The sequence below is a fragment of the Somniosus microcephalus genome, chromosome 12, assembly GCF_052327205.1.
Source record: "Somniosus microcephalus isolate GS21.2 chromosome 12, FLI_Smic_1.0, whole genome shotgun sequence".
Classification (NCBI taxonomy): domain Eukaryota; kingdom Metazoa; phylum Chordata; class Chondrichthyes; order Squaliformes; family Somniosidae; genus Somniosus; species Somniosus microcephalus.
Genome location: NC_140998.1, coordinates 45,074,814 through 45,218,992, shown reverse-complemented (window position 1 = coordinate 45,218,992; position 144,179 = coordinate 45,074,814). Strand labels below are relative to the sequence as shown.

The 144,179-nt window shown below is 44.4% G+C and overlaps 1 protein-coding gene across 6 annotated transcripts; it reads right to left on the bottom strand.

Annotated features, from left to right (window-relative positions):
• Window positions 1-39,748: 39,748 nt before the first annotated feature.
• Window positions 39,749-109,687, bottom strand: LOC147109133 (galactocerebrosidase-like). 6 transcript variants are annotated; one of them, XM_086002754.1, is made up of 18 exons: window positions 109,232-109,683; window positions 106,824-106,892; window positions 100,047-100,110; window positions 98,593-98,706; window positions 90,607-90,746; window positions 85,567-85,605; window positions 80,372-80,499; window positions 68,566-68,721; window positions 67,758-67,882; window positions 61,478-61,605; window positions 57,575-57,664; window positions 56,417-56,506; window positions 53,928-54,072; window positions 51,479-51,659; window positions 49,864-50,021; window positions 47,594-47,752; window positions 44,200-44,276; window positions 39,749-40,528 (listed from the first exon to the last, which is right to left on the bottom strand). In XM_086002754.1, the coding sequence occupies exons 1-18, from the start codon at window positions 109,430-109,432 to the stop codon at window positions 40,385-40,387; spliced, it is 2,208 nt and encodes a 735-aa protein (XP_085858880.1). In that variant the 5' UTR covers window positions 109,433-109,683; the 3' UTR covers window positions 39,749-40,384. The 6 variants fall into 6 exon arrangements, with proteins under 6 accessions (XP_085858880.1, XP_085858878.1, XP_085858884.1 ...); XM_086002752.1 differs by lacking the exon at window positions 80,372-80,499 and adding an exon at window positions 69,101-69,231; XM_086002758.1 differs by lacking the exon at window positions 49,864-50,021 and having other exon boundaries at window positions 47,594-47,757; window positions 109,232-109,679.
• Between the last annotated feature and the right edge of the window lie 34,492 nt (window positions 109,688-144,179).

Sequence of the window (144,179 nt, the reverse complement as noted above, 5' to 3'; positions counted from 1 at the left end):
TTTGAAATCACAAGCTTTCGGAGCGCTGCTCCTTCGTCAGGTGAAGTGGAGAAATGCATAAAGACACAGCTTATATAGTCAGAGAATAATGTCAGATGTTTACAGGTAATCTTTCCAACTGCCATTTATCACACCTCGGCAGAGAGATAATCACAGCAATCAAAGGTGTGAATGGTGTCCAAACAGGTCAGTCAGGAAAACATTACATCAAAGAACAATGAGGTGGGGTCACAAGGGGTCAAATGTTGCAGATGCTGGGGTCTGTATGAAAAACAAAAAAAGACAAAAAACATTTTTTTTGCTGGAAATCACAGCAGGTCCGGCTGCATCTGTGTAGAGAGAACAAGCCAACGACGACTCGCAAAGATGTGCGGGTTAGGTTGATTGGGCATGATAAAAATTGACCCTTAGTGTTAGGGGGGATTAAATACGTGGGGTTAAGGGGATAGGGCTTGGGTGGGATGGCTGTCGGTGTAGGGACCGGGTGCTACGGTTTGGATGATCAGCCATGGTCTCGTTGAATTGCAGAGCAGGCTCGAAGGGCCGAATGGCCTACTCCTGCTCCTAGTTTCTATGTTTCTATGACTCGAGTCTGGAAGACTAACACGGGACACAACCAACAGAGTACCCTTCGTCGTCCAGTACTTCCCGGAGCGGAGAAACTACACCATGTTCTTCGCAGCCTTCAACATGTCATCGATGACGATGAACACCTCGCTAAGGCCATCCCCACACCTCCACTACTCGCCTTCAAACAGCCGCCTAACCTCAAACAGACCATCGTTCGCAGCAAATTACCCAGCTTTCAGTAAACAGCGACCACAACACCACACAACCCTGCCACAGCAACCTCTGCAAGACATGCCAGATCATCAACACAGATACCATCATCACACGTTAGAACACCACCCACCAGGTACATGGTACATACTCATGCGACTCGGCCAACGTTGTCTACCTCATACGTTGCAGGAAAGGATGCCCCGGAGCATGGTACATCGGCGAGACCATGCAGACACTGCGACAACGGATGAATGGACACCGTGCAACAATCACCAGGCAGGAGTGTTCCCTCCCAGTCGGGGAACACTTCAGCAGTCAAGGACATTCAGCCTCCGATCTTCGGGTAAGCATTCTCCAAGGCGGCCTTCGAGACACACGACAACGCAAAATCGTCGAGCAGAAACTGATAGACAAGTTCCGCACCCATGAGGACGGCCTCAACCAGGATCTTAGGTTCATGTCACACTACATGTAACCCCACCTGACGTAGGGTCATCCAGACTCGAGTCGTCGTTGGCTTGTTCTCTCTACACAGATGCGGCCTGACCTGCTGTGATTTCCAGCAAAAAAATGTTTTTTGTCTGTTTTTTTGTTTTTCATACAGACCCCAGCATCTGCAACATTTGACCCCTTGTGACCCCACCTCATTGTTCTTTGATGTAATGTTTTCCTGACTGACCTGTTTGGACACCATTCACACCTTTGATTGCTGTGATTATCTCTCTGCCGAGGTGTGATAAATGGCAGTTGGAAAGATTACCTGTAAACATCTGACATTATTCTCTGATTATATAAGCTGTGTCTTTATGCATTTCTCCACTTCACCTGATGAAGGAGCAGCGCTCTGAAAGCTTGTGATTTCAAATAAAGCTGTTGGACTATAACCTGGTGTTGTGTGACTTCTTACATTTGTCCACCCCAGTCCAACACCGGCATCTCCACACCATAAAACAACATTGTGTGCAAATTATGTATATGAACAGCCACCCCCGGATAATTGAATAATGTGTAACCTTTAAATTGATTGGATCTCCGAGGAGGTGTGGCAGCTAAAGGGTGTGTATAAACATGTGATCTCTGCGGTCCCGCAGATGATTGAATTATGTGGAAGTGGTGACATGTGACGTCTGCGGCCCCGCAGATGATTGAATTATGTGGAAGTGGTGACATGTGACCTCTGTGGTCGGAAGGAATAAATACTGAACGTTGGAAGCATTCGGGTGAGACAACCAGGCACGAGCGGCCGGAGCTCTAAGTTGTCTCCCTGATCAGCCCAATTTGTTTGTAACTGTTGGTCAATCAAAACTGTTCATTGTTGTGTAGGAAACCGTTGGAATCTTAATAAACTGTTTGACTCTTTACCCTTGACAGGCTAGTGTGTGAAATTTATTGAAGTAATATTTTTCGCCACAACATTTTAAACAAACACTTTGTAAACAGGCACATGAAAGGGCATAATGGTATAATGTTAAGGTGTCATGAAACAACACTTCGGGAAACAGAAACTCAGAACATTAAAGACCCATATGCCTTCATAAATATCACATCAAATGAAACAAGGAGACATGACATTTATAATATAACCATTGAGGTAGCTAGGGGGACAATGGTGCATCCGGTTGAAGTGTTTTCAATTTACATGTTGTAAAATATATAAACAGAAGACTTTGTAGATATATCATATCAATAGATGCACCAAGCAATTACATTGTGTTTGTATTGAACTTGGAACACATAGGAGACGCAAAGTCTGCTTCCAACCAGCTAAGGTGATTTAAGAATTGAACCGAAGGCCTTCGTAAGAATGGCATCAAATAAATACATCTGTTATAACCATTTTTTATAAGCTTTGAACACCTAGCTTGCAGAATTATGTCTGCTATGTAACAGCTGAATTGACAGTAAGAATAGAAAAAAGTCAACAGAAATATGACTAGAGATAATTAGCTTACTGTTGTATCCGTGTGTTAATGGAGACACGGAATGCAGGAGTTGGTTTAACAGGTGTTTACTGAACAAAGTCTGGAGGTGAACTAAAAGATACAATACAGGCTTATATACCCGAGTGGTCACTACCGGTATTACAGTACACAGGGGCTATTAAAAAGGTACATACACTACAATTCCTCCCCTTTTAGATAATTAGTACATAACATTTTAAGTAATCATTAATTAACATGTTTACAAGAACAATAATCTACACATTTGCTGCAGTTAATCAATTATAAGTCAGTCTCTCTGGAGGCTTCCTGACTCGGTCCGGATAACGCCTCGGTGGTGTAGTAGTTTTCAGTGCTGTAGTAGGTTCTTTTGGCAAGGTCGATTCGGCTTGAATGCCAGTGTCGGGTTCATCTGGTTCCAGTATCACCGGATCAGAGGTAGGTACTATGGGTATCTCTGCTTCATCATTAGGCGTATAGAGTTGTGGTGTAGGTTGTCCCTTTTCGGATGACTCTATGATCTGGTCAGCATGGCGCCTTATTATGCTTTCACCAATGTCCACGGTATACATCAGCGGTCCTAGTCGTGTGCAAATAGTTCCAGGCTGCCATTTCTCGGTACGGTAGTCCCGGGCCAAAACTTGTTGACCTATCTGGAAGGTTCTAGTTGGCCTTTCATTCATGCCTTGAAATTGCCGGTTCTCTACGTCCCTTCTGATGTTTGGCTTGATCAAATCCAGCCGGCATCTTAGTCTTCTATTGAAAAACATCATGGCGAGAGTTTGGTTTGTAACCACATGTGTTGCATTCCTGTATGCAAACAAGAAGTTATCTACCTTATGTCATAGATTTATGTCTTCATTACCCATGGCCTTTATGGCCTTCTTGAAGGTCTGGACAAACCTTTCAGCCAATCCATTGGTGGCGGGATGGTATGGGGCGGACGTGTAGTGCTTAAAACCATTGTTTTTTTAAGAACTTCCTGAATTCTTCGGACACAAATTGCGGTCCATTATCAGAACAGATCTGTTCAGGCAGCCCATTCCTGGCAAATATGGTCCTTAATACTGTGATGGTTTTTTCCGTGGTGGTGGAGGACATCTTTATTACCTCCGGCCACTTGAAGTGTGCATCAACCGCAATTAAGAACATTGAGTCCATAAATGGACCAGCAAAGTCGATATGTACCCTTTGCCATGGAGATGAGGGCCACTCCCATGGATGTAGAGGGGCTTGTGGTGGGGCGTTTTGGACCTTCTGGCATCCTAGACAGCTCTTGGTCATTTCTTCGATGTCTCCATCGATACCTGGTCACCACACAAACGCTCTGGCTAGGTTCTTCATTTTCACTCCACCCAGATGCCCCTCGTGAAGCTCCTTTAGCACTTTATCCTGGAGTTTGGGTGGATTCACCACTCTGGATCCACACATCAAGGTTCCTCGGCACACTGACAGCTGTTCTCTTCTTTGCGAGAATGCTGGCAACAGTGGTTCGCCATGTGCTGGCCATCCCTTCACCGTTAAATCGTAGACTCGTGAGAGAGTCGGGTCATTTCTCGTTTCCTTTTCAATGGTAGAATTTGTTACTGGTAGACATTCTACTATGGTTGAGTGGAACATCTCCACTGGGTCCACTGTAGGTGCCTCTTCTACCGTTGCCAACAGTAGGTGCGATAAACCGTCAGCATTCCCATGCTGTTTTGATCCTTTGTATTCTATGTCATATTGGTGTGCCCCGAGGAAAAGGGACCACCTCTGTAGCCTTTGCACTGTCATAATGGGAACGCCCTTTTTAGGGTTGAATATGGAGACGAGGGGTTGATGGTCAGTCAACAAGGTAAATTTTTGTCCGTGTAGGTAATGGTTGAATTTCTTCACTCCCCACACCAGGCTGAGTGCTTCCCTGTCGATCTGGGCATAGTTACGCTCAGCTGAGTTCAATGAGCGTGACGCAAAAGCTATCGGCCGCTCCAAGCCATCAGGGAATCTATGCGATAATACCGCTCCTACGCCGTAAAGGGATGCATCGCACGCCAGTCTGATTGGCAGTGATGGGTTGTAATGAGCCAAAACTTCCTTGGACGTGATCAAGCCTTTGCATTTATGGAAGGCACGTTTACAGTCTTCCCTCCATTTCCAAATTACTCCCGTTTGTAGCAGTGCGTTAAGAGGGTGCAGAACAGTTGACAAGTTCGGTAAAAATTTATGATAGTAATTTATCAATCCCAGGAACAACCTTAATTGTGAGACATTTTCAGGTGCTGGGGCTTTTATGACTGCTTCAATTTTTTCAGGTGACTTATGCAACCCTTCTTCGTTAATTATATGGCCACAATATGATATTTGTTTCTGGAAAAATTCACACTTGGGGCGATTTGCTCGTAGGCCCCGTTCTCTCAGCCTAGTGAGCACCTGCTCCAAATTGGCAAGGTGTTCATTGTCATTTTCTCCTGTTACAAGGATGTCATCTAGGTAGCATTGAGTCTCCGGAATCCCTTGCAGGACTTGCTCCATAGATCTTTGCCAGATAGCTGGAGCTGATGCTACTCCAAAAACCAGTCGATTGTACTGGTACAGGCCTTTGTGTGTGTTTATCGTGAGATACTTTTTAGAGGCCTCCTCAACCTCCATCTGTAGATATGCCTGTGCCAAATCAATTTTGGTGAAACGTTCCCCTCCGGATAGTGAGGTGAAAATATCTTCTATCCTTGGAAGTGGATACTGTATCGTGTGAAGGACCGGGTTTACAGTCACCTTGAAGTCCCCACAGATGCAAATTTTTCTCTGTTCTTCAGATTTATCATTATTCAACGTTTTCTTCATGACTGGGACGATGGGTGTTGCCCACTCGCTCCAATCTACCTTGGATAACATGCCTGCTTTTTCCAAATTTTCCAGCTCTGCCTCGACTGCTGGACGAATTGCATATGGCACCGGCCTTGCCTTAAAAAACTTGGGAATTGCCGCATCTTCCACTTTTATTGAGACGGTGACGCCTTTCAAGGTTCCTAGTTCCTGTTGAAACACTTCTTTGGCGTTAGCCAAGATGTCTTTTAATCGTTCAGGTATGACATCATCATCATTTTTTTTTCTTACTGGTCACCGTCAGTGCCTGAATGGAGTGCCAGTCTAAACGTATCTTCCTGATCCATTCACGTCCCAACAACGGTGGACCGCCATCTTGCAGAACGTATAAATACAACTTCTGTATTTCCTTGCCGTTGTATACAACAGGCACCTTTATTTTCCCTCTGGGGTATACTTTCTGCCCCGTATATGTCTTCAAGATAATGGATGTGTCTTTCAAAGGTATATGCGGAAATAGCCGCTCGTAATCCCGTCGACTTATGACGGTCAGAGCTGATCCTGTATCTAGCTCCATTTTAACTGGGGACCCCGCTATCGTGAGGGTAACCCAAATGGTCTGGTAATCTTCTTTGGCAATTACATTATGTAATTTGAGACAGCTTAGTCTCTTGTTTCCGGAGTCGCTATCGCACTTCTGGTCTTCGGAGCTACTGTCCGTCATCATTTGTACCTTTCTGTACTTTTCCTTATTGATTTTTTTTCTGTCAGTGGATTTTTTGTTTCCAGATCGGCATACACGTGCAATGTGTCCCATCTTTCCGCATTGCCTGCATGCTTTGTCCTTGAACCAGCAGTCCCTCTGGTCATGGGTGGATCTGCCGCAGCGATATCTCTCGAAACCCTGTGTCATTTCATGGGTGCCGAAGTCCTGTGGCTTTTGCTGTATCTCTGCAGCTCCTCTTGCTGCTGCTTTGTATGATACAGCCACACTGAAAGCCTTGTCCAGTGTGAAATCTTTCTCAGAAAGTAGCCTTTTCTGTGTTCCTTCACTTAGGAGACCGCAGACGAATTTGTCTCGTAGAGAATCTGCCAGTCCTGCCCCGAATTGGCAGTGCTTTGACAGCTTTCTTAATTCGGTGAGGTAATCAGCGTTACTTTCATTCTTGTGCTGATTCCTCCCGAAGAATTTGAATCGTTCCGCTATCAGCAGCGGTGTTGGGTTTAAGTGCTCCTGTAGGGTATCAACAATCTCCTTAAAATTCTTGTCCATCAGTTTGGCTGGAGTGATTAAGTTTTGTAACAGCACGTATGTCCTTGCGCCCATCAGATTTAGAAGTACCAATGCCTTATCATCCTCTACTTCATTCGCTGTGCAATATACCTCCACTCTTTCCACATATGTGGTCCAATCCTCTATATCACTATCGAAAGCAGTAATATTGCCAGTCTTAGGCATCCTGAAAATCAAAAATGGCACCTCCCGCGCTTTCCTTTCTTCCCTGCCGAGAAAAAATGGCACCTCCCGCGCTTTCCCGCTGCTGACAACGCTGTTCTCCGCGGTTTTTATTTACACAGATATTTTTAATAGTTGGAGACTCGTTCCCGCCGGACTCTCTGGGACTTTTCCTTCCCCCGCTTGGTCCGAATGCCAACCTGCTTTGCAGCGCCGGCCGTCTCCCGAGTGCTCCACCCTCCGTCTCTGTTTGCCTCCGCCTTCCGACTCGCTGCTTGGCCCCGCTGCAGAGCCACCGATCGAGCCCCAGCCCGCCGCTCAGGAAGGATTAGTGCAGTACCTGCCACCAGCCCGGCTAGCTGGTGAAACCACATTTTTTTCTTCTTTTTTTTTCTTCGACCTTCGTCTGAGGAATCGATCTTCTTGAGGTGCTGCCGAATTGCAGGTAAGTCCGTTTCCAATTCGTCGCCACTGTTGTATCCGTGTGTTAATGGAGACACGGAATGCAGGAGTTGGTTTAACAGGTGTTTACTGAACAAAGTCTGGAGGTGAACTAAAAGATACAAGACGCTATACAGGCTTATATACCCGAGTGGTCACTACCGGTATTACAGTACACAGAGGCTCTTAAAGGTACATACACTACACTTACATCAGCAGAAAACTTCAAAGGATATACCACTGCAAAAAGGGTATAAAAAATAGAACTTTCAAATAGAAAGTCAGAAGTCGCTGAAAGGGGCAAAGCGATTCTCTCACTCTTCAGAGGCAGGCTCTAAGTTTTTAACTGAGTCTCGGGGATCAAAAGGGTACTTTTATTTGATTTTGGTGGATATCCTGGATTAGAAATAAGAAGAAATGTAAAAATATGACCAAGTTAAGATTTGAGAATAAGGATCTCTGAAAATAAGAATTGCAAGCTATTTGTTTTTAGAACTGTTAATGTTGTGACTGAAATCACCAGCTGTTAAATACATGTCGGTTCTTTAATAAATCTATATATTTTTTAGAATTGTCTCACAAAGTACTTCTGTATCAAACTCGCGAACTCAATCTCTGTACACTCTTTGGTGAGAAGTTACAGAATTCTGGGTGAGTATTCCGGACCCTCATGCTATCCGGAAGATTACAGTTTAGTTAAACTTATTGGGCCAGAAATTCGGTGTTGGAGGCTGCCCACGGGCCCAAGCCCCCGAACTACACTTACATAGCGCGCCTGCCGTTGTGCTGTGGGCCAACGTGGAATTCCGATCCTAGGCCTGCTCCAGCTGCTGGTATGCAGTGCTTGCGTATCCCAGTGGTGAAGTTAGTTTGTAGTGTCCCCTGGGATCACGTGGGTCATGGGGAGCCAATCAGAGCAGGGAATCTCCATTCATAGATTTGACAGGAAGACCTGTTAAATCTATGAATAGAGATCGGCCCCAAAACCTAAGTAAAACTTCAAATACATTTTTTTTAAATCACATTTTTAAAATAACTATAAATTACATAAATTAACTATTTTAAACAAAAATTTAAATTTTTGAAAAAATTAATTAAAGTTTTTAACAGGGCTAAAAATAAACTTACCTTTCTTTAAAGTACTTTAAAATGTTAAAGCTGTGGAATAAATGTTTTAATTTTACTTAATTAACTTCTTACCTTGTAGCAGGCCTTGCGCCTGCTTTTTTCACGCGCAGCTGCTAGGGACTTACCCGCACGGAGAAACCTGTAAAAAAACGGAAGTTCCAGGTCTATGCGCTGCCTCTCCGGCGCACGCGTTTGACCTGTGAATCCCTTCCTTCAAGGGAACGGAAGTTCTGGTTTCCAGCGCCTGCACAGTGCATGCACAAAACCGACACTTTCGTTGGCCCTACATGTGAGTACACAGCGCGTACTCACCCGTGGGGACCCGAATTTCTGCCCATTAAAAGTGCTATCTGGAGGACGGTAACATCTTCAAGTTGTTCCTTTCCTTTAGGGAGAGATAGTCTGGATCTTTTGACCCAATTAAGCGTCTTATAGGATTCGGCTATCTCTAACTTTAGTTGAAGGTGAACGTTTGGGGAATATGCCTGATCCGGGGTAGCCCAAAAAGGGCTAGGACTAGTAATTATCCCTTCATAGAGGCTTATAATAATCTTTTGGTGATCTACTTTGTTTATAAAACCCTAATAGAAAATCTCTATTTAAAGTGAAGATAGCTTCATTTCCCTGGAAGATACTAATTTACTTGTGTATGTTAAAATAGAAAGATATTTTAATTGCCAGCAGACAGTATTTTGTTTGAGCATACCAGTTTAATTTGTTCACCAGTTTCAATACCAAACAAAATGCTTACTGCACAAACTATGACAAAGTCCACGAATAAAATCAAATATTAACTAAAAACAATCACTGGAATGTGTATGTGATCTCTATTTGTTAGAAAACACAGTACAACACAAAAATATTTAGCAAATGGCATACACAGATAGTAAATTTTTCACGTTATGATACCTTGCAAAAGGAGTCTGTTGTGATGCGAACATACGAATTAGGAGCAGGAGTAGGCCACTCCGCCCCTTGAGCCTGCTCCGCCATTCAATAAGATCATGGCTGATCGGATTACTCCACATTCCCGCCTACCCCCAATTAAAATTAATGGCCCGTATTTTCCGACCTCCACGGGTGGGTACGAGCCGTATACACACCCGTTGGGGCCTCGCAGGTGCCGGTTTCAGGCATGCGAAGCACATGCACTGAAAACCGGCACTTCCGATCTGTCAAGAATCCTCTTGACGGATTCTCTGCCTGCCCTGGAGAAAGGCCTCTGCAGGGGAGAGTTCCGCTTTCTGCACAACCTCCACCCGCCGAAAACCTTTAAAAATCTTACGCCTGCGTAAGGCCTGCTTTTATCAGCATAAGAGTTTAAAAAAGTAAAAAAATATTTTTTTTCCACTCATTTATAATTTTTAAATATTTTAAAAGCTAAGTTTATTTTTAGCCCCGTAAAAAACTTCGATAATTTTTTTCAAAAAATTTAATTTTTGTTTAAAATATTTAATGTAATTTTAAATACGTGATTTAATTTTTAAAAAATGTTTTAGTGTGTTTGTTGAGTGATCCCCATTCATACTTTTGACAGGTCTATGCGGAGAGACGTGTCAAAAGTGAAGGGAGATTCCCTTCTTTGATTGGTTCCCCATGGCCCACATGATCCCAGGGATGCTTGCGAACTGCCTGCGCCCCTGGGATACCTGGGCCTCTGCGCGCACAGACCATGAGAGGCCCAGGAGCGGAAGTGTCGAGACCTACGGAGCCAGCAGGTAAGTTCGTAGATTTTTTCCAGATTGGAGGCATCCGCATGCAGGAAGCCTCCAATCGGAAAATTCGGGCCAATAACTTTTAGATATCTATGCTGTTGTGGACACGTGAAGGCAAATAAGATTGCGGTACTGCATTGGGTGTATCAGCCCAGATTTTATGCTCAAGTCCCCAGTGTGGGACTTTGAACCCACAACCTTCTGACTCAGAAACAAGAGTGCTACCAACTGAACCACGGCTGATACGAGAGTTGCCAGAATCTTTGTGGAAAAAGGCTTAGCACTGCACAGTTCAGCATAACAGAAAAACAGCAAGGGTTAATAAATGAAAGCCAGCACGGATTTGTTAAAGGCAAATCGTGTTAGACTAACTTGATTGAGTTCCTCAATGAAGTAACGAAGCGGGTTGATGCGTGCAGTGCGGTTGATGCTGTGTATATGAACTTTCAAAAGGCGTTTCATAAAGTACTACATATTGGACTGGTTAGCAAAATCAAATCCCATGGGATTAAAGGGACAGTTGGCAGTGTGGAAATGAAATTGGCTAAGGGACAGAAAGCAAAGAATAGTGATGGTGAATGGTTGTTTTTCAGACGAGAGGGAAGTATACAGTGGTGTTCCCCAGGGGTTGGTATTAGGACCACTCCTCTTTTTGATATATATTAATGACCTGGGCTTGGATATACGAGGCATAATTTCAAAGTTTACAGATGACACAAAACTCAGAAATGTAATAATCAGTGAGGAAGATAGTATGAGACTTCAGGACATGAACAGATTGGTGAAATGGGCAAACACGTGGTAGATGAAATTTAATGTAGAGAAGTGCAAAGTGATACATTTTGGTCAGAAGAATGAGGAGAGGCAAAATATGCTAAATGGTACAATTTTAAAGGAGGTACAGGAACAAAGAGACCCAGGGGTCTATCAACACAAATCTTTGAAGGTGGTAGGATAAGTTGAGAAGGCTGTTTACAAAAGCATACAGGATTCTTGGCTTTATAAATAGAGTACAAAAGCAAGGAAGTTATGCTAAAGCTTTAATTACAGCGTGACAAGTGTATACAAGAAGTTTCCATTATAACTGTGGACATTGGAACTTGTAATGGTCAACAGGAAGTGTGTGCAGACAGGATTTTTTATATATTATTAGTCGATTACCATGGCATTGCACATTGTAAACCTGAGAATATGATTTCTAACTCATCTTTTCTGTCTTCATGTTTACTGTTTCTCTCCATCTCTTTTCTACTTCTCTCCCCTCAGTTCTTCTTGCTTCTCTCTCTCTTTTTCTTTTGAGTGGAGGTGGCGGGTGGCAAGAAAAAGAGCCAAAGACTGCAGGCTGACCTTTTAGTGGGGACTGTGGAAACAATGTGGGCTTCAACGTCTCCTTTCCCACCTCCTCCTCTAAACACTTGTACTTTCCTTGTCCACAACTCCTTTTCAATATTCATTCCTCTTCTTACCATCTCTTCAGTCCCATCACTACCTCTTACTCTTTCCCTCTGAAATACTCGCTCCATCCTTTTATCCTCCCCTCCGCCTCGCCACTCATCTCACCCTTAATCGTCCATCCACTCCCCTCAAAGGGCATGTTTCAAGAGGACAGAGGCCTCTTAATCCTCATACAGTTTGGCTGCACCCTTCTTTCCTATCTGCTTCCTTCAAAGTGTCTGTTTTCTTCAAAGGGGCAGTCTTGACAAAAGGTTTGACCCGAAACGTTGACTCTATTTTCTCTCCACGGATGTTGCCTGGCCTGCTGAGTTTTTCCAGCATTTTCTGTTGTTATTTCGGATTTCCAGCATCTGCAGTATTTTGCTATCGTGGCTGTTTTCTTTGTTTGGGGCCCTGATACACCAGTGTAAGTACCACAAAGTGAAACCCCGACCTGCCTTTGTCCAAGTTGAGAGATGCTGTCCCAAATCATGGAGCTGGCTTGTTTGCATAGGTGGGGCAGACTGTTGACAACTGCAAGGGCACATCAATGGTGTCTATCCTGGCCCAATTAGCCTTCTAAGGCAGGACAGTGTCTCCTGAAGATCCAAAAGTGCCAAAGAAAAAAAGATTTAAAAAAATATATTTTTTGGCTCCCATTGGCACCACTCTGACCAGAACAGGTCATTAACCCCCTCAATGATTGATTACCTTATTCTATTCCTTCAGATGCTGCAAAAGGGACACACAGCGAAGTTCTGCCGAGGCCTTTTAAGGGTGTAAAGGAGGAATATCCGAGGGAAGCCCAGGGACTCCCCCTGAAAGGTCCACTTGATGTTCAAGGGCAGGTGAAAGAACTGTCCACAGCACTTCACCCAATGTCTTGTCTAAACGGGGTGGAATTTTTTCCCCAGCAGAAACAACTAGAAGCGAGAGAAAAATAACTCTTGGTATAGCTGACAGAATGGTACTGATATTGTCCTGGGAAATTAGGTACAATGCACATGCCCAGACTGCACAATCTAAATTTAGTTCACAACATCACAGCTCTGGGCAAAAATATCAACTCAAATCTCAGGCTTTCGGGAGAAACTGAGGCCTCAAATAAAAACTGTAATGAAGGCATTAGAAGGCACAAATGACAATTCAATTGATAAATGTAATCCTGTTATTGTGAAATATGTAACTTTTTTATTTTGGTGTAACCTTTACTTTGGACATTAGAAATTTCAGTTTCTGAAGAAAAAGTGGCAAAAAGAAATTTCAAAGCATTTTGAAAATTGATAAATCCCAGCATGTGCAATCTAGCCATTGGGTTGCACAGTGACATGTTTGCATAGTTGTTTTCCATTACAAGTGAGAAATAGAAATTTATAATGGAAAAAGTTGACAAAAACATGTCAACAGGACGTCATGGCAGATAGAAAGTACATACAAACATACGAATTAGGAGGAGTAGTAGGCCACTTGGCCCCTCGAGCCTGCACCGCCATTCAATAAGATCATGGCTGATCTGATTACTCCACATTACTCTACATAACATAGAAGATAGGAGCAGGAGTAGGCCATTCGGCCCCTCGAGCCTGCTCTGCCATTCAATGCGATCATGGCTGATCATCCAAATTCAGTACCCTGTCCCTGCTTTCTCCCCATAACCCTTGATCCCCTTAGCCTTAAGAAATATATCGAACTCCTTCTTGAAAATATTTAATGAATTGGCCTCAATAAGGATTTAAAATTGATATAGATTCAGAAATATTGTTACTTAGCTGTTAAATATGTTTAAATTTACAAGAATAGGTTAGTCATGTCCTTATGCCATGTTTCACAAACTCCCTTTCCAAGTAAGGAATTTGTGTGGACTAATATATTGCCACGGCTTTTTAATCATCAATCCTGATGTCAGCTAAAAAGAACTCAATTACATTACTGCTTTTTTGTAACTCTTCCTTCTGGTTGCACCGCAAACAGATGATGGAACATTTTGAAATATATTGATTACATGCTAAATAACCTTGATCTTTTAGTTAAACATTGATGTGAAATGATGTCTGTATATCTTCCATTTTGCAACCTGGTTAACCCATATGTAAACAACCATAGATCACGAAGGAAACTAGTCATCTAGGATCACAAAAATAAATATTCCAAAGATCTCAAAAAAGGTAAAATACACAAGATTTACTTTCCCTCCCCCACCCTTCCTCATTCAAGCAACACACCATTCCCTTACCAAGAGAGCAATTAGATGGCCTGTTCCTCGGTTCCTCAATGTCACTCAGTAGGTAGCCATTGCATAATGCAAAGGAGTATATGAATTTGAATCACCAGCCAATTTTCTTCCAGCACAGCTTTTACTCAAATGTCCAAGATGACAAGGATTAGAACCCAGCATGCTGCAAATTATAAGTACCTATCTGTAATAAAATTAATATCCTATAATATCTGCTGAAAATTGGGAACTCTTAGTCTACTCTCTTTTAAAACAAAGGGGAATTTGTAAATATATTTCACGAAGGACATTATCGCTCAGACAGAAATTCTACGGCTGGGATTTTCCTTACCTTGGTGGGTCCGGGGAGGGCGATGTTCGTGGCAGGTCGCGGCCCTGCTGCTGGCTCCATCCCGCTGTCTAAAATGAATTTACATTGATAGGGCTTGTTAAGCCCGACCAGCGCATTTCCTAGGCTAATTAGAGGAAGCGGGTCTGGTGATGTCATTCATGACGCGTCATCAGCCAGTTTCCTTAAAGGGACCATGGCCAACCTTCTTTTGACATTTGTGCTGTCAGTGTTCTACAGCACTGAAGTGCTGCAAACACTGACAATGACTGCACAGGTGCAGGGCTGCACCCAGGTTCTCCCATGACTCCCTCCATATGCTTATGGAGGGAGTCAGAATATGCAGGGAGGTGCTCTTCCCTTCCGATGGGCGGAAAGCACCTCCCCAGGAGACCAAAACAGCCTGGTTGCACATTGTACAGGAGGGCACAAGCAGGGATGTGGTTAGGAGGACCTTGGTGCAGTGGCACAAACCTTTCAATGATCTCAGTAGATCACAAAACATTAGTACAAAGCCACACTCAACCTCGCCCTGCTGTGCCACTCATCACATCCCCATCACTCTGCCTTCCCTACCCTACTCCTGCACATCCTTACTCACACCAACTTACTTTGCACCCCCACCCATCCCTCTATATCTATATTAGCGCATCCCCATCTCACTAGCCACCCCTCATACTCACCCTCATCCTAGTGCAATCATACCAACTAACAACACACAAGAGTAGCCACTTGGGTGTTTTATCCAATGTTTATGTAAAGTTTCTAGTATGCGCTGTCAAACATTGAAAACTTTATTTTCAACACTTTCCGGTCTTGGACAGATTTGTGTGCAACTTTGGAAGTGGCTTAGTGATTATTGAGATTTTTAAAATTCTTTTATGGGATGTGGGCATCGCTGGCAAGGCCAGCATTTATTGCCCATCCCTAATTGCCCTTGTTGGATTGCAAAATTAGGCCTGTGAACCAAAGCCTGAATCCTCTAGTCTTTAAATACATTAACCAAAGCTGTAGGGGGGGCTGTAGTACTAGAAATCATATTTAAAGGATGATTAGCTTCACTTATTAAGAAATATATGTATTAAAAACATACATGTAGTATTTAGGTAGCTGCAAAGCATGATGGGATACTTGACCATCATATTAACCCTTTTTAACTAAGTACTGTAGAAATAGCAGATCACAGCATATTTGCTAGACTTCTGGTCTCCGTCGTTACTGAACCCAAAACATTTCAGAATGTTATCAGTGTTACTGAAGCAGTGTTTAATGCAGCTGGCTTTCTGAGAGATAAGGGAAACTGAACTTCATAGGGAGTCGGCCATTTCTATCTTTGCCTCAAACATCTTATCTTCCTTTGTAATGTCTGCTCGCAACCAAAAGCTGACACTGTTTATTATCTCAAGAATTAAGCAATCTTGCTCACAGAAGCTAGATGTCTAGAAACTAGGTGTTATGCTGTATGTCAAAGAACACTTCAGGGCGGCTCCCGACATTGAGTGACTAATCACCCAACCAATAAGAGAGTAACTGTAGCGATGTTGTCTGTAGGTGTATGCCCACTTTTGTAACCAATGGGCGTTGCTTATTGAAAGGTATATAAAATGCTTGTATGCTGTATTTCCTTAGAGAGTCAGGTGCGAGTCTGAGGAGGCTCCCTCCTCTCCCTTATGCACAAGGCCTTCTGGCCATTTTCTAATAAACTTTAACTTTGTCAGCAGTTCCGTCTCTGTCTGGTTATGCTCCAAAAATTCGAATCTAACAGTTGGTGTCAGAAGTGGGATACTGTGTTGCAGGGTGCAGGTAGGACGTAAATTGCCCGCATTGTGGGAGGGCAACTCGAAGTGGGTATAGGAGTCTCGATAAGAGACTCGGAGGTCCGAGAAGAGAAGGGGGAGTCAGAATTGGTCCTGAGCTCGAAACAGGGGTTGTTATAGGGCCCCTGTATAAGGCCCTCGAAAGCAAGTCGCGCTCGCTATTTTTAAGCACCTGCCGCAGTATTAAAATTATCCACGTAGTTAAATTACTCCTCACGGAGACCACGGAGTGACGGAATTGACTAGACCTGCATGAGTATTTCTAATTTAGAGTATAAGCTGATCTAGAGTATAACGGGATATGTTTGTGCGGATTAAAGTATAAGATTGGAGTAAAGTAAGTTAAAGCATAAGATAGAACATAAGGAAATATACATGAGTGACGAGGGGAAATCCCTTTCACCGGACGTTCCGGCTATGGCCACCAGTGTCACTGTTGTAAAGTGGGTTCAAGAGGCAAATTTGAAATATCAGTGAAATGATTAAGAATGGGTGGAAAGAAACAAGTCCGTTAGTTGATCAAATTGTTAAGGCCATGGAAGCCCAACAAAACAAGACCCCACAACCTACGTCCCCCCCCCCCGAATATAACCATATCTGCCCTTCAGCACCGCCTCAATCTGGGGCCGGGAAATCCATACCCATGGCTCGCCCCCGTCCGGATGAATCCGGGAGTGAATGCCAACAATAGAGAAATAGGTGGTAGGGGCGATGGGCGAGTCCCAGCCTTTCACGTCCCAGGAAAGATCTAGCGTTGTCCTTCTCCAGAGAGGGTTCAAGCACTTTTACAAATGGGGATTGTTCAACTACTGCCGCATATACGTAGCCGGCTTCACTGAATTGGCAAGTCTCTTAAATAACCTCCTAAAGGGAGGGTCCCTGGGAGAGGCAAAACTGGATTGGACACCTGAGGCAGTCGAAGCCTTTGATATGGTCAAAATCACTTTGGCCAGTGCACCTGCCCTGGGTCTCCCAGACCCTGCAAAACCCTTCCACCTGTGGAACTGGGTGGGCAATCGGGCGTATAGTGCGGCGGTTGGACAATTCCGGGATAATGAACCGCACACTAAAACAGTCCATCACTAAGGATATTTCACAGACCGGGAGGGGATGGCACTCCCGCGATTCTTTGGGGCATACGAGCCACGCCAGCTAAAAGCACTGGTTTAACTCCGTCCGAGCTAATGACCGGACGAGCAATGGTATTACCCCAAGACGCACACCCACAAGGTACGGGGGACACCTCTCAATTCCAGGCTACCCTCCTGACATACCTACGTATGCTCAGTGAGACCAATCACTTTCGGGTTCAACACTTACAGGAGACACAGGACGCTAAAAGATTGGAGGGGGTTTGGAAAACACCCCCTTGTGTGGGGCAATGGGTGATGGTTCAGCGACCGGTTCGAGGTATTTTTGAGCCACGGTGGGATGGACCCTTCCAGATCCTCCTTATTACAGGTACCTCAGTTTGCTTGCAGGAAAAATTTGATGCAAGGTGGAGACACTGGAGCCAGACTAAGCCCGTGGTGATGCCCGGGGAAGAAATTTCCCCTAGGGCTGAGGATAAAAAAAACTGCCGGATGTGTTCATTCATCTTCAGTGTACTGTCTCTTTAAAAGCCTGCGCTTCCCTCTTCAAGGTCGCAGGCTGCGCTCTCTCTCTCTCTCTCTCTCTCTCTCTCGAGATTGTGGTTGCGCTTGAAGTTGTGATTGAAGTTGTGTGGAGTGTGTGTGTGTTTGTAAATTAAAGTGTAATGTGCGATGAATTATGAAAACAAAAAAAAATGACCCTTTAGATAAGACTAATGCAATTTAACCTTCTTTTCTTAATCTTAGGTTAGGACCAAGTTTGGAGGATTAAATCGATTCTTCGGGTTGTTATTTACCTCTCTCTTCCTTACAGATTGACCCTTCAACAGCTCAGTTTTTCAATTTGACCAGTGATCCTGCTCACCCTGACTGTTATACGACCCTGACCTATCCCAGGACATACCCCATGACTTTTGAGTTCTGATTATCTCCCTTTTGTGGTTGCTATGGTGAAATCTTCCAAAGCAGTTTGATTTGATCTGTTTAAATGTGGAAAAACTAATTTTTCCCTAGTTATATTCAATGTTTTTACAGTATTGTGGAAAGACATCTGAAGAAAGGACGATAAGGAGTCTGACGTAATTTACTGTTTCTGCAAGAATGTGCTATTTTTGTTTTGTTTTATTTGTTCACAGTTTTACAAAAGATAAGCTTCTGCCTTAAAGTTACAGTTGCCAATGTGCTTGGAAGAAAATTAATTTGAATGTTTACAAGATCTGGATTAAATTGGAGTTATGAGGTTAATTAACCTATTAAAACCAGACTTTCATTGTGGCCACGGTGAAATTCTAGTTGGTGTAAATTTGTGTAGACCGCATTGAATAAGATAACTCCGCTCCGCGAGAACATTCGATAGTTGCAGAGTCCATTACAAAGACTTACTTAGCTTGTGAACTTTGCTCAATCCCGTCTTTCTTCACTGTCCATATTACCTCCGTGTTCGTGTTTAGTTAAAGTGTGAAAACACAACTGTCTTTCGATCGGAAAAGTTTTTTTTTAAATTTACGTGAGTGATGCAATTGCGTGCATTTGATAATGTTTTGCTCCACCTTCTTAAAGCCTGCAGAGGAGTTAACCCTTTCCACTGACAGCTGTTTAAGTTCACCAAGCAACAACTTTAATATGAAGTTTAAAGATATTGGACATTATTAAATTTAAGTTTCTTAATTTTAAGTTAATATTTCCCCACAGTGACAGAGGGAAATTTATGATTTGATAAATTAACCCCTTGGGCTCTTAAGCAGAGTCATAATGGCAAAATCTGTCAGTTCAATAATACTGCTGTTTGGATTTTGGGATAATTTTGTAATAACAAAATGGACTCAAGCACTATATATTGGGTTACTTTTGGGAAAACAAAAGATCCTCTAAAAATAATGATAAATAAAAGGTGTTAATAACTTGGATCAAGTGAGAACGTTTGATCTATGTTTTTAATTTTAAATATTGTATTGGACAGTAAAGTTCCTCCAGGACTCATGAATAAGATATGAATGGTAATTAAGGGTGTGAGATAGAAACTGGAGAATTACACCACCAATTGAGAATTTTTCAAAATTTTCTAGTGAAAGTCAAGAAAGTGTCGTTAAGAATAGTAAAGTGATAGCTTTCTCTTGGAGACATTTGTGTCCCTGCCTTTAATGGACCTTTTAAGAAACCTGAATTTGATAGCCTGGCCACTACCCAAGACATCGGGAACATGCAGAGTAGGATGAGCAAAGATCTCCAGACGACTACAATCTTTCGATAAGATCACTTGAAAGCCCGAGGAAGACTCGTATCGGATGGCACATGTGGTATAATATGGAGATACCGGTATGAGTGTGCAAATGTGATTTGTTACGTATGAGGTAATTACCATCCGGGAACGTATGGTGAGCTTGCACTGAAGAATGGGTCTCAGACATGCTCAGTTACTGGACAACAGCAAGACAGACATGAAATAGTTAATGTGGCTCAGGAGAGTGAGACAACTTTTAAAGCATTGACACATACTCCATTGAGAAACTATCTAATTAATGAAACAATCAGAATAGAGTTAAAGACACTGGTACCTGTTAGAGGTTGAAGAATCTGGATTGGGAGAATTGAGGGCGAAGGAGAAATCATGTTTAGTAAGAATTATCCACAAGATGGATACGAGTAAAAGTGAGATCTGGAGAATCTTTTAAGTCCATGATTTGTTGATTAGATGTTAAACTGTAATGTCGCTTGAAATGATTGTAAGTCTAAATTTAACTGTGACTGTAATAATTGTGTTTTGTAGGTAACAGAGCGCGGGAAAAACCAGTACGAATCCAGTATGAGGTGATCAACCAACACGTTTTTATGTAAGAGCTGCACAATTGTGTGGCACAATTCGCATACTCAGATACAACATTCCCCTGTTGTTTGAGGGTTTCAGTGAGCTCATGATGTGACTGAATTCCCACCGACCCCCCCCCCCCCCCAAAGCATTTTTATATTTTGGGGTAAGACAACTCGAGAATGGCTATTGAAATTGACAGCATAGAGAACAACTCACACTGGTGAGATATTGGGCTTAACACATATCAGCACACCCTTAGGTTTGTATTATTTCACACGCTCTGGTAGTTAGTATACTTTGATACATAAGCCAATTGGGTACTCATGCCCATGACCAACAAATTAATTGAGCACAGCGAAAGAGAAGATCCGAAGCAACATAGAGGAAACCCCAGGCGGGGTAACATCAGGATAGAAGAAACAGAGGATATGCCAGGCGGGGCAGAATTGGAACACTGGAACACCCATGGATCAGACTGATTTCACACATATTAGTCGTGGTGCAGTTAATACTGGTCTTGAGTTTGCTATGTATGGCATGTAAGAAATGTAAACGGGCTAAAGCGAAACACTTTGCAAAACAAGTGGTTAGGACAGTTAGTGCATGCACTGCTCCTCCTACATGTGTTTCGGATGACTTCGGTCGTTTGCTAGAGAGATCAAGCGTATGAAGTATGAGGTGGTAGTATAATGTAGGGTTCTCAAAATTCCCACATTCCCCAAAAGTTATGGATAAAGGGACCCTGTATGGACAAGTTATTAAAAAAAAAGGTACCCAAAATGGCTTCCGAGACCTCGTGACCAAGGCATGCAGGATTTTAAAAGCAAGGCCCTGCAAAAGGCAGGCCCATTCAAATCCTGAAACGAAACCTAACATGCATGGATCTGTGAAAGACTTTGTCCTTTTCTAAAGCCAGACAGCTAGGTAAACACAGAATATGCATTCTTCACCTTGGGACAGATCAAGTCAGGATGGCCCTAATCTTGAGGCCATTAACTTCTCGCATAAATAATCGGAAACAGCTCATAGGTAGCTGCCAAGCCAGGAAAGACGATTAAATTTCATAAATAACAAACAGCCAGGATATCGAAGCCATTAAACAAGGAGACAACCGCCCCAGAAGTCGTTAAAGTAAATGACTGTAATCATTTTAGATGAGCCCGCCAAAAGTTAGACAAAGGACTGACCTGATTTGGCACGCAGATAAGGGGTGAAGAACCGGGTATAATTGTAGGCCCACCGGTAGCTCTCGCTCTCTTGCCCCACTCTCTCTTGCCTCTCACTCTCTTGCTCGCTCCCGACACCGAGGACGCCCATTACAACACCGGGGGCCAAACAGGGAGAAGACCGGAACCGAATTCGAGCGCGCACAGGCCGCAAACGGGCAGACGAGACAAGACGAACGGTAAAACCGATAGGCAGAGAAGGGCAGCAAGAAGAAGCATTGGGGGACAAACGGCCTAGTTATAAGCTGGCGTTTGATGCATGGACAGTAAAGTCAATTCAAGAATAAGCTGGCATTTCAAGCTTGGGTAGTGAAATCAATTTAACGGTAAAAACCGCCAACTGAGCCCCAACCGCAGCAAAACCGTCGTCAACCAAACCGCCACCAGAAGAACAACCATTCCCGCAAGGTGAAGTACCCCACAAAAGACTCTTATCTAACGAAGAAAAGGAGGGGTACTTCACGCAGACAACTCCATCGCCGCACCCTGTGACCACATGACGACGGCAGGCCCAAAAGACAGCAAGAGTGAACCCCAAAACCAACCGGCGTAATCGACAGGTTTCGAATCGTAAAAGAAATCCCATTGTTGAGCATGAATTCCTGGCCCCTCGTAGCTTAATCTAGTTAGGTATTGGGGGTGGGATAAGGATAAGGGGATTTTTAATGTGTTTGTTCCCTCGATGTGCCGTGTGTTCCCCATTCCCAAATAAGTGTAATTTTATATGCCTGTAATTATTTCAGTAATTCTCAGTAAGATTGTGTTTTATTGTGCCTTTAATAAAAATTGCGGTTTTCTTGCACCAAACCACTTGTCTACTCGATTTTCTGTATCGCCGCTTGTACCTAAGTCCGGTGTCTAGTACCCAGGGGTGTGGGAGCGATTCGAACTGCTCAGAGACAGTCAGGGGCAGAGCTGACTGGGCACACGCCACCCCCTACAATAATGAATCAGGAAACACTTTTGTTTAAATTTAAATATTAACCATACTCATCTGATGCATACTTGGTGGCCACCTTGACAGGATTCACACCAGGCCCTATGCAACAAATGGGTGGCCTTCCTGGAATAACCAGAGGTCTAAGGGGGGAGGTGTATAACAAAGTAGGTCCGGTAATCGGAAGAAACCTCAATCATTCACGCTCTTGGTTTCCCAGCATGTTATACCAGCTTCCCATAGGTGTGCACACTTTCCAACCGGCCTCAAGGTTCCCTTTCGGGGGGTTGGAAGGGGGGACTGTTGGATTGCAAAAATAGGCCTGTGAACCAAAGCCTGAATCCTCTAGTCTTTAAATACATTAACCAAAGCTGTAGGGGGGGCTGTAGTGCTAGAAATCATATTTAAAGGATGATTAGCTTCACTTATTAAGAAATATATGCATTAAAAACATACATGTAGTATTTAGGTAGCTGCAAAGCATGATGGGATACTTGACCATCATATTAACCCTTTTTAACTAAGTACTGTAGAAATAGCAGATCACAGCATATTTGCTAGACTTCTGGTCTCCGTCGTTACTGAACCCAAAACATTTCGGAATGTTGTTGTCAGTGTTACTGAAGCAGTGTTTAATGCAGCTGGCTTTCTGAGAGATAAGGGAAACTGAACTTCATAGGGAGTCGGCCATTTCTATCTTTGCCTCAAACATCTTATCTTCCTTTGTAATGTCTGCTCGCAACCAAAAGCTGACACTGTTTATTATCTCAAGAATTAAGCGATCTTGCTCACAGAAGCTAGATGTCTAGAAACTAGGTGTTATGCTGTATGTCAAAGAACACTTCAGGGCGGCTCCCGACATTGAGTGACTAATCACCCAACCAATAAGAAAGTAACTGCAATGATCTGGCCAAAATGGACTGGGATCAGCTACTTGTAGGAAAATCCGCATCGGAGCAATGGGAGGCTTTCAGAAGGGAGATTGAGATCATACAATGGCAACATGTTCCCATAAAGGTCAAGGGTGGTTCCAAAAACCACAGGGAACCTTGGATGTCAGGGGATATACGAGAATGGATTAGAAAAAAAAGGAGGGCTTTTGGCAGATACAAAAGGCTAAAGACGGAGGAAGCCCTAGAGGAGTACAAAAAGTGCAGGGGGATACTTACAAAAGAAATTAGGAGATCAAGGAGGGGCCATGAAATAACACTGGCGAGCAAAATAAAGGAAAATCCTAAGATGTTTTATAAGTATATTAAGGGTAAGAGGATAACTAGGGAAAAAATAGGGCCCATTAGGGACAAAAGTGGCAATCTGTGTGTGGAGCCGGAAGATGTAGGAGGGGTTCTAAATGAATTTTTTGCATCTGTTTTCACTATGGAGAGGGACGATGTAGACATAGAAATAGGGCGGGGGGGACTGTGATATGCTCGAACACATTAACATCGAGAGGGAGGAGGTATTGGCGGTTTTAGCAGGCCTAAAAATGGATAAATCCCCAGGCCCGGACGAAATGTATCCCAGGCTGCTGTGTGAGGCAAAGGAAGAGATTGCGGGGGCTCTAACACACATATTCAGAACCTCTCTGGCCACAGGGGATGTGCCAGAGGACTGGAGAAACATAGAAACATAGAAACATAGAGATAGGAACAGGAGTAGGCCATTCGGCCCTTCGAGCCTGCTCCGCCATTCAATGAGATCATGGCTGATCTTCGTCTGAGATCATAGCTGATCTTACCAGTTCAATACCCCGTCCCCGCCTTTTCTCCGTAACCCTTAATCCCCTTAGCCTTCAGAAATATATCCAATTCTCTCTTGAAAATATTTATTGAATTAGCCTTCACAGCCCTCTGTGGCAGGGAATTCCACAGGCTCACCACTCTTTGAGTGAAGAAATTCTTCCTCATCTCTGTTTTAAATGATTTGCCCGCTATTTTTAGACTGTGGCCCCTGGTTCTGTGCTCCCCGGCCATTGGAAACATTCTCTCTGAATTCAGCCTGTCCAGGCCTGCCATAATTTTATATGTTTCGATGAGATCCCCTCTCAATCTTCTAAACTCCAGTGAGTACAAGCCCAAACTATTTAATCTCTCTTCGTAGGTCATTCCCGCCATTCCAGGTATCAGCCTGGTGAATCGCCGTTGCACTCCCTCCATGGCAAGAACATCCTTCCGCAGATGGGGCGACCAAAACTGTACACAATACTCCAGATGCGGTCTCACCAGCACCTTGTACAGCTGTAGTAAGGTATCCCTATTCCTATACTCGAACCCCCTTGATATGAAGGCCAACATACCATTTGCCTTCTTGATCGCCTGTTGCACCTGCATGCTCTCCTTCAGTGACTGGTGCACAAGAACACCCAGGTCCCTCTGCACTTCCCCATCTCCCAATCTATTGCCATTTAGATAATAATCTACCCTCCTGTTTTTACCCCCAAAGTGGATAACCTCGCATTTATCCACATTATAGTGCAGCTGCCACGTATCTGCCCATTCCCCCAACCTGTCCAAATCGCACTGTAGCCTCCTGACATCCTCATCAGAGCCCACCCCTCCTCCTAGTTTAGTGTCGTCAGCGAATTTGGAAATATTGCATCCAATTCCCTGATCCAGATCATTTATATATATTGTGAACAGCTGGGGTCCCAGGACAGATCCTTGCGGCACCCCGCTGGTCACTGCCTGCCACTCCGAAAACGAGCCGTTTATTCCAACTCTCTGTTTTCTATCCGCCAGCCAGTTCTCTATCCACGTTAATACTTTGCCCCCAATCCCATGAGCCTTAATTTTGCATGATAATCTTTTGTGTGGAACCTTATCGAAGGCTTTCTGGAAGTCAAGGTACACCACATCCACTGGCTCTCCCCCATCTATTTTACCAGTTACTTCCTCAAAAAATTCCAGCAGATTAGTCAAACACGATTTACCCTTTGTAAATCCATGTTGACTCTGTCCGATCCTTTCCCCATTTGTCAAGTGCTCCGCTATTTTATCCTTAATAATGGACTCTAGCATTTTGCCCACAACCGATGTAAGGCTTACTGGTCTATAATTCCCTGCTTTCTCTCTACCCCCCTTTTTAAATATTGGGGTAACATTAGCTACCCTCCAATCCACGGGTACTGTTCCCGAGTCAATGGAGTTCCGGAAGATGATCCTTAGAGCATCTGCTATCTCCAGGGCCACCTCCTTAAGTACCCTAGGATGTAGTTTATCAGGCCCCGGGGATTTGTCGGCCTTCAGTCCCCTCAACTTATCCAACACCATATCCCTAGAGATACTAATTTCTGTCAGCTCCTCCCTCTCATTAGTCCCTATGTTTGCCGATATTCCTGGGAGGTTATTTGTGTCCTCCTTTGTGAATACAGAACCAAAGTATGAGTTTAATTGGTCTGCCATTTCCTTATTCTCCATTATATATTCTCCCGAATCGGACTGCAAGGGACCGACTTGGGATTTTACCAGTCTTTTCCTCCTGATATACCGATAAAAGCTTTTGCAGTCTGTCTTTATGTTTGCTGCAAGTTTACTTTCGTATTCTATTTTCCCCTTCCTGATTAATCCCTTTGTCCTCTTTTGCTGTATCTTGTACTGCCCCCAATCTTCCGGTCTGGTGCTTTTTTTTGCCAGTTGATATGCCCTTTTTTTTGATTTTATGCTGTCCCTAATTTCCCTCATTATCCACGGTTGAGTCACCTTTTTAGGTTTATTTTTATGCCAAACCGGTATAAACATGTTCTGGAATTCTTCCATTCTATCTTTGAATGCTTGCCATTGTCTCTCCACTGTCAATCCCCCCAGAAACACCACCCAATCAATCTTACCCAATTCCCGTCTCATACCCTCGTAATTCCCTTTATTTAAGTTCTGGACCTTAGTCTCCGATTCAATTTCCTCACTCTCCATCTCGACTGAGAGCTCGATCATATTATGATCGCTCTGACCCAAGGGGCCTCGTACAAGAAGATTGCTGATAAGTCCCTTCTCATTGCACAATACCCAGTCTAAAATGGCCTGATCTCGAGTCGGCTCCTCGACATATTGGTCCAGATAACCATCCCGAAAACATTCCAGGAATTCCTCCTCCTCAGAATTTTTACTAATTTGGGTAGTCCAATCAATATGTAAATTAAAGTCACCCATGATGACAGCTGTGCTCTTATCGCACGCTTCTCTAATTTCCCTTTTTATGCCTTCCCTCACCTCCATATTACTATTTGGAGGCCTATATATCACACCCACTAACGTTTTCCTCCCCTTGCTATTTCTCATTTCTACCCATACAGATTCCGTTTCATCCGAGTTAATATCCTTCCTTTCCATTGCATTAATCCCCTCCTTTACCAGCAATGCTACCCCACCTCCCCTACCTTTTTGCCGATCCTTCCTAAATATTGTATATCCCTGGATGTTAAGTTCCCAGCCTTGCCCACCCTGCAGCCACGTTTCTGTAATCCCAATCAAATCATACTTGTTTACCTCTATTTCCACAACTAATTCATCCACCTTGTTCCTAATGCTTCTAGCATTAAGATACAAAGCCTTCAGGCTTGCTTTTTTCACACTCTCATTATGAATTAGTTTGGCCCTTTGTGTTTCTCTCCTTTGCTTATTGCTTCTCACCTTTCTACCATCTATTTCTGACTTCATATGACTTCCCTCTTTTCCACTACCTAGGTTCCCATCCCCCTGCCAAATTAGTTTAAATCCTCCCGAACCGCCCTAGAAAATATTACCCCGAGGACATCGGCTCCCTCACAGTTCAGGTGTAGACCGTCCCCTTGGTACAGGTCACTCCTCCCCAAGAACTGGTTCCAATGCCTCAAGAATTTAAATCCCTCTCCCTTGCACCACTGCTCAAGCCACGTATTTAGCTTATCTATCTTACTCTCTCTAAACTTATTAGCTCGTGGCACTGGTAGCAATCCAGAGATTACTACCTTTGAGGTCCTACTTTTCAATTTAGCTCCTAACTCCCTAAATTCAGCTTGTAGGACCTCCTCCCTCTTTTTACCTACATCGTTGGTACCTACATGTACCACGACAACTGGCTGATCCCCCTCCCCCTTCAGAATGCTCTGCACCCGCTCCGAGACATCCTTGACCCTTGCACCAGGGAGGCAACATACCATCTTGGAGTCTCGGTCTCGGCCACAGAAACTCCTATCTATCCCCCTTACAATTGAATCCCCTATCACTATAGCCCTATCCCTCTTTTTCCCGCCCTTCTGTGCAGCAGAGCCAGTCATGGTGCCCTGAACCTGGCTGCTGGTGCCTTCCCCTGATAAGTCATCTCCCCCAACAGTACCCAAAACGGTAAACCTGTTTTGGAGGGAGATGACCGCAGGTGACTCCTGCACTACCTTCCTGCCTTTACCCTGCCTTTTGGTCACCCATTTACTGTCTGAGCTAGCCTTTACCTGCGGTGTGACCAACTCACTGAATGTGCTATCCACAACATCCTCAGCATCGCGTATGCTCCAGAGTGAGTCCATTCGCAGCTCCAGCGCCGCCATGCGGTCTGCTAGGAGCTGCAGCTGGACACACTTCCTGCACACATAGTTGTCAGGGACAGTGTCCCTGATTTCCCACATGGCACAGGAGGGGCATGACACGGGTCTGAGCTGCCCTTCCATGACTTAACCCTTACAAGACCCTTTTATTTACTACGATTTAGCTTAATTATTGAATTCTACTTAGAATAAGTTTGTGAAAGTACTCACCAACCAGTCACCTACCTGTTTTCTGGTGTTGTATTTTCACTGCCGCCTCCTGTCCTGGAACCTTTTCCACCTAGGTTAGGCTCCTGAAATAAAATAAATTGAACCTACCTTTTCAACTTCCCCTAACCCCTAAAAGGTTAGAGGAGGTGGAAGGGTGGGAGACACTACACTGTAGTGTTTCGGGTTTAGCAACAGCTCCACCTATATAAGAGTTACTGGCCTCCTGCTCTCCCGACTGCACCAGCTGCTCCCTGGTGACGTCACACAATTCACAATTCACAATTCAAATCGCTTTATTGGCATGATAAGTTACATCTTATGTTGCCAAAGCATCAAAATACATTTATGGTTTAGCACATAAACGCAGTTCTATTCATACAGTGTATAAACAGGTATATCCCTGAGTGTATAAATATACATTCGCATTGTTTATATATATTCTTTTCTTAGTTTACTGGTTGTCCCTCTGTTCATGGCAAGCTGTAACATAGTGTGCCGCCAGTGTTATACAGTTTCTCTCCTCTCCCAGTAGGAATGGGAGTTTTTGGTTGTCACTCAGATTTCTGAAATCAGGGCATATTTGTGAGAATTTTTGGTAGAAATTCTCCCTGATGCCCTGATATTTTCCACAAGCTGTGAGGAAGTGCATCTCTGTCTCCACCACTCCCTGACTGCAGTGAGAGCATATCCTGTCCTCTCTTGGCAGCCTGGTCTGCCTGTGTCTGCCTTTTTCGATCGCTAGGCTATGTTCGCTAAGTCTGTACCTTGTCAAGGTTCTTCTCAGTTTGTTATCCTTTACCCTGGTCAGGTAATCAGCTATGTTGTATTGTCTGTTTAGGGCCAAGTAGCAATTGAGTTTGCTTTGGGTTTTTGTTGTTTCTGCCCAATATGTCAGATATTTTTCCTTTTGCTTAGCGACGATTGTGTTGGGTCGAATTCTTTGTGTTACCCTGTCACTGTCCTGGGGCTGGTTATTGTTAGTATTGTTAATAGTTACTTCACTGAGTCCCAGGACTAGTTGACTGAGGGTATTCTTCTTTATGGTCAGCTCTTGGCATTTCAGGGCGTCGTAGTGATAGCATTGGGGATTGCTCATTTGTAGGTGATTCCAAAATTTGGTGGCTCTTTTTTGGATAGTGATTATTAATGGATATTGGCCTAGTTCCGCCCTGCATGCATTGTTTACTGTTTTCCTTTGAGTCCGGAGGATACTTTTACAGAATTCTGCATGTAGGATCTCAATTGGGTGTTTGTCCCATTTTGCAAATTCTTGTTGAGTTAGTGGTCCCCATACTTCACTGCCATAGAGTGCAATTGGTTCAATTACTGATTTGAAAATTTTGAGCCAAATGCTAATTGGGATTTCTATTTGGATTGATTTTTTGATGGCATAGAAAGCCCTTCTTGCTTTCTCTTTCAGTTCATTCACAGCCAGTTTGAAGTTTCCCGTAGAACTGATTTTTAAGCCCAAGTATGTGTAGTTAGTGGTTTGTTCAATTTTGGTTGTTCCTACTGTGAAATTTATTTTGGGTCCCTGATGTTTGGATCTTTGCTGGAACACAAGGACTTTGGTTTTTTGGGGATTTATTGTCAGGGCCCAAGTCTGGCAGTACGACTCCAGCAGGTCCAGGTTTTGCTGTAGCCCCTCTTTAGTAGGTGACAGCAGAACCAGGTCGTCTGCATAGAGGAGGAATTTAACCTTGGATTCATATAGGGTGAGGCCGGGTGCTGTAGATTGTTCAAGTAGTTTTGCCAATCCATTTATGTAAATATTAAAGAGTGTCGGTGAGATTGGCGAGCCCTGCGTCACCCCCCGCCCCTGTGGGAAGTATTTTGTTTGTTTGTCTCCAATTTTAACTGCACATTTGTTGTTTGTATACATTGATTTAATTACATCATATGTTTTCCCTCCTACCCCACTTTCGATAAGTTTCAGGAATAAACCGTCATGCCAGATGGAGTCGAACGCCTTCTGGAAATCTACAAAGCATGCGTAGATTTTGCTTTTGTTATGGTGAACGTGTTTGTCAATTAGGGTCTGTAGGGTGAAGATATGATCGGATGTTCTATAGTTTGGCAGGAATCCAATTTGGCTTTTACTCAAGACATTGTGCTCCTCAAGGAAGTTTATAAGTCTTTTGTTTATGATGCTACAGAATACCTTCCCCAGGTTACTGTTTACACAGATGCCTCGATAGTTGTTTGGGTCAATTTTGTCCCCACTTTTGTATATGGGCGTTATGAGTCCTTTGTTCCAGATATCAGGGAAATAACCGACACTCAGAACCAAGTTGAAGAGTTTTAGGATAGCCAGTTTCATTTTGTTGTCTGTGTGTTTAATCATCTCGTTTAGTATGCCGTCTGTCCCGCAGGCTTTTCCTGGTCGCAGGACCTTGAGTTTTTCAAGAAGTTCTTTTTCTGTTATTATGGCGTCCAGCGGGTTTTGGTTATCTTTTATGGCCATTTCTAGCTTTTCCAGTTTTTTGCATATTTGGTGTTGCTCTGGTCTTAGTGTGTTTTTCTGGTATAATTTTTCAAAGTGGTTTACCCATGTGTCCCCATTTTGAATGGCCAAATCGTCGTGTTGTTTTTTGTGTAGTGTTTTCAAGTTTTCCCAGAAACAATTGGAATCAATGGATTCCTCCATGGAGCTGAGTGTATTCTTAATATATTGCTCTTTTTTGGTTCTGAGTGTGTTTCTGTATTGTGTTAGTGTCTGACAATAAGTAAGGCGTAGTTCCTCGTTTTCTGGATGTCTGTGTTTTTGGTTTGATATTTTTCTAAGTTTTTTCCTCATGTTATGGCAATCTCGGTCAAACCATTTTTCATAGTTTTTTGTTTTGGGTTTGTTCTTGCGAGCTTTCAAGTTTGCATTTGTTGCCAAATTATCAAAAATATTGTTTAGTTTACTAACTGCCCGGTTTACGCCTTCTTTATTGTGAGTGTATATGTTATCCAGAAAGGTGTCTAAGAGAGCTTGAGTTGATGCATTGCTAATTGTTTTCTGGTATTTTTCCGTGTCGTTTTTGGCCCATCTGTACGATTTTTTGGTGTTGTACAGTTTACTGGGTTGTGTTTCTATGTTGTTTGTTTCTGTCTTTTTGAGGAACATAGTAATTTGATTGTGATCTGACAGTGTTGTTTGTGGTTTGACTGTGAATGCTCTGAAAGAGGATGGGTCTAAGTCTGTAATCATATAGTCTACTGCGCTGCAGCCAAGAGGTGAGCAATAGGTCGATCTTCCTAGGAGGTCTCCTATGAACCTACCATTGACAATGTACAGACCCAGGTTTCGACAGAGCTGTAGTAGCTGTTTTCCGTTGGTATTTGACTGCTTGTCGCAGTTATGCCTGTATGGAAGGGAAGGGATGTCAAAGTGGTTATTCCCGAAAACGTAATTGTTTCCCTGATTATTGGTGAAGTCTGGTTCTTCGCCCGTTCTTGAATTGAGGTCCCCACAGATCAACACGTTCCCCTGGGCCTGGTATTGGATAATTTCCCCCTCCATGTTGGAGAAGGTGTCCTCTTTAAAGTACGGGGAATCGATTGGAGGGATATAAAGTGCGCAAATGTAAACATCTTGGGTGTTTGAGATAATCTCCCTCTCAAGTTTGAGCCACATATGGTTTTCGCCCTTTTTTATAAATTTGATGTAATTCTTAAGTTCTGTTTTAAACCAGATCAGTATGCCTCCGGAGTCTCTGCCTTGGGTTACACTTGGTAATTTATTGGAGGGGACCACCAGCTCAGTGTACCCTTGGGGACAGCCAGTGTGTCCTTTTCCTTTATACCAAGTTTCCTGTAAAATGATAATATCTAGGTCTTTAGTTTCATCTATGAACTCTGGGGTCCTACTTTTCACTTCTCGCAGTGAAGAGCGTAGACCTTGGATATTCCAGGTCGAAATATATAAGGATTTCATGTTAAGTTTGATCTTTTACTATGATAGGTTAAAGAGTGGTACGTGTTTGTCGTGTCTAAGTGTGGGAAAAAAAAGATCACATCAGTTGTCTACAAAAGTTAATACAATTTGGTTACAGTTCTTTCTATTAATTAGTCCTTGATCCATAAGGCGGAAGTAGATGCTGCTGCACATCTGCTTATTGTCTCTTAATGGATTGTTTCTGTCTGAGGTATTGCGTACGTCCTGTGCATCTCTCCCTCTGTCTGGCTGGGAGCAGTCCTATTCCCCTGTGGGACAGGAGTGGTGCAGGTCTGATATTGTTGTTTTGCATGGGGATCCTCTCTGGTCTCGGTTGGTGTGTTGGTGGTCCTTGTAGTGTTCCTGATATGTACCCCGCTGATCTCTGGTGGTCGGGGGGGGGTCCTCTTGGAGTCTGGGTATGGACCCTGTTAAAAGCGACGTCCTTCAGGGCTTTAGCAAAGATCGATATTCTTTGCCTTTGGATGTGGACGTGGTCGTAAAGACATTCCTCATCGAGGGTGGGGTGTTGGGCCAGGTGTACGTTGTGGTTTGATTCGCAGTCTCTTGCTATGCTGGCATTTATCTCATGAATTGTGTTGTTGTTGAAGTCTGTTCTCGGCAATATTGTGGAAACAGTGATTCTAGTGTTTGGAAATGTACTGCTTGCTTTCCTAATCATTGCTCTGAGCGATGTTGCTACTTCTTTCTGTTGGGTCTTTAGGTCATTTGTGCCCGTGTGTATTATTATGTGTTGGGGGGAGCCTAATCTGGCTTTGGTCAGCCATCCCATGGCTCTGTTTGTTGTTGGGCACCAGATCTTTTCTACTTTACTTCTAGGGAATAGCTTTTTCTCCCATAGAAATTTCCCATTTGAGTCTATGAGTATTACGACGTCAGCCTTGTTTGTGTTTACTGTCTGGTGGCTTTCGCTTGGACTCATAGTGTGTGTGCTGGGCTGGGGTGTCTGGTGTGTGCGTATCTCACACACTGATTACTATTTACCCCTCTCCTCTGCTGTTGATTTGGTACGCCTCGCAACTGCCGCCGGTTTTTAAGCCGGCCTCCTCCTCGCTGCTCTCTGCTGCTCCGAGTGGTCGGGCCTCGCAACTGCCGCCGGTTTTTAAGCCGGCCTCCTCCTCGCTGCTCTCTGCAGGCCTCGGTGCTCGCGCCGGTTTTTATACCGGGCTCCTCCTCGCCTCACTGCTCCCTGGAACTGGTCGGGCCTCGGTGCTCGCGCCGGTTTTTATACCGGGCTCCTCCTCGCCTCACTGCTCCCTGGAACTGGTCGGGCCTCGGTGCTCGCGCCGGTTTTTATACCGGGCTCCTCCTCGCTAATGTAGTTCCATTATTCAAGAAGGGGAGTAGGGAAAAACCGGGGAACTACAGGCCAGTGAGCCTAACATCAGTGGTGGGAAAATTATTGGAAAAAATTCTGAGGGACAAAATCAGTCTCCACTTGGAGAGGCAAGGATTAATCAGGGGTAGTCAACATGGCTTTGTCAAGGGAAGATCATGTCTGACTAATTTGATTGAATTTTTTGAGGGGGTGACTAGGTGTGTGGATGAGGGCAACGCAGTGGATGTGGTATACATGGATTTCAGTAAGGCCTTCGATAAAGTCCCGCACAGGAGACTGGTCAAGAAGGTAAGAGCCCATGGAATCCAGGGTGCCTTGGCACGTTGGATAAAAAACTGGCTTAGTGGCAGAAGGCAGAGGGTGATGGTCGAAGGTTGTTTTTGTGACTGGAAGCCTGTGGCCAGTGGGGTACCACAGAGATCGGTGCTGGGTCCCTTGCTGTTTGTGGTCTATATTAATGACTTGGATATGAATGTAAAAGGTATGATCAGTAAGTTCGCGGATGATACAAAAATCGGTAGGGTGGTAAATAGCGAGGAGGGTAGTCTCAGTCTGCAGGACGATATCGATGGGTTGGTCAGATGGGCGGAACAGTGGCAAATGGAATTTAACCCGGAAAAGTGCGAGGTGATGCACTTTGGGGGGACTAACAAGGCAAGGGAATACACAATGAATGGTAAGACCCTAGGCAAGACGGAGGGTCAGAGGGATCTGGGTGTGCAAGTACACAGATCCCTGAAGGCGGCGGAACAGGTGGATAAGGTGGTAAAAAAGGCATATGGGATACTTATATTCTATGCCTCGGCTAATGAAGGCAAGAGCAAGGAGGTTGTGATGGAGCTGTATAAAACACTGGTTAGGCCACAGCTGGAATACTGTGTGCAGTTCTGGTCGCCACACTACAGGAAGGATGTGATAGCTTTGGAGAGGGTGCAGAGGAGATTCACCAGGATGCAACCAGGGCTGGAACGCTTCAGCTATGAAGAGAGACTGGGCAGATTGGGTTTGTTTTCCTTGGAGCAGAGGAGGCTGAGGGGGGACATGATTGAGGTGTACAAAATTATGAGGGCCATAGATAGGATGGATACTAAGGAGCTTTTTCCCTTAGTAGAAGGGTCAATAACTAGGGGGCATAGATTCAAGGTAAAGGGCGGGAGGTTTAGAGGGGATTTGAGAAAGAACTTTTTCACCCAGAGGGTGGTTGGAGTCTGGAACTCACTGCCTGAAAGGGTTGTGGAGGCTGGAACCCTCAACATTCAAGAAGCATTTGGATGAGCACTTGAAATGCCATAGCATACAAGGCTACGGACCAAATGCTGGAATATGGGATTAGACAGGGCGTGATGGCCGGCGCGGACACGATGGGCCGAAGGGCCTCTATCCGTGCTGTATAACTCTATGACGTTGTCTGTAAGTGTATACCCACTTTTGTAACCAATGGGCATTGCTTATTGAAAGGTATATAAAATGCTTGTACGCTGTATTTCCTTAGTCAGGTGCGAGTCTGAGGAGGCTCCCTCCTCTCCCTTGTGCACAAAGCCTTCGAATTGGCTGAAGACTGGCTTCTGTGATGGTGGGGACCTCAGGTGTAGGCCAATATGGATCATCCACTCGGCCCTTCTGGCTGAAGATGGTTGCATCCTCTTCAGCCTTGCCTTTTTCACTCACGTGCTGGGCTCCACCATCATTGAGGATGGGGATATTCATGGAGTCGCCTCCTCCTGTTAGTTGTTTAATGGTTCACCACCACTCACAACTGGATATAGCAGGACTGCAGAGCATTGTTCTGATCCGTTGATTGTGGGATCGCTTAGCCCCGTCTATAGCATGCTGCTTCTGCTTTTTAGCATGCATGTAGTCCTGTGTTGCAGCTTCACTAGGTTGGCACCTCATTTTTAGGTACGCCTTGTGTTGCTCCTGGCATGCTCTTCTACACTGCTTATTGAACCAGGTTTGGTCCCCTGGCTTGATGATAATGGTAGAGTGAGGGATATGCCGGGCCAAGAGGTTACAGATTGTGGTGGAAAACAATTCTGCTGCTGATGGCCCACTGCGGCTCATGGATGCCCAGTTTTGAGCTGCTAGATCTGTTCTGAATCTATCCCATTTAGCACGGTGGTAGTGCTACACAACACGATGGAGGGTGTCCTCAGTGTGAAGATGGGACTTCATCTCCACAATAACTGTGCAGTGGTCACTACTACCAATGCTGTCATGGACAGATGCATCTGTGACAGGTAGATTGGTGAGGATGTGGTCAAGTAGGTTTTTCCCTCGTGTTGGTTCTCTCACCACTTGTCGCAGGCCCAGACTGGCAACCATGTCCTTCAGGACTCAACCAGCTTGGTCAGTAGTGGTGCTACCGAGCCACTCTTGGTGTTGGACATTTAAGTCCCCCACCCATAGTACATTCTGTGCCCTTGCTACTCTCAGTGCTTCTTCCAAGTGGTGTTCAACATGGAGGAGAATTGATTCATTACCTACTGCCCTCCCTCAGCTAATCAGCAGGAGGTTTCCTTGCCTATGTGTGACCTGAAGCCATGAGACTTCATGGGGTCTGGAGTCAATGTTGAGGACTCCCAGGGCCATTCCTTCCTGACTGTATACCACTGTGCCGCCACCTCTGGTGAGTCTGTCCTGCCCGTAAGACAGGACATACCCAGGGATGGTGATGGAGGAGTTTGGGACATTGGCTGAAGTTGCAGTGAATGGTGAGGCATAATGATACTCCCCCACAATGATGACGAGTGTGAAAGAAATGGCTTGGTCACTGTAGGGATGCTTTATTGTGTTGGTGTAGGGTGGTGCTAACCTGGCGTATTATGAGGCAGCCAGGGTGTACAGCGTAAAGCTAAGTAAATCTGGCCATGATGAGGCCTTCCCTGGCAGCAATGTGCTTGGGTGCTGATGCCGTGTGGCCTGTGCAGCATCAGGTGATTGCGCAGGTTGATGTTGTTGGCGCTGCTGGTGTTGGGGCTCATCGTGGTCTGATTCTGAGAATCAAGGTGAGACAGTATAAACGGCACCCATGCTGGTGGAATAGATGGCAGGTGAAGTACAGATGACAGAAGCGATCGGTCAATGGTGAGAGAGGTAATGAGGTGAGACTGGATGGAGACTTGTGGAAAGACTTGCAGAATAGTGAATCTGTTGTGGAAATGCAGTGAGGAACAGCTTGTGGCTGAGGAAAGTGATCTCGGTCAGTTGGGAGCATTTACTGTACATTTGAAGCTGTCAAGTAATCAGCTAGAGCAATGGCAACTGAACTCCCGTTGACAGACGTGGTCAGCGAACAGCATGGTTCCCATGACTATGAAGTTAAAGTTACAAAATAAGGTAAAAAGGCCTGTTAAGGGTCTGGTAAGTACATTATAATTAGTTTAATTGGGTCGCCTACCGCTGCCTGCTCAGTGCTGGCAGACCAGACATTGGGAAAGGTGCGTTGCCGACCTGCTGTCAAAATAAACTTTCCCACCCGACCCGCCACCGATCCCACCCACTGATACCCTGGAAAATTCCGGTCTAAGAGTCTGATTTATTCGGCTTACACTTATTAGCATCCTCAGGCTTAGAAGCAGTGGGACGGATGCAGAATTATCTAAAGGATTGTTTAGACCATCTAGGGGGTCTTGAGGGCTGATTTTCAAATAGCAGCACAGAGGCAGCGCATTTAGGGTTTTACATGTGGATATTATGAGATTTTGCGTGGCTTGTTTATTTATATTATATTCTTTTGTTCCAATGTAGGTTGAACCATATGCTGATAACCAGCAGAGGAGTAATTTAAAGTCTGCCACTGCACTTTAAAGGGATAGTGACATCCCCTGAAACCCTTTAATTTCCAGCTTCCACAGAAACATTCCAATGATTATGCTTACTATGAGAGAGCAAAGGCCTAATAATATTGCCACCAAAAACCAACTACATGGTCATGTTTTGGGAGGTTGGGTGACCACGTCCATAGCAATGTCTGGGCTCGTCAAACTTGCAGCACTTTGCCAACCTGTTCATGTTTGCATGAAAAATATGTCCATAACAGAAGGGAGAATCTGAAGCTCTTACACGGAGGAAATTATCCATTGTATTGTTGGCCTGGAATTGGTAGGGGCATTGGAGGGAATCATGCAGAAGAGCATCCCACATCTCTAGGTTAGTATGCATCAATGCTGCTTCTTCCTTCCCCACAGCGTAGAACTGCATATCTTGGTAAGTCACATTTGTTACAAGAGGTGTTGCTGCTATCATTGTAGGGCTTGCTCCTCTTGTATTTCCCTAGGTATCTCAAAGGAACGACAAGTTGCGGGTCTGGACGATGCTAACCCCACAACCTATCAAAACACAGCGCCATTCACTTCACCTGTACTGGATTATTGATGTTGGAGTATCCCAATTTAGACTGTGAGCACCAAGTGAAACACATACTAAGGAGGAACAAATGCAGGTGCCAGCTGAGGAATAGGAAGGAATTGGACAGAAAATAAGCTTCAGGCCACCATCAACTGGTGTTCTCAGCACTGTCAATTAATGGTGTCATTTCACAGTGTGTGAAGCATCCTCCAATGCATTTCAGCTAGTATGGAGGAATCCACTAGACATATCAGTGCAATAGCATTTGACTGCTTCACAGAATTCAGCCCATCCAGGACCATCTGCAGGGGAACCATCCCCCTTTAACAATGGTTCCAAGCTAAGCGGTAGACTCTCTCTCTCTCTCTTTCAAGAATGTACCAACTATTGCTAGGAGACTTTGAGCTTCAATGTCTGAGTCTGCCCTGCCTGGATTCACCATCCTGGGGAAAATCAGCTCGACAGTATCCTGATGCGGGGCTCCAACGACCTCATTGCAACCCTGTGTCTGTTCTCGTGCAGCTGACAGGACATGTTGAGGAAGTGCCCAGCAAGAGAGGTATGGCATAAATAGGCAAGGATGAGGAAGCTGTCTCAGGCAACAATATCCATACCAACCAGCTGCCAGTTTCAAATTGGTCTGTCCTTTTTTGGCTCTGTATGACCCATCAGACACCACAATATCAGGAGCAGCACTAGCAGTTGCAGAGCCATGTAAATGACCCAGCAAAAGGAAATAAAGAGCCACCTCAATTACATCCAGCAACCAGCCAGCTCACTTCTTTCTCCCACTAAGATAGCACTAGAAAGAACACTAGGTTAGCTGGTAGGCTGCCCTCACAAATCATAGGAGAAGCAGCAGAGTACAAAGCACTGACAACACACCAAGAAACAGGGGGGGGGGGGGCAGAAATGGCTAGCGTTTGACTGGTTGGAAAAGGTGTTACCTAGTGGCAAGAATCCAGTTACATTGCAACAGGTAGCAAGTTTACATAACCAAGTCTATATTCTGATTTTCCATTAGAGATGTTCACGTAGCTAGTTTCAATATCAAATGTTAAAAAGCAGGACACAGGAATAAGAGCATGTCAAAAGCAAGATTTTTTTGTTCTTTGTATATGGACAACAGTAGTATATTTATGCTAAATATGCTAGTTGATTTCTGGTGGAGTTGCACACAGAGTTAAGTCCAAGTGTAATCTTCAGGTGAAGTAGGGTTAGAGTGGAGGATAATTGGGCCAGGTGTGCACACGTTATTCAGCCCCCATTCTGTCCATATTTTTATAGATTTCCATTAAAATTCCTATGTCCACATTTAGAATGGAAACTGCCTATGCAAACTTGTCACACTGTAATTACACTCCATCGGTGGTTTAACTATCTCTGGTTGCAGGGGTCCTCCACGTGCCAAATAGAGCGAGTGCTGGGCAAAAGGCTCAGTGTTTACTGTTTAAAAAAACTGACTGGGGGTCCCTTCCCCCAAAGCTTCTGTCAAGTACACCATGGCCCAAACATCTGTAAAAACTCACCTCCAATATTGAGGAATTGCTACTGTTCAAGAGGTCACCTTGTCCTGCTCTCTACTGCATCCGATTCTCTCATCAATTTAGCTGATAATTGGATACACAGTTGGCCTCCTTCTCTTCTGCAGAATGGACACCTGATCCAAAGACTGCCCAGGAAAAACTGGGCTTGAGGTTGCAGGGCTGCCCCTTCAGATTGGAGCCAGCAACTTCTATTTATCTTAGAAAAGCCATTTTCTTTTGGTACAGCAGGATTGCACTGTGGGGGAGGGGGGGGGGTGTGAAGGGGGAAGTTGCTGTTCTGACAGCAGACAGCACATCAAAAAGCTACCTAGAATTTGCATGCTACCAGCTTTAACGCTGATAGTGCAGAGATTCCCTTCCCTAATATGCAACAAGCGCCGGTTCTCAGGCAGTAGTCCTGCCCTGTATGCACCCAGGCAACTTACACGGGTTGAACCCAAAATTACAGCCAGGTTCAGCTGAGGTCAAGTTGTGAAAAGTACACCACCTAACCTAAGCCGGGGCAGGGGTACAAGGGTAGGTAAATCAGAGCCAAATTGTTTGGTAATGACAAGTGCAGTACTCAAAGTTCCCATCTCCCATAAAATGCAGAATTGTTGAGCTATTGGGATACGCTTCAACCACAGGTGATAAAATAAAAAACATGCTCCAGATCTAGAAAGTCAAAACCAACAACTATATAAAAAAAAGCACATTTCAAGAGCTGCATCAAGCTATTTTTATTGGTTGAAGGAAAACCAGTTTTTTTAAAAAGTGATTGGAAGATTTATTTCTTCATTGTGGAGTATCAGTAAGCTATGCTTGCGTTAAAAAAATAAAGTTGGAAATCCACGAAAAGGCCTGATTATAAAACAGAGGATTGAAAAGAAATCACAAAGATTGAGATGTTAATGTGAGAAAGTGAAAAAATGAATTAAGATTTCCACCCTACAAACTGAATTCCTGTAACACTTGGGGGATGGAGTACCATCACTTCATCTTGCTGCATTTCATTCTCAGTATACACTTGAGCAGATAGCTGCACTACATAACTAACCACAAACCTTTGGTTGAAATGTAATGTTATAAGTTGGATTCCATTACGTCACAGCAACATGTGTTTTGCAACACTTGGGGGGTTTGAGAGTAAAGTATTAAAGTTACAATTTTTAAAAGGTGGAGTTCAATGAAATATTTAGGCACCCTGTTCGGTGCAGTAAAGTAACTGCCTCCAATATTTAATTGTACAATAGCAGAGAAACAAACTTGGGTGTCATTTATTTAAGGCACACCAAGATTGCAAATGCAGCAAAGTGTTAAGACATTGTGCAAAATATTTGTAGGAATGAATTTACTTGTAGTTAACTAGCCTGTATGTGAAAATTATCAAACTGAGCCAATTCAAAGGTACGCGTTCCAATAGCCGCCCAGCCATTGCGTGGTTGCAGTACACGAACATCTCTCCATAGCGGGTAGCCATTCAATAGTCCATGTGCTAAATTGCCCTGAGAGAGAATGAAAGTAAAAGGTGAATTACTTCCTTAAAATAGTTTTGTTCACAGTAACTCGATATAGCTGGAGCTACACAATTTCTGGTGCTTTACAAAGTGTATTCCGAATAAATTTTAAATCAAACTTTATTAAAAAGTAAACGGAGAGCAGAATCCCTCAAACATTAAAAACAAAAAGGGGGCAAGCACTTTGGGGGCCTATAGTACACTCTCAAACAGTCAGGGGGAGATAGAGGAACAGATATGTAGGCAAATCTCAGAGAAGTGTAGAAATAATAGGGTAATAATAGTAGGGGATTTCAACTTCCCCAATATTAACTGGGATAGTCAGAGTGTGAAAGGCTTAGAGGGTGCAGAATTCTTAAAGTGCATCCAGGAGAGCTTTTTGAGCCAGCATGTAGAAAGTCCTACAAGAGAGGGGGGCGGTACTAGACCTAATTCTAAGGAATGTAGCCGGGCAAGTGGTAGATGTGTCAGTAGGAGAGCATTTTGGTGACAGTGACCATAATCCAGTGAGATTTAAGGTAGTCATGGAAAAGGACAAAGATGGACCGGAAATAAAGGTTCTAAATTGGGGGAAGGCCAATTTTAATATGATAAGGTAGGATCTGGCCAAAATGGACTGGGATCAGCTACTAGTAGGAAAATCCACATCAGAGCAGTGGGAGTCATTCAGAAAGGAAATGGAAAGAGAGGGTACAACGCCAACATGTTCCCGTAAAGGTCAAGGGTGGCAACAAGTCCAGGGAACCCTGGATGTCAAGGGATATACAAGAATGGATTAGGAAAAAAAGGGAGGCTTTCGGCAGATACAAAGGACTAAAAACAGTGGAAGCCCTAGAGGAGTATAGAAAGTGCAGGGGGGTATTTAAAAAAGAAATTAGAAGAGCGAAGAGAGGGCATGAAAAAACACTGGTGGGCAAATTAAAAGGAAAATCCCATGGTGTTTGATAAGTATATTAAGGGCAAGAGGATAACCAGGGAAAGAGTAGGGCCCATTAGGGACCAAAGTGGCGATCTGTGCGTAGAGCCGGAAGATGCAGGTGAGGTTTTAAATTAATATTTTGCATCTGTGTTCACTATGGAGGACGACGATGTAGGCATAGAAATCAGGCAGGGGGATTGTGATATGCTTGAACAAATTAGCATGGACAGGGAGGAGGTACTAACAGTTTTAGCGGGCTTAAAAGTGGTTAAATCCCCAGGCCCAAATCAGATGTTGTGTGAGGCAAGGGAGGAGATTGCAGGGGCTCTGACACAAATTTTCAGAACCTCTCTGGCCACAGGGGAGGTGCCAGAGGACTGGAGGACAGCTAACATAGTAGCTGTACCATTATTCAAGAAGTGTAGTAGGGATAAACCAGGGAATTACAGGCCAGTGAGCCTAACATCAGTGGTGGGGAAATTATTGGAAAAAATTCTGAGGGACAGAATTAGTCTCCACTTGGAGGGGCAAGGATTAATCAAGGATAGTCAGCATGGCTTTGTCAGGGGGAGATCATGTCTGACCAATTTGATTGAATTTTTCGAGGGGGTGACTAGGCGTGTGGATGAGGGTAGTGCAGTTGATGTAGTCTACATGAACTTCAGGAAGGCTTTTGACAAAGTCCCACATGGGAGACTGGTCAAGAAGGTAAGATCCAGGGCAATTTGGCACATTGGATCCAAAATTGGCTTAGTGGCAGGAGGCAGAGGGTGATGGTCGAAGGTTGTTTTTGTGACTGGAAACCTGTGTCCAGTGGTGTACTGCAGGGATTGGTGTTGGGTCCTTTGCTGTTTGTAGTGTACATTAATGATTTAGATATGAATGTAGGAGGTATGATCAGTAAATTCGCAGATGACACGAAAATTGGTGGAGTGGTAAATAGCGAGGAGGGAAGCCTTGGTACAGGACGATATAGACGGGTTGGTCAGATGGGCAGAACAGTGGCAAATGTAATTTAACCCTGAAAAGTGTGAGGTGATGTATTTTGGGAGGACTAACAAGGCAAGGGAATACACAATGAATGGTAGGACCCTAGGAAGGACAGAGGATCAGAGGGACCTTGGTGTGCATGTACATAGATCCCTGAAGGCAGCAGGACAGGTAGATAAGGTGGTTAAAAAGGCATATGGGATACTTATATTCTATGCCTCAGCTAATGAAGGCAAGAGCAGGGAGGTTATGATGGAGCTGTACAAAATGCTAGTTAGGCCACAGCTGGAATAATGTGTGCAGTTCTGGTTGCCACACTACAGGAGGGATGTGATTGTATTGGAGAGGGTGCAGAGAAGATTCACCAGGATGTTACCTGGGCTGGAGCGCTTCAGCTATGAAGAGACTGGACAGGCTGGGGTTTTCTTTCCTTAGAGTAGAGAAGGCTGAGGGGGGACCTGATTGAGGTGTACAAAATTATGAGGGGCATAGATAGGATAGATAGAAAGGAACTTTTCCCCTTAGAAGAGGGGTCAATAACCAGAGGGCATAGTTTCAAGGTAAGGGGCAGGAGGTTTAGAGGGGATTTGAGGAAAAACTTTTTCACCCAGAGGGTGGTTGGAATCTGGAACTCACTGTCTGAAAGGGTGGTGTAGAGGCAGGAACCCTCACAACATTCAAGAAGCATTTAGATGAGCACTTGAAACGCCATAGCATACAAGGCTACGGACCAAGTGCTGGAAAATGGGATTAGAATAGATAGGGCTTGATGGCCAGCGCAAACACGATGGGCCAAAGGGCCTCTTTCTGTGCAGTACAACTCTGACTCTATTTAAATTTTTATTTAATCTTAAAAAACAATGATTTATTTCCTGTCAGGACAGCTCCAGATTTCTCAACTGTGTGTCCCACTTTTGTTGAAAATATTATGGCAGCATCAGCAAAATGGCTCAGCAACAGTAAAAAAAAACCAAATAGCTACAGAATAAAAGAAAATCTAAAACTGCTGAATCGCTTTGCCCAGAGAGGGGAACAAAGGCAGCAGCGACAACTCCTTTACAGCTGGCTGCTAGGTTTCCATCAGCAATTGCTTAATCCTGAAGAAATGTTTTTGGGATGTGCTACTAAGAGAAAGTAAATCACAAACAAAAACACACTATTCGCTTTGACCCACTCCCCTTCTAGACAATGTGAAAAACACAAAAAAACTACAATAAAATCAACAAACTAAAAAGATATTGTGGTTGATAGCAACCATGGAAACCGAGCTATATCACGGGTGTTTGCAATGCTGGCACTTTGGCCAAACAATTCCCTTAATGATTATTAAACTCGGCTGCTTAGAAATGTTAAAGCCTTAATGTACTACATTGCAAATGTAACTTTTGGTATTAGTTCATAATACTTTCGTTTATAAGCAGAGAAGCGATTATAGTGACATCAGTATTGAGAGAGAGAGAGAAACTAGCATTTTAAGATTGCTTTACAATGGTAAATCACCTCCGCAAAGATCAGAATGCCAAACATGAGAGCCTCAGGTTACTAAGATTCTGCAAATGTTGCAAGACAATTTTTCCTAGTGATTGGAGAACTAAAAAAAATTAATCAGTATTCTGCTAATCAGCTAGCCACCGGAAATTCCCCGTTTCATTTTCCTTTGAACGACAGTTAAGATTTGGGGTTGTGTATATGATGTAAAACTCCATAAAGGGGCAAACTTTTTTTTTTTTATAAACTGTATTACACTTACCTGAATGATGAGAGTGAGGGTATGCCATTTTCCTGCACCTGTGCCCGACTGACCTGAAGCCAACACAACTTCACCAGCTGAAAGATAAAAATCATTCATTAACTACTGCAAGAATGCAGCAATTACCAAATATCAGTCCCAAATCTGTCTCCAGGCAGTTCTGAGATACAAGTTTGTTTTGAAAAAGTTTTGTGTTTACATTTAAAAATAAATAATGCTCACAGAAATGTCTTTCTGTACTTGGGATGAAGATCCTTTGAATGAAAGGGGAAGAATGCCCATTTTTCACTTTAACTAGGCACTTTTTTTTGTTAAAAAGGAAATTCATTGCTTTATTGCCATTACCAGTCAGTAGCACTTAAAATGTAACAGTGGGACAAGGTTGCTCAGTAGATTAGAGATATCCTTCCACCTATGGGGTCAAGGTCTAATCTAACTTGGATTGAGGAGGTAAATGCAAGTAGTCGCAGACATTTTAAGGATTTTAAAATAGATTGTGCAGTCAAACTAGTTCACTTAGTGGGTTGAGTCCGTAGATAAACTAAATTATAGGCCACAATAATGGCTGATGCGGAAAACAGAAACATTTCATTGGTGTAAGTAGAAAGTGTTCCTCGAAGATTGCGTGAAAACACATTGCTTTTATTCTGCTCCCAGCTTGTGCTATACCTGACCTGGGATTGTTTGCCGAGGACAGTAGGTAAAGAAATGTATAGGAAACGTGGGGGAAAAGAAGGAAGAAAGAACAGCTTGATAAATTTATCTTTGTTATTGTGGCGGTACCACGGAGTTAATCTAGCTAATTGTATATAATTCCCTTTAACGATGTTCTAGCACCAGCCTAAACCTGTACTATTGTGTTGGGCATTACTGGGTTTTGTATATAGTGTTTTGCATGTATGGGGCATTGCCCCTTTAAGAGCGCGGGCAAATGCGATGACATCACGTCGCACATCACGTGACCGCCCAAACGCGGGCAAACGCGATGACGTCACGTCGCACATCACGTGACCGCCCCAAGCGCGGGAAAATGCAATGGCGTCACGACGCAATCCACGGGGCTGCCGAGTCAGTCCTCGTGGCATCCCCGTTGGAGAAAGACCTGCTCCATGGCTCTCCTGCGTCGATCTCTGTTGTTTTTGGGAATTCATCTAATCCTACATTAAAGACCTGTTTGATTGTTCTCCTGAGTTGACCTCAGTTGTTTGTTAGGAATACATCAATTCCTACATTATATTCTTTATTCTTTAAATGTAGTTTAACCTCCATATCAATACATTCTCTGGGAGAGCCACAGGATACTCTCCATTTCAGAATATGATCCCTCAAAAGTCATGCACGACGTTTCCCGAGCATGTGATGTCTTGGTTTTATAAAACCTTGGTTTTTTTTGGAAGAAAGCTAGAGGACAGACAGCTCACACAAAGAACAACAACAACTTGTATTTATATAGCGCCTTTAAAGTAGCAAAACATCCCAAGGCATTGCACAGGAGCAATTTTAAACAAAAAATTTGACACCTAGCCACAAAGAGAAATTAGGGCAGGTGGCAGGTTTTAAGGAGCGTATTAAAGGAGGAAAGAGAGGTAACGAGGCAGAGAATTCCAGAGCTTAGGGCCTAGGCAACAGAAGGCACGGCCACCAAAGGTTGAGCGATTATAATCAGGGATGCTCAAGAAGGCAGAATTAGAGGAGTGCAGGTATCTTGGGGGGGGGGGGGGGTGGTGGAGAAACGTTGTGGGGCTGAAGGAGATTAGAGATAGGAAGGGGCGAGGCCATGGAGGGATTTGAAAACAAGGATGAGAATTTTGAAATCGAGGCGCTGCATAACCGGTAGCCAATGTTGGTCAGCGAGTACAGGGGTGATGTGTAAACGGGACTTGGTGCGAGTTAGGACATGTGCAGCTGAGTTTTGGATGACCTCAAGTTTACATAGGGTGGAATGTGGGAGGCCAGCCAGGAGTGCGTTGGAATAGTCAAGTCTAGAGGTAACAAAGGCATGGATGAGGGTTTCAGCAGTGGATGAGGTGAGGCAAGGGCAGAGACTGGTGATGTTATGGGGGTGGAAGTAGGCGGTCTTTGTTATGCTGCGGATATGTGGTCGGAAGCTCATTTGAGGGTCAAATATGAAATGAGAGAAAAAAAAATTGGGGCCGAGACCAAACGCAGATTGGGTGACCACTTTGCGGAACACCTCTTCAGTCCGTAAGGGTGACCCCGAGCTTCCGGTCGCCTGTCACTTTAATTCTCCGCTCCTCTCCCACTCTCACCTCTTCGTCCTCTTACACTTTTCCAATGAAGCTCAACATAAGCTCGAGGAACAGCACCTCATCTATCGATTAAGCACTTTACAGTCTTCTGGACTCAAACATTGAGTTCAACAATTTCAGGCCATAACTTCGGCCCCAATTTTTTTCTCTCACATGGCAGCTGTTGATGATTCTGCCATTGCCATTTACACTTCAGCTAGAGTCATCTTTTGTTTCTTAACTTGTCCCATTACCTTTTGCCTTGCACCATCATCTCTTTTGTCTTTTAAACTCTCCTGCCTTCCATCCCATCACAGACCTTCCCTTTTATTCTTTCCTCCCATCCCCTCTTTCCCTGCCCCTACACTTGCTTAAAAACCTGTTGCATCTCCAACTTTTTCCAGTTCTGACGAAGAGTCATCGACCTGAAATGTTAACTCAGTTTCTCTCTCTACAGATGCTGCCTGACCTGCTGAGTATTTCCAGCATTTTCTGTTCAGTACAGATTATAGATCTGTCGCCAAATAAGATCTAGAGCCCTGAACCCAGCTGCTATCATTAACCAACATCAAATAGACCTTAGGCTTTAGATTAAGGAAGTATGTGAAAAATAAAAATGCACCCTGAAGCCAGGAGACAATGGTGATAGCTGTCTGAAAATACAGCAAGAGGACTGAAAGTAAACAGAACAGGACCATGCAAATATTAATGTACTGAAGAGCCAATTTACATCCAAAACATTAGCATACCATTTTTGCTTCAGAGATACTGCTGGATCCGCTTTGCATTGCTAGCATTTTCAGTTTTTGTTTTTAAATCGTTTTTGGGAGCTGCAACTGATGGGGGAAAAAAGAGGGCCAAGATGCCATTCATAAAAAAGGTCTTAAATGCAATGGTGAACTGGGGGGGCGGGGAGGGGGGAGGGAGGGAATGACATCCTTGCCCATCTACTGCAGGGATCTCTAAAAAGTCAAGTGCTGCTATTCTCACCCTTTTGGATTCCAGCCTATTCATTTATGGGTGGAGGCTGAATGAACAGGGAAGTGATTTTTTTAAATGATACTGTATAATGAATCATCTTTTCTTGAATATAAATAAGCTCAATTATAACAGAAGTATGAAGTTATATTGAAAAAATGTCTTACGGAGGTCATTTGTAACTTTGTACTTCCCGTCTGCAAAAATCCAGTAGTACACGCCTTCAGCGTGTCGAACAACTTCGCCTCCTTTGTTAACCCTTCCAGCAATAAACACACCTCCAGTGTAGTCTGTCTCAATAAGTACGTCACAAGTTATATTCAGGTCTGTCCTAGAAAAACAAGATTATAGTTAGCATGTCAACTAAAATAAACATGGTCAGTGATTGCCACAAAACTGCACTCTGATTTAAAGACATGTATACCTGTATGGTTACATCGAGGGCATAAACTATTATTGTATGCTACAGATTATTTCTCAAGTACATGTTTCAATATTTTTTAAATCATTGATATAACTCTGGCATTACTTAAAAAATGCACAGCTTTATATAGCTACGTGTGCATCTTAGTAAATTCAGCTTTAGTAAATTCAACTTAAATTGTGTCAATACTTTTAACGATAGCAATAACCAGAACTCAATGGCCCTGAATTTGCAGTCGGAGGATCCGCAAATAAAATGCCCGCGTACTTGGTGGTCTGGGAGGTACAGAGATTCGCGGTCCTGGACCTCTCCAGGTACCTGTGGGTAGAGGCCCACGTATCCCAGGGGCACATGTGGTTCACAGGTCTGGGGTCTGTCTGCGGAGAACTGACCAGACACCAAGCGGCGAGGAAGACAATTTATATCATTAAATGGCTTGTTAACAGCCAATTTAATGCTATTTTGAGGCTACCTTCCAATTTTACATGCTCCACCACGGGTTACCCGCTGCTCAGGGAACACGCCAGCTCACCCTGTCGTGAGTCGAGTCTGCTCAGATGTATCTGATAAGCTGACAGCAGCAGAAGTGCTGTAAAAGACTGTTGGTTACTGCATTTGTAAGACATAGAGATTTCTTTAGCTTTCAAGTATTTAGAACCAACTGTCTATCTAGTGCCACATCATTGGAACAACCTCTTTCACCATTGATAGATCGCTTGTGTCATCTCACCTGCAGCTGCCATCTATTGTAGCAATATCGGTGCCCTTAGAAAAAACACACTTTGGTCCTCTGAATCCTTCCAAGATCAGCCCCAACATCACCAAGTACACCAACATCACCAACCTTCTCCGCCATCACCTGATGCTGCACAGGACACAGGACATCAGCCCCTGACAACATGCCCGAGAGGCCAGCGATGGCATCACCACGGCCAGATTTACTTCACTTGACGCTGTAAACCCCAGCTGCCACATGAAGCAGCTGGTTGACACCATCCCACACCAGCACCATAAAGCATCCCTTTAATGTCCATGCCATTCCATTCACACTCATCACTATAGCGGAGGGGGTGGGGAAGTTATGTCTCAACATTCACTGGAACTCAGTAAGACACTTCTCAAGGTGCACACAGATCTGTCCAATAAGATGATGAAGTGTTGAAAATATAGATTTCACTGTATGACAACACATTACCAGAAACTTCACCTGAAAATTGGCTAAACCTCTCAAGTGCCTACCCTTGCGTGTTGTTAGTTGGTATGTTTGCACTAGGATGGGGGCGAGTGTGAGGGGTGGCTAGTGAGATGGGATGGGTGGAGGTGCAAGGTAAGTTGGTGTGAGTAAGAATGTGCAGTAGTAGGGTATGGAAGGCAGAGTGATGGGGATGCGATGAGTGGCACAGCAGGGTGAGTATGCATTTGGCACTGCAGTAGCGTTTCGTGATCTACTGAGATCATTGAAAGGTTGGTGCCACTGCAGCCAGGCACTTCCGACGACATCCCTGCTTGTGTCCTCCTGTGCAATGTTGGTGTCCTGGGGAGGTCTCTTCTGCCCATGGGAATGGAAGAGAACCTCCCTGCGTGCTGTGACTCCCTCCATAAGCATATGGAGGGAGTCATGCGCGAGCCTGGGTGCAGATGTGCACCTTTGCGCAGTGCTCGTAGCACCTCAATGCTGCAGAACACTGACAGCAGAACTGTCAAAATCAATGCGGTCGTGGTCCCTTTAAGGATACCGGCTGAAGAAGAGTCATCGAATGACATCATCAGACCCGTTTCCTGTTAGTTGGCCAGGAACTCCGCAGGGCGGGCTTAACGAGGCCAATCTACAGAAAATCTTTGAGCGCGCAGCTGCAGACGGGAGTGAGACTGGAACCTGCCATCCAGCTCTCCCACCGCCATCCCGCCTTTGCAGGGAAAATCCAGCCCGATGTGACAATTTAGTGCGATTATTTATTGGATTTTTTCTTGCTAATCACAGGGCATGCAGGGTTAAAATTGGTTACTACTCGCCATTTCTGAAGACTGCAGAGAATACATCAACGTGAGCTGAAGACTGCTGCTGTGGACAACAGGATTGTTTAGTATGCCAATGTCTGTTGGGTGCAAAGCCATTAGTGTAATTTTGCCCAGCAGCGTCCCTGATGGAAAGCTGGGCAAATGTTAATTTCCTGCAAGCATAAATTGGTGAGTCATTAAAATAGATCAATGGGTCAATTCAATTACAGCTTTCTGTGGGGCCATTTACAGTACTTATTTGACAGCAGTATGTGTGCACGGAAATGCAGTTTTGAATCCTGCAAGTGGCTGACCACCTAAATGCAGTTATGAGAAATAATTTCATTCGGATATATATTTTGAATGAATTACAGCCAGAAAGCAGTCAGTCTGAGGCCTTTAAGGGCAGAAATCTAATCAGATACATGGTAAACCAGAAGGCAGTAACGAGAGCATGTTAGATCGTTGAGTCTTGCTTTATTTAACTAGATATTGGGCAGCTAAAAGGTCATAAGGGATACGAGGTCTGTTTACAAGAGTGACCAGTGAGACTGAACCCAAGGAAATAGCTAGGGCAAAAATCCAAAAACATAAATGTTCAAATGTTTTAAAATTTTTCCCCTGTATTTAATCCCAGGGTTCAAATATTGCCTCCCATTACAATGGATCACCGCAGTGTGCAAACCCTTGGGGAGGGAAAAAAAGCACCAATGGCATCAACTAGTTGTTCTTCTCTGCCCCATCCAACTCCAAAGTGCTACTTGCTGTGCATGCTGCCCAAATACAACACCATAATACATGTTGTTCTCTCCTGCCCTTCTGTTATAAGAGATATTCAAGGAACTCAAATCTTTTTATCCATCAAGTCTTTGACATTTAATTTACTGACTACATCCAGAGCACTGCAAGTAATAGCACCTAATCATCATCATCTAACACTACTGTAATTCAATCTTACTACTATCACTTAAACAAGGTCCATTTGACAGATGGCATCATCAATCTACATATTCACGATAGGTCATCAGTGGTTATTTTGTAATCCATTGGAAAATGACAGTTGCCATTTACCACAAAAACTGAAAACTGTGCTACAGAAGTAAATCAACTTTAGTGTCAGTAGGAGCGGTTTTATTACTGGAATATAAATTTGAACCTACAAATATTTTAAAATTAAGTTTCATCATTCATGGTTACTCTTTCTTGCTCACCCTTTCTCCGCATTCTTTTTTAACTACTTTTTTCTATCTAATTTATGCTAATCCCTTTTCTCTTAGGCAATCATTTCCTAAACTTTCTCTGCTGCATTTAAAAAAAAATGGTTTATGACCAAAAGCTGGTATTAAGACCATTAAAAAAAAAACAAATTGACTGACAAAACTGTAAAGGTTGATACAGTGGCAGATGGTTGCTAGATGAATAAGTTGACTAGGCCTCAATTGCATCAGGACAAGTCAACTCACCCGAGACATAGTGAGGCTTAAACATTTTGTAGAGCGATTGGACTGCAAAGAAAAGTTCAAATGCCAATGAAATTTTGTGAATTTACCAATCAAAAAGATTATGCATGCAAACGAAGTACTGTTTACATTCATATGTTTGAATATTTGAACTAAAAAAAAAACCTTACCACGTGTAGTCACCAATAACAGTAATTGTTTGGTCAGCATCACTTCCCCAAGTTATAGGTCGCTGTGTTACGACCTGGCGCAGAGTAAACACATGGTCACCAAAGTCTTTGTAGTTTATGAAGTATTCAAACACTCCAGTCTGGTCAGCAAAATTAGATGCTTCACTGAATGGTGGAATCCCTGAATCACAGGCAATTTGAAAAATAAGATTAAGTTTGTTTTTGAAACTCCATCCATATCAACATCCAGCATTCCAAAACCATGCTAACTCCACACCAATGGAAAAAGGATATTATAATTGTTTGAAAGAAGAAAGAAAGCACAAAAACACTGGCCTATGTTCTGCAGCATCTAGTATAAGCTTAGGACTTTGAACTTTTAAATAAATCAGACCACTAGTCACACTTGAACCAATTTTATTAATGTTTCACTATCACCAACTTGGCAACATCAATTTCTGTGGCAAGCCCAACCCCATGGCACAGGAAATTCTGCAGCTCGTACACCTGGGATTTGGGACATTTCAATGTAACATTTTAAAATACAAAACAGTGCCTCTTATTTTAAAAAATGGCCATTTTATACAGTTTAAAAGCAATATACTGAGCTCAGCCTCTAAGTTCTTTATGCTTTTCTCAGTTGGATTGATAAAACCAGGTATGCATTTTAATAAAACTACAGCGAGGTAAACTGGAGGAGGAATAAACGTAATGGGATAAAATTTTGCGACGGTTTCCAGGACCACAGAATTATGAAGCAATGTTACTGACTATTACAGATGCTTAAAAATACCAATAGGGCATCAATTTTCTATTTGTAATATCCATTCAAATAAACTGTCTTAACCAGTTATATATGGGAATCTTAACAGAACTTCTATTTCAGTGACAGTTACAGAAAAAAGTAGTCCAAGATATCACATGTACAACATAATTACAATCAATTATTTGCTGTTGCAAATAAAAGTTTTATCTATTACAACAATTCAGTACTAAAGTTAAAATCTCAATATACATTGTAAGCTGGATACGAACACTTTTGAACATTTAACTCCAATAGAAAGTAAATGTTTGAGTGCTGAATTCTAGAAGGTGATGGAAAAATAAAAGGTTTGACTACCTATTAATCATGAACTGCTTTTTAATAAGACATATGAATCAGGCTACTGGGGCAAGTGTTGTACTAGATTTAGTAGTCTTGCAAAATCCATTCGAAGTTGGTGAACACTTAGGGGGCGATTTTGCTAGCGCTCAGGGGTTGGGTTTGGAGGCGGGATTGCTGGCAGAAACAAAAAGATTGGCAGTGAGTCCCGAACCCGCTTCCAATCAATCTTCCTGGGAGTTGGGTCCCCGATTTGCGCAGGGACCCGACTCCTAGCGGCGGGAAGAGGATTATAGCCACTTAACTGCTTGTTAGCAGGTAGTTAACAGGCAGTTAAGAAACTTTTTCCAATTTTGACACTTCTACTGCGGGCTTCCCGACATCAGGAAACCCTGCCAGGGTAAGTGTGGCGTGCTGTGGGTCTACTGTAATGTTTGAGTATAGGTGACAGCTGCAGAAATGATGTGAAGGATCCAATGGGACACTGGTGAGTTGCAGAGGTAAGAAAATGTTGGGAAAGTCATTTTTAACGTGTTTAGAATTTTCTGTACGTGACGAACTTAAAGTGTTTGTGTAGTCCTGCCTCACTGGGAGAACCTCTCTCACCAGTGACAGATCGCTTCTGTAGCCTCACCTGCCATCTGTTTTAGCCTAAGGAGAGAGTCACTGGAGAGCCTGGGTACAAGGGCTCACCTTTGTACAGTGATTGTCAGTGTTTGCAGCACCTCAATGCTGTCAAACACTGAAAAAAATCATGTAAAAAAGAAATGGCGGTGGCCCCTTTAAGAAAACTGGCAGATGATGCGTCATCAACTGACGTCATCGGACACCGGCTTTCTTTTAATTGGCCGGCAAGCCCACAGGGCGGGCTCAACAAGGCCAACTGACGCAAAATAGCATCTAACGTCGCTGGGGGCGGGACTCGAACCCGAAAGACAGCAGTCCCGCCCCCAACGCATCTCTTCAGGTAAGATCCCGACCTCAGATTCCAGTGAGCACTGAACTGTTCAAAAACTAAAATGAGTACAGCTGGAGACTTTGTTCCAAACTTTGGCAATCGGAGAGAGGTCCAATGTCAGGAACAAAGAACCTTAAGCTGTGGAAAAAACAAGTGCTCACAATTATACAGATCCTGCAGCTTTATGTGAAGTGCATGAAGAATGACATTTTCATGTGTGTGTTTAGTATCAGGTTTCCTTAGAGCCTATCAAACTATGCCTTACTCCTAAAGTGTGTGGAGTAAAAAAATGCTTTAATGCTGTGGTACTTGTATTTATCCTACTATATATAACTTGGACACATACGACAAATTATGGTGGTTTAAAATCTTCTTAAATGCTCACTTACCAACATTAAAATCGTCCATATACTCTTTGGGAAATGACTGAGAGGCAGGTGGCTGTGGAAAGCTGCCTCGATTTCCTGTACTGATGGTGGTTATAGTGTATATTTCATCCTCGTCCAAATGCAGTGAAAATGATCCATTGACTAGCTGTAAAATTACAATAATCAGTTTTAAATCAAGAATTTCCCCAATTTGCAGCAAGTTTTTAAAAAGGATTTGAAGGCTTAACTTCACACATGTCCCCATGTGTGCTCCTCCCAGCTTCTGAAGGTGGACTACTGAATACTCTAGTAAAATGAAACCTAATGTAAACCAGCAAGCTGGTTTTTTTTTTTTTTTTAAAACATATAAATGGAGAATAAGGTTTACAATGAATTTTGATCCATTTCATAATGTTCCTCGTAACAGAATATAATAAAGCATGCCACACTGTCAGTGGGCTAAATTCACTTTACTGATGAGGAAATCTCTGAAATTGCTTGGTGCTAACCTTAAGGAGAGCACTCTCTCACTATTTGTCTTCCAGATCAGATTTCTGTAGACTGAGCCCAATTAGAAATGAAGCTAAAGATTTGACCTCTAATCTTCTCTCAGTTCTCTGGTCCAGGGATTGGCCAGTCAAGCTGCCAATTAAGCCCACCAACACCTTTCAGGTATGGGCTAACAACTGCCCTTCACTGGGCTCAATTAAAAGAAACCATTCCAATATAAATGTGGAAAATTCTATTGGAATGCCTGAATGGAAATTTTCACGCTGATATGGTATGAGTGAAACACCAACTGAACAGACACTTTGACCGGATCTAATTGGCATTCTCACAACCTGTCTATCCTATGGATTTAATCCTTTGCGGGTTCAGGAACGAGGGACTTCATAGAAACATAGAAGATAGGAGCAGGAGCAGGCCATTTGGCCCCTCGAGCCTGCTCCGCCATTCAATGAGATCATGGCTGATCATCCAAATTCAGTACCCTGTCCCTGCCTTCTCCCCATATCCCTTTAGCCTTAAGAAATATATCTAACTCCTTCTTGAATATATTTAATGAATTAGCCTCCACTGCCTTCTGTGGTAGAGAATTCCACAGGTTCACCACTCTCTAGGTGAAGAAATTCCTCCTCATTTCTGTCCTAAATGGCTTACCCCTTATCCTTAGACTGTGACCCCTGGTTCTGGACTCCCCCGCCATCGGGAACAGCCTTCCTGCATCTAGTCTGTCTAGTCCTGTTAGAATTTTATAAGTTTCAATGAGATTATGTCAGTTATGTGGAGAGAGCAGAGAAGCTGGCATTGTTCTCCATAGAGCAGAGAAGGTTAAGCAGAGAATTAATAGAGATGTGCAAAATTATGATGGGTTTTGATAAAAATAAGGAGAATCTGTTTCCACTGGCGGGAGAGTTGGTAACCAAAGGACACATATTTAAACTAATTAGCAAAAGAACCAGAGAGAGATGAGGACAATTTTTTATTTTACGCAGCGAGTTATGATGATCTGGAATGCACTGCCTGAAAGGGTGGTGGAAGCAGATTCAATAGTAACTGTATATATACTTGAAAGCAGCGAATTGCCTGCAGGGCTATGAGGAAAGAGCCGTGAGTGGGACTAATTGGATAGCTCTTTCAAAGAGCCAGCACAGGTATGATGGGCCGAATGGTCTACTTCTGTGCTGCAAGAAAAATTTTAACTTAATAGCACTATCTTAATATAGCTTGCCCAATATTCTTCCTAGGTCAAGTAGTCAAAAATCACAAAAGGTGCCAAGGGCCTTACCCAATCTAAACAACACCCTGCACAAAAAAATGTGTCGAACAAGAGCACATTTGATTAATTTTTGTTATATTTGTTCTTGAGATGTGGGCAACATTAGCAAAGCAGCATTTATCACCCATCCCTAGTTGCCTTGAGGGCATTAGAAACCAACCACGTTGTATAGGACTACAGTCACAAGCAGGCCAGACTGAGTAGGAATGGCAGGTTCCCGTCATGGTCACTTTTTTGGTGCCAGCCCACAAAGCATCATATTTTACTGAATTCAATTTCACAACTTGCCATGGTAAGATTTGATCTCATGGGTTGCTGGTCCAGTATCATAACCACTAGGTTACCACATAGAGGTGACTTGCATTTCAAACAAAAATAGCAGCGAGAAGCCAATTCAAGCTATTCTTTGAACAACTCCAAAAAGGTAGCAAAAATAGTACTGACAAAGACCTGGGAGGTGGTGGTCTAGCCATTAGTCAGCTAATAGGAGGGATAAAGAGAAAAATGGCAACAGTAGTAATTTGATAGCTTGAGTAAGTTCATTCTTGAGAAACACTGACAGATTCAAAAGTGCATAGGGGGCTATAAAGGATGATGAACTGGGTCAAATTCACTGTGTAATTCTTAAGTTGTGCACTCGTAATTTTTCCAGTGTAAAATATCTTATCTTCAAGATCAGAATTCAAAAGTCGACTCTTAACTGTACAAGAATAGCAAACACATGAATTACCTTGATATCAGATAGCTGGGTAAAAAACTTTGATGAATTCTTGAAGAAGTCAAACTTTGAATGCCATACTTTTAAAGTTTTGATTTGTTTCTGAAGAAAGAGTTGCAAACATTGTTTAAATATAAATACAAAGATTAATAACCTCACACAGAAACACCACATAATTAAATCTATAAATATAGACTCTCTCAAAGATGCTACCACGCGTCCAACAAACCTATCTTAAACAGGTGTTCCAAAGCAAGTAGGTATAAGAGGCATACTTTTTCTTGTGATTTAAAAAAAATGCTAGGGACACAACTAATGTAACTTAAATTACTGTATGTCTGGCTTCAGCTAGCAAAATCTTCATTCAGGGGTCAAACTTGCTCTGCGATGCATTAATGTTTAACAACTCAGATCATTCTGCCCTACGTCCAACATCACTGCTACTACCTTTTGCTTTATCTGTGACATGCTAACATTAATGTAGATGGTTTTCCCTCCGGAAAGGAAGCTCAGAAACATCTGTCTAACTTTCCTGAACTAGTGTGCGTGTATAATCAAGGAAATCACATTAAAGATAGTTCAGCCTGGACATAATGTTCCTCTTGATGTACAACTTACGTAGTAAAGAGAAGACAATGTCCCCCCCTTCAATGTCTTTCAAAATGCCTGTCAGTAGTTTGGACATCTTAAAATCGAATAAGCAACATAGGCTTAGGCCACTGATTATACCTTATTCCCCAGTGTACAATCCCAGAAGTTCACTTCCCATTTAAGAGAAGTGGCTCTGCTTTCCCCCAGTTAATCTTGTATCCCAAAATCAGGCCATAATCCTGAATTGAAGTCATCATTAGTGTGAGGGAGGGTCTTAGATTCTATAATAATAATGTTTACACACAGCAATACTTAATATTGAGACACATGAGCAGTGAGGAAGGGGTGTCAATAGACTTTAGGCATGAGTATGTTGACTCAAAGTATTGCACTTTCCTCAAACTCACATTACTGTGTAATTCTCTCACTAATGAAGATTTTCTACATCTCACTTATGAGTATTATTATTACACCGGTAATGACAAAATGTATCTACAAAATAATTTCCTCCTTCCCACCCCCACTACCCACCTCATACACAAAACAAACAACATGCATTGATTAACTGTTGGTACTTACAAATGATCCTTGCAACTTAAAAGTCACATTCTGCCGAACAACATTGAAAGCTGGTAGTGGAGGCCGGATACATATTGAATGATCATGGGTCTAAGTTTAGAAACAGCAGCTTTAAAATGTCGCTCAACATTCAAAATGTACCAATTACATAAATGAGACAATATGCAATGCAATGGCTGAAAAAATTCTAAAACTGTATTGAAATCAAGGGGTCTAAATGCAGATTTTTGAAGTCATCTCTATGACAAAGTAAGTTACTTAAAGGGGGGAATTTTTTGGGGGAGGTCAGCGGGTGCGAGCAGTGGTGGGTTGGGTGGGAATTTTTTTTTTTTTTTTTTCTCAGCGGGCCGTGTCCGTGAGGGCTGAACAGACCCAACATGCAGTGGCGGGGAGGCAATTCTGGTCATTATGACCTTGTTAACAGCCCATTAAAAAGTATTTTGAACTCACCGTACCATTTTACGAGGTCGCGCTCAGGGATCACGTCAGGTAAGGAGGTCGGGAGGTACATCACCATGGGATCATCTCATTACTTGACAGCTGCAAATGTGCTATAAAAGCTCCCATCTCACAGCTGTTCACTTTCTAAGCTCAGAAGCGGTTTGCTTACTGCATTTGGAAGACAGATTGCGCTTTATGCAGGTTGCAAGTGTGTGCAAGTAAACTCTCTATCCAGTGTATCTCATTGGAACAACCTCCCTCACCACTGACAGATCGCTTCTGTCAGCTTCAGTTCACCTGCCATCTGTTACATCAGCATCGGTGCCCTTGAAACTATCTCACCTTGGTCCCCAGATTCCCACCAAGATCAGCCCCAACACCAGCAACCTTCTCCACAATCATCTGATGCGACACAGGACACAGGGCATCAGCACCCAACCACATTGCTGCCCAGGACACCAGAGATGGCCTCACCATGGCCAGATTTACTTCACTTGACGCTGTACACCCTGGCTGCCACATGATGCACAGGTTGGCACCACCCCACACCATAAAGCATCCCTACAATGACCAAGTCATTACTTTCAAACTCATCACCATTACAGGGGGGGGGTACCGTTATGTCTCATCATTCACTGCAACTCACTAAGCCACTTCCAAAGGTGCCCACAAATCTGTCCAAGAGCGCAAAGTGTTGAAAATAAAGCTTTCAATGTTTGGCACCACATTAACAGAAATTTTACATGAAAATTGACTAAAATACCCAAGTTCCGACCCTTGTATGTTTTTAGTTCGTATGATTGGACTAGGATGAGGGTGAGTGAGAGGGGTGGCTACTGAGATGGGGAAGTGATAATGTAGATAGAGAGGGAGGGGTGGAGGAACAAGGTAAGTTGGTGTGAGTAAGGATGTGCAGGAATAGGGTAGGGAAGGCAGAGTGATGGGGATGTGATGAGTGGCGCAGCAGGATGAGGTTGAGTGTGGCTTTGCAGTAACGTTTCGTGATCTACTGAGACCATTGAAAGGTTTGCGCCACTGCAGCCTGGTCCTCCTGACGACATCCCTGCTTGTGTCCTCCTGTACAATGTGCAACCAGGCTGCGTTGGTTTCCTGGGGAGGTCTCTTCCGTCCATGGGAAGGGAAGAGAACCTCCCTGCGTGCTGTGACTCCCTCCATAAGCATATGGAGGGAGTCATGGGAGAGCCTGGGTGCAACCATGCACCTCTGCAGTGCTCGTCAGTGTTTGCAGCACCTCAATGCTGTAGAACACCGACAGCACAACTGTCAAAATTAATTTGCACATGGTCCCTTTAAGGAAACCGGCTGATGACACGTCATCAAATGACATCATCAGACCCGCTTCCTTCAATTAGCCGGCAAATGCGCTGGGTGGACTTAACAAGCCCAATCAATGTAAACTCATTCTACAGAGCGGGCTGGAGCCAGCAGCGAGGTCGAGACCCGCCACAGACGTCGCCCACATCGGACCCGCCGAAGTTGGGGAAATCGCGGCTATAGTATTTACAGCACGGAAACAGGCCATTCGGCCCAACAGGTCCATGCCGGTGTTTCTGCACCACACGAGGCTCCTCCCATCCTTCTTCATGTAACCCAATCAATATATCCTTCTATTCCTTTCTTCATGTGTTTATCTAGCTCCCCTTAAATGCATCTATGCTATTCACCTCAACTACTCCTTGTGGTAGCGAGATCCACATTCTAACCACTCTCTGGGTAAAGAAGTTCCTTCTTAATTTCCTGTTGGATTTATTAGTGACTATCTTATATTTATGGCCCCTAGTTCTGGTTTCGCCTGTTAAGTGGAAACATCTTCTCTACCTCTACCCCATCAAACCCTTTCATAATCTTAAAGAACTATCAGGCCACGCCTCAGTCTTCTCTTTTCTACAGAAAAGAGCCCCAGCCTCTTCAGTCTTTCCTGATACCAGAACTGAGAGGTTATACCTAACATTCTTGTAAATCTTTGTTGCACCTTCTCCAGTGCCTGTATATACTTTTTATAATATGGAGACCAGAACTGTTCACAGTACTCCAAGTGTGGTCTAACTAAGGTTCTATGCAAGTTTAACATAACTTCTCTGCTTTTCAATTCGATCCCTTTAGAAATGAACCCCAAGCTGTGTTTACTTTTTTATGGCCTTATTAATCTGTATCAGTACTTTGTGATTTGTGCATCTGTACCCCTAGATCCCTTTGCTCCTCTACCCCATTTAGACACTTATATTCCAAGGAGTATGTGGCTTCCTTATTCTTCCAAAAGCTCCAAAAGAAAATCAAATCCACTCAATTAGACATCTTAAAATGAGATCAAACTTACTAAATGAAACAGTTAATCAGATTCCAATTAATATCAACCTGAAGAAAATGAAAACTGATTTTAAAGTAGCATCCTGAGAACATTTACAGTTTCTGGTTCTAGGTGCAGGTCCTCTTGTCTGGATACCACCTAAACTTTATAAACAATATTAAACATTCACGTAGATATCTTTATATCTGCAAGTTGTTTCCTGGATACCCCTCAGACATTAACATTGCCAGAGCAAAATACTGCAGATGTTGGAAATCTGAAATAAACACAGAAAATGCTGGAAATACTCAGGTCAGGCAGCATCTGTGGAGAGAGAGAGAAAGAGAGTTAACGTTTCAGGTCGATGGCCCTTCATCAGAACTGCTAGTTCTGACGAAAGGTCATCGACCTGAAGCGTTAACCCTATTTCTCTCTCCACAGATGCTGCCTGACCTGCTGAGTATTTCCAGCATTTTCTGGTTTTATTAACATTGCCAGTACCTGCTAGTGTGTAGAATCAGAAGTGGTACCACCTTTATATTTTAAATTACAAATCTCAGTGGGAAACAAGAGAAAGTGGAAGATGTATTCGTGAAGAGACCCTAGGCAAAAATTACAGCTTATACCTAAATATCCAGTGTTCTGAAGTGATTTTATATCATAAGAGAAAGCATTTAGAGATAAAGTTTACACAAATAATTTACTAAAGGAGTCAACAGTATTTTGATATGTAGTAGACTCACCGCTTAGAAATTCTAAAAGAAAGTTTAAAAATAAACACTGTCCGAGGAGACAATCTTAATATTTGTTCACTCTACTCTTGTAGACCTAGCATATAGGGTTTGTGTCATTGGACAGACACACACGTAGTTAATGAGCAGCTTCATAGAGTCAGCAATTTCTTTACCCCAAATGCAGACCTGCAGCCGTTAGCTGCTACTGAATTTCAAAATGCCTCCGTACATTCAGCAGAATTACTCTATCAATTCTGTGTGCGCAGGGAAGCAACCAGGAATAGAAAAAAAAACATGTGGCATGAAAGGAAGAGTCCGATTGTGATGCCAGAGCAATGACTATTTAAAGATTTATGCAGAAGAATACACAGACTGGAACCAGAAAACAGTACAGTATGCAACATTATGAAAGGTGGATACCATAGTCTCGATGATAATGGTGATGTTTCCCTTCCCATCAGTAAGGGCCACATAACTGCCACCCTTCTGCAAGTGACCAACAGTCTTCAGGTAATGCCATCCTGGCTGAGAGAACTGTGTGGTGTGTGCTGCAAAAGATAAAAATGAATTTAAATAGGACTTTACACACTTAGCAATTTGAACAGTACAGTATTGCCAACTCTCGAGATTCCATTTCGAGAGACGCGATTTCAGAGTGAAATAAAGCTTCACACGCGATCTTGCGATGGAATGCCTAAATCTCGCAATTCAAAAAAAAATACAGTGATTAGCGCATACGCGGAAAATATGCGATTAGTCATTAGGTGGGGAACTGCCTTTTCTTGGCCTGTTAGAAATGGCAGCGGCCTTTAAGTGAGTGAATGACTAGGGGATGGCAGGGGGTCAACTGTTTGCAGCAGCAAAGCTGAGGAGCGAGCGCCATTTTTAAAGAGCGGCCTGGGCCCAAACCGGAGCCTGGGCGCATCGAGCCACTTCCGCGGGGGGGGGAATGGATGTCCCAAAGATCACCCCTTGGCTCCACACCACAATGTGGGAGAGGAGTTTTGGGCTCTGGCATGGGGAGTCTCGGGCAGTTTCATTCTAATGGGGCAGCTCTGCCAGGTCTCCAATAAAACCCAACCACGAGCCACCAAACTAGCCCAGCCCATGCACATTGACCGGGGAAAGCAACGAATTGCCTGCAGCACCACCGCTACTTTATTGAAAAACATGGAGGAGAATCCACCCCGCTGCCGCTCCAAGGCTTAAAGCAGAACGATGTGTTGGAGAGCCAGGCTCAGCTTCCATTTCGCTTCCCTCTCTTGCTCCCTGTCTCCTGGTGTCGGGGTATCCAGGTCTGCCTCTCCCCCAGCCTCTCTTCAGCTCTCACTCTCCGCACGCGGCAGCAGGTTGCGCGGTCCGTGTTGCGGAGGATGTGGAACTCTCAGGCGCTGGGAGCTGGAGCTCGGCTTTAATGCAGTGGACGTGGCATAGCGTACTCCTCCCTCTCTCGCCACTCTCCCCTTGCCCTCTCCATTCTTCGCCACTCTCCCCTTCCTCTCCACTCCCACCTTGCACAATACAGGGATTAGTGGGGGGGAAGATTATGGAGCAGGGGATTGGCCCGCGAAAGTACCTGCATCTGCCACTGCATCCAGGAGCCGTCCGTTGAAGGGCGGTAGGGAATATGGTCAGCGACTGGCGATGAGGGGGGGGGCTGGAAATGTGCCTTCCATCACTGCCTCACACGTAATGAACTTTTATAACTTGTTGAGATGAATGGATTGAGTAACAACGGATTCCAAATAGCGGAACAAATGTTGCAGCTACAATGCGGCAGGAGGGACGGTTGTGACTGAAAAAGAGCAAAGGTCGCGGAATGCACTTCTTGTCTGGGAGCAAAGGTCAGTGAGGGGTCAGGCGGGGGGAAAAAAAGCAACATGATTTCTTACCAAATCTCATGATTTTTAAGAGTTTGTCTCATGATTTGATACGGTGAGGTTGGCATTGCTGACAGCAGAACCTTTCCTTCAAGCTAACCAGGAAACTCAAGCGCCAACATGCTCAATTCTGACAATGCAATGAGTCACTTTTGAAATCCAGTGCTTAATACATTTATACATTAGTTGTTAAAAAAGTTGCTCCTATCCATTTATATAAAAGGCTCTAAGGAATGATGTAATAGATTGAACAGTTAACACAAAATTTATGGAGGTTCACATCAACAATAGAAGAGTAGATGTGACTAGTGGTGTCCCTAAGGGATCGGTACTGAGACTGCAGCTTTTCTCGATTTATAAATGACTTAGATGAAAGAGTACAGAAATCACAACGTGGACAGGTACAAAAAAAATTAGAAAGGCTAATGAAATTTTAGCCCTCATCTCAAGGGGGCTGGAATACAAAGCGGTGGAAGTTATGTTACAGTTATAGACCCCATTTAGAGTGCTGCACTCAGTTCTGGGCACCACACCATAGGAAGGGTATATTGGCCTTGGAGGGGCTGCAGAATCTTCAGAATGATACTGGGGCTAAAAGGGTTAAATTATGAGGACTGGTTGCTTAGACTAGGCTTGTATTCCCTTGAGTATAGAAGATTAAGGGGTGATCTAATTGAGGTGTTTAAGATGATTAAAGGAGCCGATAGGGTAGAGAGAGAGAGAGAAACTATTTCCTCCGGTGGGGGAAGTCCAGAACAAGGGGGCATAACTTTAAAATTAGAGCTGGGCCAGTTAGGCGTGATGTCAGGAAGCACTTCTTTACACAAAGGGTACTGGAAAACTGGAAATCTGGAACCACCCACCCCCCCCCCACCCGAACCAAAAAAAAGCGGTGAAGCTGGTTCAATTGAAAATTTCAAAACTGTGATGATATATTTTTGTTAGGAACGAGTTTTAACAATTACAGAACCACGGTGGATAGGGAGAGTTAAGATGCAGATCAGCCATGATCTAATTGAATGGCAGAACAAGCTCAAGAGGCTGAATGGCCTTCTCCTATTCCTATGTTCCTAGATATTTCTGTCCAATAGATGAATTAAGTATTTTCTTTTCACGGAGCAGTTTTAGGTTAGGTAAAAGCTCCTTCTACTCTAGCCCAGTGCATTCCTTGACCAACCTCAAGACCAATTTATTTCTTACTTTCTCTTTCCCCACCACCAGTGTGACATTTCTGCACCAGGTATTCTTGTGGCCGCTTTAGTCATTTTTTATGCTGTTCTTGGGAATTGAAGAGTCATCAACACAAATTTAGATGAATTGGCCATTTCACATCCCTGCGATGGAGCTTCAGTTGGCTATTCTGCTCTGCATACACTAAGCAATAGTATATAGAATTTCCTTCATCAGGCATCCCGTTCTGTACTGAAGCTGCTTCTGTCCCTCTGTCAAGAGGTCAAGAATTAGGAAAAGGTGTCAATACTTTAAATAATCCTGTTATTCATTTCTCAGAGTGAAGCACTGAGTTGCATCAACTCTTTTTGCAGGCTAGTACCAAAGTTTCAAACCTGTATATATTGCTGCTACATTACTATGTTTGAGAAAGTGCTTTAAAAGCATAATTTTACATTATTACAGGTATGAAAATGAAAACCAAAACTATTAGTGCCAACTCATTTCATATAATGCATCACAATAAAATCTAAATGATCTGTTTTAGCCATCATTCACACCTAATCAAGTACTTTCCTTTAAAATCTCAGTCTAATCACTTTGAAATGAGTTTACTTAAACCAACATGTTGCTCATTTCATACTTAAAGTATTATAATCACCCAGTTTGTTTTGTGGTGATCTGACTAGAGTCTCCACCCGACTATCTTTAACTTTTCTTTTTTCAGATGGTGATGGAGCTGCTCTCTATTTTCAACATTTGTTATTTTGTGAAGTATTTGGTCCCAGACCAGAGATTGTGCATCAGGTACATCATAGGCCAATATTTTCAAACAACGGAAACATTAAAAAAAAAATTCAGGCTTGTTGGCAGCCACAATAGTAGGGTATTTTTTTGTACACAGCCTAGGCTAATTTCTGTCCTAATCGATCATACACCATTTCAGGATTATGCACACAGGCGCAGAGACACATTCACATCATATTGTCATATTAGTTATAGCATAGATACATTGAAGGGGAAGCTTGATAAAACACATGGGGAAGAAAGGAATAGAAGGATATGTTGATGGGGTTAGATGAAGGGTGGGAGGAGGCTTGTGTGGAGCATAAAAACCGGCATCGACCGAATGGCCTGCTTCTGTGCTGTAAATATATGTAATGCTCTGTAGTTGATGACTAGATACAATTAATGCTTGTTGAACGTCAGCTCTCTTGATTGCTGATGCTATTATTTGGAATATTTAGGTCCTATGGCACATGCATAACTGTTACATATTATTGAACCTGTGCGCCACTAGAGGCTCTCTGTGAGCTGTGTAAACATTTGTGTAAGGTCAGTTCTCTTGACCTTCGATGACAGAAGTTGTAACAGTATAATGTCAACAAGGGCAGACGTCGACGATGAAGTCCAACACCGCCTTCAGTGTGCCAGTGCAGCCTTCGGTCGCCTGAGGAAGAGAGTGTTTGAAGATCAGGACCTCAAACCCGGCACTAAGCTCACGGTCTACAGAGCAGCAGTGATACCCGCCCTGCTGTATGCCTCAGAGACATGGACCATGTACAGCAGGCACCTCAAAGCACTGGAGAGGGACCACCAACGCTGCCTCCGCAAGATCCTGCAAATCCATTTGCAGGATAGGCGCACCAACGTCAGTGTTCTCGCTCAGGCCAACATCCCCAGCATTGAAGCTTTGACCACACTTGATCAGCTCCGATGGGCGGGTCACACTGTCCGCATACCCGATACGAGACTCCCAAAACAAGCGCTCTACTCGGAGCTCCGGCACGGCAAGAGAACCCCAGGTGGGCAGAGGAAACGCTTCAAGGACACCCTCAAAGCCTCCTTGAAAAAGTGTAACATCCCCACCGACACCTGGGAATCCCTGGCCCAAGACCACACAAAGTGGAGGAGAAGCATCCGGGAAAGCGCCAAACACCTTGAGTCTCTTCGCCGGGAGCAAGCAGAAGCCAAGCGCAAGTCAACCCAAGCACCCCACCCACCCGCCCCTTCAACCACCGTCTGGCCATCTGTGATAGAGACTGTAGGTCCCGCATTGGACTCATCAGTCACCGGAAAAGTCATTTTTAATGTGGAAGCAAGTCATCCTCGGTTCAGAGGGACTGCCTAAGAAGATAATTTACATAACCAGCTCATATCAGTTAAAATCTGGAGAATTTAGTTTTTAACATCTGCAGGGCAATTTCCCCACACCCAAATGTTTTTCTAGAACAAGTAGCAAATTTTACATGACATAGCATGTTCTACAGGCCAATAGTCACCAATTGATGACTTTAGCCATAAGAACACAAGAACTAGGAGCAGGAGTAGGCCATACAGCCCCTCAAGCCTGCTCCGCCATTCAATAAGAGCATGGCTAATCTTCAGCCTCAACTCCACTTTCCTGCCTGATCCATATATACCTTGATTACCCTAGAGTCCAGAAATCTATCTCAGCCTTGAATATACTCAATGTCTCAGCATCCACAGCCCTTTAGGGTAGAGAAATCCAAAGATTCACAACCCTCTGAGTGAAGAAATTCCTCCTCATCTCAGTCTTAAATGGCCAACTCCTTATCCTGAGACTATGCCCCCTAGTTCTAGACTCTTCAGCCAGGGGAAACAACCTCTCAGCATCTACCCTGTCAATCCCCTTCAGTATCTTATATGTTTCCATGAGATCACCGCTTATTCTTCTAAACTCCGGAGAGTATAGGCCCAATCTACTCAATCTCTCCTCACAGGACAACCATCTCATCCCAGAGATCAATCTAGTGAACCTTTGTTGCACCGCCTCTAAGGCAAGTATGTAATTCTTCAGATAAGGAGACCCAAACTGTGCACAGTACTCCAGATATGGTCTTACCAAGGCCCTGTACAATTGTAGTAAGACTTCCTTACTCTTATACGCCAACCCCCTTGCAATAAAGGCCAACATGCCATTTGCTTTCCTAATTGCTTGCTGTACCTACATGCTAACTTTGTGTTTCCTGTACAAGGATACCTAAATCTGTCAGCATCAACCCAACATCTGATCGTTTCTCACCATTTAAAAAATATTGTTTTTCTATTCTTCTTACCAAATTGAATAACCTCACATTTCCCCACATTATACTCCATCTGCCACCTTATTGCCCACTCACTTAACCTGTCTATATCCCTTTGCAGGCTCTTTGTGTCCTCCTCACAGCTTACTTTCCCACCTAGCTTTGTATCATCAGTAAACTTGGATACATTGCACTCGGTCCCTTCATCTAAGTCATCAATATAGATTGTAAATAGCGGCGGCCCAAGCACTGATCCTTGCGGCACCCACCAGTTACAGCCTGCCAACCGGAAAATGATCCATTTATCCCTATTCTCGGTTTTCTGTCCGTTAACCAATTCTCTATTCATGCCAATATATTACGCCCAACCCCATGAGCAAGTAACGTGAAAACAAATATGTAATCGGCCAATTTCACAAAAGTAGTAAGTCTGATTTCTTTTCAAAAAGGCAATTGAAGACTTAGGAAATATATTTCAACATATGGTGCAGAAAATTTATACATAAATGTACCGAAATATAACAATTCACTTCAATTAGGTGGAATATGCAATATGTATACTTTTTAAACCCTATGAAGTGTGAATCTTGCATTAATATTTACCTGTAATCCAAATAGGTGACTGCACTTCATAATGTCCACTCCATGGTTCATCTGCAGTCAGCAGTCCATCCCGACCAAATGGTAACTCTTTATAGTAACTTGCCACCAAATTCCATGCGATAGTACTAGCAGAGGAAAAGCAATGTCAAAGACTAAATTTACAATAACCAGAGTCAAATTTACCACCACTATAAACACTGAATAAATTTTAACCTCAAGAGGCATGATCATCTCATGTAGTCTGCAATAAGGCAACTTCATAGATGGCACAACAGGTATTAGAGTTGAAAACTATTTGGCTCAGATAACTTAAAATATGGACAAAGCAGTTTGCTTGTTTGGTGTCCCTGCCACTGTATGAAGTATCCACCCCTCCACCACTGGTGCACTCTGGCTGCAGTATATACGATCTACAGGATGCATTGCAGCAACTCATCAAGGTTACTTAACAGCACCTCTCTCCCTTGCAGCCCATGCTACTGATAAGGACAGGAGAAGCAATGTCATCACCACCAAGTCCCTCTTCAAATCACATACCATCCTAATTTGGACATATATTGCCATTCCTTCATTGTCATTGGGTCAAAATCCTGGGATTCCCTAAGTAACAGCATTGTGGGAGCACCATCACAAGAACTGCAATGGTTCAAGGGGGAAGTCCACGACCACCTTCTCAGGGCAACCAAGGATGGGCAATAAATGCAGACTTATCATCATCATCCACATCCCAAGGACAAGATTGTTTTAGAATACTGCACACAGATGGACACCTGGATTTCTGTTAACTATATCCATGTTCAGTACTTACGAAGTCATATTGCCATTGACATAATTCTGGTTAAGTATACGAGCCCAGCACCCTCCTCCAACATTATTGTTAACAGTACTGTAGTCTTCAGATGACCATAGTTTCTTCCCAGTCTTCTTAGCATTACTGTTTGAAAATGTTCCAGGATAATGGGCTCTAAGATATAAAATGGAACATTCACAATAAATCCAGAATGTTTGTATTTCATTTTTTATATATAAAAAGGTTAAACCTTCTACAGTAATTTGATTTTAAGCAGTTGGAAAACACATTCTATTTTAAAAACTAAGGATAATGGTAGTGTGCTATGGAAATCATGCCCAATCACATCAATTGGCAACTTGAGAAAAACAGCTAACTGTTAACAGAGAAACATGAAAACTCTAGTAAAACCTTAAGGACTCAGTCCACAACTTCAGCAAGTCAGTATTCCGCATGGATGTAAATTTTCCTTCTCCCAAAAAAAGCATTGCACGAACATTGTAAACCTAATAATTTTTAATGCCATCTGAGAATGGAGGGCATAAAGGCCTACCCTATAATGTCGACCACATCATATAGCTCAGTCTGATGAAGCACAGACCAAGATATTGGTTCCCAAAGATTATCGCTGGCTATGATTTTCACCTGCTCTAGACCCATTTTGTCCATGGTGTATCTCAGCAGCTTGGCAGAAAAAGACAGAGAAAGTCATAGGAAATGTTAGCATTTTAGATATCCACGTGTATTGTAATTAAAATTAAGAGAGATGAAAACAAGTTTCTAAGACAGAAGCTACAATCAGGAAGGGGTCTATAGATATTGGACCGTCATATATGGCAGCATTCATGTTTCCGAAATGTTTCAAAGATGTGACTGTTAATAAAAAATAAATCTTGCTTGAAAGTGCAATGTTCTTTTTCAATTTCATTACACTCGCTGCTGCATGGCACCCTGCATAGACAACTTGCTTTCACACTTCCAATTTCAATCAAAACTGCTAGCAGGTGCAGAAGTGGGACAGTGAAAACAGCCTGAGGACAGGCATACTTTCATACTACAGCATACAGAACACAGCAGCACGGAGACAACAGATCACTTACAGTAAATTGAAGATGTTTTAAACTTTGTTGACGCTGAATACAGTCCTCAACTGGTTAAGCTGAATTCACTTTTTATAATTCTGTAGACTTTAGCCACACGTCAATAGGAACACGAAAGTGTAGTGTATGTGCCTTTAAGACAGAACTACTTTTATAGCTCCTGTATACTGTAGTACCGGCAGTGACACCTGTATATAAGCTTTGCGCATGCCTCTGTACCCCCAGTCTTGAGACTACCCTCCTCCAGTAAATACCTGTTTATTGTTAAGTTACAGCATCCGTGTGGTTATTCAATAACAGCATACCCTCAGAATCACGGATCTAACAGTGGCGACGAGTGTCGATTCGAATCTACCTGCAACTAAAAAAAAAGTAGAGGCCAGGAACACGGGCGTCGACCACGAGCAACCGCCCAGTCGTCAGGCAGAGAGTGAACATCGCAGGGGAGGCTGTGGAGAGCCGGGCTTGGTTCCCCAGCCACGACGATCAGCAAGGGACGGACGACAGGTCCAGCGCAGACCCTTCCCGGGCAGCGGCGGCTGGAGCCGACCGACAGCGGAAAGCCGAGCAGCGTCGACAGAGTAAGACAGAGGGTGAAGCGCACAGGGCGCAGCCGGGGGTTGAAAACAGAGTGGCGCGAGAAAAAAAAAAACGTAGAGGGTAGAGAAACAGCCGGGTTCAAGACCGAGCGGCGTCGAGAAAAAATAAAATAAAGAGAACGCGCAGAGCACAGCCAGGGCTCACGGGCTGAACAGGTTCCGCGGGGAGAAGAAGGGAGAGCGCGGGAGACGCCATTTTTAGAAGCCGCAGCGGAGAAGAAGGGCAAGCGCGGGAAGGAAGGAAAGCGCGGGAGACGCTTTTTTGTGCCAGCGGAGAAGGAGAAGCGCGGGAGACGCCATTTTTGACAATTAAATCACACCCATGGATGCCGAAGACTGGCAGTATCTCTACGTTCGGCAATGAAGTCGAAGATTGGGCGACATATGTGGAACGTATTGAGGTGTACTGCAGGGCGAATGAAGTGCCAGATGCTAATCAAGCACTGGTTTTGTTAAATTCCATGGGTGCAAAAACTTATGGGTTACTGCGAAATCTAATAACCCCAGAGAAGCCGGTGAACAAGAATTTCGAAAGCATAGTAGAAATCCTACAGGACCACTTAAACCCCACACCGCTGCTGATAGCAGAACGATTTAAGTTCCATAAAAGGAACCAACACAAAGACGAAAGCAATGCAGAGTACCTAACGGAACTGCGCAAGCTATCGAAACACTGCCAGTTTGGAACGGGACTAGCAGATACGTTAAGGGACAAGTTTGTGTGTGGGCTACAAAGTGAAGGAACCCAGAAACGGCTTCTAACAGAAAAGGATCTTACGCTGGACAAGGCTTTCAGTATGGCAGTATCACACGAAGCAGCCGCAAGGGGCGCTGCAGAGATACAACGGAGACCGCAAGAATATGGCACCAATGAAATGTCCTATGGAACAGGGAAGTGCTATCGCTGCGACAGAACAACATATGACCAGAAGGATTGTTGGTTCAAGGACCAAGTGTGCAGACAGTGTGGGAAAGCAGGACACATAGCAAGAGTCTGCAGGTCTGGGAAGAAAACCAACAGTAAGAAATCTCCACAGCAGAAGTACAAAAAGGTACACCAGGTGATGGACAGTGTTTCAGACGAACAGAAAAGTGAGAGACTCCGGAAGCAAGGAGCTGGGTTGTCTGAAACTACATAAGGTAACCGAAATGGAGGATCACCAAACTATCTGGGTTACACTCAAGATAGACGGAGTCCAAGTGAAAATGGAATTGGACACAGGATCAGCCCTAACAGTCATAAACCAAAGGGACTACAAGCGGCTATTTTCACATATACCCTTGAAAGCTACAGAGATTGTCTTGAAGACGTATACGGGGCAAAAAGTTTACCCCAAAGGAAAAATAAGGGTGAAAGTGATATATAAAGGCCAGGAAATACCTAAAATGGATATATATGTATTGCCAGATGGAGGACCACCACTGCTAGGACGTGAATGGATCCGGAAGATACAATTAGATTGGCATTCCATACAGGCACTGAAGGTTGAGGCCAAAAAGGATGACGACATCACACCTGGACGACTGTCAAAAATGCTAACTGACGCAAAAGAAGTGTTCCAGGAGGGACTCGGAACACTAAAAGGCATAACAGCAACGATTAAAATAAAGGAAAATGCAAGCCCAAAGTTTCTTAAGGCCAGACCAGTGCCTTATGCGATCAGACCAGCTGTTGAAGCAGAGCTGGAAGGGTTGGAACGTTCAGGAGTACTGTCCAAAGTGGACTGGAGCGAGTGGGCTACACCCATCGTTCCTGTAATGAAGAGGTCGTTGAGTAATACGCCTGGAGAACCAAAGGTGGTCCGCATCTGTGGGGATTTTAAGGTGACAGTGAACCCAGTCCTTCACATGGTACAATATCCGCTTCCACAAATTGAGGATATTTTCGCCTCGCTATCTGGAGGTAAACGCTTCACCAAAATTGATCTAGCCCAGGCGTACTTGCAAATGGAGGTAGAAGCAGCTTCGAAACAATACCTTACGATTAACACTCAAAGGTCTCTATCAATACAACCGGCTGGTGTTCGGAGTAGCCTCAGCTCCGGCTATCTGGCAAAGGGCAATGGATCAGGTCCTGCAAGGGATTCCAGGGACCCAGTGTTATTTGGACGACATCTTGGTCACGGGCGAAAATGACAGTGATCACATTGCCAACTTGGAGAAGGTGCTCACCAGATTAAAAGGAGTATGGGCTACGAGCTAATCGCCACAAGTGCGAGTTTTTCCAGACACAGATCTCGTATTGTGGCCACGTCATCGATGAAGAGGGGTTACATAAGTCCCCTGAAAAGATTGAGGCAGTAGTCAAGGCTCCAGCACCGGAAAATGTGTCGCAACTGAGGTCGTTCCTCGGGCTGGTGAACTACTACCACAAGTTCTTACCAAATTTGTCCACGGTATTACACCCACTGAACACCCTACTGCAAACAGGGGTACCATGGAAGTGGGATGACAAACGTAGACGAGCTTTCCAGAAGTGTAAAGAATTGATCACATCAAGAGGTGTTGGCCCATTTCAACCCAGCACTACCAATTCATTTGGCATGTGATGCATCACCCTATGGTATTGGAGCGGTGCTGTCGCACAAATTCCCAGATGGGTTGGAGAGGCCAGTAGCCTTTGCGTCTCGATCACTACCCTCAGCCGAGCGCAACTACGTCCAAATTGACAGGGAAGCCCTCAGCCTAGTATGGGGAGTAAAAAAATTCAACCACTATCTGCATGGGCAGAAGTTCACCTTGCTGACTGACCACCAACCACTTGTCTCCATCTTTAATCCTAAGAAGGGCGTTCCAGTGATGACTGCACAACGGTTACAAAGATGGTCCCTGTTCCTAGGGGTGAATCAATATGAAATAGAATATAAAGGCACGAAATAGCATGGGAACGCTGATGGGCTATCGCGCCTGCCACTGCCTACTGTGGAGGAAGCACCAGCAGTGGACCCTATCGAGATATTTTATTTGTCAATAATTGAACAATTGCCAGTAACGAATGCGGATATAGAGAAAGAGACCCGCAATGATCCGACGCTGTCTCGGATATATGATTTGACGGTGAGGGGATGGCCAACACATGGCGACTCACTGCTGCCAGCATTCTCATCCAGAAGAGAACAGCTGTCAGTATGCCAGGGGACAGTGATGTGTGGATCTAGAGTGGTGATTCCACCCAAGTTAAGGAGAGTGCTAAATGAGCTACATGAAGGTCATCCGAGGGGAGTGAAAATGAAAAGCCTTGCTAGGGCTTGTGTGGTGGCCGGGAATCGATCAACAAATCGAAGACCTAACTAAGAGCTGCTTAGGATGCCAGAAGGTCCAAAATGCACCACCACATGCCCCTCTACACCCATGGGAGTGGCCCTCCTCTCCATGGCAACAGGTGCATATTGATTTTGTTGGTCCATTCATGGACCCAATGTTCTTAATAGCAGTGGATGCTCATTCAAAGTGGCCCGAGGTGATAAAAATGTCTTCAACCACTACAGAGAAAACGATTGCAGTCCTACGGACCATATTTGCCTGAAACGGTTTGCCAGAGCAGATTTGCTCTGATAATGGACCACAGTTTGTGTCCGAAGAGTTTCAAAAATTTATGAGAAGGAATGGGGTAAGGCATTACACATCCGCCCCATATCACCCAGCCACAAATGGATTGGCTGAGAGGTTTGTACAAACCTTTAAGGCGGCGATAAAGGCCATGTGCGATGATGAAATTCCACTACAGCATAAGATGGACAATTTCTTATTAGCCTACCGAAACACGACACATGCAGTTACCAACCAGACCCCGGCCATGATGTTCTTTAACCAAAGGTTGAGATCTCGTCTGGACTTGCTCAGACCAAATGTGCGAAGAAATGTTGAGGACAAACAATTCCAGCACATCAATGAGAAGCTGACAAGGAGCTTCAATGTAGGACAACCAGTCTTGGCCCGTGACTATCGAACAGAGAAATGGCAACCCGGAACGATATGCACAAGGTAGGGGCCATTAATGTACACAGTGGATGTCAGGGAGAACATTGTGAGACGCCACGTCAATCAGATCATAGCGTCACAGGAACGCGTCAACCCCATGTCTCGAGTACCTGGGGATGAACCCGACATACCGGTAGCATCTACCTCAGAACCAGTAGCGGTGGAACCCGATGAACTACCTGATGAAAAGGGGTCAGAATCGCCTCTGCACCAAGAACAAGAATCTCAGGAAAGGCGCTATCCCGAAAGGGTCAGGAAGCCGCCCCAAAGACTGAATGTATAAATGGACTATTGTTATTTAATGTACATGTTAAAGTGTTAATTGTTATTTGAATATTATGGGTACTGCTAATCTAAAAAGGGGAGGAATTGTAGTGTATGTGCCTTTAAGACAGAACTACTTTTACAGCTCCTGTATACTGTAGTACCGGCAGTGACCACACCTGTATATAAGCTTTGCGCATGCCTCTGTACCCCCAGTCTGGAGACTACCCTCCTCCAGTAAATACCTGTTTATTGTTAAGTTACAGCATCCGTGTGGTTATTGAAAAAACATCCTACTCTCAGAACCACGGATCTAACAGAAAGGAGCAACTTACTTCTCAAAGTTACTTGCTAGGTCAAAAAATTTCAATTAATTACTGAAGAATAATTCTAAATGTAGTACCCTTAGCAGTCTTTTACTGAAAATTAGCCATATTACTAAAAAATAATGCAGCGGAGAGGTTCGGTAGGACATAACATCTGCTGATCTTGAACTGAACTGAACTGTGAAACTATAGGGTAAATTGCAATGGGGAACCAGGCTTGATGGGAGCATAAGTTAGCGAATCAGTGCTACAGTGTTGTGGTCCTATCGCCAACCCGCTCTCCTTTCAAGTATGGGATTGAAGAATTTACTTTAATATGCATAGGGTAACAGGTCAGAGCTAGAACTGTAAGCCAGCTGAGATTTTCCCTGAATTCTGTGCTAAAGGAGGTTTTAAAGATATTTCCCTGTCACCTTTGGAAAGATACAAGGCAGCTCACAGGCCAAAAGCAAGGGGGGGGGGGGGGGGGGGGGGGGAGATAGGGAGGAATTATTATTATTGGTGATTCTTGGCCTCAGTATTTACCACTCTAATAATAACTGAAATAATTTAGAAGTGAACAGAAAACCTGCAATGCATCTCAACACGCTAAAGAAAGAAAATCGTGTCTTATTCTGAAAAAGTACTACATTTTACTTAAAAAAAAAATACTGCTTTAGCAGAGAAATCTAAAATATTCATAACATAGGCCCAAAAACAACAAAGAAGTTTTCCAGCGTAGGTCACAAAGTTTCAAATATGTAGTTAAATGCAGGGTAAGCAGAAACCACAACTATTACTTAGCCATTTGAGGGCCAAAGTAGCTTAATCTGGAATATATCGAGTTACATGACATATCAAGTAAAACCTGTACAGAGACAACAAAGGCTGCTTGCACCCATATCCATTCATAAAACCTCAAAATTCTTATCCTACATTTTCTGCCAAGGTGATGCATAACTGCAATATATGCTGGCCCCAAAGAAAGCTGCCCACAGAGATCATGTGATCTCTACAGCGAGAAGATTGCCTTTCTCGACTTTCAAGTGATTTCAGCACGGTGTACTGGAAATTCCCTAGTGCGATGCTGCTGTGATGTCAACAAGCTGTCTAAGCAGCAATCACATTGCAAAATTCTCACAGGCAGGGAACCAGGAAATGGCTTTATCCAGACTTTTAAAAAACGTTAGAGCAAATTAAAGATTGGGACTCTCACATGGGGATAAGGTGGAACCTGAAATCTGAAGTATAAAAAAAAGTAAATTTTTTTATCACTCCACAAAATTACAATTCGTTTTTCAGGGCCATAACATTTGTTAACCAGTCATTACGTTGTTAAATTCCCATTTACACCTAATCCAACAAGGCTTAACATTTAATGGGATGTTTAACAGTTTCACTGATTGCCGGCTATGGTATTTTGGGGGGGGGGGGGGTGGCGGTGGACGGTCAACAGTGCAACCAGTGTCGCAGCAGTGAATGACTGACCGCAACTTCAGGAATACCGTTTAGATGCGCATGCCCTACATCCTGAGTACTCCGGCTCCTCCTGGTCCATGAGCAGTGCTGCAAAGGATGGATCCGGCCCTTCACGCCTCTCTTCAGCTGCCAGATTTCCCGAGGCCTGGGAAACCCAGCCAGCAAGTGTTAAAATTAAAAGCTACGTTAAATTGGAGGCACGCAGCCTCCTTAAAATATTTTAGTGACCGATCTGCCTCTTGAGAATGGGATGATTGCTCACCCGCCCCTCCACCCACCTCCGTTAAAACCAGAAATGGATGGTTTGCCCAATTTTTTTAATTTTTAAACCCCTGGGGGAGGAGGTGGTTAAAATTACCCCAATGTGTTCAGAAAAGGAGTAAAGCACTTACATTGTAATGGTCATGTCATTGAAAGAAAGCATGGTATAAAGAAAGGTGTTTTGTCATGCCAAGCCCACTCTTCCCACAACATTGAGTTATCAGATGAAGGAATAGTGCATTAAAGCTGCTACCATTTCTCGCTACCCCTCTCCCCCCAAAAAATATAACTGTTCGGAAAGATTCATTAGGGCTTCGAGGAGCATGCAATCTCAATCATTCAGCAAAGCAACAGCCCTCACCTATCTCTGCCTGCAACTTGCTGAATCAGAGACTTGGCTGAAGCATGGAGATTACAGTTTCAGTAAAACATCCAAACAGTTAAAAGAGATGGTGTGCTATCACCCTACAGAGCCGTCTTGTCAACTGTTTATTCTAGTCAGAGGAAATGACTGAAATAAACTTAAAGGTTGGAGCCCAAATCTGAATAAACAGAATTGGCTTGTTTTAGTAAAATGACTAAATAGAGACATTAGACTAATACATACACTACAAAAAAAAGCTAGTTTTACTAAAGCATCAGTTACCTGATTGTTTTCTATTTCAGTTGTAACAACAGTCTTATTTGCATTAACCAAATAAAAGTTGTTAAATTGGAGCCTCCTAAAAATATTTTAGTGACCGCTCTGCCCAGAGAACGGGTTGGTTGCCCACCCCCCAAGCCGCCTCCTAGTCAACATTGCAAACAACTGATAAGCAGTTTTATCAATGAAAAAGTGACAAATATAAATAAGTGCTTTTAACCGATTACCACTAAAAATCCCAGGGGGGTGGGGGGGGGGGAAAAGCTAAGAGGGTGCTAACGGGGCAACTGGCACCCGGGCATGGCGATGTTTGTGCCGCTCGCAAAATTGACCAGACATTTTGCGGTGGCGCTAAACATTACCACCATGATCTCCTGTGCCCGCAGATCGTGACGTCAATCGAGCGTGCAACGCCCCGGACCGGATATTCAGTCGTGCCCCCCACCTTTCTGCCTGCCGCTAGCAACGGCAGGTAGAGGGGAACGTTTTGCAGTCGGAAAGGGGCTGGGGGAGCGCTATTTAAAAGGCGGCCGCTTCCTGCCTATTTTTGTCGGCGACATTTTTGCACCACGCATTCTGTGAGCGAGAGAGAGCACGAGACACACACACACTTCTGGAGAGATTCAATGCTGCGTGAAGGAGTTTTGGGTACTGAGCAGCACTTTGCAGGTTCATTTTGATTTGACCTTCCTTGCATCGATTTAGAAGAGACTATGGGGGCTGCACTCCAAGCTCTTTCCCTGGGCCTCTCCATTGTTCTTTCCAGCAGAATTGGTCTCTCCAGGCCAAGACTCAAGGCTGCAATGAGCAGGGTAGGGCTGGAGAGCAAGATCGACCCTCCCCTTTAAGAACTGGCCGGCGGCGTCAGTGTGTCTGTGTTCCATTGTTAACTGACATCACATGAGCTTTGTCAGCGCTGAGGTAGCACCTCGCTCTTCAGCGTTAGCGCTTGAGGTGTGTAGCGCCTAATTTAGCACTCAAATCACCTCGAGGGGCGATAGAAGCCAAGTTTGCAGTCGGAGGCGATAATTAGCACCAGGCGCTAAACATTGCGCCCGGCCAATAATTGCGCCCCAAACGGGGCGATACCGAATTTCTCCATCCCAGATTTTTGTTTGGGTACTGAATTAAGTAAAAACTGATTTCCTCCAAAAAGTTGTTTCTCTTAACAAAAATCACATCTGGAGACATGCAGGCATTGCATCGGTCATGTCAGGATGCTTAAAGAGCCTTGAAAATTACTTTAAATGTTATTAACAAAATGGATTCACTACATACAATGATCACAATATATCATTCATAGCACAGACTGCAAAATTAGATTTTAGCACTAATTGCTTAACATTTCAGTCCGACTTTAAAAATATTTGTTTCAGTGGTGGTGATCTGCTACTTTAAACATTAATTTGAGCAGTCAATGTTTTGTAGTACACAGTCCATTGAGAAATACTTTGTTAAAATAGCTCAACACTATTTTGTGATCATAAAAACTTTATACTGGATTACTTATGGAACAGTCAATGAGATCTATAAAAGTGCTTTCTTTGAACTGTAAATAATTGCCAGGTGTCATTTAGCATACTTATTAGCCTTCTGCTTGTTTTCTTGAGGTTTAGTGATGTTCTAGTTAAAAATTATGTTTTAATTATTTTCTCTGTAGTTATCTTTTTTGGGATCTAATTTCCCCCCCTCCCCCCCCAAAGTTTGGATGGTAAAAATAATAATCGGAAAACACCTAAAGAACTCAGGTTTATAAATCAACAAAAAATTGACTTTAAAAAAGGACCGTAGATATAAAGCAGCATCTATCTCAATCTCATCAGTCAAATGTCTTCTTAAGCATAGGTGACAATATGGTACAACACAAGTGTAATTTATTTGTAATTACATATATGATCCAACTATGTCGCATAGCTTCCGATATTCATGCTCATACACGCTGAAAGCTACAGTTCTGTGGGATATTTGATGCTGCAGTGACTGATTAGAAAAGTGTGTTAGGAGAAGTATGCCAAGAGTAGGCAGCTAGATGTGGATGGAGTTTGAAAAGGGAAAGGGGTAGAAAAGAGAAAGAGAGCGAGCAATATAATAATTTTGATACAAGAGCCTGAAGGAGAAATTGATTTTGTGTGACTTTGTCGTCAAGCAAATAATGCAATTCTACTAACAATCTGTAAAGTAAAAATATAATTTCTTGCTACTCTACCAGAATCAGAGTTTTCAAAATAGGCAGATGAAGCTCATCTCTGCAAATTCCAGCCATTTTGTAGTTTGACCCCATTTCACAGGCCTGAATGACAGTTAAAAAAGGCAATAGATTCACATTCATGTCTGAAACTCTAGCTAATCTGGAAGGGAGCTACACTAGGTTAACTATTCATTACAAGTTCTTTCTATATACACCATGGAGCTGGGTGAAAAATATTCCATTTAAAAACTGAAAGCATAAAGCCACTCCTTTAAGATTCAATAGCAAAATACTGCGGATGCTGGAAATCTGAAACAACAACAGAAAATGCTGGAAGCACTCAGCAGGCCAGGCAGCATCCGTGGAGAGAGAAACAGAGAGTTAATGTTTCAGGTCTGGGACCCTTTAAGATTCAATCTGGTTTTCCATTTTTGATCCACTAGTCGGTATTTTTTTTTTTTTTTTAATACCCATCCCTCCCAATTCATCAAAAAAAGTCAAGCAGGAATATTTTTACCACTGCTATAGAACAAAAATCACAAAATGAAAATGAAAACTAAACCAGATTGTATAATATTAAAAATGAAACAAGATATCTGTAACATTTGCATATTGAATTATCATTGGCCCGCAGGCATCTGTAAGGAATACCTATTATATTCACGTGATCACATGCTGAGTTGTCATTGGCCTGCAGGCATCTGTAAGGGGTCCTAACTCCATCTTGTCCACACTGTGCTGTATGTTTGAGATCACAGACCTGATGCTTCATAAAAGAGTTTAAACTGTAATACTCCGTTGTCCTGCAATTTATTATTTTTGTACAAAGTGTGCAAAACAAGACAATATCCCATATGAAGTCAATCCAAAATAGTTTTTCATTAGGATCCTGCACCGGATATGCTTTCCTAATTTATATGGAACTATGTCTGGACCATGGGGGCAAAAAAAGATAAGCAGCAAGAACTGAAGTTTTATTATGCAATTTAGCCCCAAAAACTTACCCTATTATTTCAATTGCACCATTTAGGTATGGATCAACTAACATATCATTTGCGATCCCCCAAGTTCCATCAGTGGCAATAATACCAACATTCTTTAAACCAACTTTATCCAGAGACTGGCGCAGCACCTTTGCAACAGATAAAGACAAAAATCACTGGACTAAATAAGAAAAAAAACAAAAAGCCACCCTAAAATTCTCGGAATATTAGTGTCTGAACTACAAGCATCAGTTCACTGAGAAAAGGATAATCATCACCCCCGCCCCATTGTGTCCCGGTAGTTTGTATTAACAGTCTTTAACATGGAAAATATTTAGATTACAAAAATATATTTGACAGTTTCTATTTTGCTTTAAATAACATTCAATGGGGACAGCTGTAGACAAAAGTCTTGTGTTTAATGAGATGGTATTGAGTGCGAGTTGAATATTTCCTCCTAATTTGATCAAACCAGATAATCTCTCTAGATCTTAGTAAATATATGGGAAAACACCCTCAAGATCAGTTAATGTTGTACTAAATGTGTTTTTTTTTAAACAATTGAGCGTAAAGAGCCAAGGCAGGACACCACAGCGGTTATAGAGTAAAAGAAAACATGGCAAATTAGGGAGTAGCAATTAGGTGACATTTGGGACCCTAAAAGGCTGAAGATTGGAGGAGGAAGGAAAGATGGTAGGGACATAAGGAGTCCTATAATTGGGAGATACTGGGTAAAACAAAAGACTGCAATGAACATTTAATTCAATATAATGAGGATGTAGGGAGAAGACTTCAAAGGAATGGAGGAAAACTTTTGAGGGCAATTGACCACAGTAAAAATTGAGAGAAGGAAAGCTGCAGTGGAGATAGCCTGGAAGCCAGAAACAAGAGCGAGATCACCCATTAGACAAGATTTTTTTCTTGTATCTTGCAGCAGTGGAGGGGAGGTTTTAGAAGAGTCTCCACAGATACAACAGCAGTATACAAGATTGGTACAGTCTTAGTTCTCTATAAAATTTAAGAGTTGTTGAGGAAGAATAAGGGAATGTTTGGCACAGAGCAGCTTTAACAGTGGAAAAAGACGTGGGCTCTCCATTTGAGGTTAGAGTAGATTGCAAGGCCAAGAGAGTTGCTAGATGAAAAATACCTCAAGGTGATAGTTGAGTTACAACAAAGGCCGTGGGCCCAGACAACAACCTGGCTGTAGTGCTGAAGACATGTGCTCCAGAACTAGCCGCACCTCTAGCCAAGCTGTTCCATTACAGCTACAACATTGGCACCTACCCGTCAAAGTGGAAAATTGCCCAGGTATATTCTGGCCACAAAGAACAAATCCATTCCAGTCAATTACTGCCTCATCAGATAACTATCCATCATCAGCAAAGTGATGGAAGGTGTCATTGACAGTACTATCAAGCAGCACTTACTCACCAATAACCTGCTCACTGATGCTCAGTTCGGAGTCCGCCAGGACCACTCGGTTCCAGACCTCATTACAGCCCTGCTCTAAACATGGACAAAAGGCCTGAATTCCAGAGGTGAGGTGACAGTGACTGCCCTTGACATCAAGGCAGCATTTAATTGAGTGCGGCATCAAGGAGCTGATACATTTGAAGTCAATGGGAATCAGGGGCAAAACTCCACTGGCTAGAGTCATTTTTCACACAAGGGAAGATGGTTGAGGTTGTTGGAAGCCAATCATCTCAGCCCCAGGATACTGCTGCAGGAGTTCCTCGGGGCAGTGTCCGATGCACAACCATTTCAGCTGCTTCATCAATGACCTTCCCTCCATCATAAGGTCAGAAGTGGGCATGTTCGCTGATGAATGCACAGTGTTCAGTTCCATTCACAACTCCTCAGATAATGAAGCAGTCCGTGCCCACATGCAGCAAAACCTGGACAACATGCATGCTTGGCTGATAAGTGGCAAGTAACATTCGGGCTACACAAATGTACAGGCAACGACCATCTCCAACAAGAGAGAGTGTCTAAGCACCTCATTCAAAGGCATTATCATCATTGAATGCTCCAACATCAACATCCAGAGGGTCACCATTGATCAAAAATGTAACTAGACCATCCACATAAATATGTAGCTACAAGAGCAGGTCAGAGGCTGGGTGTTCTGTGACGTGTAACTCAGTTCCTGACTCCCCAAAACCTTTTCATCACCTACAAGGCACAAGTCAGGAGTGTGATGGCATACTCTTCACTTGCCTGGATGAGTGCAACTCCAACAACACTCATGAAGCTCGACACTATCCAAGACAAAGCAGTCCAATTGATCAGCACCCCATCCACCACCTTAAACATTCACTCCCTCTATCTCTGGCACAACGTGTCTGCAGTGTGTACTATGTACAAAATGCACTGCAGCAACTCGCCAAGGCTTCTTCAACAGCACCTTCCAAACCTATGACCTCTACCACCTAGAAGGACAAGGGCAGCAGGCGCATGGGAACACCACCACCTCCAAGTCACACACCATCCTGCCTTGGAAATATATTGCCGTTTCTTTATCATCACTGGGTCAAAGTCCTGGAACTCCCTACTTAATAGCACTGTGGGCGTACCTTCACCACACAGACGGCAGCAGTTCAAGAAAGTGGCTCACCACCGCCTTCTCAAAGGCAATTGGGGATGGGCAATAAATGCTAGCCTTTCCAGTGACACCCAAATCCTGCGAATGAATAAACTAAAAAAAAAAATACTGGTGACATGAAGACATGGCCAATGAAGAATTGAAAGATTTTCACTGCCCCAAAGAGCACTGAGGAGATCAAAGTGTAGGGATTCACCCACTGATGATGCACGCAGATTAGGATTATCTCCCAAATCTGGATAGATTTGGATGATGAGCAGAGGTCACCATTGATGTGAAGAAGGAAAAGACTGGGAGAGACCAGACTCTTGCATTAATGAGAAAATATTCAGAGAATAAACCATCATATACAAGGGTTAAGAGGAAATAAAGTAGCGATGAACATAGTTTTGATGGGAAGCTGCATAATGGTAACTTGTTTAAAAGTGTGCTGTGTTAGACTCTGTCAAATGCTTTAAGTGTCCAATGCGATGACAAATGATTTATCAAGTGTTCGAGAGCAGAGTTCCAGAGGGGTTTTATTATGTTAGAGTTTTCATTAAGGCAAAGTAATTGACAGTGGGACTTTCTAGCCAATGCCCTTTGAAAAATCTGGCACTGTAGGAGTCTCTGCACTCCTAACAAAGAATCTATAATTTACTGGAAGTTAACAAACTGAATTTATTGTCTAAGAACTTTACAAAACAAGAAACTACAGGAGAAGCTCAAAACAGGTCTTTTCTCTTTCAATCCACACGAGGACTGGCTGGCCCCACCCTCTACCTCTGACGTCATCACGTTTCCCCACCGAAGGGGACGTCACTTGACCCACGTGATGACGCCATCGCGTCAGATCGCGATGTTGTCGATCTAGCTCTGTTTAACCAGAGCCAACTTGAAAGGTAATAACATTGGTTACAGACAATTAATGCTAGAGGTAATAACATTGGTTACAGACAATTAATGCTAGAGGTAATAACATTGGTTACAGACAATTATGTAAGTCACTGTAAGCGTCTTAGTGGTTTTGCCACAGCACAGTATTATAGCATTATGGAGTCATCAGGTGAATTTAGTTGTTCAGCTTGAACTGAAAACATTTAACAACTCAGCACTAAGAAATGCGAATTATAACAGGTTTCTTAAATACATGCAACATTGTTTAACAGTTGCTTCACTTTACTTCAGCAAAAATCTCAAGTCAACCTCATGTTTAAAATAGGTTGAGTATAGAAGAAAATAGACATTTATAAAAATCTTACTGACCATAAAACTGAGACACAATAACATCTGCACAATGGTTTTGAAACTTACTTATGATATAGATCATCATTTGTATGCATGAAAAAGTTCAAATGATGATGCCAACAAAATTACAAGAATGTAGGACTTTGGTTAATGATTATAGTGTATTGAGGTGTATATTTACAACACAAACATTGGTAGCTGATCCTAAATCAAATTAGGTTTCTTTGGTATGTCACAAAGCCACATCTATGCCAAATAATCATGCATCTGATTCAATCCTAATTCTAAAGCAAGTGCAGAACTACACTGTAGTAAGTCTCTTCCTTATACAAGTAATACCCCATTACTTAAAGCACAGAAATGGTCCAACTTGTTTTGACTTCGTCACTCCTAGTACAGTCAATCAAGAGACAAGATTTAGCTGAAACTTTAGTTATTCTAAAAGCAAAGGGTTAAAACAGATTTTTAAACAAAATTGCCTCGTTCATTCCACTGATCTTCACCGAGTATTTCGTGAATGAAGATTCAACAAGTTATTTACTTAGAACATTCATGCCTTTTCTCTCGAAAATACGAGTGCTCCATTGTAATACTTCACCTAGGATTCCTAGCAAACTATACCAACTTATTATTTTTGGCAAATTAATACATAATCAGACCAAGGAAGGAAAAAACCATGGGCCATCTAGTTTAGTGCAAAGTTGAGAAAGACTCGAGTTAAATTGGTATTCTCATTAAGGCAACATGCACATTTCTCACTGTCTATTCAAACACACAGTTTACCAAAATTAAAATCTTATTAGGTCACAAAAAGCATTCTGTCTTTCGAAACATGAATGGCTACCATATTGAAAATTCCTCGTTATAGGGACAAAGTACTAAATTCAGTGAGACATTTCAACATATTACTTCGAGGTCACAAAATGAGCTTGTGCATTTCCACAATATCCTACAAATAAAAGTCAATGACACATTTTACGGGTGAAAAAGGGGCAAAAGCAGCCAGTGCTCCTTTACTACCCCAAAACAGAAATTGGAGTGAAGCTAGTTCGAGTCACAATTTTATCACACCAGATAATTTTGCACCACACAAATACAAAATCAGTTTTATTAATTTTATATAAGATTAATTATGTATTTTCTTTATTGTTCACTCCGCCCAAAGACTACAGTTTTAATAAATCCTCACCATACAGAATATTCACGTAAAATTTCTAACAAGCAAATCTTACACAGTTGCTCAACATAGAACAGAACCGTTCAAAATGTGCGCTTTGTGAAGTTAATTTTATATTCTACTTTAGGTTTTAAAACCTAATGCATTACATATACAAATGAAGCAGAAGATATATGCAAAAGTTTTCTAACAAAATTATTGTACACGTACCAGGATGTAGTTTGTGTCATATTGTCTCTCATTCCAAATCTAGAACAGAAAAGCAAATAAATCTCATTTTTATCTATGAACATTATGCAGTCAAAATAACAAACTGTTCTTAAAAAAAAAAAAGTGGCACCAAGCCTACTAACAGAATAAACAGCAACAATTTTGCTACCAATTGTTTAGAATTGTAGACAAAACTAAAAGCACCTATGATTATGTACAGGAAACTTTGTGCTATCCGGCACCCACGGGACCAAGCTGCTGCCGTTGCCTCAGAACTGCCGTACTCTCCAGAGTTAATGTTGAGAGATACAGAGATTCTTATCTCCGTATTTGACAACATACACTGTTGCTTAGCAACAGCTTCTAAACACTCGGGTGTGGCCTGCAAGCTCTGCAGCTGAAGCTGTTGCTATAGCTACAGACCTTGCACAGCTTGACTGTTCAAACAAAGCAAAAAAAAAAAAAAAAAAGAATAAAAAACGGCTGCTGATTTTTGCCGGTGGCTCCAGATCGCCGGATAGCTCACCTCCGGATAGCACAAAGTTTCCTGTACAATTGGCCACATCCTGTGAACCAAAATAACAATATTAAATAATTTTCATTCCAGAATTAAAAGGGAGAAACTTTGTTGTATGAGTAGGTTAACAGGAATGTAATGTGAAGCCCAATTACAGGACTCTTCCACAGAGAACGTTTTAAAAAATACATTTTTACAGAGTGCTGTTCATAGCAGGCAGTGGTACTTCCAACATCAAGGGCAGTCTCTAATAGTCACTGGCAGCCATGGGAGAGGAAAGAACAGATAAGATGCCCAAGGCCAATTTATGGACAAAAAAAAAAAAACTGGAAAATTCCTCTCCCCTCTTAGGTGATCAAAACTAGTCCAGGAGACCATACTGACCATGATTTATATTACTTAGCATTCCACCTCCTTTTATATCTCCACTCCAGCCAGGAACTAGTCCAGCTATCTTTTGAAGGTATGCAGCGAATCTGCACTCTCGACGAGCCGGCAACTTGTCTACTATCCTCTGGTAAAAGAACCTTTTGACATCCAACTGAGTTCTGCCCGTGTAGTAACATATACACATGACCCCTGGTCCTCCCTAACCTATATAATTAAAATCTGTCAAAATGAACAGTCTAGACCCTTCATTATTTCAAACACCTCTATCAAATCCCTCTACACATCTCTAAAGTAAATAGACCCAGCTTTTTAAGCCTATCTTGGTAACTAAGGTTTTTAAGATAGATATCATTCTTGTGGCCCTCTCAATCTTTTTCAAAGCCTTTACATCACCCACTATCTAGGGGACCAAAACTGGATACAGTATTCTAAGCGAAGGCTAACCAAGGTCTTATACACAGTCATTTTTCTTTTAAATATTGAATTGTCCTGTTAATGCAGCCTAATACTCTATTTGCTTTGGCTATCGCTTCAGGGCAGTGGTCGTGGACCTAAAGTGAATAGCTCCAGAATACACAGAGAAAAGGCAATAATGTTGCATGGTAAAATGGTCGTTCAGTTTTATTACTGGGCAGGATAGCATTTTGTGATTATAAACTTGATTTGCAATTTCCTTCCTCTATAAATGGGCAAAGCTGTTTTGCAAACCTCAAACTTGAGATGCAGTTAAAGACATACAAAGTGGAAAATACTGGTTGCCTTTGATCTCACTTATAAAGCACATTTATGGGCAAAAGCACTTTGTAGCATTACAAGTCCCAGAATGTAAACATTTCTTCCGCTGGTCCATGCAGTTAAACAAGGAGGTGAGAGAAGTTGAGAGAAAGATACATATATGTTTGTGTCCATGTAATCTGACATTTGCATGCTTTTTTAAAATCCTAAAGTACACATTCATTAAACAAATCGGGTATCAGATTGTGTGTCACAAAACAATGACAGACGATTTAGAGAGATCACTACATAGTAATTATTATCCTTATATATAACCTGATTTCCACAAAATTCTAGGATTATTTTAAAAGTTTGGTAGAACAATAAAAAAAAGGACAATTAGCCCTGATTTTGGAATTGGAAACCCCAAATTTTTCCTGGTCTTCACACTAAAAATCAGGTCCTCAAGATGTGCACACATCACATTAGGGACATCGCACACTTCATGCCATATGTGTATGCAATGAACATGCATCTTGTGACTCGACTTTCAGTATGACTGCTTTCAATGGAGTTGGGTCAGGAGAATTCTTGAAGACTGAAGGTGAGTTCTCTATGTGGGCTTTAAAAGATATACTTTTAATGTTTGTATGGTAATGTAGCCTTCCATTACAGGTTACAGGAGGCAAGTCATATATAGTCTGGATAATTAAAAACTGCTTTCACACGAATAGATTAATTATCTTTGAAGTCTTCCCGGCATTCATTTGTTTTCCCCTTTGTTAGGATAAAATTTGGTTTAAGGGATATAAAGGGGTCCTCAATATTCAACCGGTATAAAACTGTCTGAAAGGTACCATTTAGTCTTGTTAGCTGGAAAACGAGACACAAAGCATCATGGGATACTTGGCTATATTAACCCTTTTAGACTAACATAAATAGAAATTAGCTGACATTCTGAAATGTTGCTTGTAATTACAACCTGGTAACTGTTTAGAAAGAGCCTGTTCTTGGAAGAGATAAGAATACAAAGGCACGATTAAGAAGCAGCAGCAAATAAGGCCTTGAAGTAGCCAGCTGCATAATTCAATGTGGCTTTTGTATCCAGCTAGCCATGTCTCTGCTGGAAAATACTTTCCCATACCGATAACAAAAGTAAGAGCTAGCTCATGAATATGAAGCCTCCGACAGTCGACAAGCTTTTTACTGACGTATTCAGGGGGTACTCGAGTTCGAAGGACAGGCTTAGTAGTTGATTGATTAACCATGTAAACCAATGAAGTATCAATATTTCCATGTATACACCCCATTAGTAATAAGTGGGTGTTGTCTAATAAACTATATAAACTAAGCTGTATTGTCACTTTTCCTCTGAGAACGGTGCCTCCAGCTGGGGTTGGCTGAGGTAGTTCTCCCGTGTGCACTCGTAATAAAACTATTGATCTGGGTAATACCGGAGTCTGTTAGTTCTGTTTTACCATCCAGATTTTCCTCACTTACACCCTTCACTTCCATACAATGCCAATGAACATTATTAGTCGGAAGGATAGATTTCTACATTGTTTTATGCTCCTTTATCTTTCAGTGACACGATAAACAATTTATCCCTTCTTGCTCTATCAAAACCCTTCAGAATTTTGAATACCTCTATTAGGTACCCCTTTAACCTTCCATGCTGAAAGGAGAATAATTCCGGCTTCTCCAATCGCTCCACATAACTGAAGTCACTCATCCCTGGTATCATCCTGGTAAATCGCCTCTGTACCCACTTCGAGGCCTTGACATGCTTCCTAAAGTGTGGTGCCCAGAATTGTACACAATACTCCAGCCGAGGCTTAACCAGTAAGGTTTAGCATGACCTCCTTGATTTTGTATTCAATGTTCCTATTTACAAAGCCAAGTATCCCATATGCTTTCTTAACTGCCGTGTCAACTTGCCCAGCCACCTTCGAGGATTTGTGAATATGCAACCCCAGGTAACTCTGCTCTTGCACCCCCCTCAAAATAGTACCATTTAGATTATACTGCCTCTCCATGTTGCTTCTCCCAACGTGCATCACTTCACACTTAACCGCATTAAATAGCATTTGCCATGTGACTGTCCATTTCACCAGTCCTTCTGAAGTCTGCTACTATCTTGCTCACTATTTACTGTGTTGCCAAATTTTGCATCATCCACAAACTTTGAAATTGTACTCTCTCTACCAATGTCTAGGTCATTTATATATAAACAAGAAAAGCAATGGTCCCAATACCTACACAAAAGCAAAATGCTGTGGATGCTGGAAATCTGAAATAAAAACAGAAAATGCTGGAAATACTCAGCAAGTCAGGCAGCATCTGTGAAGAGAGGAACAGAGTTAACGTTCCAGGTCGATGACCCTTCATCAGAACTGGAAAAAGTTAGAGATATTACAGATTTTTAAGCAAGTGTAGGGGCAGGGAAAGGGAGGAGGGGAGGAAAGAACAAAAGGGAAGGTTTGTGCCTCTCTCCTGCCTTCCATCCTATCACAGACCTTCCCTTTTGTTCTTTCCTCCCCTCTTCCCTTTCCTTGCCCCTACACTTGCTTAAAAATCTGTTACATCTCTAACTTTTTCCAGTTCTGACAAAGGGTCATTGACCTGAAACGCTAACTCTGTTTCTCTCTCTACAGATGCTGCCTGACCTGCTGAGTATTTCCAGCATTTTCTGTTTTCAGTCATACCTACCTACCCCTGGGGGACCCCACTGCATACTTCTCTTCAGTCAGAAAACATCTGTTCACCACTACTTTCTGCCTCCTATCCCTTAGCTAATTATGTACCCAATTTACCACCGACCCTTTAATACCATCTGCTTCTATTTTCCAAATAAGTCTGTTATGTGGTACTTTATCAAATGCCTTTTGAAATTCCACATGTACACATCTACTGTACTACCTTCATCAACCCTCTGTTACTTCATCATTGCCAATAGCTTTTGAATGAAATGTGAAGTCCAAACTCCATTATTTGATAAAGCCTATGAACTGTGTAAATAATTGAGGTCATTAAGATTAATTGTGCCTTTTTATGCCCCTGGCGTTTTTATTGGCTCATCATGAAAACTGATCTTTACTGATTTAAAAAAAAACTTACCCTAGGTTTTTTGGTGTTCAATACCCTCCCCCCACCCCCACTAAATTCTGCAGAACCTGAAAAACACCCCCAAAAAAATAGGTTTTAAAATTGGCAAAAAACTAGGTTTAATGATCCTTAATTGTATCGTGTACCCATTTGTCTGGTTCATATTTTAAAGTAGCTCACTGAAACACTGAATTAGATGTCATTATTCTAACTGCTGTAACATTATCTATAACAAATTAAGATTTCTACAACATTCATTAACACAAGTCAAAAGACATCAGATATGTTTTGTTTTATTAAATATATGTACTAACCCCAACATAATTGATATCAAGATTATGATACAATTTAGCACCATGAATCCACGATGCGACATAATAGGCCGTTATGTCTGGGTAGGTATAAGGCCAGTTCGCTCCATGACCAATCCAACCAGGGAAGGCCCAAGGTAGCCCTAACAAAAAAATAAACAAACACAAACTCACTAAAAATGCGGTTTACAACTAAAGCAATATTAATAGTCATTCAAGTTCATTTTTGTTGCATTTAGGTTTCAGGATTTCTCCTGAATGTGGTGACATGCTGGGATAAATTTCCAGGGGCTCCAGCAGGCGGCTGATACCTCACCCAAAAGACCATCCTTCATGCATGAGCCTATTTGGCAATGGGCTATGCCTTACCCTGTGCTTACCATACATTCCCAATTTTCAGCAAGTATCGCTGAATAGCCATTGGTAATAGAATTCAATTTAATAATTTGCCTCACCACCGCCCCCACGCAGGAGTCCTGAGGCAAATTGTAAAACACCCACTACCATAGTTGAAATTAGCTAACTCATTCTAAAGCAGCAAACCAATGAGCGATTCTTGTTTTTTGTGACACAGTACCTCAGCACTAAGAGAGGTCTGTGTCTGTGTGTGTGCGTGTGCGTGTGCGTGTGCGTGTGCGTGCGAGAGAGAGAGAGAGAGAGAGAAAAGAGTAAAAAGAAAGATTACTTGCCTTTTCCTCTACTCACTAGTAGGCTCTGTAAAAGCAATTACCTAAGTGGCTTTGTGCACAGCATAAGGAACGACAAATGAACTGTAAATAGCTCATTAAAAAATCAATTTATTTTTACATTACCTGAACATTTTTTTTTGGAGGGGTGGAGAAGGGGAAGGTGTACTTTATACTGAAAGTACTCTGGCTATACTTATCTCCTCCTGTGAGTATATTCATAATGTATAAATCTATATATACTACTACATATTTTCTGTGTTGTATGATCACTTGCTATCATCTTTCCTCAGTTCCATGTTCTCAGCTCACTGACCAGTTTCCTATTAACCCTTTGGATACTGAATGCCCTTTACATTTTTGGAAACACTTTCTCATTTCCCTGAAGAGAAGGGAAATGGACACCCCAATACATTTCAAATGCTGATCATAAAGATAATGCATTCAAAATCAATCTTTTTTTGAGAACTTAGCATTTCTACATCCAAAGTGTTAATTTCTTTCTGGAAGACTTTGTTACTAATATAAAGAGAGAAACTGGAACAGTGATATTCTGTAATTTAAGAATCAATTAACTTAGAAACATTCTATAAAAGAAGATTTTCTCTTATTAAATAGCTCCATCTAACTTTCAACTACAGAATTTTCAATATGATGTCAAATAGTCAGTTTGGCTCAAGTGGGTTTCACTCTAATCTTTGGGTCATATGGTTACAGGTTCAAGTCCCATATCTTGTGCACATAATCTAGGCTGTCACTCCAGTACAGTACACATTTTGGGAAGTGGTGCATTGTTTGGAGGTGAAATCCTTCAAAGGAGGTATTAAATCAAGATCCTGTCTGCCTGTTCAGGTGCATGTTAAAAATCCCATGGCACTATTTAAAGAGGAACAAACTGTCCTATGTGACCTAGCCAACATGACTTCTTTAAACTGATTTTTTGATGGTATTGTTTGATCAGCCATTAATCTGACTACAATTCATGGGATGTTGTTGGCACAGAACAGTATACCACTCACTTGACTCAAATGCGTGAAGTGCTTTGAGATATTTTGTTGACATAATAAGGCACTATGAATAAGTACTTTCCCCATTTTTAAGTTGCATCTTTAGACAATTGCTACCTTCATCTGATTGTAGAAGTCTGTTACCTTTGTTACAATTTGCATCTATTAGCTCCATGTAAAGAATATCACATGGATGCAAAACTTTAACTAATTCTTCTAAACAGACAAATGCCATTCAAAGATACTCTATTCAAAATCTTAGCAAACTAGCCACCAAACTGTTATTTACTTTTAAAACTACGTGTACCATGAGATGTCACAGGAAGGGTTAACCAATACCAATCATGTGGTGTATGTAACCTGTTCCACCTTAAGAGAACTACCTTAAGAGATGTACTACTTTCTCTTGGCTGCTGTATACTGTAATACCGGTGGTGACCACACCGGTATATAAGTGTTGTGTAGGGATTTGCTGGGCAGTTCAGCCCTGACCTCCGAATAGTAAAGACCTGTTAAAAGTTATTCTTGTGGTCTGTGTCCAGTGATTTATAATAAGCATAACTGGGACACACAGACTTAACAGTGGCGACGAGTCCGATCTTACCCTGCGGCAGTTTTACATCCAAGGTAGCTTCGTCCTCAGAACGGGCGTTGAGAAGAGGCATCCGCCCTCATCATCCTGCTGAGCACCATCGCACGGGAGGCATCGAGAACCCGGGTTAAAAAGAAAAATTCTGACCACGAAGCCCTCCATCAGCGACAGGCAGTGATCATCCCTTCTACCACGGTGGTGGGTAAGCCGATCAGCGACACGAGCAGAAAGTCGGCCGCGTTGACTGTGGAGTGGGGGAGGGAAAACGGAGGAAAAAGGGCAGAGAACTCGACCACGGCCGGTGAAAAGGGCTGGGCTGCAATCGAGGCCGAGAGGCGCAGCGACTGGGGCAGCTTAAGGCACGAGAGCCGCGGAGAACTCAAACGCAGCCGGTGTAAAGGACGGGGCTGCATGCGGGGCTGAGAGGCGCAACAGCAGGGGAAGCGTGAATGCCCACGGGAACCGCGGGGGAGTAAAAGCAGCGTCGGGGAATTGAGAACCGCTGGGGAGGCGAGAACAGCAGCAGCACGGCAATCGCCATTGCAGCCAGCGGGGGAAGGCGGCAAACGCGGGAATCCGCCATTGTAGTCGGCGGGGGAAGACGACGAGGCGGGAAAGACCGCCAAGCGCGGGAAGCCGCCATTTTAGTAGGCGGGGGAAGACGACAAGCGCGGGAAGCCGCCATTTTGAGAAAAAGAAAAATTTAAAAACTTGCAAGGATGCCTAAACATGGGAACATTAATACCTTTGATAGCGATATCGAAGATTGGACCACGTATGTAGAACGCATGGAAGTTTATTGTAAAGCAAATAAGGTACCAGATGATAAGAAAGCACTAACCTTATTAAGCTCAATGGGTGCGAAGACATACGGGCTATTGAAGCACCTTCTGTCACCAGATAAACCGGCGGATCAGACTTTCGCGAATATTGTTACTGTCCTGAAAAATCATTTAAACCCCACGCCGCTGATGATAGCGGAACGATTTAAATTTTACAGAAGAACGCAGCTGAAAGACGAAAGCAAAGCTGAATTTTTAATTGAACTGCGTAAGCTATCAAAGTACTGTCAGTTTGGAACAGGACTAGCAGATGCGCTGAGAGATAAATTTGTGTGTGGATTGTTAAAAGAAGGAACACAAAAGCGACTGCTTGAGGAGAATGATCTTACGCTTGATAAAGCGGTCACTATTGCAGCATCGCACGAAGCCGCAGCGAGAGGCACTGCGGAAATGCAGCTACGGTCACCGGAACTCAGCACCAATCAAATGGTCTTGGGTACAGTAAAATGTTATCGTTGTGGAAAGACAACGCACGATCAGAACCAGTGCTGGTTCAAAAATCAGGAATGCAGAAAATGTGGCAGGCTTGGTCACATAGCTAAAGTATGCCGGTCAGGAAAGAAGACCAGCAACAAAAAGTCACCGCAGGAAAAGTACAGAAAGGTACACAAGGTGACAGAGAACAGTTCGAACGAACAGAAGTCAAATTCAGACTCCAGCAGTAATGAACTGGGTAGTCTAAGAGTACACAATGTTGGTAATGAAGCAGACCTCCAAACAATCTGGGTCACACTTCAGATAGCAGGAGTCCAAGTGAAGATGGAATTGGACACTGGATCGGCATTGACGGTCATGAATAAGCAAGATTACAAAAGGTTATTCCCACATATTCCCCTACAGGATACGGAGATTGTATTGAAAACATACACGGGGCAAAGAGTATACCCCATCGGGAAGATAGAGGTAAAGGTGGTCCACAAGGGCAAAGAAAGCCGAGGAATGGACTTATATGTGCTACCTGAGGGAGGTCCACCACTACTGGGACGGGAGTGGATTAGGAAAATAAATATGGACTGGCATTCCTTAAAAGCACTAACGGTAGATTCCGGTAAAAAAGATGTCAAACCTAAACGATTGTCCAGAATATTGGACGATGCTAAAGAGGTGTTCCAACAAGGACTGGGAACACAGAGGAATTACGGCAAACATCAAGGTTGAAGAACATGCAAACCCGAAATTTTTCAAAGCCAGACCGGTACCTTATGCGATACGACCTGCTGTGGAAGCGGAGCTGGAAGGGCTAGAACGTTCAGGAGTACTGTCTAAGGTAGACTGGAGTGAGTGGGCCACACCCATTGTCCCCGTCATGAAGCGTTCATCGAGCAACAAGCCGGGGAAACCGGGGAAGGTTCGCATCTGTGGAGATTTCAAGATCACTGTTAATCCGGTGCTTCACACGGTGCAGTATCCGCTTCCGCAGATTGAGGATATCTTCGCTTCGTTGTCTGGCGGGAAACACTTCACCAAGATAGACCTGGCGCAGGCGTACTTACAGATGGAAGTTGAGGAAGAGTCACGCCAGTATCTCACGATCAACACGCATAGAGGCTTGTATCGGTATAATAGACTGGTTTTTGGAGTGGCAGCGGCTCCAGCAATTTGGCAGAGGGCCATGGAGCAGGTATTACAGGGAATTCCAGGCACACAATGTTACCTGGACGATATTCTGATTACAGGAGATGATGACGAGGAACACCTTGCAAATTTGGAACTGGTGCTCGCCAGATTGAAAGAATATGGACTTCAAGTTAATCGCCAGAAATGTGAGTTCTTTCAGAAGCGGATCTCGTACTGTGGTCATGTCATTGACCAGGAGGGGCTTCATAAGTCTCCTGACAAGATCGAAGCTGTTGTGAAGGCTCCCGCTCCGGATAATGTATCCCAGTTGAGGTCGTTCCTAGGGTTGATTAACTATTACCATAAGTTTCTGCCAAATTTATCCACGGTGCTGCACCCGCTGAACGCTCTTTTGCAGAAGGGAGTACCATGGAAGTGGAGCGAGGACTGTGAGAGGGCCTTTCGCAAAAGTAAGGCATTGATCACCTCAGATGAAGTGTTGGCTCACTTCAACCCAACGCTGCCTATTCGTTTGGCTTGTGATGCTTCTCCATATGGTATTGGGGCAGTACTCTCACACAAGTTGCCAAATGGCCTGGAGAGGCCAGTTGCGTTCGCATCCAGATCATTGACCTCCGCTGAGCGCAACTATGCTCAGATAGATAGGGAGGCTCTCAGCCTTGTGTGGGGAGTAAAGAAGTTTAATCATTACCTGCAGGGCCAAAAGTTTACGCTTCTGACAGACCACCAGCTGTTGGTATCCATTTTTAACCCTAAGAAGGGTGTTTCGGTGATGACAGCACAGAGACTCCAGAGATGGTCCTTTTTCCTAGGGGCACATCAATATCAGATAGAATTCAAAGGTACAAAGCAGCATGGTAATGCTGATGGGCTGTCGCGCCTGCCACTACCTACAGAGGAGGAAGCACCGACGGTTGACCCTGTTGAGTTATTTCCCTCGACCATCATCGAATGTTTACCAGTCACCAATGCAAGTATTGAAAGAGAAACCAGGAACGACCCGACACTGTCCAGGGTCTACGAAGTGACAGTGAAGGGATGGCCAGCACATGGTGATCCACTGTTACCGGCATTCTCAGCAAGACGAGAACAGCTGTCCGTCTGTCAAGGAACATTGATGTATGGAACAAGGGTGATTATTCCTCCTAAGAGAGAGAGTTCTAAAGGAACTGCATGAAGGTCATCTGGGGGGAGTCAAGATGAAAAGCCTTGCTAGGGCTTATGTGTGGTGGCCGGGTATCGACCAACAGATAGAGGATCTGACGAAAAGCTGCTCAGGGTGCCAAAAAGTGCAAAATGCACCTCCGATTGCACCGCTGCATCCATGGGAATGGCCTTCAACCCCATGGCAACGTGTACATATTGACTTTGCTGGTCCATTCATGGACTCCATGTTTTTAATTGCAGTGGACGCACATTCTAAATGGCCAGAAGTGATTAAGATGACTACCACTACCTCGGAAAAGATGATCGCGGTGCTAAGAACGATATTTGCAAGAAATGGATTGCCAGAACAAATATGTTCAGACAACGGACCGCAGTTCGTGTCAGAAGAATTCCAGAAATTCATGAAGAAGAATGGGGTGAAACATTATACCTCTGCCCGATATCATCCGGCTACAAACGGGTTGGCCGAGAGATTTGTACAAACGTTCAAAAAAGCAATAAATGCCATGAGCGAAGATCAGATTCCACTACAACACAAGGTGGACAAATTCCTACTGGCATATCGAAACGCCACTCATGCAGTGACAAACCAAAGTCCTGCCATGATGTTCTATAACAGGAGGTTGCGGTCCAGGTTGGACTTGTTAAAACCAAATGTGCAGAGGGAAGTTGAAAACAAACAGTTCCAGCATATAAATAACAAGACCACTCGGAGTTTCGAAATAGGACAACCAGTGTTAGCCCGGGACTATAAAAACGAGAAATGGCAATCTGGAACAATTCGGGCCAGACAAGGACCCCTGATGTACATGGTAGATATTGGTGAAAATGTAATACGGCGTCATGCTGACCAACTGGTAGAATCGAGAACAAGGGTCGAACCCATGGTTACGGCAGAGACAACCGTGGAAGAAGTTAGTGAACCTGAAGCATCTACCTCAGAAGTGAATGTACCTGATGATGATGTCCAATCCATAAGAGACCAACTAGATGAGTCACCCCAGCAACGAGAATCAGAGACCCCTGAAAGGCGTTATCCAACTCGAATCAGGAGGCCTCCTCAGAGACTGAATCTTTGAACTGTTTTGCATGAAGTTGTATATATATATATGTTATTATGTTATGTTAAATGGGGATATAACTGTTAAGCTAAAAAGGGAGGATTGTGGTGTATGTAACCTGTTCCACCTTAAGAGAACTACCTTAAGAGATGTACTACTTTCTCTTGGCTGCTGTATACTGTAATACCGGTGGTGACCACACCGGTATATAAACGTTGTGTAGGGATTTTCTGGGCAGTTCAGCCCTGACCTCCGAATAGTAAAGACCTGTTAAAGTTATTCTTGTGGTCTGTGTCCAGTGATTTATAATAAGCATAACTGGGACACACAGACTTAACAAATCACAGGCCATATAACTTGCACAACCATTCATTACTAATAAGGTCAGTAATAAAAAAGCAAGCTACAATGGGAGTCAACTTTAGATGTTTACTACAACATGTTACAGATACGTAATGTGTACAGAACAGGGCATACTTTGAACTATAGCTTTTGCTCTACATTTATATACTACATGGCTGTCACTGTCATGCATGTGCCAGGCAGCCCCACTTTAGGAACACGGATGTGCAATGTAATCACTAGAAAGAAATCTAGTTTTACCAAAAATTCCAAAGTTTAAAGGCACCACCTGATTTAGCACTAATCCATATAGAGGAGCAGGTTCCAAAATCAATTCCCAGTTATGTTGCGTTTACTGTTCTCAGCCATGAAACAGTTCAGGCTTTACAATTGGCCTTGGTGTTGCTGGGTTGGGAAGGGTGGGGAAACCAAAAAAAACATAGCCATAACTGCTAATTAGTGTCCAACAGACTCGGCATGAAGGCGTATGGCAGTGGACATCAGAAGTACAGCAATGGGCTTAGCCATAATGATTTCCATAATAAATAGTCTAATATTTATTGTCTAGGCTCATTCATGAAGAACTGCCACATGGGCATGGTACTGAAAGTCTGCTGGCCTGCACTACCTACACAGAAAGAGAGAACATTGAATAAGTAAATTTCAGAACAAAAAGGATTGAATAGTTGAGGAGTAGAGCTGTTAAATATATACCTATTAATTTAATATTAGGATTCCTTTTCTTCGCTTCTTTCATCAGCCACCACTCATATCCTCGGAAGTAATTTTCATCATTTTCATAGTGCATGTGTGAAGGCTCTGTCCCATCTGTAAAAGAAGCAAGAAAATACCCCTGGTGAACAATTCTATATGTTTAATTATAAAATCATGCAAATATCTGTTGTACATTAAAATAAATCAGTTGTCTCACGATTCCAAAGGTATTGCACCATAAATGTGGCAGATTGAAAACAACTGGGTGCCACCTAATGTTCTGTGACAGCTCCTAACGCTACCCTGAGTAAGCCTCATGAACTCCTTGCTTTAAACAGATATAAGAGTTGATTGTTTGAGAGAATGAAAGCGAAACAAAGAACGTGAATGAGAGAGTACTAGAGAGCAAGCGAGAGATAGTGGAGAGAAAGATCTTGGCCTCCCAGTTGAATAGAGGAGAAAATATCAATCAACAACTGCACTTCAAATTTTCTTCTATTTAAAAAAAAAACGAAAATGAAATCGTTTCTTTCAAACTAACTTGACGAATTTCTACTGGTAGACACGCACTGGAGTATTTTTATGAAAGCAACAACTGTGAAGAGGGGAAAATAAAGGGACACACAGTGAACCCGATATTAAACCAGAGGTCCTTCGAAACTGCTGCAGCCAAAGAATAGAACATTGCGCAAGAAAATAGTTGCCAGAAGTCTCTAGCTTGAATGCAGGAGAGTAATCGTGGGGAAACCATCATAAAGGAAAATGATTATCAAAGGTATAGCAGTTGCTGAAGCAACCACCAAACCCCATAACCTATAAATTGTCACAACCTACCTCCACGGCCAATAATCTGCAACAGCCCTGTAACTTTCGTTCACATTCATAACCGCCCCTCCAGCCATGTACTGGCCACAAATTTCAACCATCCTCTCTTCTGCCTCCCCATCTCGTTCCTCCTCCCCTGCCCCCCTCTCTCCTCACCACCTGCCCTTCTCTATCTCTCTCTGCCTTTTCCGCACTCTTCCATCTGTCTCCTTCCTCCCTCATCTTTCTACTCCAATTCAATTTCCCACACTCTAACTCCGCTTGACCTGAATTCTGCACATGGCCTTGACTACTAAGTGCAATGTCATGGGAAATTGACTAGCATTGCAAAAATTGGAGATACAACCACCAAAACATGAGATCTACCAAAGAGTTTGCTATTTTTAGTCCTAATGCCTGTATATAAGATTTAAATTCTATGGGGTTGAATGGGGGTTCTCCCCATCGCCAGCCAACTTTGACAGAAGATCTGCGGAAACCTTATAGAAATGGCGTAAATTACATTATTCGGCAGATCTTCCATGTTACAGCAGATAATCGGGAAAACCCCAGCGGAAATTTAACCACTATGATCTTTTAATCAGTGTATTTCAGAGTTAAATCGTTTGACTGAGAGACAAGGTTCCTACCTGTTGTTTGGGCATCACCACCAATCTCCACTTTCAAGATATGCAAGGAGGCACCGAAGTTTGGCTGACAACAGAAAGGAGATTATATTAACAGGTTAATGTGAATAAGTTACAAAATGCCAGAACCGTTGGGCAAGAACAGAAAGAGGACTTTCATTCACTATTCTGTAGTTTCATTAATGAATGAATGAAACTTGCTGCAAAACAACTTGTATTTATATAGTGCCTTTAATATTAAAAAAATGCTTCATAAATGGAAATAGACACCAAGCCATAGTGGGAGAAATTGTGACTGGCAGGTGAGTTTTGAGAAGGCTTTTAAAATGATAAAGTATTGGTGAAGTGATTATGGAGAAAGTTCTAGAATGCAGAGTACAAGAGCACCAGTAACTGCCAAGTTAATTTCTCAGTAGTAAAAAATCATTTGTCGAAAACTAAAATAAGAGTTTCATAGATACTGCACAATTTACATTTAAAACCAGCTTGTAAAAGCGCATACAAGAAATTCCCTATGTGCAGGAGCACAATGCAGTGGAGCAGATGTTGTCCCCTTGCAATCTTCTTGCTGTTAAAACAAACCCATAGGGGCCGATTTTCCCGCAGGTGCGGGGAATTGTCGTGTTCCCCGAATGTTGGGTTCCGACACGAATCCAAGTGGGTCTGCCAGCTGGATGCAATTTTTGCACAATTGGCCAATTAATTTCCAGCGTGTGGGCACCCTTGCGAATTGTCTATTTCCAGTCAGAAAGCCCCACAGTATGATGTCATCATTCGTGGTGCTTTTAAAGTCTCCAGCAAGCTTTTCAACCTCTGCAGGCTTCCCAACGAGCATCCAGTATGGCAGAGGAGCCGGCAGCAGCTGTTGCCAGTGGCAGAGCCCGAGCTGCTGCCAAATTTGACGAAACCTCACTACAGACATTAGTGGATGGGGTTAGGGCCCACAGGGAGGTCCTCTTCCCTAGCTCAGGGAGGAAGAGGCCTCCCAATGAGACCAGGGCTGCTTGGATGGAGGTGGCAGCAGAGGTGAACTCTCGGAGTCACCAGAAGGACCTGGATGCAGTGCAGAAAGCGATTCCATGACCTTCACCGTACAGGAAAAGTATGAAGTTTCCATCACCCTCAATCTGATCCCCATTGCCTTTCCCCAACAGCACTCGGCTTCAGCAGTCTCTTCCTCCACATCCCACTTCAGTCATGTCCATGCACCCTTACCCATTCCCCCTCTCTATGCTCACCTTCACATAACTATTCCACCATGCAGCCCTCACACTGCCTCACTCTGGTGCTTGGAACACAACTGACAACACACAGGGAGGGCCCTTGGTCTTGCAGCCTCACACCATCTTTGTCTCCTTCCAAGTATCTATGCTATGCAATCTCTATACTCACTCCTGCACTCTTCACTCAAACTCCACTTGTCTCCCTCATTGCAGGAAAAGAGAGCTCAACAGGAGAGCGCGAGCCAGGACTGGAGGAGGCCCACCCTCAATCGCCCACCTGACCCCCTGGGAGGAAGGAGTGATGGAGATTGTCGGGGCTGTCGTGGCTGCGGAAGCTGGGGAAGGAGAGACAGGAGCAAGCCCGCAAGTTGGTGACAGAATAGTTTTCCATCTCTCTCATTGACATAGCATGAGTCGCTGTTATGATTCTGAAGCTACATCATTTGGACTTATGAGCATCTGCAAAATCTAATGTACAAGTAGCCTTGGCATCACATCTCTAACTCTTTCCTTTACTCCCCCACAGGACCATCCAGAGCCCCCATCCTCACTGTCAAGGAGGAAGAGGCTGTGCAGCCAGACTCCTCAGAGGAAGCTCCAACCTCTGAGGGCGCAGCGTCAGCAGAAGTAAGCGCACCCAGCACCAGCGTAGACACTCACACCTCGGGGGGGACCTTTGGGACATAGAGTAGTGTTGTCACCTGGTGTTTCACAGCTTACAAGTGAGCATCAGCAGATTGTGGAGACAGGGTCAGCAGTGGAGAGTCCTCGTCGGAGGGCGCAGGCCTCTGCCAGCTCAGCTCAGCTGCATGTCGACCCTATGCCTCTGGGTCCATCCGCAAGAGAGGAGGTGATGGATCTCCATGCACAGATGCAGCAGTCTCTGGCAGGTTTTGTCTCCAGGGTCGCTGCGAGTGTGGAGCGAATGGAGGAGTCCATGGCGAACATGAGCAGAGCCTTATTGGAGTCATTGGCGCATGAAAGCATCACCACGGAAAGGATGGCTACCTCCGTGGTAAGGCTGGCTGCCGAGGAGAGGAGGGCTGCGGCCAAGGAGGAGGGGGGCTATGACCATGGAGGAGCTTAGTCGCCAGGGTATGGGAAACATGGCGAGTGCTCAGAATAGAATGACATCTGAGGAGCGATGGTCATCTATTGAGCACCGAAAGCAGACCTTCATGGAAGTCCTTCTGAGCAGGACTTCCAGTGCAGAGACGGGTCCCCATGGCCCCCCTGATATGCAGCAAGGTGCTCTCCAGCCACTTGCAGGCACTGAGGGGGAGCTGACCCATGAGAGGGAGGTTGGTGGCAGACCTCAAGGAAGTGGGGGCTCCTCGCCACTCACTCACACTTCCATGCCACTTCAGAGCCCTCGGTCAGAGCCCCACCGGAGTCCAAACCCAAGTGAGATAGGCGTCTCAACCCTTGCACAGCCGCAGGAGCAGCAGACTGCTGGCGAGCCCTCACAGGCTCGCCATCCCAAAGGACGCCCACCAAAGGTGTCGAGACAGGAGCAGCAGGAAAGTGAGCAAGGGGCCTCCACATCTGCTGAAACTACAGGGGTACCACTGCGTAGGAGCACGCGTAAGAGAAAAATAAAGCACCACTAATCACAAGGGTAGACACTTGGCATTAAAACTCTATACAAAACTTTTCACCCATCAGTTTCTTGTACATAAAAAAATCTGATGGCAACTGCTGCAGTTGTGGGGTCTGTCATTTGGCGAATGGGGATTTCACATTGAGGCATTATGATTACTTGCAGATGTCAGCAAGCTGGTCAAATAGGTAGAAATGCACAGGGATGGGCCACTGTCCATGGTCAGGTAAGGAGCAGCGAGGCTACAGTGTTTGATGTACCAGGCTAAGCAAATCTGGCCAGGATGAGTGCGTTCCTTGCATTCCTGCCAGCAATGTTCTCGCGAACTGGTGCCGCTGGTTGATGGGCCTCTGCAGGATGCTCGTTTCCGGCCTCCTCCTCCTCCACATCATCTGAGGCGGCTCCGTGAGGAGCCTCTTGGTCCTGCAGAATCTGCAAGCCATGACGCTGTGCCATGTTGTGAAGCACACAGCAAACCACGACGATTTTGGAGACCCTGACTGTTGAGTACTGTCGGGCTCCACCTGATCTATCGAGGCATCTGAAGTGCATCTTCAGCAATCCGATGGTTTGCTCGATAATGCATCTGGTGGAAATGTGGCTGGAGTTGTAGCGCTCCTCAGCTTCGTTGGCTGGTCTCCTCAACGGCGTCATTAGCCAAGACCGCAGGGGATAGCCCTTGTCTCAAGTAGCCATCTCTGAAGTCCATTTGGCAGACTGAATAGTGGAGGCACAGTAGACTGGCGCAGTATGAGGGAGTCATGGCAGCTGCCAGGGTACTTGGCACAAACATACAAAATCTCCTTCTTGTGGTCACACACCAGCTGAACGTTAAGGGAGTGGAAGCCCTTGCGGTTGACAAAAACTCCTGGATTGCGATGGGGTGCCCTAAGGGCCACATGTGTGCAGTCAATGATGCCTTGCACCCTTGGAAAGTCTGCCAGCTGAGCTAATCCAAGCGCTCGCGCCCTCACACTTGCGTGATCCCTGGTGAAATGGATGTGATTGTGCGCGAGGGCAAAGAGGGCATCGGTTACCTGAGCGATGCAAGTGTGTGCGGCCGCCTGGGAGATGCCGCTGATGTCTGCTGCTGATCCCTGGAATGAGCCTGAGGCAAAAAAGTTGAGTGCAGTGGTGACTTTGATGGCCACTGGTAAGGAGTGCTGACCTGGTGCTCTGGGCTCCAGGTCTTGCTGCAGCATTGCGCAGATGTCAGTCACTACCTCTCGCGAAAGTTGGAGCCGCCTTTGGCACTGCTGCTCTATCATGTTGAGGTAGCTCACCCTGTGTCTGTATACTCTGTTTGGGGGGTTATCTCCTGCGCCAACGGCCTTCCATGCGCTAGCCCCTTCTGGCCTGTGCTGCCTCAGGTGGGTGAGCCGCAGCCTGTCGCTCCTGCTGCTGCTGGATCTGCTGCAGCCTCCTCTGCTGTTGGAGATCCTCTAATGCCAAGAAGGGAAGGAACAAAAGGCCTCCCATGCTTCTGGCAGATGCCTCTGTTGAGGAAGCGGAGTTAGGGTGGCAAGAGGGGCTTCCCAGGAGCGCACACTGGAGAAGTGTGTGAGGCTCCAACCTTCCACAGCTGTGCCAAAGCCTTGAACAAGTTGCCCCAAGCTTGAAACAACAAGGTCCTGCAACCTTCAAATGCTGTCTGATTAAATCTCTTCTTTCCTGATTGACCTGCAGCTGAAAGTAAGCAAGCCGACATTGTTCATGCCAGGTTTCATCAGCAGTGTTCCCACCAGGCATGGTTTACGTGGGAAAAGGCTGAAAATTGCAAGGGCCCCTTAAAATGGCATTATAGATGCCAATTATTGCTGATTAGGCTCCAGACGACCAGTCCCGCCTGCTGCGGGCGGGACTGATTCGGGTCGCTTTGTAACGCCGGGGCGAAAGTCGGACGGGGCGGGGAATCGGGCGGGGAGGTGTCGCGACCCCCTATTTCTGCGATTTCCCCCCCCCCCCCAACCACACACACACGCCCGAAACCCTGCCTGACGGCTCCAGGAAAATCGAGGCCATAGATTCCATTTAAAGGGGGTCCTGATCACAGTAAGGCTTAGAAAAGACAGCTACACACTCGACAGTATTATCATGGGAAGAGAGAGACGGCGCCAACATATTGAACAAAGTTGTAAGATATTTGCTTACGTTCATAACCCCCTCTAACATAGTGAGTTCCAATTTCAGCCAAGCCCATGAGGAACTGACGACTGACTGTGACCACCAGTTCCCATTTGTTTTTGTATTAAAATGCTTCTCATTACTCACATACGGTTTTGAAACAGTACTTGAAGCCACTTTCTACAACAATGAGTGCACTTTCTCCAGTCCTAAACTGTTCAACTACAAATTCACAGTTCTGGAGCATTAGTGAGAATCTCAAAAACCTACTCATCATGGAAGGAAATGGCAAATTTGAGAACAGCAACACGAGTTTATTTCTGCCTTTATAAATGTAGTCACCAAAAAGTACTTCTTAAACCTGTATAAAGGATGGGTTAATGGAGAGATTTGGTTGGCCAAAACACATCAATTCCACTCAAACACAGAGTAAGGGAATTAATTTTGTTTCAGTTACTGCAACTTAGAGACAAAGCAAGGCTTGCTGCTGCCTGGAGTTCCTGATAAACTAAAGGGAAGCAAATTCTGTCACCCAAAACAAAGTGGTGTAGGGTCAGAGATAAGCATGTGATATGATGTTCTTAGTGACTGATTCTTTCACACAAGCGTTGTGACCAACTTGCTCCTGCTGTACCCTTGCATACGAGTGGTGTGGGGATAAAAATCGACCATCAGGTATTGATGGGGTATGGGAAAGTCCAGTTTTACTTGTTTTAACCATATCATTGATAAGTTTATTACAAAATTATAAATGTTTACGCCAATGTACAAGGCCACTGGTTTGCTATCTTTACAGAAACTTGAATGGAATCAAGTGACACAATTCCTAAAACACCAACAAAAATCCCAGAATCTCACTTAGCAAAATTGAATTTTACTTATTCACTTACAATAAATCAGTGGCTTGCCAATATACCTTAATGGCTCTGTTCACTTATATGCTCCATTAGTACACATTTCAAACCTTAATGTTGTCTATCCAAAATTGGAAACATTTCAAAAAGATGCAATCTTCTAGGCAAATATCAAAATTAAATTTCATTTTAATTTTTAGATTTCCAGTATGCTGCGGCTACCTTATTTAAATTACTACTTGTCCCCTGTGCAATTAACACAGCAGGCAAAGACAGGTTTGAATGAGAGAAGATGTAAATGTACCAATGCTCAAACACTGATTAAGCAATTTCAGCTAAAGATGGGAAAATTGTCTTTAACACACAATATTACTTACAATGTTCATTTCAGTGACAGGATGCTTTCATCAGTGTGCACCAAAACTCTCCACTTCACATTTTCAATAGAGCAAGTCAGCTGACCTCCTAGGTTACTTTGACTAGTACCATGGGCACTTAAAATGCAGAGCCTCTCTCATTGGGTGTGTGCATACAGGTCTGCTTTTGCAAAAAAAACATGTACAGTATTGATGCATCCACTTATTGTTTACCAGAACCAACTTAGCATGTATTATACTATAGCTAACAGTTGCTACATTATAGTTTACAATCAGGCAGTGCCTTGTTCAATGAATTCACACCTGAAATGTCAACTCCTCTGTTCTCCCAGCCAGGAGAGATGTGTGCACACATGTTAATACACAAGCAGAGCTCCACTATAAATGTACTGAATGCACAGGTGAGACTCTTAACCTCTTCGTTTGACACTACACTATAGTTACACTGTCAAATCAATCCAAAGCAGTATAAATACACCCCTATTGTACTAAAGAGAAAAGTGACCAGTAGCATTACTATCCTTGTTGATTGTCAAATATTGCTGTGCACTCAATGCCAACACTAAAATATATCAATTTATCCATTTGGATACAATTCCTACCTTGAATAAGTAGTCCAAGATCTGGCTGCGATATGGCTCTGGGTAGTTCACAAGAAGTCGGGAAGTTGCCTACAATAAAATAAATTAGTTGTGCAATTCTCGATGATGTATTCAAAACGAAAACCTCTGAAATTTACAGGTCAGATAATTTAATGTCCAGGTTACTGCACTTGGAACACTTTACAGCACATCGTTATTGCTCAACATAATAGTCAAAGTAAACACTATTCAATGTCTCGGGTCATTTGTGTAATAGTATTTAGCTGCTGTTCTGAAAAAGGCTCCACACCCAAAATATAAACTTGTCTGTTCTCTCCACAGTTGCTGATACCTGCTGTAATTTTCTACTTGTGTTTCAGATAGTACTAATATTTAGGTGCCATTAACTCTTAAATGCTGCAGCCAAGTTTAAGCTATCAGGTTCTGGCAGGATAGGTATTGTCAGGATATAGAAGTTACTGCCATTTGTCTTGCTGGGTTTTAATATGTTTTTACTCATATTTATTGCTCATGAGATTGTCACTTTTATGAGGCCCATCAATTGCCTGCAAAATCAGTTATTTTAACCAGTTTTCTGCAATGAAAACCAAACCCCAGCTCCAAAATATGCAATAGAAAAAAGAAAACATTTTGCATCTACAATGCGCTTATCACATAGAAGACGTCATCTTGAAGCACTTTACAGTAAGAGTATGAGAAAGAGGATACTATGGACCCTGAGCATAGGGAAAGGGAAGGTCAGTGCACCTGCTAGGATAAGGAAGCAAAGACACAAAGAGGAGCAGTCGGTAGTGTAACTCAGGTCTACCAGCTGCATGTTGCACTATGCAGATCAGCTCGAGACTGATAACTGCAATACAGTATAATGGCCCGGATTTTGCGGTCAGTGGCGAACGAACGTGCTCACCGTTGATTACGCTTACAAATTCTGTGGGCTTTTACACTGCAATTTGCAGTTATTAAACAGTCAAAGCAGGGTGACACCCCCTGCAAGGGAACTGGGAAATGTGTGAACAGGACAAGCAATAGCATGTCTCTTCAACCAATCAGATTGAAGAATCCTGACAGACACAGTCTAAAATCAGGAAGTGTAAGTTAGTATATCTAATTCAATGCCAAATCAGGTACAGAAAGCAAAATAAAAGAAAGAAAGATGGGATTAAGAGATAAAAGAGACAAAGAAAAAGTTTTTAAAAAATTACTTTTAATAATCTCCAATAATTAAAATCGGAGACTCCACACTTGTAAAAATTAATTTTCAGTGCCAGTGATGTTGTTTGGCAGTAATTAAGACTTACCACACCGTTAAAAATTCATTTAGGCCCGGATTTTGCAGTAGGAATATCAGTGCTCACCATTATTAGGGAGTAAAAACTTTTTCTGCCGTGTTTACTGAGTATCTAGTGGGTAAGTACCGCAACTTCACACCCTTCATGTGTTTGAATGACAAGTGTCTCAGCGAGATATATATAGCTATAGCGAAGCTTGTGGAGGGGGTAGGACAAATCGGACAGCAACTTCCTGATTTCTGTATTTAACTGCGAACGTCCGGACTCCGGAAGTTGCTGTCCAATTCACTCCTTAATAGCGGTGAGCGCCGAGAGCCTCACCGTTATTCTTACTGCAAAATCCGGGCCGATGTTTCAGCATTGCAGTGCATGAGCTAAAAGCTTTTGAAAGAAACAATCTGCCCTGTGCAATTGCTTCTTTAAGGTGATTTTTTTAAAAAATTTCCAACTGTCTTTTGCCAAACACAGCGAGTTGTGGGATGCACTGTTGGAAGCAGATTCAATAGTAACATTCAAAAGAGAATTGGACAAATACTTGAAGGGGAAAAAATAATATTTTTTTGGGGGGGGGGGGGGGGGAAAAGAGAGCAGAGGAGTGGGATTAATTGGATAACTCTACCAAAAAACATTATCTGGTCATTATCACATTGCTGTTTGAGGGAGCTTGCTGTGCGCAGATTGGCTGCCGTGTTTCGTACATTACAACAGTGGCTGCGCTTCAAAAAGTACTTTAGCGGCTGTAAAGCGCTTTGGGACGTCCAGTGGACCTGAAAAGCGCTATATCAATGCAAGTCTTTCTTTACTTTCAAAGGACCCGCACAGGCAAGGGTCTCAGTTTAACTTAACAAAGGGTTTGACCCAAAACGGTGACTCTATTTTCTCTCCACGGATGTTGCCTGGCCTGTTGAGTTTTTCCAGCATTTTCTGTTGTTATCTCGGTTTAACTTGTCATCCGAAAGAGGGCACCTCGGACCGTGCAACACTCCCTCAGCACTGCACTGGAGTGTCAGCCTAGATTGTTGTGCTCCAGTCTCTCTGGGCCAAACGGCCGCCTTTTTGCGCTGCGCCATTCTAGGCGGGGATCCAGGGAACAACCCGAACACAACCCCCGGCACTCACCCCGCCGCCGCTCAGGCCACCGATACCGTCAAACTCCGCGCCCAGGCCGCCGCCTCCTCCTCCTTCATCATCATCCACTAGCACGTAGACAGCGGCCTTCGACAGCGGCAACAGGGCGATGGCGCCGGCAAACGGGAGCAGGAAAAGCCCGAGGCTGTGCAGAGTGTGCAGAGGCCGGCAGCCCCGGGCCGACGCCGCCATGGTTACCGGGCACCACAGCCGCTCAGCTGACCACTGCCGTCACAAGAAGGGGGGGGGGGGGGATCGGTGGCCTGCAGCAGCGGAGGTCAATGCAAAGAGTAGGAAGCCAGCAGTACAATCAGACTCTGAATACACTGGGTGAAGGTGGCAGTGCAATAGTCATGAGTCTGTGTGCAATGATCAGAGTTAAGCAATCAGCTTTGAATGAACACTGTACTTCCGGGTACTGGGTGAAGGTGACAGGGCAACAAGTCCCAGTGCAAAAGCAATGGGCTGGATTTTATCAATGGAGGCGTGTAGGAGGCGGGACTCCCACTTTTGGGGTTGTAGCCCCACCTCCATCGAATTGTGGCCAACCCACTCGATCTTCCGCTGATTGACTTTGTTCCTCTTATTTAAATCTGGAAGTACTTGTTACAACTCATCAATTACATGATAAATCCATTACATTCATTAACCGCAATAAGACAAAGCCTTAAAAAACAGTTTTACAAATGCAGTAATAAATTTTACAGGCAAATCAACAATATTAACAATACTGTTGAATCCGTGAATCTTAAAGTATGGTGTTCTTCAATAACTAGACAGAGGCTGCAGATTAACAATCAACAGGTGTTTACTGAAGGAGGGTAGTCGAAAGACTAACAGTACAGATGCCCGCTCAAGGCTTATATACAGGTGTGGTCACTGCCGGTACTACAGAATACAGGAGCTGTAAAAGTAGTTCTCTCTTAAAGGTACATACACTACAAATACAGGTGTGGCAGAGCCACTAAGGGACTCTGAACAACTGTACATAATTCCCTTTAACAATCTGTTAGCTACAGCCTGAATCTGTATCTTTGTATATACTGTTTGCATGTACAGAGCACGGTCCCTTTAAGAGCGCGGGCAAACGCGATGACGTCATGCCGTTAGTCATCTGATCCCCAACCGCGGGTAAAACATGATGACGTCATGACGCCGTCCTCAGGACCGCCCAGGCAGTCCTCGTGGAGCCTTCGAGCTGTTAAGACCTGTATCCGTAGTTCTCTTGCTTTTGTCTGTTAAATCTCAGTTAGTTTTACATTAAACATCTTTTGATTGATCGCCTGAGTTGACCTCAGTCTCTTGATAGGAATTAGACCATTCCTACATTGGTGACCCCGACTTTTGCGAACAATTTTCGCAGAAGGAACAAAGCATGGAAGCAAACTGTGAGGAATGGAACTTGGTGAACCCAATTGCAGGAAGGCAAACTGAGGCAGAGGTTAGGTTGCAAAAACAAAGATAGACTTTACTAGAAATAAACAAAATAACAACAGCACAGATACAGGCCAGCAAGAGGATCACAAGGCAGTGAAACTCAAGACTGAGCAATGAACATAACCTAAGCACCACTTAAATAGCAGGCATATAACCATGCACAGGTGAGTACAATTAGGAATAAAGAAGGAAACAATTAAGAGTTCATGGTGCCCTCTGGTGGCGAGGTGAGACAGAACCTGGGTCATTCCTGACACAAACTCTGTTGCATTGCAGCTGCCATAGTTCTGGGAGCGACAGGCGACCTCGTGGTTCATCCAAGTCGAAGCCCAGTTCGCGCTGCGGAACATCGTTGCGGATCAGACCCGATACCTATACGTGGTCTCCGCACTCGACAGCTCCACCACCTCGCGGATCGTCAGCCTGCTTGAGAACCCCCCAGACGACCGCAAGTATGAAACACTCAAGGCGTGGTTGCTACAGGCTTTCGGGCTCACGGAGTCGGAGCGCGCCCGCCGACTGCTCGCTATGCCCGGGCTCAGGGACTCCAAGCCTTCTGAGCTGATGAGCCACATGCTCACGCTCCTGGGCTCCGAACCGGAATGTTTCCTCGTTAGGGAGCTATTCCTCAGCCAATTACCGGGGCAAGTACAAGCTGCCCTGGCCAGGTCTGAAGTTACAGACTGCGCAACGCTTGCTGCTGAAGCGGACAAGATCTTCGCGGTTACGCAGCAGTACTGTGCTGCCATGAGGCGCCCATCCCCCACAGACGCTGCCCCAGCTCCTCAACCTGCGGGGCTGTGCTTCTACCACGCCCGGTTTGGCACGAGAGCAAGATGTTGCTGCCCTCCCTGCAGCTTCTCGCCCAAAAAAAGAAAACAGCAACTCTACCAAAAGAAGAACGGGTCTAACGGGTGCCCCGTGCCTGCGATGGCAATCGGAAATTCAGGCAAGCTCCTGTTTATCACCGACTCCCTCTCCGGTCGGCGATTCCTATGCGACACCGGGGCGCAGTGTAGCATTCTACCCGCGTCAGCTCTTGATGTACAGGCTGGGAGGCACGGCCCCTCCCTCGAAGCGGCTAATGGTGGGGCTATTTGGACTTTCGGCAGACGGCGGGTCCAGGTGTGCTTCGGCGGCCCGCAGTTTTACTGGGAATTTATTACGGCCAAGGTCTCTCAAGCCATGCTCGGTGCGGATTTCTTGTGCGCCAACAGCCTCCTGGTCGATGTAAGGAACCAACAGTTAATCAATGCGGCCACGTTTCACTCTATCCCTTGCCACTGCAGTAGCACCATGTCGCGCACCATCTCCTGTGCTTTCCCGACTCCGGATGAGTTCACTCGCCTGCTAGACGATTTCCCAGACCTGACCAGACCCACCTTCTCCTCCACGGCCATGAAACATGGTGTGGAACACCACATCACCACCACTGGCCCCCCGGTCTATGCACGGGCCCGGCGCCTCGAACCTGGCAAGCTAGCGGTCGCGAAGGCGGAGTTCGCTACAATGGAACGCCTGGGGATTATTAGTCGGTCGAATAGTCCCTGGTCTTCGCCTCTCCACATTGTCTCGAAACCTGGCGGCGGATGGCGGCCCTGCGGCGACTATCGGCGACGAAAGGATGCCACCACTCCTGATCGATACCCAATCCCTCATATCCAGGATTTCTCTGCCCATTTGGCAGGAAACACCGTTTTTTCCAAGGTCGACCTTGCCTGCGGCTACCACCAGGTCCCGGTGCACCCGCAAGACGTCCAAAAGACCGCAGTCATCACCCCATTCGGCCTTTTCGAATTCCTGCGGATGCCGTTTGGCCTGAAGAACGCTGCCCAGGCTTTCCAGTGCCTCATGGACTCCGTACTACGGGACCTCAAGTTCATTTTCGTCTACTTGGACGACATTCTCATCGCCAGTCCTACCAAGGAGGAGCACATCTGTCACCTATGCACCCTTTTTCGGCGCCTCAGCCAACACAGCCTGATCATCAACCCGGCCAAGTGTCAGTTCGGCCTGCAGCAAATTGATTTCCTGGGGCATCGCATCACCTCGGAGGGAGCGGTTCCTTTGCAAACGAAGGTGGAGGCAGTAACATCTTTTCCACACCCACAGAATATAAAGGCCCTGCAGGAATTCCTCGGCATGGTAAACTTCTACCACCGTTTCGAGCCTAAGGCAGCACTGCTCATGCAGCCCCTGTACGAGGCCCTCAAAGGCAAGTCTGGCAAGGATCCGGTAAGCTGGACGGTTGACATGGACCGAGCGTTCGCTGACACAAAAGTTGCCTTGGCGAACGCGACCATGTTGGCGCACCCGCTGCCAGGAGCCACCATCGCCCTCACCACCGACGCATCAGACTACGCCATCGGCACCATACAGGAGCAGTGGGTAAACGGAACGTGGCAACCGCTGGCGTTCTTCAGCCGTCGACTGCGGCGGAACGAAAGGGCGTACAGTACTTTCGACCGGGAGTTGCTGGCTCTTTTTCTGGCCATCCGCCATTTCCGGTTCTTGTTGGAAGGATGTCCTTTCACCGCTTTTGTGGACCATAAGCCACTAACCTTCGCCATGGCCAAGACCGCCGAGCCGTGGTCAGCCCGACAACAACGTTAGCTAACGTTTATCTCCGAATTCACTACAGATATTCAGCACGTGGCCGGTAAAGACAACCTGGTGGCAGATTGCCTCTCCCGCGCAACCGTTCATGCGGTCCAGCTCGGCATCGACTATGCCCTCATGGCTGCAGATCAAGCCTCAGATCCAGAAGTGCAGGCTTACTGAGCCAGCGTCTCTAGCCTCCAGTTGGCTGACATCAAATTCCATGCGGCAGGTACCACACTGCTTTGTGACGTCTCCGTATGAGATCCTCGCCCTATTGTGCCGGTCGCCTGGCGCCGCAAACTTTTTGACGCCATACATGGGTTGTCACACCCCGGAATGAAGGCCTCCCAAAGGCTGATATCATCCAAGTTCGTTTGGCGGGGCATGCATAAAGATGTCCGCGACTGGGCCAACACTTGCGTGGTCTGCCAAAAAGCCAAGGTGCAGCGTCACGTCAAGGCTCCATTGGCCACCTTTGCCGTACCGGAGCGACGGTTTGACCACGTGAATGTAGACCTGTTGGAGCCACTTCCACCTTCCCAGGGGTTTACCCACCTCCTAACTATGGTAGACCGCACCACTAGATGGCCAGAGGCAGTTCCCCTGTCATCCACCACTTCAGCAGACGTAGCCAGGGCGTTCATATCCTCTTGGGTCGCCCGTTTCAGTGTACCTGCGGACATCTCTTCAGACCGGGGACCGCAGTTTTCCTCTGAGCTCTGGAATGCAGTGACTCAGGGACTCGGCATCAAGCTACATCGCAACACCGCCTGCCATCCACAGGCGAACGGCGTGTGCGAATGCTTTCACAGGTCGCTGAAAGCAGCACTGAGAGCCAGCCTCCAAGGTGCGGGATGGGCGGACAAGCTACCGTGGGTCATGTTGGGTCTTCGCACGGCACCCAAGGAAGATCTTCGCTCGTCCTCAGCAGAGCTCCTCTATGGTCAGCCGTTGCGAGTACCAGGAGATTTTCTTCCGACGCCAACAGAGCCATGGTCTGCATCCGACCAACTCATCAGCCACCAGGAGGCAGCCCGGTGTTTCGCACCAGTACCAACATCGCATCACGGCTTTCAGACCTCACACGTCCCAGCAGAGCTGAAGGACGCCGAATATGTGTTCATCCGCCACGACGCTCATCGGGATCCACTCAAGGCCCCTTACACTGGTCCTTTCCGCGTGCTAGAGGTAGGAGACTAAAGTTTCTCGGTGGATATCGGGGGTAAACCGGACCACATTTCGGTTGACCATTTGAAACCGGCACACTTGGACCTTGACCGTCCTGTCGAGACCGCACAGCCGCCGAGACGTGGTCGACCGCCCACAGTTGCCGTGCCAGGACAAGCGCAACCACCCGCCAGCCCGCCCGCCGTCCAGCAGCTTCCACTTCAGGAGTACAGAAGTCGCTCTGACAGGCTTGTTAGGCCTCCTCGCCGTTTGACTTTTCCGTTAAAGACAATTCTGGGGGGGCGCATGTGGCAGAGCCACTAAGGGACTCTGAACAACTGTACATAATTCCCTTTAATGATCTGTTAGCTACAGCCTGAATCTGTGTCTTTGCATATACTGTTTGCATGTACAGAGCGCGGACCCTTTAAGAGCGCGGGCAAACGCGATGACGTCATGCCGTTAGTCACCTGATCCCCCAACCATGGGAAAAATGTGATGACGTCATGACGCCGTCCTCGGGACCGCCCAGGCAGTCCTCGTGGAGCCTTCGAGCTGTTAAGACCTGTATCCGTAGTTCTCTTGCTTTTGTCTGTTAAATCTCAGTTAGTTTTACATTAAACATCTTTTGATTGATCGCCTGAGTTGACCTCAGTCTCTTGATAGGAATTAGACCATTCCTACACAGGTACCCATAGTGAAAAACAATTCCACACCAGTCCGACTGGCAATCTAGTAACTCTTCGTTTTTACTTGGTATAACCTGTTGTCCATTTTTTAAAACATTTTAACATTCAAGTACAACAGTACTTATACAACTCATCAATTACATAGTAAATCCATTACATTCATTGACCACAATAAAAAGGATAAAGCCCCCCCAAAAAAACAACTTTATGGTCAACAATATAAATACAACAATAAATTTTACAGGTAAATCAATAATGTTTACAGTACAAACTGCCACTATTTAATAAACCAAGAAAAAGAAAGAACCCGTATACGCCAGTCCTACTGGCATCATTCAGTCATTCAGTCATTCATTCCTCCGTTCGTTCGTTCTGATTGACCTTGTTGAGCCCGCCCAGCGGGCTCACAGGCCAATTAAGGGCCACCCGGCAACAGGTGACGTCACAGATTGACATTTCATCTGTCACGAGCTTTTGAGAGATTGACATCCAAATTCAGTACCCTGTCCCTACTTTCTCCCCATATCCCTTGATCCCCTTAGCCTTAAGAAATATATCTAACTCCTTCTTGAATATATTTAATGAATTGGCCTCAACTGTCTTCTGTGGTAGAGAATTCCACAGGTTCACCACCCTCTGGGTGAAGAAATTCCTCCTCATCTCAGTCCTAAATGGCTTACCCCTTATCCTTAGACTGTGAACCCTGGTTCTGGACTCCCCCGCCATCAGGAACAGCCTTCCTGTATCTAGTCTGTTTAGTCCTGTTAGAATTTTATAAGTTTCAATGAGATCCCACTCATTCTTCTAAACTCTAGCGAATATATGCCTAATCGACCCAATCTCTCCTCATACGTCATTCCTGCCATCCCAGTTATCAGTCTGTGAATCTTCACTGCACTCCCTCCATGGCAAGAACATCCTTCCTCAGATAAGGCGACCAAAACTGTACACAATATTCAAGGTGTGGTCTTACCAAGGCCCTGTACAACTGCAGCAAGACATCCTTGCTCCTGTACTCGAATCCTCTCGCTATGAAGGCCAACATACCATTTGCCTTCTTAACCGCCTGCTGCACCTGCATGCTTACCTTCAGCGACTGGTGCACAAGGACACCCAAGTCTCGTTGCACTTCCCCTTTTCCCAATCTATTGCCGTTCAGATAATAATCTGCCTTCCTGTTTTTGCCACCAAAGTAGATAAGCTCGCATTTATCCACATTATACTGCATCTGCCATGCATCTGCCCAATCGCCCAACCTGACCAAATCGTACTGGAGCTTCTCTGCATCCTCCTCACAGCCCACACGCCCACCCAGCTTTGTGTCATCTGCAAACTTGGAGATATTACATCTAGTTCCCTCGTCTAGATCATTAATATATATTGTGAATAACTGGGGTCCTCGCACCGATCCCTGCGGTACCCCACTAGTCACTGCCTGCCACTCGGAAAAAGACACGTTTATTCCAACTCTTTGCTTCCTGTCTGCCAACCAGTTTTCTATCCAAGTCAGTACCTTACCCCCAATCCCATGTGCTTTAACTTTGCACGCTAGTCTCTTATGCGGGACCTTATCAAAAGCCTTCTGAAAATCCAAATACACCACATCCACTGTGTTGTGTCAGTACCTTTCTACCTAGACACAATTTAGGAATCAGAACTCAGAGATTCAAACATGAAGTGCTTTATTGGAAGGAAAGGAAGTTCTGGAAAGTTCCGAACAAAGAGAGCTAAATTTAACAGAGAACACCCATACCATTTATCTCCTGTGACAGCGCCACCACAGGTGGGAGGTGAACACACAATACATAACATTTCCTCCCCTCTTAAATGGAAGGTCCACATTATTCCTCAACAGGTAAGTTACTTTCAATGCACTCAACTAACCAAGGGTAGAGGTAGACTGCCTCAAACCCTGACTTTACCCTGGGGTTTATTCTGCCCCAGTCTTGTGGGTAAGTCACTAAGCCTACAGATCCAAGCGTCTTGGAGGCCGCTGCTCTCTGACAGGATACTGGCGGTCATCGCTGGCTTCCACAGCAGTAGGCATTGACACAGGCCTGGATGGAGAAGGTGCCTGTGTCAGTCGAAAGTCAGGAGTTTGCACAGGTGGAACAGTCTCTTTGACTTCCTGTGTTGGAGAAGAGCACTGTGGCAAAGGATGCCGGTTTGCGGTATCATCCGGAAGCAGTTCAGGCCAACCAGCCGTTGGAGCCTCTGTGGCTGTCTCTGCTCCTAGCAACAGTTGATCTGTGTGTCTTCTCCAGACGACGTCCTCAGCAGTCTCAACCATGTAAGACACAGGGCCCGTCTGCGCGATCACCGTAGCAGGAACCCATTTCGATCCAGTGTTGTAGTTTCGAGCTAGGACATGCTCTCCAGGGTGAAACCGTCTCTCCTTGGCTCTTTTCTCTCTCTTTTCAACTTGAGCTTGTTGTTGACGATGGACAACCTGTTCTGCCTGTTATGTTAATTAATAAATAGACATTCTTATTATGAACACAGCTAGCTTTTGCTAGACCTTTTATTGAGCACATGTGGACTAGGTACTGTATCTGTGGAGGCTTCCATCTTGACTGCTGCCTTGTGGGTAGCCTAGTGCCTCATGGGTAATGTAGTCTTAATATCATACAGCTGGGTAGTGTAGTCTTATACATACAGCTATATACAGCTCTACGGCTCCACCTAGTGTCCACTATAGAATGACATGTTATTGATCGTTACATCCCCCTTTCTTTGAGGTTTAACAAAATCAATATCAATCAACTTTCAAGAAAACAATAAAGATAATATCAGTAACACTTTTGTTATTGCTCTATAAACATAAACATTTTCAAAACAGTCAACACATTTTCAAAGCTTTACATTGTACTCAAAGATTAAGTCTATCAGGCTCTTTTACTTCACGTGTGGATCTTCTCAACACGGGTAAGTCTGATGTGTCTTCATGAGATTGTTCTGGCGGTGAATGACAAGATGCAGTTGCGGCATTGTCATCAATCTGCTCTTGTATTGATCGAGGTCTCCTTGCGATCTTTGCTTGGAGAGGGTTTCAGTGTTTCCTTCACTCATCATGCCATAACTCTCAATGTAGTCAATGCACTCTCGAAAAACTGCTGGCAGCTAGATCCCATCATACAGCATAGTCCTCTCAGCAGCCTCGGCTAATGGAACACCAAAGATTGGCCTGAGGGAAGAAGGAGTATCCACCGGAACTGCTTCCTGCTCTGGTGCAGGCTTCTTCTTTTTCTTTTTCTCTTTCCACTGCTTAACAACATCTGCTGCGGTTATATCTTTGGACTTTTTCTCCTTGTGTTTTTCCTCTTTGTTCTTTTCTTCCTTTGGCTTCTCTTTGACCTTGAAGTCTTTTTCTTTCTCCTTGGAGAAACGAGGCTTTTTGAAGACATGGATACCCTTTGGCCTTTTCATCCTTGATGGGCTCTCTGCTTCATCACCTGAGTCATCTGGTCTGCTTATGGCACAGTTTATACGGTAGACTCTCTTGACCAGTTCTATGTCTTCACAAGCTTTGTCACCTAGTATCGAATCAAGTCTTTCAGCCACAACAGAAAACATGAGATGATGCACTTTGTCTTTGACTGTCACTTTAAGTCTGCATGCACCTAAGCTACCTATTTTCTGTCCATTATAGTCCTTCAGTAGTACTGACTTTTTCTGTATTTTGGGCTTTTCTTTCATATTGTTAATGTCACTCAAACTGATTAAGTTTGCTTTTGCCCCAGTGTCCAGTTTCAATGTAACTAATGCTCCATTTATCTGCAGTGGGATCATCCATTTGTCCTCTTTTACTGCGTTAACTTTATGTTCAGCATTGTCTATTTCTGAGGGCTGCACATTTTCTTTATCTTTTTTGATATCGTCACATGACACCATTCCTACAAAAAATGTCTCACTTAAATCAGTGTCCTCAATCACATTAACTCGTTGCCCTTTCGTCGTTTTTACTTTTGAAAAGCATTGTTTAGCAAAGTGATTCTTTCCATTACACTTTGTGCACATTTTTCCAAACGCTGGGCATTGTCTTAACTGGTGTTTGTAACCACAGTGTTTACAATTAAAAATGTCATCCTCCGATTGCTTTTCATTTCTGTTCTGCCCACGTTTCTTCCCCTTGTAGGACACAGCACCGACAGCAGCATTATCACTCATTACAATCGCATCATTATTGATTTCACTGAAAGTCTTCGCGTGCTTTCGAGCTAGCTCGCTGGCTTGGCATATTTTCACCGCATTTTCCAAATTTAGTTCGGTTTCTCTCAACAGACGTTCCCTGACTTTTTTATCATGAATACCAAACACAATCTGGTCATGAATCATGGATGCTTTGAGCTCAGAGAAATTACATGTCTGTGCTTTCAGTTTCAGATCAGTTATAAAGCTATCAAAAGTCTCATTTTGCTGCTGTGTCCGAGAACAGAAGATGTATCTTTCATAGGTCTCATTCTTTTTGGGAGAGCAATGTGCATCAAATTTTTTTAGCACATCTTCTAATTTTTCTCTGTTCTCCACTGGATTAAATACAAATGTATTAAATACCTCTATCACCTGTGGGCCTGCAACCGTAAGCAGCAATGCTATCTTCCTTGCGTCTGGCTTCGTACCGAATCCGATGGCTGCAATGTAGAGTTCGAATTGTTGTTTAAAAATCCACCAATTGTAGTCGACATTTCCCTCGAGATTCAAACGCTCTGGTGGCTTCAAATTCTCCATGTCGCTTTTCACAATTTTCAGCAGATCTTCACCACCCTGGTACCATGTTATGTTCATTAATAAATAGACATTCTTATTATGAACACAGCTAGCTTTTGCTAGTTACTTTATTGAGCACAAGTTCTCTAGGTACAGCATCTGTAGAGATGGCAGCCTGCACACAGGAGCACACAAGCAGCATCTCTACAGATACTGTACCTAGAGAACTTGTGCTCAATAAAGTAACTAGCAAAAGCTAGCTGTGTTCATAATAAGAATGTCTATTTATTAATGAACATAACACTGCCCTTGGAGGTTTGAGTAAGTCAAAACTTGTCCGCAACTGCCTCTTTATCATGAGCGAAGCAGGGGAAGTTTTGGTTGTGGCATGCGGCTCGTTCCTGTAGGACAACAGGAAGCTGTTCAGACGTTGGTGGATTGAGCCCTGACCTTGCGATGCCTTCAAGGCGTGCTTCAAAGTTTGCACAAACCTTTCTGCCTGGCCGTTAGTAGAGGGATGATAGGGCGCAGACCTGATGTGTTGGACACCATTCACATGCAGGAAGGTTGCAAACTCCTGTGATACAAATTGTGGACCGTTGTCACTTACGAGTTGTTCCGGTGAGCCATAACGGCTGAACATCTCACCAAGTTTCTCAATTGTTTTCTCTGCCATGGTAGACCTCATCACAGCGACCTCCAGCCACTTGCTACGAGTGTCCACAACCACCATAAACCTCTTCGAAAGGACCAGCGAAGTCCACATGTACTCGCTGCCACACTTCTGCAGGCCAATCCCAGGGGTGTAGGGTTGCCAGCTGTGGAACATTCCGGACCCTTTGACATGGGGAACATGTTTTGGCTTTCTCCTCAATATTCCCATCGAGACCTGGCCACCAGAAGTAGCTTCTTGCCATTTCCTTCATCCGAACCATCCCACTGTGGCCTGTATGAAGTTATTGCAGTATAGGTTCCCTCAGAGGTGGCGGAATAATGACATGGCGTCCCCAAAGAAGACAACCTGCCTGGACGGAGAGCTCATTTCTTTTTGAAATGTAAGGTTTCAAACTAGGAGAATCTCCTATAGCTCGCCCTCGAATTACATCATCCATTACCTCAGACAGGATTGGATCGTTGCGGGTGTACCTTCGCACCTGAACTGCAGTGACAGGTGCTCCCTCCACTTGTCTAAAGTAGAAGATGTCTATCTGATGAGGCTTTGGGGGAGTAACAGGCAAGGGTAGCCTCGAGAGACCGTCTGCGTTGCCGTGCAAGTCTGATTTGCGATATTTGATGTCGTATGTGTGTCCTGACAACAGTAAAGCCCACCTTTGCATCCTGCTCGCAGCGAGAGATGGAATTCCGGTGTGGGGCCCGAAGATTGAAGTCAATGGATGGTGGTCCATCAGGAGTGTGAACCTTCTCCCAAACAGGTACTGATGAAATTTTCGAATTCCAAAAACGATTCCCAAGGCCTCGCGCTCGATCTGCGCATAGTTACTCTCGGCCTTGTTCAAGGTGCGTGATGCGAAGGCGATAGGCTTCTCTTCACCCGAAGGCATGATGTGGGATATGACTGCTCCCACACCATATGGTGATGCATCACATGCTAGCTGCACGGGTAGCTTTGGGTCGAAGTGTGTCAGGACCTCCGATTTCAGCAATGCTTTCTTTGCTTGGGCGAAAGCTTCGTTGCACAGTTCAGTCCATTTCCATATTTTGCCTTGACATAGCAACTGATGTAATGGCTTCAGCAATGTTGCTAAGTCTGGAATAAACTTCCCATAGTAGTTAAGTAGCCCCAGAAATTAACGTAACTGGCTCACATTCTGGGGTGCTGGGGCCTCCACGATCGCCTTGACCTTTGACGGCGCCTTATGCAGGCCAGTAGCGTCAATCACATGCCCCAGGTACTCAACTGAAGACTGAAAGAATTCACATTTGTCTTTACGAACTCTGAGTCCGTACTCTTTCAGTCGTTGTAGTGTCGCATCCAAGTTCAGAAGATGATCCTCCTCATTTGTCCCAGTGACAAGGATGTCGTCCAGGTAGCACTGGACTCCTGGCAGTCCACTCAAAATCTGATCCATTGCCCTTTGGAATAGAGCAGGGGCCGACGTAATTCCAAACCGAAGGCAGCAGTACCTGTATAGCCCCTTGTGTGTCACAATTGTCAGCAGCTCCTTTGATTTTTCATTGACATGCATTTGTAGATAAGCCTGGCATAAGTCTATTTTGCTGAACTTTTGCCCTCCGGCCAGGCCCGTAAAAAGATCATCAATGAGGGGAAGAGGGTACTGTTCCGCAGACAGCACCGGGTTAATAGTCACTTTAAAATCCCCGCAGACTCGAACAGATCCATCCTTTTTCAGGACAGGAACTGTGGTATCTTGAGGTGGCCATAGATGGAGACGGACACCAGTTAACTCCTTAACATGGTTTAATCAACACTTGCACATAAAAGCTTCTGCCATGAGGCAGAAAAAACAAAGAGTACAACCAGTACAGATCAGACTTAACTCAGGAGAGCAATTGCCTCAGCACCACCTGGTGGATCAGGTTACTCATAACCTCCCAGGGTACTACACTCCTCCCCCCTTAAGATTGCCGTATGCAATTCTTAAACAATAACCCTTACTAGGTACTATGTTTTAATTAACCAATATGCTCTAACCATGGTTAACCCCTGACTAATTTAACAGGTTTGTATAAGTCTTTCTGGTTGCTTGCGAATCCTTTGTGAACGTCTTAATTCCACTTGTGGTGGATTCTCAGATTCATTCGCACTTGAGATTGGAGTAGTCTCTGATGTTGGTTTTACTCTGTCCCGCTGTGGCCTGGCAGTACCAGTGTCCACTGGCACCTTATAAGCCGTGCTGGGTCCTGGAACAGCCTCCCCTACTGCCCTTTGTTCCATCTGAGGCAGTTCCCCCTGCTGCCGGCTGAAAAGCTAATCCACATGCCGACAAACCCCTCGACCATCCCCTAGTAACACGGAGTACGACACAGGTCCTGTAATGTCCTGGATTAGTCCTGGTATCCATTTAGGTCCATAGCCGAAGTTCCGGGTGTACACAGAGTCCCCTATGGCGAAATGGCGAGCTTTAGTATGTTTGTCATGGTACGCTTTTTGGTTTGTTTGTTTTGTCTCAACCTTGCTTTTGAGATCTGGGTGTATCAGATCTAACGTGCACCGCAACTTTCTCCCCATCATCAACTCAGCCGGAGAAAGCCCCGTGGTAGCTTGGGGTGTTATACGATAACTAAACAAGGCTCTATTGAGCTTGGTCGCCAGGGTGTCACCTGAGCTCTTCCTCATGAGCTCCTTAAAAGTCTGCACGGCCCGCTCGGCTAACCCATTTGAGGCTGGGTGATATGGAGCCGAGGTGACATGTGTGATTCCATTCCTTACCATGAATTCTTTGCTCCCTTCAGTAACAAAACACTGTGCATTGTCGGATACAATCATTTCTGGAATACCATGCGTGCTGAAGGTGTTCCTGAGACAATTCAGTGTGGCATCAGTCGTTGCAGAGCTCACTGGATAAACGTCGATCCACTTTGAGTGAGCGTCAACCAGCACCAAAAACATTTTGCCCATAAAAGGTCCCGCATAGTCTATGTGAATTCTCCTCCAGGGTTTGCTGGGCCACTCCCAGGGATGGAGTGGTGCCCCGGCAGGTGCTTTCCTCTGTTCCTGACATATAGTGCATGACTTTACCTTTGACTCAATTTCAGCATCCAAGTTAGGCCACCACAGGTAGCTCCTAGCCAGTCCTTTCATTCTAGTCATTCCTGGGTGCGATTGATGCAACTGTTCCATCAAAGTAGAGCGTCCCCGCTCTGGGACTATGATGCGTGCTCCCCATAACACACATCCATCTTGGACACTGAGCTCGTGCTTTCTCTGTCTGTACGGCGCAAACTCCGGTCCCTCACGGTGATCTGGCCAGCCTTTTCAACACATACTCACGGACCCTTGACAGAACGGGGTCCTTGGCTGTCCAGCCCTGGATTTGCGCTGAAGTCATCAGGGGACTGATCTCCTGATCCAGCATCAGGATGTGCTCCTCAGGGGAAGTACTGCGAGGAGATTTTGAGAGGGGCAGGCAGCTGAGAGCATCCGCGTTCCCGTTTTCCTTGCCGGCTCTGTACGTGATCACATATTCATAGACTCTTAGTATTACTGCCCATCTCATTATTCTCTGTGATGCCATTTGAGGCACCGCTTTCATCTCATTCAGTAAGCTAATAAGAGGCTTGTGGTCAGTACTAATTACAAACTTCCTCCCATATATGTACTTATGTAATTTCTTTACTCCAAATATAATGGCCAACCCCTCTTTATCAAGCTGTGAATAGTTCTTTTCCGCAGCTGTGAGCGTGCGTAAAACAAACCCAATGGGCCTTTCCGCTCCATCTGGCATGCGGTGGGCCAACACTGCCCCCACTCCGTAGGGTGATGCGTCGCAGGACATTATCAGCTCCTTCTTCTCGTCGTAATGCACTAACACCCTGCTGGACTGAAGTAGCTCCTTTGACTGCTGAAACGCTTTCGCTTGCTCTGGCCCCCAACGCCATGGCTCCTCCTTTCTCAGCAGTTTGTGCAGGGGTGCCAGCAGCATCGATAAGTTTGGAAGAAACCGGTTATAATAATTCAAGAGTCCTAGATAGGCTTTCAGTTCAGTCACTGAGGTGGGTGCCGGTGCATCCTGCACTGCCCGCACTTTCCCTGGTAATGGATGGAGGCCTGTGGCATCCACCCGATGTCCCAGGAATGTAACTTCCTTCTCCATGAAACTACACTTACTCCGTTTCAGGCGTAGCCCCGCCTCTTCCAGCCGCTGTAGCACTTTGTCCAGTGTTTTTAAGTGATCCTGATCGTCACTTCCTGTTAGCAGAATATCATCTAAGTACACGGCCACCTTTGGAATGTCCTGCAGAATGCCCTCCATAGTCCGTTGGAATATTGCCGGGCTAGAACTGACACCAAATGTTAACCTGGCATACGTGAACAGCCCCTTGTGCATGTTAACCGTGTCAAACTTTTTTGATTCTTCATCTAGCAATATCTGCTGATACGCATGACTCATGTCCAGTTTGCTGAATCTTTCTCCCCCAGCGAGCGATGTTAACATGTCCTCCATTCTCGGAATGGGGTACTGTTCCAGTGATGATACTCTGTTCACTGTTAACTTATAGTCATCACACACCCTTACGTTACCGTCGAGCTTCAATACCGGGACTATTGGTGCCGCCCAGTCTGAAAATTTCACTGGTTATATTACTTTGTCCTTTAGCAGGCGATCTAGTTCCGCCTCAACCTTGGTTTTCATTGCAAAAGGTACCGACCTTGGTTTAAAGAAACGAGGCGTGGCATCACTGGCTACATGAATCTTGGTTGTGGCTCCCCTTAAGGTGCCCAGTTCGTCCTTGAACACTAACTTATGCTTCATCAGCACTTCTTGCTGTACGCTCTGTACTGTCCTCCATTTTATTCATTGCCTGCCAGTACACACTCAACTCACTGATCCACCCTCGCCCTAACAGGTTTGGCCCTGACCCTGCTACCACTACCACCGTAAGCTCTTTGGTGACTCCTTTGTGTTCCACTTGTACTTCGGCCGCCCCCAAAATGTCCACCTTCTGTCCTGTGTAGGTTTTGAGACTAATGGGGCATGTACCTAGCTCTGGTACTTTTGCTTCCCCCCATAGCTTGGCGTACTCAGTCTGCGACATTATGGTTACACTACATCCGGTGTCAATCTCAAACTTTACTTGACCTCCGTTCACTATAAAATACTGAGTGAGAGGGGGTACGTTGGGCCTTGAAGTGTCTATACTGTATACAGTGAAAACCTCCTCACTAGACTCACTGGACTCTTCCTCCTCTTGTATGTAATTTGCCCGCTTTGTGTACTTCTCCCTCCCCCCTTTTGCATGCTTTGCCCCTTTGGCACTGCTTCTCTCACTCACTGCCCTTTTACAGACTTTCTTTAAGTGCCCTATTTTTCCACAATTGTGGCACTTTGTCTTTGCAAACCTGCAGTCCTTTGCATAATGGCTCGTCCCACCACATCGGTAGCAATCCCCAACCCCAACTGGTGGACTTTTCGCGCCAGCTTCCATCTTGAAAACAGCTCCTCCCACTGGTTTACTCCATTTCTCCTTGCTCATACTGTTTAAGTCTTTAATGTCCTTGTTAGCCATCTCCATGCCTCGTGCTTTTTTAAGTGCCGTCTCAAACGTTAATCCTTCTTCTGACAGCAACCTTTGCTGTATACTGTCGTCGTTAACTCCGCATACTAGTCTGTCCCTTAACATGACTGTGAGCGTATTTCCAAAATTACAGTCCTGTGCGAGCTTCCGAAGCTCCTCCACATACTCAGTAACGCTTTCTTCCGGCCTCCTAATCCTCGAATTGAATTTCCATCTCTGTACTATTTCACTAGGTTTCGGATTGAAATGATTCTTTAGTAGACTCACCAACTCGTCAAAAGATTTTTCTCCTGGCCGCTCCGGGCTCAGCAGATTCCTCATCCGTGTATAGGTTTGCGCTCCCACACAACTCAGTAAAATGGCCCTTTTCTTTTCAGCACTGTCCACCTCGTTTGCCATAAAGAAATGGCTCAGTATTTCAATATACTCCTCCCAAGACTGCGACTTGCAGTCAAAAGGTGCCACGGAGCCTACCGTTCCTGCCATCCTTGGAGTCCGGTCACTTCAGCCAAAAAATCAAACTCTGTTTCGACTCCCGCGACCTAGCCTCGTACTTTTCCGACTAGTTTGCTAACCAACCCGAGCACCTCTTCCGAATACTCCAAAATTCTTCCGTCCTTTATTCTCGTCGCCATATGTGGTATCTTGAGGTGGCCATAGATGGAGACGGACACCGGTTAACTCCTTAACATGGTTTAATCAACACTTGCACATAAAAACTTCTGCCATGAGGCAGCAAATACAAAGAGTACAACCAGTACAGATCAGACTTAACTCAGGAGAGCAATTGCCACAGCACCACCTGGTGGATCAGGTTACTCATAACCTCCCAGGGTACTACAGGAACAATGGATGTGGCCCATTTGCTCACGCTCACAGGCTCCAGGACTCCATTCTCGACTAAGGCCTCCAAGTTAGCCTCAACTTTTGGCCTAATTGCATAGGGTACAGGTCGGGCTTTGTGAAACTTCGGCTTGCTGTCAGGTTTAATGTCCAGTCTCACGCTGATCTTTTTCATGCTCCCAAGTTCCCCATTGAAGAGTTCTGCATGTTTGTTTAACACTGCAGTCAGACCTGACTCCCCTTTTGACATCATGCAGACTGCAGGCCAGTCCAGCGTGATTTTCTCTAGCCACGCACGTCCCAGTAGCGATGGGTAATTTCCCTTTACCACATATAGTGGCAGTTTTGCAGTCTGTCCGTTCAATTTAACTGTCACCTCAATGACGCCTCTCATGGCCACAGGTTCGCCGGTATACGTCTTTAGCACAATGTTTGTTGGCTGAAGGGTAAGATGCTTTAGCATTTTGTTGTAGACAGTGTCTGAAACAAGGGACACAGCCGCGCCTGTGTCCACCTCCATCCGCACTGATTGTCCCTCCACCAGTGGTGACACCCAGTAGCCATTTAAATCACCTGCAACCGTCAGTATGTGCACCTCTTCCTCCTCAGAGGTGTCGCTCCCCTCTGTTTTGCTTGTTCCATCATACTGCACTGAATGAACACTCTTTTTCCTCTCTTGTCCAAATACAGACATTTTGCTTCCATGCTTCCCAGCTCTGTCTATTCTTTTTTTACCTCTACAGGCGCGTTCAATGTGACCCTTTTTGCCACAATTTGGCATTCCAGCTCCGTACACCAGCAGTCATTAGCGTGATGGCCCGTTTTCCCACAATGGTAACATGTGCCGTTCCGCGCACCTTTAGGCTCAGACAACACCTTGTGAACTCTCCCTGTTGAACTCAACTGGTGAGCCTCCTTTTCCGCCATCTCCATGGAGACACTAACTTCAATGGCCTTTTCAAGAGTAAGGTTGGCCTTAGTAAGAAGGCGCTTCTGTGTGGCTGCATTTTGCAGACCACACACAAGTCTGTCTCTAATGGTGTCAGTCAGCACCTCCTTGAACTGGCAGTGTTCTGACAACCTTTTTAAAGCAGCAATAAACATCATCACTGATTCCCCCTCCTCTTGATTCCGTTTATGAAATCTAAATCTCTCAGCAATAACCAGAGGTTTTGGTGAAAAATGTGCTCCAAGAATTTCCACTAGTTGCTTATATGTTTTAGTTCCTGGCTTATCTGGTTGCACGAGGCTGCGAAGTAAATTGAATGTCTTCGGCCCGATTACATTCAAAAAGGTAGGCACGACCTTTTCGTTTGCCACCGCATTCGCCAATACAAAATAGTCAAAACGTTCTGTATAAGCGCCCCATTGCTCCACATTTTCATCAAAATCACCGATGTTTCCTAATATAGTAGCCATCTCACGTTTCAAATTACATTTTCTGTTTACTCACTGCAGCCGTAACGTACGCAGATTCGTCCGCTCCTCGTTGCCACTTGTTGTGTCGGTACCTTTCTACCTAGACACAATTTAGGACTCAGAACTCAGAGATTCAAACATGAAGTGCTTTATTGGAAGGAAAGGAAGTTCTGGAAAGTTCCGAACAAAGAGAGCTAAACTTAACAGAGAACACCCATACCATTTATCTCCTGTGACAGCGCCACCACAGGTGGGAGGAGAACACACAATACATAACACACTGGTTCTCACTTATCTATTCTACCAGTTACATCCTCAAAAAATTCCAGTAGATTAGTCAAGCATGATTTACCTTTTGTAAATCCATGTTGACTTTGTCCGATCCTGCCACTGTTTTCCAAGTGCTCTGCTATTACATCTTTTATGATGGACTCCAGCATTTTCCCCACTACTGATGTCAGGCTTACCAGTCTATAATTCCCCATTTTTTCTCTACCACCTTTTTTAAATAGTGGGGTTACATTAGCTACCCTCCAATCCATGGGAACTGTTCCAGAGTCTGAAGGAAGGAAGGCTGCATTATTAAGTAAAGGTAAGTAAAACTTATTTAAACACTTTACACACACCAAACACACTTACCTCTGCACTCATGCACCCATCACTCACCTGAACACTAGACATCTCAAACCCTCCAAGCCCTTCAGCCCGACGGTCCACCTCGCTAACTTGGCGTAGTTTGGAGCTTTCGGGAAGCCCACACTTCAGGGATAAAAATAGGGATTAGGCTAAAAACTGCCTGTTAGCCACCTGTTTACAGGCAGTTTATTGGCACTAATCCCCTTCCTGCCTTGGGGAGGCAGCTCCCAGCACAGGTCAGGTACCCGCCTCCTGTGAAATTGGCACGGAGGCAGGTTGGGGGCGGGATGGGTTTGTGCCCCCGATTTCACGATTTTAGCCCCCCACATGCCTCCAATCCCGCCTCAACGGCCTGATGAAATTTGATCCCAATGAGTCAGAGTGCAGTGATAAGAGTTGAGCGGTTTCACTGCAATAGTAATGAGTCGGAGTACAATCAGCTTTGAATTAACATTATGCTTCTGGGTACATTATGCAATTGCAACTTCTTTTCCGCCCTCTGGTTGAGTTCATGTTACAGGAAGAAGCAGCCTGTCATTATGCTTATTGATACAATTTAGAAGCCTGCCAAACTGAAGAAAATTTCCTCAGGTTAAAGACTGAACCATGGGCGCTCAAATTACAACAGCACAGAGACAGACCATTCAGCACAACTGGTCTATGCTAGTGTTTATACTTCACACACCCTCCTCCAACTCTATATCTCTTCCCACTCTGCCCCCATAGCCCTCTCCCTCGTGTTTGCACCAAGTCTCCCTTAAATGCATCAATGCTATCTGCCTTAACCTCTCCATGTGGCAGCGAATTTGACATTCAACAACAACAACAACAACTTGTATTTATATAGCGCCTTTAGCATAGTAAAACATCCCAAGGCGCTTCACAGGTGTGTTATAAGACAAAAATTTGACACCAAACCACATAAGGAGAAATTAGAGCAGATGACCAAAAGTTTGGTCAAAGAGGTAGGTTTTAAGGAGCGTCTTAAAGGAGGAAAGAGAGGTGGAGAGGCGGAGATGTTTAGGGAGGGAATTTCAGAGCTTAGGGCCTAGGCAACAGAAGGCACAGCCACCAATGATTGAGCAATAATAATCAGGGATGCTTAAGAGGGCAGAATTAGAGGAGCACAGATATCTCATTTGTTGGAGGGGAGGGGGGTGGTGGTTGTGTGGCTGGAGGCGATTATAGAGATATAAGAAGGGGCAAGGCAATGGAGGGATTTGAAAACAAGGATGAGAATTTTGAAATCAAGGCGTTGTTTAACTGGGAGCCAATGTAGGTCAGTGAGCACAGGGGAGATGGGTGAGCGGTACTTGGTGCGAATTAGGTCACGGGCAGCTGAGTTTTGGATGACCTCAAGTTTAGGTAGGGTAGAGCGTGGGAGACCACCCAGGATTGCATTGGAATAGTCAAGTCTAGTGTTAACAAAGGCATGGATGAGGGTTTCAGCAGCGGATGAGCTGAGGCAGGGGCGGAGACGGGCGATGTTGTGGAGGTGGAAATAAGTGGTCTTAGTTATGCTGCAGATATGTGGTCGGAAGCTCATTTCAGGGTCAAATATAACACCAAGGTTGCGAACCATGTGGTTCAGCCTCAGACAGATGTTATGGAGCGGGATGGAGTCAGTGACTAGGGAATGGAGTTTGTGACGGCGACCGAAAACAATGGCTTTGGTCTTCCCAATATTTAATTGGAGAAAATTCCTGCTAATCCAGTACTGGGTGTCGGACAAGCAGTCTGACAATTTAGAGACTGTGGAGGGGTCGAGGGAAGTGGTGGTGAGGTGGAGCTGGGTGTCATCAGCCTACATGATGCTGTGTTTTTGGATGATGTCGCCAAGGGGCAGCATGTAGATGAGAAATAGGAGGGGGCCAAGGATAGATCTTTGGGGACACCAGAGGTAACGATGCGGGAACGGGAAGAGAAGCCATTGCAGGTGATTCTCTGGCTACGATTAGATAGATAAGAATGGAACCAGGCGACTGCAGTCCCACCCAGCTGGACGACGGTGGAGAGGGGTTAAAGCATGATAGAGTGGTCAACTGTGTCAAAAACTGCAGACAAGTTGAGAAGGAGGAGGAGGGATAGTTTACCTTTATCACAGTCACAAAGGATGTCATTTGTGACTTCGATGAGAGCTGTTTTAGTACTGTGGCCAGGGCAGAAACCTGATTGGAGGGATTCAAACATGGAGTTGCGGGAAAGATGGGCACAGATTTGGGAGGCAACAACACGTTCAAGGACTTTTGAGAGGAAAGTGAGGTTGGAGATGGGGCGGTAGTTTGCAAGGATGGAGGGGTCAAGGGTTGTTTTTTTGAAGAGAGGGGTGATGACAGCAGATTTGAGGGAGAGGGGGACATTAGAGAATATCAGTAGAGAAAACGTACTTGAGAAACTAATGGGTCTAAAAGCCAACAAATCCCCTGGACCTGATTGCCTACTGTTGTGTCTGTGTATAATAAGACACAGACTGCAGGAGAACGGTACAACAGGTGTTTACTCAACGTGGCTCACTCTGGAACTGATCTGTACAGATTACTACTCAGTGCTATATACAGGTGTGGTCACTGCCGGTACTGCAATATACATGAGCTGTAAAAGATAGTTCCCCCCTTAAAGGTATATACATTACAATTCCTCCCCTTTTAGATTAACAGTACCATAACACTCATTTAACAATTAAATATCAAACTAATTACAATTAACACTTTTAACATGCAACATTAGCTGAAAATAGTCTATTTATATATTCAGTCTTTGGGGAGGCTTCCTGATCCTTTCTAGATAGCGCCTTTCCCGAGTGTCTTGCTCTTGGTGCGGAGGCGATTCTGGCCCCCTGTTGTCGGTTGGTTCATCAGTTTCCGATGCTACTGTTTCTGGGGTAGATGCGACCTGTACATTGGGTTCATCACCAGGTACGTATGGGCGAGGCATGGGGTTGACTTGTTCCTGTGACTCTAGGATCTGGTCAGCATGGCATCTCACGATGCTCTCCCCAACGTCCACTGTGTACATTAGGGGGCCCTGCCGTGTGCATATCGTTCCTGGCTGCCATTTTTCTGTTTGGTAGTCGCGGGCCAAGACTGGTTGCCCTACATTGAAGCTCCTTGTTGGCTTCTCATGGATGTGCTGGAATTGCTTACTCTCAACATCTCTTCGAACGTTTGGTCTGAGCAAATCCAGGCGAGATCTTAACCTTCGGTTAAAGAACATCATGGCTGGGGCCTGGTTGGTGACTGCATGTGTCGCATTCCGGTAGGCGAACAGGAAATTGTCCACCTTGTGCTGCAGCGGAATGTTATCATTGTACATAGCCTTTATTGCCTTCTTAAAGGTTTGTACGAACCTCTCAGCCAATCCATTTGTGGCTGGATGATACGGGGCGGATGTGTAATGCCTTACCCCATTCTTTTTCAAGAACCTCCTCTTTTTCAAGAACCTCCGGAACTCTTCGGACACAAACTGTGGTCCGTTCATCAAAGGGACAATGGGTGTAGCCCACTCGCTCCAGTCTACCTTGGACAGTACACCTGAACGTTCCAGACTCTCCAGCTCTTCTTCGGCGTCTGGGCGGATCGCATAAGGTACCGGTTTGGCCTTAAAAAATTTTGGGCTTGCGTTTTCTTCAATTTTAATCATCGCTGTCATGCCTTTTAGTGTTTCGAGTCCTTGCTGGAACACTTCTTTCGCGTCAGTTAGGATCTTTGACAGTCGCCCAGGTGTGACTTTGTCATCCTTTTTGTCAGCCACAGTCAGTGCCTGTATGGAATGCCAATCCAGTTGTATTTTCCGGATCCATTCACGTCCCAGTAATGGTGGTCCTCCATCTTGCAATACATACAGGTCTAGTTTTGGTGTTTCCTTACCGTTATATATAACGGTCACCCTTATTTTTCCTTTGGGGTAGACCTTTTGCCCCGTGTACGTCTTCAAAATAATTTTTGTGTCTCTCAAGGGTATGTGTGAGAATAGCCGCTCATAGTCCCGTTGGTTTATGACTGTTAGGGCTGATCCTGTGTCCAATTCCATCTTTACCTGGACTCCTGCTATCTTGAGAGCGACCCAAATGGTTCGGTGATCCTCCGTTGTGATCACATTATGTAGTTTCAGACAACTCAGTTCCCTGCTTTCGGAGTCGTTATCACTCTTTTGTTCATCTGAACTATTCTCCTTCATCTTATGTACCTTCTTGTACTTTTCTTTGGTAGGTTTCTTATTGCTGGTTTTCTATCCCGACCTGCAGACTCGTGCTATGTGTCCTACTTTTCCACACTGTCTGCACACTTTGTCTTTGAACCAGCAATCATTCTGGTCATGTGTTGTTCTGCCGCAGCGATAGCACTTCTCTGTTCTATATGACATTTTGTTTGTGCCATATTCTTGCGGTCTCTGTTGTATCTCTGCAGCGCCCCATGCTGCTGCTTCATATGATACCGCAATGCTGAAAGCCTTTCCCAGCGTAAGGTCCTTTACAGATAAAAGCCGTTCCTGGGTTCCTTCACTTTGAAGCCCACACACAAACTTGTCCCTTAAGGTATCTGCCAGTCCCGCTCCAAACTGGCAGTGTTTCGATAGTTTGCGCAGTTCTGTTAAATAATCAGCATTGCTTTCATCCTTATGCTGGTTTCGTTTGTGAAACTTGAATCTTTCTGCTATCAGCAGCGGTGTGGGGTTTAAATGTTCCTGTAGTATCGTTACTATGTCTTCAAAACTCTTTTCCATTGGCTTTGTTGGGGTTACTAGATTTCGCAATAAACCATACGTCTTTGCACCCATTAAATTTAACAATACCAACGCTTTCTTGTCATCTGACACCTCATTTGCCTTGCAGTATACCTCTATTCGTTCGACATATGTAGTCCAATCTTCGACTTCATTGTCAAATGCGGTGATACTGCCACTCTTCGGCATTTTGGGTGTGGTTTAAAATGGCGTCTCCCAATGGCTTAAAATGGCATCTCCCGTGCTTTCCTTCCTCCCCGCTGCTACCAACGCCGCTCCCGGTGTTTCTCGTGGCAATGGCGGCGCCCTGTAGGTTTCGCGCGCTTCTCCTGCGCTGCTGCCAACGCCGCTCTCGGCGGTCCTTGTGGCAATGGCGGCACCTCGTGGGTTTCTGTGCGTCTCTCTCTCCCTCTCTTCGACGCTGCTTGGCCCCTGAACACTGGCTGCGCCCTCTGCGCTCTGCCCTCTCTCTCGCTCCCCCGTCGACGCTGCTCGGCCCTTTGCTGTGCCGCTCGGTCGGGCTCTAGCCCGCCGCTGTCCGGGAAGGGTCTGCGCACTACCTGTTGCCAGCCCGTTTTGCTGGACCACCTCGACTGGAAAGCCAAGCCTGGCTCTCGACAGCCTCCCCCGCAATTTTCGAGTCTCTGCTGGATGACTGGGCGGTTGCCCGTGGTCGACGCCCGAGTCTCTGTCCTTGACCTCCAATCCACTGATCTCCAGGAACGAATCCCCGGGAGGTGATGCAGAGTTGCAGGTAGGTTCGAACTTGCCTTGTCGCCAGTGTTGTGTCTGTGTATAATAAGACACAGACTGCAGGAGAACGGTACAACAGGTGTTTACTCAACGTGGTTCACACTGGAACTGATCTGTACAGATTACTACTCAGTGCTATATACAGGTGTGGTCACTGCCGGTACGGCAGTATACATGAGCTGTAAAAGATAGTTCCCCCCTTAAAGGTATATACATTACACCTACATCCTAGGGTTTCAAAAGAGGTGGCTGCAGAGATAGTGGATGCATTGGTTGTGATCTTCCAAAATTCCCTAGATTCAGGAAAGGTCCCAGCGGATTGGAAGGTAGCAAATGTAACCCCACCATTCAAGAAAGGAGGGAGCGCGAAAACCGGGAACTACAGGCCAGTTCGCCTGACTTCAGTTGTCGGGAAAATGCTGGAATCCCTTATTAAGGAAGTGGTAACAGGGCACTTAGAAAATCATAATATGATTAGGCAGAGTCAACATGGTTTTATGAAAGGTATATCATGTTTGTCATAGAATCATAGAAAGTTACAGCACGGAAGGAGGCCATTTCAGCCCATCGTGTCCGTGCTGGCCAACAAAGAGCCATCCAGCCTAATCCCACTTCCCAGCCCTTGGTTCCAGGTGCACATCCAAGTACTTTTTAAATGTGCTTAGGGTTCCTGCCTCTACCACCCTTTCAGGCAGTGAGTTTCAGACCCCCACAACCCTCTGGGTGAAGAAATTTCCCCTCAAATCCCTCTAAACCTTCCCCCAATTACTTTAAATCTGTGCCCCCCTGGTTTTTGACCCCTCTGCTAAGGGAAATAGGTCCTTTCTATCCACTTTATCTATGCCCCTCATCATTTTACACACTTCAATGTCTCCCCTCAGCCTCCTCTGTTCCAAGGAAAACAGACTCAGCCTATCCAGTCTTTCCTCATTGCTAAGATTCTCTACTCCCGGTAACATCCTTGTAAATCTCCTCTGTACCCTCTCTAGTGCAATCACATCCTTCCTGTAATGTGGTGACCAGAACTGCACGCAGTACTCTAGCTGAGGCTTAACTAGTGTTTTATATAGTTGAAGCATAACCCTCTTGCTCTTGTATTCTATGCCACGGCTAATAAAGGCAAGCATTCCGTATGCCTTCTTAACCACCTTATCTACTTGGCCTGCTACCTTCAGGGGACTGTGGACATGCACTCCAAGGTCCCTTAGTTTTTCTACACTACTCAGTGTCCTACCATTTAATGTGTATTCTCTTTCCTTGTTAGCCCTCCCCAAATGCATTACCTCACATGTCTCCGGATTGAATTGCATTTGCCACTGCTCTGCCCACCTGACCAATTTATTGATATCTTCCTGCAGTCTACAGCTTCCTTCTTCAGTATCAACCAGACAGCCGATTTTAGTATCATCTGCAAACTTCTTAATCATACCCACTATATTCAAGTCAAGATCTTTGATATATACCACAAAAAACAAGGGACCTAGTACTGAGCCCTGCGGAACCCCACTGGAAACAGCCTTCCAGTCACAAGGACACCCATCAACCATTACCCTCTGCTTCCTGTCTCCGAGCCATTTTGAATCCAACTTGACACTTTGCCCTGGATCCCATGGGCTTTTAACTTTGTGACCAGTCTGCCATGTGAAACCTTATCAAAAGCCTTGCTAAAGTCCATATACACTACATCAAATGCACTACCCTCATCTACCCTCCTTGTTACCTCCTCAAAAAATTAAATCAAGTTTGTCAGACACGACCTTCCCTTAACAAATCCGTGCTGACTATCCTTCATTAATCCGTTTCTTTCTAAATGAAGATTTATCCTGTCCTTCAGAATTCTTTCCAATAATTTTCCCACCACTGAGGTTAGGCTGACTGGCCTGTAATTACTTGGTCTATCCTTTTCTCCCTTTTTAAACAAGGGTACCACATTAGCAGCCCTCCAGTCCTCCGGCACCACACCTGAAGCCAGAGAGGATTGAAAATGATGGTCAGGACCTCTGCTATTTCCTCTTTTGCTTCACGTAACAGCCTGGGATACATTTCATCCAGGCCTGGAGATTTATCCACTTTTAAAGCTGCTAAACCCCTTAATACTTCCTCTCTCACTATGTTTATTTCATCTAATATTTCACACTCCTCCCCCTGATAGCAATGTCTGCTTCGCCCCTCTCCTTTGTGAAAACAGATTCAAAGTATTCATTAAGAACCTTACCGATGTCTCCCGCCTTCACACACAGATTACCCTCATGATCTCTAATAGGCCCTACCCTTTCTTTAGTTATCCTCTTACTCTTAATATATTTATAAAACATCTTTGGGTTTTCCTTGATTTTACTTACCAAGAATTTTTCATGCTCTCTCTTTGCTTTCCTAATATCATTTTTAATTGCAGCCCTGCACTTTCTGTACTCTAAAGATTCTGGAGTATTTAGCCCTCGGTATCGGTCATACGCCTCCCTTTTTTTCTTTATCCTACCCTGTATGTCTCTAGACATCCAGGGGGCTCTAGATTTGTTAGTCCCACCTTTTTTCTTTAAGGGCACATGTTTGGTCTGAACTCTCCGGATCTCCTCCTTGAATGCCTGCCACTGCTCTGGCGCTGATTTACCTTCAAGTAGCTGTTTCCAATCCACTATGGCTAAATCCCCTCTGAGCTTAGCAAAATTTGCTTTTCCCCAGTTTAGAATTTTTATTCCTGGTCTATCCTTGTCCTTTTCCAGAACTACCTTAAATCTAACAGAATTATGCTCACTAGCACCAAAATGCTCCCCCACTGATACGCCTTCTACCTGCCCAGCTTAATTCCCTAAAGCTAAGTACAGAACTGCCCCCTCCCTTGTTGGGCTTGCTACATACTGGCTAAAAAAGTTCTCCTGGATGCATTTTAGCAAATCCGCACCTTCTATACCCTTCGCACTAATTTTATCCCAGTTAATATTGGGGTTGTTGAAATCCCCTACTATTACTGCCCTATAGTTTTTGCACTTCTCAGAAATTTGTCGACAAATTTGTTCTTCTATCTCCCTCTCACTGTTTGGGGGTCTGTAGTACACTCCCAGCAGTGTGATCGCCACTTTTTGTTTTTCAATTTGACCCATATGGCCTCGTTTGATGATCCCTCCAACATATCATCCCTCCTCACAGCTGGAATAGTTTCTTTAATCAATACCACGACCCTCCTCCCTTTTTACCTCCCTCTCTATCCCGTCTGAAAATCCTGTAACCAGGAATGTTGAGCTGCCATACCTGCCTCTCTTTCAGCAACGTCTCTGTGATAGCTATAATATCATAGTCCCAAGTATCTACCTGTGCCCTCAGCTCATCTGCCTTGTTCGCTGTACTCCTTGCATTGAAGTATATACCATTTAGTACAGGCAAACCTCCTTGTTGACTACTATCTAGCCCTCGATTCCTCTGTTTTTGTTTTCCAATTCCAGTTTTTCTTCCCTCCCTATTGACTCTATACTTAGGTTCCCATCCCCCTGCCAAGCTAGTTTAAACCCTGCCCAACAGCACTAGCAATCCCCCCCACGAGGATATTGGTCCCGTTCCCATTGAGGTGCCACCCATCTGGCTTGTAGAGGTCCCATCTCCCCCAGAAATGGTTCCAATTCCTCAGGAATCTAAAGCCCTCCCTCCTACACCATCTCTCCAGCCACGCATTCATCTGCTCTATCTTCCTATTTCTGAACTCACTAGCACATGGCACTGGTAGTAATCCAGAGACTACTACCTTTGAGGTCCTGCTTTTTAACCTCTTTCCTAGCTCCCTAAACTCTGCCTGCAGGACCTCATCCCTTTTCCTACCTATGTCATTGGTTCTGAGATGGACCACGACATAGTCAAATTTATTAGAGTTTTTTGAGGATGTAACTAGCAGGGGAGATAAAGGGGAACCAATGGATGTAGTATATTTGGATTTCCAAAAGACATTTGATAAGGTGCCACATAAAAGGTTGTTAAGCAAGATAAGGGCATATGTTGGTTGGGGATAATGTATTAGCATGGATGAAGGATTGGTTAACAGACAGAAAACAGAGAGTAGGGATAAACGGGTCACTTTCAGGATGGCAGGCGGTGACTAGTGGGGTACCGCAAGGATCGGTGCTATTCACAATCTACAGATGAAGGGACCGAGTGCAATGTATCCAAATTTGCTGACAATTCAAAGCTAGGTAGAAAAGTAAGATGTGGGGAGGACACAAAGAGGCTGCAAAGGGATATAGACGGGTTAAGTCAGTGGGCAATAAGGTGGCAGATGGAGTATAATGTGGGGAAATGTGAGGTTATGCACTTTGGTAGGAAGAATAGAAAAACAGAGTATTTCTTAAATGGTGAGAAACTATCAAATGTTGGGTTGATGCTGAGAAATTGTTTCCCCTGGCTGGAGAGTCTTGAACTAGGGGGCGTACACTCATGATAAGGAGCTGGCCTTTTAAGATTGAGAAGAGGAGGTATTTCTTCACTCAGAGGGTTGTGAATATTTGGAATTCTCTGCCCCATAGTGCTATGGACTCCAGAGGAATTAAGGAATATGGGAAATCGAGCAGGAAAGTGGAGTTGAGGTCGAAGATCAGCCATGATCTTACTGAATGGCGGAGCAAGCTCGAGGGGTCGTGTGGCCTACCCCTGTTCCTAATTCTTATGTTTTTATGTTCTTACCTGAAGAGAGAGAACCATTAACAAAGTCAGCTAACATGGGAGCTAGAAAAGGAAGTTGGGTGGTCAGCAGTTTGATGGGAATAGGGTCAAGGGAGCAGAAAGTGGGTCTTGTGGACAGGATGAGCACGGAAAGGTCATGAAGGGAGATCGGAGAGAAACTGTAGAAAGATACGAATTCAGGACTAGAACAGGGGGGCTCCTTAGAAGAAGGAAGGGAAGTGGCAGAGGCAGCTGAACGGGTGGTCTCAATCTTAGAGGCAAAGAAGTTCATGAGCGCCTCACACTTGTTGAAGGTGAGGGTGGAGGAGACAGGGGAGAGGGGTTTAAGAAGGTGGTTAGCAGTAGAGATGAGAAGCTGGGGGTTATCCTTGCATTCCAGAATAACCCTGGAATTGTGAGCAGTTTTGGCCGATGAGAGCAGGACCCGATAATGCTGTATGTGGTCCAGCCAGATCTGGTGGTGAATGGCTGAACCAATTGTCTGATATAGCCGTTCAAGTCTGTGTGCCTTGGACTTAAGGGAGCAAACATGAGGGCCGTACCAGGGGGAATGGCCAGGGTGAGAGAGAGTAATTGTTTCAATAGGGACTAGGGCATCAAAGGTGGTGGTGAGGTTGCGGTTGAGCAGATTGGTAGTTGCAGGAATGTCGCGGTGAATGGAGGGCCAAAGCCTGGACAGTTGGGATTTCAGAAGTGCAGTTGAAAGAGAGTTCGGAAAGAGTTTTTTCCAGGGATGGACACAGAAGGAAGTAGGGTTGGGGGGAAAGGGGGATGTGGGTGGAGAGTGATACGAGGAAGTGGTCAGAGGTGGCCTTACTGCGATCGACACGATGGGATTAGCAAGGCCGCGAGAGATGGCAAGGTCGAGGGGATGGCCCTGAATATGAGTTGTGGAGTTCACATGGAGGGAGAGATTAAGGGAGGATAGGATGGTAGTGAACTCAGAGGAGAGAGAGCATGATGAATTGAGATGGAGGTTGAAATCACCGAGGAGTTAAAATCGCTCGGTGCCGAAGCTGAGGGAGGAAAGCAGCGAAGATATGTCGGTTATAAAATGTTTATGGTACTTGGGTGGGCGGTAGAGAACGAGAATTTTAAATGAGAGTTGAGAGGGGTGGAATAAGATGAGATGCTCAAAGGAGGAGAAAGTGCCGGAGGAGTAGGGGGACAGACCAAGGCGTGATCTGGTGATGAGAGCCGCACCACCACCATGGTGGTCTGAGCGGGGCAAGTGGTGGAAGGTATAGCCAGGCAGGGAGGCTTCATTTAAGGGTAAGGTGTCATCACCCCTCAGCCAAGTTTCCGTCAGGGCCATGATGTCGATGCAATCATCCACAATAAGTTCATGGATGGCAAGGGGCTTGTTCTCAAATGAATGGACATTCTTGAGGGAGATGCGGAGAGGGTAGGTGATGGTTGACCCATAGCCAGTGTCCACAGGGTCAGCGCTGGGAGGGGTGAGTTGGATGGGGAGAAGATTGGCAAGATTAGCCCCCAACGGATGCGCTGGGTGGGAAGGTTGGCGAGAGAGTAGGATGGGACAGTTGGGGTTGCTGCTCGTGAGGAGGCAGCAATGAGTGCCACGTCGGGCCTTTTGGAGGATGTCAATAGGGAAGCTGTAGGCTTATCTAAGAGGGAGTCAAGCTAGGACGGCGGCAGGAGAGCAGGAAGGTCGAAGAGTAATGAAGGATTGGGGTAGGGATTTGGGAGGGCATAGTATCTGAGAGAGGGGAGATGAAAGGAGGCATGATGACAGGAGGGAGCAGTCAGGGAAGGATAGAGAGAAAAGGAAAGGGGGGAGAAAAAAGTGGAATTAGAAGTGAACAGCTCGGATCCGGAGCGGCAGCCAAAGTGCGCACGCGAATGGACACAGGGAAAAACTCAGGTTACATAGGCCTGGTTATGTGGTAATTAATTAATTAATGGGATACATATTTCCTAGTAGTAGCAGGGAATAGGTTGGAGACAATAGTAGGGAGAGCAGAGTTAAAGTCAAAGGTCCCATGGCGGGATAAAGTTGACGTAGGTAGGATGAAGTCGGCACGGAGTATCGACGAACTCCAAGTTCGGAGACAGGTGTAGCAGGTGAGTGAAATCCAGAAGCTATTTGAAGGGTAGAGAATTGGAGGATGGAGGTTATTGCCATAGGAATGAGAATCAGATGCAGTGCAGAAAGATGATGGTGAAATTGATGCAAATTGGAGGTCACCATAGATCAAAGCTGGTGGAGAAAATGTAAAACTGCAAGCCAGCAACCAGCAAAGCTGAAAAACCAGTAGAACGAGTCACCGGACAGCAGTGAAACAGCAGCTGCTAGCCCGAAACTAACAACACTGAAAAACCAGTAGAACCAGCTCTGCAGAGTTTAAAAGTTATTTTAAAATAAATTTAGCAGCAAAAACAGAGGCACAGCAGATGAGCCTTGCACTGTAATCCGGTGTAGTCCAGTGCAGAAGCGTAGTCTTGATGGCTAGAGAAGTCCAGGAAGTCGGAAACCAAATTTGAGAAGAGTTTTAGAAACATAGAAACATAGAAGATAGGAGCAGGAGTAGGCCATTCAGCCCCTCGAGCCTGCTCCGCCATTCAATGAGATCATGGCTGATCATCCAAACTCAGTACCCTGTCCCTGCTTTCTCCCCATATCCCTTGATCCCTTTAGCCTTAAGAAATATATCTAACGCCTTCTTGGATATATTTAATGAATTGGCCTCAACTGCCTTGTGTGGTAAAGAATTCCACAGGTTCACCACTCTCTGGGTGAAGAAATTCCTCCTCATCTCAGTCCTAAATGGCTTACCCCTTTTCCTTAGACTGTGACCCCTGGTTCTGGACTTCCCCGCCATCGGGAACATCCTTCCTGCATCTAGTCTGTCTAGTCCTGTTGGAATTTTATAAGTTTCAATGAGATCCCCTCTCATTCTTCTAAACTCTAGCGAATATAAGCCTAATCGACCCAATCTCTCATCATACGTCATTCCTGCCATCACAGGTATCAGTCTGGTGAATCTTCGCTGCACTCTCTCCATGGCAAGAACATCCTTCCTCAGATAAGGTGACCAAAACTGCACACAATACTTAAGGTGTGGTCTCACCAAGGCCCTGTTCAACTGCAGCAAGACATCCTTGCTCCTGTACTCGAATCCTCTCGCTATGAAGGCCAACATACCATTTGCCTTCTTAACCGCCTGCTGCACCTGCATGCTTACCTTCCGCGACTGGTGCACAAGGACACCTAGGTCTCGTTGCACTTCCCCTTTTCCCAATCTATTGCCATTCAGATAATAATCTGTCTTCCTGTTTTTGCCACCAAAGTGGATAATCTCGCATTTATCCACATTTTACTGCATTTGCCATGCATCTGCCCAATCACCCAACCTGTCCAAATCATATTGGAGTTTCTCGGCATCCTCCTCACAGCACACATGCCCACCTAGCTTTGTGTCGCATGCAAACTTGGAGATATTACATCTAGTTCCCTTGTCTAGATCATTTATATATATTGTGAATAGCTGGGGTCCTAGCACCGATCCTTGTGGTACCCCACTAGTCACTGCCTGCCACTCGGAAAAAGACCCGTTTATTCCAACTCTTTGCTTCCTGTCTGCCAACCAGTTCACTATCCAAGACAGTACCTTACCCCCAATCCCATCTGCTTTAACTTTGCACGCTAATCTCTTATGTGGGACCTTATCAAAAGCCTTCTGAAAGTCCAAATACACCACATCCACTGGTTCTCCCTTATCTATTCTACCAGTTACATCCTCAAAAAATGTTAGCTGCTCAGTTAGAGATTCAGTTATTCTCACCACTCTGTGTAAAGAAATTCCTCTTTAATTTTTTATTTGATCTGTATTTGTTTTTATTTGATTTGATTTGACTTCATCTTATGCTGCCTTGTCCTGGACTCACTCCACCCACATGTGGAAATAGACTCTCCACATTCACCCTAATGAACTCCATTCAGCCCAGCTAGTTTAGAAATGTTCCACACGAGCCTCTTTCCACCCTACTTCATCTAACTCTATCAGCATATCCTCTATTCCTTTCTCCCTCATGTACTTATCCAGCTTTACCCTAAATGCGTCTATGCTATTCGCCGCAACTACTCCATGTGGTAGCAAGTTCCACATTCTAACCACTCTCGGGACAAAGAAGGTTCTCTTGCATTCTTTATTGGATTTATTAGTGACTTTTTTACGACCTCTAGTTTTGGACTCTCCCTCATGTCTACCCTATCAAACCCATTCATAATTTTAAAGACCTCTATTACGTCATCCCTCAGCATTCTCTTTTTTCTAGAGAAAAGAGCCCCAGCCTGTTCAGACTTTCCTGATAGTTGTTCCATACTTCCCATATGCTGCTGTATTTTCTTCACTATGCCAATATTTTGACAGATTTTACAGAGCATTTACATTGCTAAATCAACATTCACCATTTGATATAATAAATAACAATAGAAAACGCTGGAAAAACTCAGCAGGCCAGGGCAGCATCCGTGGAGAGAGAAACAGAGTTAACGTTTCAGGTCGAAGACCTTTCGTCAGAACTGGAAAAAAGCATTTTATGTTCTGTTTGTCATTCAATTGCAGTGCTCTGCTGACAGGAAAAGTCATAGAGTTATACAGCACAGAAAGAGGCCCTTCGGCCCATTGTGTCCATGCCGGCCATCAAGCCCTATCTATTCTAATCCCATTATCCAGTACTTGGTCTGTAGCCTTGTATGCTATGGCGTTTCAAGTGCTCATCTAAATGCTTCTTGAATGTTGTGAGGGTTCCTGCCTCTACCATCCTTTCAGGCAGTGAGTTCCAGATTCCAACCACCCTCTGGCTGAAAAAGTTTTTCCTCAAATCCCCTCTAAACCTCTTGCCCCTTACCTTGAAACTATGCCCCCTGGTTATTGACCCCTCTACTAAGGGGAAAAGTTTCTTTCTATCTACCCTATCTATGCCCCTCATAATTTTGCACACCTTAATCAGGTCCCCCCTTAGCCTTCTCTGCTCTAAGGAAAACAACCCCAGCCTGTTCAGTCTCTCTTCATAGCTGAAGCGCTCCAGCCCAGGTAACATCCTGGTGAATCTCC

Excerpts from the sequence above, each read along its gene's own strand:
- LOC147109133 (XM_086002752.1), bottom strand. The coding sequence starts at position 109,432 with ATGGCGGCGTCGGCCCGGGGCTGCCGGCCTCTGCACACTCTGCACAGC. Across the intron at positions 106,893-109,231 it reads GTGGCCTGAGCGGCGGCGGG|GCAACTTCCCGACTTCTTGT; the intron begins GTGAGTGCCGGG and ends ATTTTATTGTAG. Across the intron at positions 98,707-100,046 it reads TGGTGATGCCCAAACAACAG|ATGGGACAGAGCCTTCACAC; the intron begins GTAGGAACCTTG and ends CTTCTTTTACAG.